General features: G+C 40.3%; 4 protein-coding genes, 1 long non-coding RNA gene and 1 pseudogene across 8 annotated transcripts; 4 read left to right on the top strand and 2 right to left on the bottom strand.

Moving 5' to 3' along the window:
- Positions 1 to 12,193: 12,193 nt before the first annotated feature.
- Positions 12,194 to 22,243, top strand: LOC113054850 (GTPase IMAP family member 8-like; annotated as a pseudogene).
- Positions 22,244 to 25,409: 3,166 nt separating this feature from the next.
- On the top strand, positions 25,410 to 88,021 carry LOC113054740 (GTPase IMAP family member 8-like). Of its 4 annotated transcripts, XR_003277424.1 has the most exons (8): positions 25,416 to 25,458; positions 25,794 to 25,847; positions 30,632 to 30,753; positions 31,002 to 31,569; positions 31,979 to 32,044; positions 32,326 to 32,393; positions 33,613 to 33,630; positions 34,163 to 34,337. XR_003277424.1 is itself a non-coding variant. In XM_026220513.1 (7 exons), the coding sequence occupies exons 1-7, from the start codon at positions 25,443 to 25,445 to the stop codon at positions 87,850 to 87,852; spliced, it is 3,441 nt and encodes a 1,146-aa protein (XP_026076298.1). In that variant the 5' UTR covers positions 25,416 to 25,442; the 3' UTR covers positions 87,853 to 88,021. The 4 variants fall into 4 exon arrangements, 1 of the variants encoding a protein (XP_026076298.1); XR_003277422.1 differs by having other exon boundaries at positions 30,632 to 31,569; XM_026220513.1 differs by lacking the exons at positions 25,794 to 25,847; positions 30,632 to 30,753; positions 31,002 to 31,569; ... (2 more) ...; positions 33,613 to 33,630; positions 34,163 to 34,337 and adding exons at positions 40,829 to 40,870; positions 42,631 to 42,672; positions 42,774 to 43,478; ... (1 more) ...; positions 44,101 to 44,781; positions 85,928 to 88,021.
- On the bottom strand, positions 31,837 to 53,282 carry LOC113055992 (uncharacterized). Its single transcript, XR_003277638.1, has 3 exons — positions 53,271 to 53,282; positions 43,995 to 43,999; positions 31,837 to 32,014 (listed from the first exon to the last, which is right to left on the bottom strand). It is a non-coding gene; the product is annotated as an uncharacterized LOC113055992 (long non-coding RNA).
- A 10,459-nt stretch (positions 88,022 to 98,480) lies between the features above and the next one.
- Positions 98,481 to 101,219, top strand: LOC113054155 (GTPase IMAP family member 4-like; the record flags this gene model as incomplete). The annotated part of the gene is made up of 2 exons (XM_026219506.1): positions 98,481 to 99,902; positions 100,868 to 101,219. A coding segment is annotated over one exon (1,416 nt), but the record flags the coding sequence as incomplete, so codon positions are not given.
- A 2,191-nt stretch (positions 101,220 to 103,410) lies between these two features.
- On the top strand, positions 103,411 to 118,152 carry LOC113054727 (uncharacterized). Its single transcript, XM_026220486.1, has 8 exons — positions 103,411 to 103,678; positions 105,597 to 105,635; positions 105,869 to 106,426; positions 107,411 to 107,455; positions 107,677 to 108,339; positions 108,791 to 108,820; positions 108,914 to 109,597; positions 115,866 to 118,152. Exons 1-8 carry the CDS (start codon positions 103,663 to 103,665, stop codon positions 117,806 to 117,808), a joined length of 3,978 nt encoding a protein of 1,325 aa, XP_026076271.1. The 5' UTR covers positions 103,411 to 103,662; the 3' UTR covers positions 117,809 to 118,152.
- An 8,213-nt stretch (positions 118,153 to 126,365) lies between these two features.
- Positions 126,366 to 134,301, bottom strand: LOC113054145 (GTPase IMAP family member 8-like). The gene is made up of 6 exons (XM_026219496.1): positions 134,237 to 134,301; positions 134,078 to 134,143; positions 128,397 to 129,026; positions 128,230 to 128,262; positions 127,873 to 127,935; positions 126,366 to 127,714 (listed from the first exon to the last, which is right to left on the bottom strand). The coding sequence occupies exons 1-6, from the start codon at positions 134,268 to 134,270 to the stop codon at positions 126,366 to 126,368; spliced, it is 2,175 nt and encodes a 724-aa protein (XP_026075281.1). The 5' UTR covers positions 134,271 to 134,301.
- Between the last annotated feature and the right edge of the window lie 9,878 nt (positions 134,302 to 144,179).

Here is a 144,179-nt window from a genome sequence, read left to right as displayed (position 1 = left end):
AAAGCAGCGACGAAATCATATGGTCCCCAAACCGGACACTCTCCGGCCCTTGGCTGCGCCTAGAAATTCTGTCCATAAAAATTATGAACAGAACCGGTGACAAAGGGCAGCCCTGCCGGAGTCCAACATGCACCGGGAACAGGTTTGACTTACTGCCGGCAATGCGAACCAAGCTCTTGCTTGGTAGGGAGCCGCCGACCCCATACTCCCGGAGCACCCTCCACAGGATGTCGCGAGGAACACGGTCGAATGCCTTCTCCAAGTCCACAAAACACATGTGGACTGGTTGGGCAAACTCCCATGAACCCTCAAGCACCCTGGAAAGGGTATAGAGCTGGTCCAGTGTTCCACGACCGGGACAAAACCACACTGTTCCTCCTGAATCCGAGGTTCCACTATCGGCCGAATTCTCCTCTCAAGTACCCTGGCATAGACTTTCCCAGGGAGGCTGAGAAGTGTGATCCCCTATAGTTGGAACACACTCTCCGGTCCCCCTTCTTGAAAAGAGGGACCACCACCCCGGTCTGCCAGTCCAGAGGTACTGTCCCCAACCGCCATGCGATGTTGCAGAGACGTGTCAGCCAAGACAGCCCCACAACATCCAGCGACTTGAGGTACTCGAAGCGGATCTCATCCACCCCCGGTTCCTTGCCACCAAGGAGCTTTTTAACTACCTTGATGACTTCAGCCCGGGTGATGGACGAGTGCCCCTCCGAGTCTCCAGCCACTGCTTCCTCAACGGAACACAAGTCGGTGGGATTGAGGAGATCCTCGAAGTATTCCTTCCACCGCCCGACGATATCCCCAGTTGAGGTCAACAGGTGCCCATCTCTACTGTAAACAGTGTCGGTAGGGCACTGCTTCCCCCTCCTGAGGCGTCGAACAGTTTGCCAGAATCTCTTCGAGGCCAACTGATAGTCTTTCTCCATGGCCTCACCGAACTCCTCCCAGGCCCGAGTTTTTGCCTCTACGACTACCCGGGCTGCAGTCCGCTTGGCCTGCCGGTACCTGTCAGCTGCCTCAGGAGTCCCACAAGCCATCCAGGCCCGATAGGACTCCTTCTTCAGCTTGACAGCATCCCTTACTTCCGGTGTCCACCACCGTGTTCGGGGATTGCCGCCTCGACAGGCACCGGAGACCTTATGGCCACAGCTCCGAGCAGCCGCAGCAACAATGGAGGTGGAGAACATGGTCCACTCGGACTCAATATCTCCAAACTCCCTCGGGATCTGGTCGAAGCTCTGCCGGAGGTGGGAGTTGAAGATCTCTCTGACAGGGGGCTCGGCCAAACGTTCCCAACAAACCCTCACAGTACGTTTGGGTCTGCCGAGTCTGTCCAGCTTTCTCCCCTGCCATCGGATCCAACTCACCACCAGGTGGTGATCAGTTGACAGCTCCACCCCTCTCTTCACCCGAGTGTCCAAGACATATGGCCGAAGGTCTGATGACACGACCACAAAGTCAATCATCGACCTCCGGCCTAGGGTGTCCTGGTGCCACGTGCACTGATGGACACCCTTATGCTTGAACATGGTGTTCGTTATGGACAAACCGTGGTTAGCACAGAAATCCAATAACAGAACACCACTCTGGTTCAGGTCAGGGGGGCCGTTCCTCCCAATCACGCCCCTCCAGGTGTCACTGTCACTGCCTACGTGAGCGTTGAAGTCCCCCAGTAGAACGACGGAGTCTCCAGTCGGAGCACTTTCCAGCACCCCTCCCAGAGACTCCAAGAAGCTGGGGGGCTATTAGCAAACCCACTCCAGCCCTCCGCCTCTCACCATGGGCAACTCCAGAGTGGTAGAGAGTCCAGCCTCTTTCAAGAAGTGTGGTTCCAGAGCCCAAGCTGTGCGTTGAGGTGAGCCCGACTATCTCTAGTCGGTACCTCTCGACCTCCCGCACAAGCTCAGGCCCCTTCCACGCCAACGAGGTGACATTCCACGTCCCTAAAGCCAGATTCCGTGTCCAGAGATCGGGTCGTCGGGGGTCTCGCCTACGACTGTCGCCCGCTCCACTATGCACCGGCCCCTTACGCTCCCTCCTGCAGGTGGTGAGCCCACAGGAGGGCGGCCCCACGTCACTCCTTCGGGCTGAGCCCGGCCGGACCCCATGGGGGAAGGCCCGGCCACCAGGCGCTCGCATACGAGCCCCAACCCCGGGCCTGGCTCCAGGGTGGGGCCCCGGCTGCGCCATGCCGGGCGACGTCACGGTCCTTGATTTAAGTTTCAGCATAATGGGTTTTGTGAACTGTTCTTAGTCTGGCCCGTCACCAAGGACCTGTTTGCCTTGGGAGACCCTACCAGGAGCATATAGCCCCAGACAACATAGCTCCCAGGATCATTCGGGTACTCAAACCTCTCCACCATGATAAGGTGACAGTTCAAGGAGAGAGATTTATTAAACATTAGTGTATTAACTAACATGAACTAACAATGAGTAAGTAATACATTTGTTACAGTATTTATTAATCTTTGTTCATGTTAGTTAATAGAAATAAAGCTGTTCATTGTTCATGTTAGTTCACAGCGCATTACAAGTATTATTAAATGTGGAAATTAACATGAACAAAGATGAACAATTGCTTTATAAGTGCAGTTCATTATTAGTTAATGTTAATTAATGTAGATAACTAATGAACCTTATTGTAAAGTGTTGCCGATTTGTTTGCTTAAGGTGTACAATCAGACACATAAGCATTATTTTAATAAGTGATAAGAGAGATATATTTAATAATAAAAATACAATGCCTATGTGAAGCAAATAAACAACTTAACTAATTTAAGTGATATCATTCTTCAATAGGCTACTGTTGAATTAACAAAATAGATTAACTTACCAATAATAATAATAAAAATGGTGTTTTAAAATAATTTAGAAATGTTTATAGATCGGTTATTTATTATGTGGTTTCACTACCTTATGTGTTTACCACTTGATGTGTTCCTGTAAGTCAATTGGTAGAGCATAGTGCTATCAAGCGCAAGGTTGGGGGTGTCTCTTATATTTCTGTTTTGAAGGTGGCAACCCATTGTGAACGATTTATGCTGGAATATGAGCAGTCATTTATTCTGTCATCATCCGGGTGCTGAAAGCGCGCACAGATGAGACCTGAACAGCACACGTTGATATGTATTTAAACTAAACTCATTTAAGCTTTGCCAGTTTAAACATTTAAGAGCCAAAGGACGCGAGCTCGCGCGCGCAGTGAGAAGATTTGTGCATGCGCGCAAACCCGCGCCTCAGAACGCGCGCAAATATAAGATCACTCTGAAGTATTGTGTTTAAATGGACAAATTCAGACAAAAATTATGTCAAAATGCCCATCTTGGGCATCTTGGGCTATATCCTACAGCAGATATAGCCGGCTGAACGGCCACTGTATCAGTGTATTCCTTTTAAAGTGACAGTCTTTATATTAATAGAAACAACAACAATGAAATCACTCACTGCTCTTGATTATAAAGCTTTTATAACTTAATAAAGAAATATATTTAATTTATATAGTCCAATATACAATGCTGTTTTACATGTGATTACTTTATTCAATTTCTGTACCTACCTAAAAACTTATGCTAGACCTGCCAAAAAAAAAAAAAAAAGGTTGTTTATTGACACAAGCAGAGGGTAAAGCCAACACAGGTGAGTCAAACTGAAGTGGCAATCGTGAGTGATAATTGAAAGAGCATTGATACTGTCCTTTGTATTTGGCAGAGAGAAGATCCAAGCGGTAGTAGAGGAGTCGAGACGTTGGATGATGAAGACGCTCGCGCGCGCGCGCACACACACACACACACAAACACAAACACACACACACACACACACACACACACGAACACAGGAGGTAGCTTGGGATTGCTGGAGACAGGTAAGTATAACAGGTAGTCCTTGAAGTAAGCATGGAGGTAAGCCCTATGGAGTACCTCAGCAGTACCTACTCGTAAGTATAAGGGATTAATATGCAACGTTTGGGGAGTAGGGGGGTAATAACCTGCAAAATTATGAAGCATTTATACTGTATGAATTTTATGACTAAAGAGCACCTATTCTGAAATTACGTGGTACTACATATGACACAAAGATCAAAATTTTCAGCGTAAACTAACAGCTGTACGTAGGTAAACGTAAAGAATATGCAATGTTTTGGGGATAAGGGGGTAATGACTTGGAAAATTAAAAGTATTAATACTGTAAATATTTTAAAAGTAAGGTGTAAGTATTCTGAGATACTACACGTAACGAGGGTGACAAGGGATGACTTTCAATTTCTTATCTTAAAAATCTTACACTGTATATTCTGTTGAATTACACAGTACATTGCTGGCATTTTAGTACAATGTAAAAACATGTATACACAATAAGTGGACTGTATCAAATGATTAATTTAAATGTAAGTTCATAGTACTTAATGCCACCTATTATAAAGTGGGGCCAAAGTCAAGTACACCTAGGATGGCTTGAGGGTTAGAAAATCATGGGGAAAATCATAGAAAATCATGGGGAAGTTTTCATTTTGGGGTGAGCTATCCTCTTAAGTATTAATATCCATGCGTGAACTTATCTTTCTCCTCATTAAACTCTCAGTTCTTATAATAATTAAACCTTCTAACTCACCTGGTTAGTGCTCATCTTTTTAACGACAAACTGATCACCAGCTTCATTTTTCACCAGGATCTTATTCTCCTCTTCCTTCACCAGAGTGTAGCCATGTTCTTTTAGAGACAACTGACTATTGCCCATTGCTGAAGATATCTGCAAAGCATCATGTTTAAGAAGGGAATGTACAGTATGTGTGTGTATTTAAGCTAACCAAAGATTTGGTTTCTGTTGAAATTGTTATATGCAAGGATACAAGGGTAAATAATAAAGCAGATATTTTCAATATGAGTAATGAAAAAAAAAAAAGCAATCGATTTAATGATCATTGGTGAGAGTAGTGTTTACCTTTAATTTCCGAAAGAACTTATATTTTGAGACCATGGATTTATTTGTATGATTTTTTATTGCAACTGTTTTTCTTTTGACAAATAATTAATGTTGTTCAGCTAAAAACTATTTGGAGCTTCTGTTATTTAAATTAAACTTTTGTTGTGTTAACAGAATTTTTATTTTATTTTTTTATTTTCAATGAACTAAAAATTTTAAGCCAACTAAGTTACTTACTTTTTAAGTTAAATCATCAATGATTTTGTTCAGTCTACTAAACAATCAATTTGAAATCAGATGTTTTATTTTTTAATAAATCTGATTTAATAAAGCCATCTGTTTTTGGACTGATTATTCTTACCTTTAAAATGTAAACTGGGAGCAAAACCCTGTGTGTTCCTCTCTTTAGAAATGGTTATTATCTTCAATAAAGTTTCCTCCTTCGTTTAAGGCTTCGATGAGAAGAACTGTATTTTTCATGGTGCAGAATGTCTTTAAATGCAGTAGTTTAGTTTCACTTTTGCAGATATTTGGGAGGGGCGAAAACATTATGGTTTGTGGGTTTTCAAACAAATCCTGTGTTTTATAACAGCATGCTTCTTAAAAATAATTTAGTATTGTAAAGTTTCTGAATAAACCTCTGACACAACAAAGCAGTTTTTAGATCTTTTAGTGAACTTATAAATCTGCGTTACAATTGTTTACATTTTCTGCTCTTCGCTCTGTATTTCCTCTCCCTTGCTCCCGCAGTCTCAACCACTATCGCGCCCCCTTGTGGACTGAATGAACAATGTCTGCTTTCAACCTAAAACACATCACATGTGGAAATAATATAACCTAACGTCACGTTCTGGGGTTTGTTCAGGAAGATTTTCAGTCGAGTTCATGTTTCCATGGGCGGCCTTCAACATGTGTAGCACGTTTAGCTTTTTCAAAGGTACGCATACAAAAGGTTCAGCCTCTGCATTAGCCTGAGGCCAGAGTGGAGTTATCTTCCTATGCCTTAAGCCTAGGTATATTGCGAAATCGGCAAATTCTGAGCTTTGGAAGGGTGGGCCATTATCTGTTTTGACCTCCAGTGGAATTCCCAGTGTCAAGAATATTTTGTCAAGTTTAGGAATTGTGGCTCTGGCTGATGTGGACTGCAGAATCTCCAACTCTGGATACCTGGAGTATTCATCAATGATCACCAAAACATAATCACCGGAAGGGAACGGACCACAAAAATCCACACCAACTTTTTCCCATGGTGATGAAGGCAGCTTAGACATGCGGAGAGGTTCTTGTGTGTGATTGGGCACAACGGCCTGACATGGGATGCAGCCAGATATCATGGTTTCTACCTGTCGGTCAATGCCAGGGAACCAGACTTTCTCCCTGATCAGTTTCTTTGTTTTGACTAGCCCCTGGTGGCCTTCGTGTAAAAGTGATATTGCCCTGGCTTGTAAAGATTGGCGTTACTGTCAGTTCATCTTTGATTTCATAAAATGATTTAATTGCAGCACCATCATCTCCATCAACAAAATCCTGTTTATCAGACAGCAACCCCCATGAGTCCTCTTTGATTAATTGGATGACTTTGCATAGAGTGGGGTCAGCTATGGTTGCATTCTGAATTTCTGTTAATGTCATTGCCTGCATCAACCCAGTGGGCAATTGATGTCAAATAGACATCAAATTGACGTCAAACATAGTCATCAAAGAACTGGTCAAAAATGCAAATCAAATCGATGTCAAAACTTGACATTAAATTGCCGTCAAGTTTTGACATTCATTTGATTTGCATTTTTTAAAAACATTTTTAACACATTGATGTCCTATTCTAGACCACAAGAATAATGACAAAACAGTATTAAATGCAAGACGTGTTTTATTAAATCCACTGGTTTATATCAGAATTTTGTAAATTTTTCTTAAATGAACATGTAGTTGTAATACCGTATACACTTGGTATTACAATTTCATTTAGCTGACACTTTTATCCAAAGCGACTTACAATTGCTATATATATGTCAGAGGTCACACGCCTCTGGAGCATCTAGGGGTTAAGTGTCTTGCTCAGGGACACATTGGTGTGTCACAGTGGATTCAAACCCGGGTCTCTCACACCAAAGGCATGTGTCTTATCCACTGCACCAACACTTACTTAATGTGTGGTTACAGCAAAAATGCTGCATAATTTTTTTTTATTTGTAATTAAGCAAATCAGTATATTTTTGGTAAAATATAATATATTCACCTCTTTCATTGTCAGTAATTTATGCCTACATTTTATAAATAGTTTTTTGTTGTTGTTGTTTATATGTTTTTAACCACAGAAGTCCCAGAAGTTACAAGTCATGCAAAAATCAAACAACATATGACATGCCGAATGGATGCATTTTGAAGAAAAAAAAAAAATTATTTGATGACTATGTTTGATGTCAATTTGATGTCTATTTGATATCAATTGCCCGCTGGGTTGATATCAATGTGATGTCAATATGACATCAACTGAACGCCTATAACACAATGTTGATTTGATGTCAACTCAATGTCAAACATGTTGGCCCATATACTTACATAATCAATTTCAGTATGGGATGAACCTAATATTTTCACCAATTAACCACTGGAAGGACTTGATGTATAATCTGACTTTGAAATTATGTTTTGCAGCATCTTGATCAAATCTTGTCTAATATTTGACGTCAAATTGACATCAAGGTGCCCACTGGGAAGGAAGTTCACGTATTCTTCCACTTGTTGTTCGGTGTTTGAAAACTCCTGAAAGACATGTGAAACCTGTGTGGGGTGTCGTGACATGTAATCCGCTGGGTTGTCCTTGCCAGACTTGTAACGGACCGTGTAGTTGTAAAGCTGAAGGTGTAGACTTCAGTGTTCGAAGCAGGCGGCTTGGATTTGGAGTTATTGAAAATTCATTCCAAAGGTTTGTGGTCACTGACAAGGGTAAATGGTGCCCCATAAAGATACATGTGAAAATGCTCACAGCCCCACACAATAGCGAGAGCCTCACTTTGGTTTGTGACTATTTTTGTTCGATGGGTGACAGGTCTCTCTGCTTGTATAGCTGATCCCCCTGGCTGATTCATATGGGCCATTTCTCTGTGCCAACACAGCTCCAAGACCTACCGGACTTGCATCAACCACCAGTTAGTTTGTACGGGTCAAAATATGTCATGACAGCATCATTTGTTAGACTTTGTTTCATTTTATCAAGGCACTCCTGAAGTTCCTCTGTCCAAGTCCAGCCAACCTGTTTTTTTTTTTTTTTTTTGTAAGTTCTCTCAAAGGTTGAGTTAAAGTGGCAGAATCTTTGATGAAGCGGGCACTGTAATTTGCCATGCCGAGAAGACTGCGGACCTCACTGGCATTGGTTGGGGCAGCAGCATCATGTAGCGCCTGAACCTTCTTGGGATCAGGAGAAAAAACCCCATCTGAGAATGTGCAACCAAAAAAAGTCCAAAGCTGTTTGTGTGTAGAAGCATTTTGCCTTGTTAAGAGTCAGGTTCTTCTCTTTAAGTCGCTGAAATGTTGCCCTAAAAGCTTGATCATGGCTAGCTTTCGTTCTGGCAAACACCAGAATATCATCACTCCTTGAATACCATCCAGGGCTTGCTGAATGGCATTTTGAAATACTTCTGCTGCCGAAGAAACTCCAAAACTTTTATAACGTCGCAGTCCTACATGAGTGGACAATGTTGTGATATGTCGTGATGATGGCTCCAGTTCCAGCTGATGATTTTTTTTTTTTAGAAGAACTTGGCTCCATTGAGCGCTTGTATTACATCATCTACTGTAGGTGTGAGATGTCTTTCTCGTTCAATGGTTTGATTTGGTATCCTCATTTCCACACAGATGCTCACTGCTTCTGGGTCTTTTGGCTTTGGAACAGGAACAATTGGAGAAACCCATGGAGTGGGCCCTTCCACTTTTTCGATGATGTCAAGTTTCTCTAAACGTTGTAATTCAGCTTCAGTTCGCTTCCTTATATGGAAAGGTACTCTTCTGTGAGGTTGCGTGACTGGAGATGAGCGGCATCCACTGAATGACGCGAGTGCTATGTTGTGTTTTCTGTGGTGTATGTTGAGGAGATCTGTTTGAAGCCAAGATCAGCCGGTGAAACATCAGCATCAGTGCGTCCCCACGCGACGTGACACTGCAGCAAATTTGGCATATTTCTCTAATCGACCGTGTATCAGAACTGGAGATTTCTGTGAAATAATACTTGTAATGATACCACAGTAAATGTATTAGTGTATATATTTGTAAGTGTGTAATGATAATACTTTAGTCCAGCATTTAGATGATGCTGTTTTGTTTTGTTTTGTTTTTAAAGACATTGGTCTTTAGTGCACATCATTTTGTATACATCAACAATGTCATGTACAAAATCTGTAGATTTCACGAAATCATTAATTTTTGTTTCATATCACAAGGCTTTAGGAAGGTGTTTTAGGAACACCGTACATAAACATGTTCTACTAGTGAAAACCTCTGTTTAAGTGGTTTGTTATGACTAGTGTTGGCTCCGTTCTGATTGGCTCACGTCCGCTGTGGAGGAGGAGCTTGTCACTATCAGGACGGTCAGGGGATGACTCGGCATGGTGCCAGGGCCCTGAGGGTCACAAGAGGTCGTGGGAGACCCCGGTGTTCACCCCGGAGACGCCCATCTTCCTCATGACCCCTGCAGCTCAGACCATCTCTGGGATCTTCACCTGGACGGCTCTGCTGCTCAACCGGCCTACTAGCTTACAAAAAAAGTCTTATATCATTTTATACATTTATTTTAGATTACATTTATTTCAAGTAACACGTACATTTTTAATGCATTTTTTTTAAAGCATTTCATTTTTAAATGCTCTCTAGTTTGAGACCAAACTATAACCATGTTTATTTAAAAATTACCGTTCACCTTTAAAGAATAAAGACATATTTTTCTATAGAATCTTACTTCATATGTACAATGTAGCCCCAGAGTCCAGATGCTATTTTGGAAATATGTTAATTTTTTTATTTTATAAGATTTGTGTAAAAATGAATGGTAACATGCTTCTACCATGGTTTTGTCTGTGGCATTAACTAAAGGCTATGAGTTGACGACGAGTTCTGACGCACTCTCAAACCCTAGTGAGATCACGGTGCCTACATAGACAGCATGTTTAGGCACCATCAGTGCTTCCAGACAGAAGGCAGCACAACTAATGTATGCTGTCTTGAGGTACGACGCTGTGGCCTAAATATTGATAGGAAATACTTTAATCCAGTGTTTCTGGAACATAGCAAACAATAGCAGCTTTGATCAAATCAGAGCACACAATCACAGAAATGAACGGAAACATTCTTCCAGTAATGTTACTAGAATGTTTGATCAAACATCTGTTAACGCAAAAACATTTAAACGTTGTTTATGGAATGTTTTTTTTTTATGTTTTGGAATGTTCAGAGAACATTCAAAAGTAACCTTCCCAGAATGTTTGCACAGTAAATGGAATGTTCCCTTAACTGCACAACAGAGAGAAATGATTTTAAAACATGTCAAAAACTAGACGTTGAGAGAAAATTCAGAAATAATGTTTGCTTAACTGAATGGGAACAAAACTGAGAACCACACTTCATAAGTTTTAATTAATAAATTAAACATATTCTAATCAGTATCAATAATAGATCAGATAAATCATGATGCTATCAGGCTCCCAGTGTAAAAGTACAAGAATAACATGTAGAAGCTTGGTATTCCAGAACCTTTTTTTTTTTTTTTTTTATATCGCAACCAAGTTCAACCCAATAACCAGTGAATAAATATATATTCATACACTGTATCCTCTTGACCCGCTCAGTCTAGCTTCATTAACGATGTGATGCTCAACTGAGCACTGAACCAGTGTTTGAGTCAAACTCACTAAACTTTAAAGGCAAACAGAATGATGTTTGCTGCTTTTCTGCACATTTCAAATCTAATGAAAGAATAAACATTTGAGTAATCTTCAGAAATAAATATATTTATTTATTTAAAAGTGCAGTTTGAGAATCCCTGGTTTAATTCAAACTGGAGCACTGCATGTGTGTCACGTGAAGCTGCTGCCTGTGTAGGGCGTCTCAGATCACTCACTAATGAGGGTTTATTAGCTGCAGCAGACAGTGAGACAGACAGGAGGATGATTATGAATCATGATGTAGAACCATACACACACACACACACACACACACACACAGTCATACTTTCTACATGTGTATTTCAGGGTCATGTGACAATTTATTTACATGAAGTATCTAGATTATAAACTGCTGCATAATAAATAGGAGCAACTAGCTAATGACTGAAATGCCTTAAACATTGTGAATGGTTGCACATTTTCTCTTGAATGTTAAAAATTTTGTTCTTTGTTGGTCTGAATATACGGATGTAAACATGAGGGAGATGACAGACTAAACCTCACAGATGTTTGAAAGCAGCTGTCTGAAGCTTCCTCGGATAACTGAGAAATCCTCTTTAGTTTGAGTGTGTTTCTATGATGATCAGTCATATCTAAGAAATTCTTAACAAAACAAAGAGACTTTCCAATGATTAAAGTTATATTACAGACAATATTCACCTTGGCACTTTTATCTTTACCTGTAAAATCATATAACTTGTGGACAAACATCGATTCTAGTTGAATTTGAATGCAAAAGAAAACAAAATGATGTAGTATTTAAATTTAATTCACTCCGCTTGGTTTTCACTGTATAAATTAATGTTAAATGAGTTAATATAATCAGAGGTGTAAATAATTGAGTCATTTTACTTGATTACTTTACTTGAGGATTATTTGGGGGGATTTGTACTTTATTACAAGTACAACTAAAAATGACTAGTACCTTTACTTGATTTAATTTCGGAAGAAAAGCCGTACTTTTTACTCCTTAATTTTTGTATTATATATATATATATATATATATATATATATATATGTGATATTTTTTATATTACTTTTAATTGATTATCACACTGATTATCTGTACTTTCACTTAAGTAACTTTTTTGAGGAGCTTACTTTTTAAACCTCTGAATATAACTCATGTTTAGTGGAGATTGTATACCATTGGTGAATCATTTCAAATGAAATACCTTGATTTCTTAAGAGAGAACCCAAATCCTAAACGTTAGTTGTCCTTTAACTGATGCTCTGTGTATATTCAGAGAACATGAACTCTGTCTGAAGCGGTGCGCGTGATGAAGTCTCCACAGGAGGGCGTCGGTGAGAGCCTTTGATCGTCACGTGACTGACTCTCGCTTTAGAAACTAACGGAGTTGCTGTTATAATGGCTCACAGCGCGTGTAAGATCTGGATTTAACTAACCAGAGACCTGCACTAACATGCCGCTTCAGTTAACCAACAGAATTAACCCTTACTGAGAATAGATGATCTCTCGTAATCAACTAAACCTTGTTTTTCCGTCGAGCTGTGTTAGTTTAATTTGGTCAGATTCTACACAAACTCTTCATACAGCGACAGAAATCCGTGTATGGAATAACAACAACATTGACTAATTCTATTTTTAGGCATGTTGTTTTTTTGTTGTTGTCATAGTGCCATAACACTGAAAACTAATGCGATCACTTGTACAAACTCGCGCTCATGACAATGTTGCTGATTGTAGAAATCGTTCAAAGTTATTTTCAGCGTGTGATTGTGGAGATTGTAACGTCAGACTTTTGTTTCAGTGATTGCTGCACATGATCTTGCTCGCAGCAGAGGGAGCATTGAGCTTCCTCCTCCTAACAGTAAGTCTTTATATCTTTATATTTGTGGAGATTAATTATTAATTAAAAACACACACACACACACACACACACACACACACACACACACACACACACACACAAATATATTGGCGTTTCTTCAACTTCAAAAGTCACAACAGTCTCATAAGTTTAAATATTTTGTCTAGTTTTAAGGTCTGTAAGAGGACAAACTTAGATTACAAGAGGAATTGTTAATATTTGTATTTTTTTTCCAACCTGCAATGAACAAATGTCATTTCCACTGCATCAGCTCGATATACAGCTCTCATTATTAAAAAATAATAATAATTCTAACTAGTTTTGTTTTAGTTACAATAATTATACATTTGTCAATGAGATAAATTAACTGCCCTAAGGACCAAATGCTGAACTGTACATCTGTCACACTGAATTTTCATATTGGTTTGGGTAAAAGCTTATTAGAAATTAAATAACTTACATTTTTATATTAAGTAGAGCATGATCCCATAAATTGTGGATACATTTTTTAATGTGTGATGAGAACTTTAATTATTATTTTTTTTTTTTTTATGTGTGTGGTGATGGAAAGACAATGAATTAACATGAATGTAGAGAAACACAGATTGTCTCACAGATGATACGTTACAGTGCACATTTTAAATAACTGACACAACTAATGGCAAGGCAAAAATATAAGTAATAAATGATGCATCAAAATGTCACCATTGTGAGATAATTATGAGGCTATATAATTGTGAGAGTTTGATACTGAAATGTTCTCATTGGTCTCTTAAATGAACACTCATCTTCTGTAAAGAGTAACTGTAAAGAACACCTGAAACTGTATCATTTATACAGAGATGTGGAACATTATGATCATCTTGAATGCGTGATTGTTTGTATGTTTGCACGTGTGTGTGTGTGTGTGTGTGTGTGTGTGTGTGTGTTGAGATTAGGACGTTTGCCAGATCTACAACTGCGTTAAGAAATACTTTATCTTTAATTTCTCTCCGTCTCTTTTAAGTCTCTCTTCATATTTCATGGGGTCAGCTTTTATTTTGTTGTCTTAGGTGGCATCTTGAAAATAGATAAAAAGGAAATCAATTAATATAAATTGTATATAATTTAGAAATAAAAATATCATATATAAATATAAAGAAGTTCTGTAATATATTATATATTAAACATAATATATATCTACTATTGCAATCCATATCAGTTGTACTTTGTAACCATAAATGTCATTTCCAGCACAGAGGGCAGTGTGGTGGAAATGACATATCTGTAGTTTTTTGGTGAAAAAAATGGAAGATAGCTTCACTGATTAGCTTTGAATTTACACTTAGCGTTTCATGTATGCAAAATAGTCTTATTTAACTTAAAATGTTTAGCTTTTTGGAAAACACCCTTGAAGGTACAGCATGTTTGGAAATGACGCACAATAAATATATTAACTGATCAATCAATAGTTACACAGATTTTTCTTCATCTGTTGTTGAGGAAAATTTAAATTCCCTCCATTTCCAACATATGCTCTGATGTCACTGAACATTTCCATAAATGGCACCAATATTGTGCGACAGCTATATTTTGTATAAAAAGTAATAATGATAGTGGTCTTCTTTTTTTTTTTTTGGGAGTGCTTAATTTAGGTACATTAATAGTTGCAGATAAGTCATATTTTTAAACTGTATTTTCATTGTTGAAGTTTATAAGGTGGTTTTATTGTCAGTTTGACAAAGAAATATACTTGTAAAAATATGACCAAAGAATATAAAAGTGCCCATAGTCTAAGAACCCATACATATAAACATAATTCTCCAGTAGGATAGGACTATTTGTGGATTCCTTCTCTCGCATGTTTTGTGTGTTTCAGTGAGTGATGTGACTCCTCTGAGGATTGTTCTTCTGGGAAAGAGCGTATCAGAAAACAGTCTCGTAGGAAACTTCATCTTAGGACGAGCAGTGTTTGACAGTGAAGCTGCTCCAGATGTTGTAGAGAGAGTCGGAGGAAGACTGAAGGACAGACACTTGATGATCATCAACAGTCCTCAGCTGCTCCAGACGAACATCTCAGATCATCAGATCACACAGACAGTGAGAGAGTGTGTGTTTCTGTCTGATCCAGGACCTCATGTGTTCATAATCATACTGCAGTATAAAGACTTCACCGAGGAGGACCTGAGAAGCGTGAAACATATGCTGGACAGATTCAGTGAAGAGGCTATTAAACGCTCTATCGTGATCACGACTGATGAAGAGACGAAAGCTAATGAATTCATTCAACGATTAACTGCTGAATGTGGAGGAGGACATCTGCAGCTAGATCATAGAAACGAGGAATGGAGCTCTGTAATACTGCAGCGATTAGAGAAGATCCTCGGAGAGAGCAGTGAAGAGTATCTGTATTATGATGCAGAAGGATCGTCAGTCGATGAAGATCACAGCAGATCTTTTGTTTCACTCCAAACCGAAGAGGAAGATTCGGATGAAGACGATAATGGAACAATCCAAGACACTCATATACAGAAAAAGGAAGCCAAAGGATATCTTCAAAATATACCAAAATTATCGTTGTGTAAGTATCACAGAGACACACACAGTCAGCACCATGTTGCTGAATACTAGTTTTGGGTTAGTTGCCAAAAACAGTGATTCTGTCATAATATTGTTAGTAGTATTGAGATTTATGCTTAGACTACAGTATATAGCTGTATAATTCAGGCCAAGTCATTTTATGTATAGCCATTTGATTGATTTAGTTGTGCATGATAGAACAGAGCTACTCAAAACTCTCCAGTGGATTCAGAAACACCAGGTTTCTTTATCAGGGTCTGATTGATTGTTTAATTGAGAAGCAGTTCATATAAATATATCTTTCTCAGTAATTTAAATGTGATTAAAGATGCTCATATGATATGCTGTAATGGACAACGGATTCAATTATGATGCAGCATTGCATACTGAATCGTATGCATTGCAATGTTTCATAATACATGCACAGTGAAAAAGGTTAAATATAGTAATTGTAGGCAGCATCATAGGTTTGAGACTATGAGATTTGTTCTATTAATGTGTCACTCATTTATTACAGTTAGTACTCCAGATATGAGACATCAGCGTGATCAAGCAAAGAGTAAGTTTATGAACCAAGCAAGTTTTTTAACTGCTGTAACATTAATATAACGTATCTGAAAATGTTGCAGTAACCTTTTTTTGGTGTTTTTGTTAAAGGAAGTGTAAATGTGAGCAGGAAACAGAAGCTGTGTGTTGTGTTGTGTGGAAGTGATGGAAGACTGAAGGCCTCCGTATCAAATCTCATAAGAGGAAAAAAGCAGTTTCTTTCCCCCTTGCACCTGAAAGAGAAGAGTGTGTGAGGAGAGACGTGGAGCTTCATGCTCATCTGATGAATCTGGTGAAGCTTCCAGCTCTGACTCGTCTCTCAGAAGAGGAAGTGATGCGTCAGACTCTCAACTGTGTGTCTCTCTGTGATCCTGGAGTTCATGTTTTCCTCCTCATTGTTCCTGATGCTCCACTGACTGATGAAGACAAAGCAGAAATGGAGGAGATCCAGAGGATATTCAGCTCGAGGATCAAAAAACACCTCATGGTTCTCATAATACAAGAGAAGAACATGTTTCATAAACTTTTTAGTAGCAAAAGTAGTCTACTTAGTATTTCATCTACTCAGATGTGTCTTCAGTCATTTGAAGGTCGTCAGTTTGTTTTGGAGAACAGGTCACGGATTCCAGATCTACTGCAGGATGTGAAGAACATTGTACAAGAGAATGAAGGAAGCTGTTACACAACCTTCATGTACCTTCAGGCTCGAGTAGAACTGGAGAGAAACAAACACAGAGCTGAAATAGAAGAACTGAGAAGATCTATGATTAAACCTCAGTCAACAGCAGGTATGAGTTTGACATTATGTTATCAGGTCTTCCTGGGAAGTTTGTTTTAATTCACATCACTTTGAAAAATTCTCTACTTTGAAAAAAAAAACCTCTACTTCTACAGAAAGATGAATAAATGATGTGCATTGCTTTGTTTTTATTCAGTTTATGAATATCATGTGAATTAAAATGTTCTATACATCTACCTAATTTTGTAATATGCAAGTAACTGTTTTCTGTGAATATAACTAGAAGAATAACAGAAAAAATCTAGGTTACGTATGTGACCACAGTTCCCTGAATACGGAACGAGATGATGCGGTGACGTATTCCGTATGGGAATACCTTTGGTGTGATTAATGTACGAAGCCCTGTACCATCCCGCCAATTTCATTGGCCAAATAGAGCTTGGCACCGCCCTACGCATGCGTACGCATAGTATACCTGGGTGCTGCATGCTATTTCACTCTGATTTCATGAACTGAGGAAACGCTATCAAGGTACGGAATGGCCGGGACCACAGCATCTCTTTCCCTATTCAGGGAACTGTGGTTACATACGTAACCGAGATGTTCCCTTTCATAGGTCACTTCAATGCTGCGGTGACGTAACCGTACGTGAACCCTATACCATCACTCCTGACGTACCTGAGATAGCTGAGATCGAAGGAAAGCATCTGCTCAAGCGGAGTGAATCCAGGAGCCGTGAGCCGTCCTCACTACAAGACTATAAACTTTACAAAAATGCTCAGTGGGGACCATCCTGCCACATCACAAATATCATCTATTGAGCATCCACTGAGAAAAGCTTGCGATGAAGCCACTGCTCTGGTGGAATGAGCTCTAATACCCAAGGGCGAAGCGAGCCCGCGCGTCTCATAGGCTAAAGATATAGCTTCCACCAGCCAATGGGACATGCGTTGCTTTGTGACACCACGGCCTCTATTTTCTTGTTCAAAACAGATGAACAGCTGGTCAGACTCACCTCTGCAGGGGAGAAAGACTCCAAGACTACTTGCTGGAAGTGAAAGTCCATGCATGAGGGCGAAAACAAAAGAGCCTGTAAATCCCCAACTGTCTTGAGGGAGGATAAAGCCAAATGAAGAAAAGTCTGGTGGCTGGTGTTACTCCATCTGAAAAACGGTCTTGAATAAACTCCAGTACTGAAGCCACAGGGCAGTAAACTGGATCAATGTTACAAATTTCACACCGGGCAGTAAACCGTTTTCATTTGAAGACATATAAGCATCTCGTAGAAGCTGCTCTAGAATTTATTATAGTCTCGGTAGTTCCAATTGAGAGACCGGGACATATTAACTCACACCACTCAGAGGCCACGCCCACTAGCTTCCATAGGTCTGGCCTCGGGTGCGAAATCATTCCCCATGCTAGCGACAGTAAGTCCTGTCTGAGGGGAATCTCTACGGAGAGCCCACTAGCAAACCACGGCTGAGTGGGCCACAACAGAGCCACCAACAGCAGCTGCTCGACTTTGTCCAGCCGTATTCTGGATAGCACCGCTGGAATTAGTAGAATTTGAGGAAAAGCATATAAGCTGGTCCTGGGCCAATTGTGTGCTAGCGCGTCCAAGCCCAGGGGCGATGGAGGGCATAGGGAGAACCATAGTGAGCATTACCTAGTCGTGCTTGATGTGAATAAGTCCACTTCTGCTTCTTCAAACACCATTTGGGGTTGCAACCTCCATTCCCCTTCCTCCAGGCTCTGTCTCGAGAACAAATCACGCCGATGTTCAAGTGCCCGGGGACATGAACCACTCGGATCAACAGAAATCTGTTCTGAGACCAAAGAAGAATATTCTTCGCTAGCCTGCACAGGAGGCCTGTATCTTGTAGTGCCTGATTAACACATGATGGACGATCAGCCATTAAAATATTTTTTGGAGACCTAGAAAAACCACCAGCATCTTCAATTTGTTTATATGCCAGCCGTGTTGTCTCCATCCAGACTTCGTGAGCTGGGCATCATTGACAAAAAAAAATCCCCCAATCGAACTCCAGTCCAAGGGAATTTTGTTGATTTCCAAAGTTTTATTGTCATAATACACCTCCGTGTCACCGAAATCGTTCAATGTGGGAAACAACAGGGTAAAATCCTTCAGCTTTTCTTCCACCACTTTTGAAATGGGCGCATGTGAAGTAAGCCCAGATGGATTACAGGGGATGCTGCTGCCATTAGACCCAAAGTCTGAGGCTCAAACTCACCATACTGAGCGACCTGCTTTGAAGTGGCGTAGGCATGACGTGAGAGACTGAACGCATGGGAGAGACAATCTTGCTGTCTGTGCACGATAGTCCAAGTCTATTCCCAAAAAGGTTATCCACTGAGAGGGGATTAAATCACCTCTCTGGAAATTTGTACGTAAACCCAGGCTGCTTATCTGATTCAGCACAAGATCCCAATGAGAGTGTGTTTGAGTCTATGATTGTGTGAACACCAGCCAATCATCCAAGTAATTTAATGCATGAATGCCCTGGTGCTGCAATGGGGCCAGAACTGTGTCCATGCATTTCGTAAATATTCAAGGAGTCAACAGACTAGTTGTGCAGAGGGTTAAAAGCAATTCTACTGATTTATCACACACAGCGAAATGGAAAACTCCAGTGCAGCACTGTCCTCATAGTTCAAGCTGCACACATCGCACCCAAGCCAACCTAAAGAAATGTTATACACCCGAGCCGCAGGCTATCACACAGAACATGCAGAGAGGCTGCTAAACTTACCTCTCATGAGTGCCCTCCCCCCTCTCCTTGATAAAACTGTTACATGCTCCTTAACTTTCGTTGACCCATCGCTTCCGCGGAGAGGAGTTGAACACTGCTGGTATAATTTCGCTGAGAACGTGAGATGATTTCCTTGGGCACCGAAAATTTGCTGAAGGAAATTAAATCAAAGAGAAATAGCGCACGGCAACCAGGGATATAATATTTGGCCAATGAAAATTGGTGGGATGGTACAGGGCTTCAAACATTCTTCACACAAAAGGTGTTCCATACAGTGACGTCACCGCAGCATCGAAGTGACCTATGAAAGGAAACTGTAAAAGTGTTTTTGTACAAACCAGTGCTTTTGTTCAAGTGCATCTCAATAAATTAGAATGTCGTGGAAATGTTTTATTGCATTAATTCAACTCAAATTGTGAAACTAGTGTATTAAATTCAGAGCACATTGACTGAAGTCTTTGGTTCTTTTAATTGTGATGATTTTGCCTCAGATTTAACAAAAACCCACCAATTCACTACCTCAACAAATTAGAATATGGTGACATGCCAATCAGTTAATCAACTCAAAAAAACATACAAAGGTTTCCTGAGCCTTCAAAATGGTCTCTCAGTTTGGTTTACTAGGCTACACAATCATGGGGAAGACTGATCTGACAGTTGTCTAGAAGACAATCATTGACACCCTTCACAAGGAGGGTAAGCCACAAACATTCATTGCCAAAGAAGCTGGCTGTTCACAGAGTGCTGTGTCCAAGCATGTTAACAGAAAGTTGAGTGGAAATATAGCAACAATGAACAAGAGAACCACAGCTTATGAGGATTGTCAAGCAAATTTGATCCAAGAATTTGATTGAACTTGACAAGGAATGAACTGAGGCTGGGGTCAAGGCATCAAGAGCCACCTCACACAGACGTGTTAAGGAATTTGCTGAACCACAGACACCTGGGCTAAGGAGGATAAGAACTGGACTGTTGCCCAGTGGTCCAAATCCTCTTTTCAGATGAGAGCAAGTTTTGTATTTCATTTGGAAACCAAGGTCCTAGAGTCTGCAGAAAGGGTGGAGAAGCTCATAGCCCAAGCTGCTTGAAGTCCAGTATTAAGTTTCCACAGTCTGTGATGATTTGGGGTGCAATGTCATCTGGTGAGTGAGTAACGTGACATACAACCAAGTATGGTGACCCATACTCAGAATTCATGCTCTGCATTTAATCCATCCAAAGTGCACACACAGAGCAGTGAACACACAAACATCGTGAACACACACCCGGAGCAGTGGGCATCATTTATGCTGTGGCGCCGGGGAGAAGTTGGGGGTTCGGAGCCTTGCTCAAGGGCACCTAATTCATGGTATTGCTGTCCCTAGACTCAAACCCGCGACCTTAGGGTTAGGAGTCAAACTCTATAGTAAATGTGATTAGATTTTTCTTTTGTGTTTCACATCAGTAATTGTTCTTCTCTTTCTGTTTCCAGGTCTATCACACAATTATGTTGCTTTGAGGATTGTGCTTCTGGGAAAGACGGGTGTTGGGAAAAGTGCAACGGGAAACACGATACTGAGAAGAGAAGCTTTTATATCGAAACTGACTTCACGCTCTGTGACCAGAGAGTGTGAGAAAGAATCCTCAGAATTCAACAGAAGACGGATAACTGTGATCGACACTCCAGGCCTGTTTGATACTGGAGTCGATAATGTGGAGACCAGGAAAGAGATTGTGAAGTGCGTCTCAATGGCAGCTCCTGGACCACATGTGTTTCTGCTGGTGATTCAACTGGGACGATTCACTCAAGAGGAGAAAGATGCAGTCAAGTTGATCCAGGAGATGTTTGGAGACAAATCCAGAATGTACACCATGGTGCTCTTCACCAGAGGAGATGATCTTAGAGGAACAAGGATTAAAGATTTTATTGAAGGTGATGATAGCTTACAGTACCTCATCAAACAGTGTGGTCACAGATACCATGTGTTCAATAACAAAGACTCTAAAGATCAGGCGCAGCTTTCTGAGCTGCTGGATAAGATTGACTGTATGGTGGCAGCAAATGGAGGGAGTTTCTACACCAATGAGATGTTCCAGCAGGTGGAGAAGAACATCAGAGAAGACCAAAAGAGAATCATGAAAGAGCGAGAAGAAGAGATCAAGAGAAAAGAAGAAGATCTGAGAGCCAAGTATGAAGCAGAAATAGAAGAAATGAAGAAAGAAAATCAGAGAGAAAGACAAGAAATGCAGGAAGAATTGAGAAAAAGTGAGGAAGAATTCAAAAAGAGAGAAGAAGAGATCAAGAAAGAAACAGACGAAAATCTACAGAAAGAGCTACAGAGAAAACTGGAGGAGAACCAGAAACTATTTGAAGAAGAAAATAAAAGAAAAGAAAAGGCTTTGGGAGAACAACAACAGAACTTCATAAAATACTTAGAAGAAAAGCACGAGAAAGAAAAACAAAAACTTAAGGAGAAGATTCAACGTGAAGCACGAGAACAAGCAGAGTGTGAATATCTCATAAAACTGGAAAGAGAAGTAGCTGAAGCTTTAAAAAAAGCTGAAGAACAACTACCACACAGTGCAAAACGAGCTCGTGACTGGAGACAGTTCGGAGGGTTTATCGGAGCAGCCACTGGAAGTTTTATTGGTTCTTTTGAAGACCTTGTGTGCTGGATTACCAGCATACGGTCTAAATGTCAAACTCAACAGCTAACTGAAGAATGAGTTGAATGGGACGCTGTGCAAAATGTGACTCTGCCTATGAAGACCCAGTTAAAGTTAATCTTTGTGTTTTACTGTTGTCTACATAAAATCATGCCTCTTACAGATTGAAATCATAGAGAAAAGAATGGTTGAAATCAAACTTTGATGCTTGCTATCTCATAGTTAGAGTTTGAGACTTTAGCCTGCATTTCACAGACAGGGTCACAAATGTTAATAAAAAAGGAATGCAGTGATTTGCAAATCTCATAAACCCTAAGTTTATTCACAATAGAACATAGAAAACATAACCAATGTTTAGACTGAGGAACTGTACCATTTTAAGGGGAAAAGGCAATTTTGAATTTGATTGCTGCAAACACATCTCAAAGCAGGGACGGGGCAAGAAAAACTGGAAGAGTTAGTGTTTCTAAAAAAGAAACAGCTGGAGGAACATTTAACAACTAATTAGGTTAATTGGCAACAAGTCAGTAACATAAGTGTGGGCATAAAAAGAGTCTCTCAGACGTATAGATGGGCTAAGGTTCACCAATTTGTGAAAAACTGCATCCACAAGTTGTGCAACAAGATTACACAAAATAAAATTGTGAAGACTTTGAATATCTCATCATTTGCAGTACATAATATCATCAAAAGACTCTCTGCACAAGGGACGAGGGTGAGAATCAGATCTTCAGGCCCTCGGGCAGCACTGCATTAGAAACAGCCATGTTAGAAACAGTTAGAAACAGTGTTCATGACACTGTCTATGAACAAGGTCCATGAATGCAGGTTAAAGCTCCGTTAAACATATTAGTTGTTATTTGTGGACATGATCCAGAAACGCTGTTGTCTTGTCTGGGCCAAAGCTCATTTAAAATAGAGAAGGTAAAGTGGAAAACTGTTCTGAGGTCAGATGAATCAAAAAGTTTTGTTAATTTTAAAACCATGCATGCCTTGTCTTCCAGACTAGAGCAGAGAGACCAGCTTCTCCTCAGCGTTTGACACATGGATCATAAATCACTCTTGAGTTCAACAGGATTGTTAGAGAAGACTTCGAGGAATCCAGCAGAACTTCAAACGCAGAGAAGCACAGAAGCATTTCAAGCCTTTCACCTTCACAATAAATCTGTTTGTATTTTTTGGGTCGTTCATCATTATCTTTTTTTCTACACATTTTATTCAGTCTTTCTAAAAATTGTGCCTGTGTATTCTTCAGACTGAACTGCAAAATAGTTTGGACCGGGATTTTATTTTATTTTTTTAATTTTATTTTTATTTTTTTCAGATAAATGTCCGACTAAACAGTGCTGTTTTGTTCTGACTCTTAGTTCAGTTTGTCTCTTGAGCAGCAGGTAAACACAGCTGATGGTGGTGTGACAGTGTGTAACCCACAATGCATTATAACTTACTTCTATCATTAGGCTATATGTTAAAAAATGCAAACACAAAGCGGGACAGATATCATCTATAATCCAAACTAATGTTGTAAATATGTGTCCATCTGTGTAGATAAACAAGTTAAACATAAACTTTCAAATTGCATTTAACTAAGTCAGTGCATCCAAATGAAAAAAGCTATGTTAATATGGTAAAAATTATAATACAGGGCCCGTATTCATAAAGATTCTAAGAATCCTCTCAGAAGACTCTTAATTTAGCTTAAAAACTTTTACGTGGGAGTTTTAGCTTAAGAGCGATTCGGGGCCGATCTGAGAGCAACTCTGAGTGAGGAAAAGACAAAAACTTTCATCTTAGTGAGGAGGCGGGGTTGACCCCGTTGCTATGTATGACACAATCTTTTGAAGACTGTGATTGGTTGGTTGTCCAAGAAGGAAAAAAAGAGTGATTTTAAGTATCTATTCTAATTCTCACTTTGAATTTACATGAGTAATTTTTCCTATTTGACAATCACAAACTAACATTATATGTGTGTATATAAATCCTTTTTTTATTTACCATGCTTTTAATTTCCTATAAGGTATTTGATTGGCTTAGAATGATAATAATTGTTCCACTCTTTCCAGTTACAGTGATTGCTGTCCTATTTAAGTGGCGGTTTGAATGTAGCTTTAATGTATCAAACATGGAATCAAAGCCAAACTGGACAGAGGAACAGTGTTTACTGTTAGCCCAGTTAGTGGATGAACACAAGGCCATTCTTAAAGGAAAATTCGGGCCGGGTGTCACAGCAAGGGACAAGAAGCAGAAATGGGAGCGTATAGCACAAACTATTAACGGTTCATTCCCCCTGCTTGTGTGCACCTATAAGCCTGCTATATTCATAAATGCAGTTTTTTAAGCCTGCAAGGTGGGAATGTCCAGTGGAAACGAAATGAACTGTGACATAATAAGATGTTCTGAAAGTGCTGTAATTGTTTGTGTGATCACTCTGCTTACAGAAGGTTGTGACAGGCCCAAATCATCACTACTGCATTGTTGCATTTTCCCAGTTGCCAAATATCGTATGGTATTTCTGCGCTGTGTCGGAGATGTTAGCACGTCTCTAATAAGATCATTCACAAACATGATCCCTGCACGATCTAATCTATAGCGTCTTATTAACTCACTGTCATCCATGGTCTGCAACGCATTTCTTCTGCCTCTTCATCTTTCTGCCATTTTCTCCTCTGCTAAAGAAACTCTTTAGCCTCTTAAAAGTCCTTGCCGTGCTTCTAACAAGTTTGACCTTAAGACCTCTTTTAAGGGTTAAGCTGCTTTCTGAATTACTTTTTTCTTTACTAGGATTTTTTTCTGTAATTTTAAGAGTAAACGCCCACATTTCTAAGAATTTTCTTAGAATTTTGTCTAAGATTTTAGCAAACATTGAACAAAATCAAGTCTCAAAATGAGATGGAAAACACAATGAATCTTTTGTATGAAATAATGTGGTTTGGACAGGATAAAAACAGAACTGTAACAAACTTGTTCCGGTCTTCTCCACGGTTTTCATTTCTGTATCAGTACAGTACAAATGTTTCTGTGTGAGTATTAATCGTATCATGGGCGTAGGTTTGGTCTCAGCTTTGGTGGGTACACCTCCATAACCCAAAGCACCCCCCCAACCCTCCCAAGCACAAAAGTAGTCCCGGCCCCTGCGTGTAGCCATTCAGATACCCCGGCGCCAATCAATGTTTCTTGTACTGTCGTCGTCCTGGCCGTTAGAATCGATCCAAATAGTAGTGCAAAGATCCAAATAGCAGTTTAAAGCAGCTTGCTAAATATAGGTGGGGACAAATTTGTCATCTCAAAATATTGATAGGGACTAGTACCTAGCGTCCCCCCCCTAAACCTACGCCCATGAATCGTATGCATTCTGCCTGTTCTATAGCACTGTGTGAGGTTTGAGAATATGCGCCCTCCTGTGGTGGATTTAGTTCATACAGGCTCGTTTCTATAGTTTATACATTTACTTTCAGTTTGGAGAATGGCGAGTCGTTGGTTGTAGCCTGTAATGGCGCACATTTCGGGTAAGATTTTAAACCCTCATATTTAATAGATGTACGCTATATCAAAATAATATTTTACAAGGATGAAAATGTTTATTTTCTACTGTCTTAAAACGGACTTACTTTAAGAAATTAATACTCCAGAAGCTGCTGATATGTGCTGACGTGTTTGTGTTGTCAGTTTATTACTTTGTAATAGCTTATTATTTTGAGTTGCAAACTCTTATTACCTGACTGGATTGAGATTTTAATGACATGAGCGGAGCTAATCACACGCGAATATTAGTAGCTTTGTATCTTAATGTGTTTTTCTAATAAGCGCATGTTTTTCTCTCTTCGCTGTTTTCCCCCCTCAGCCTGATTTCTCGTTTGATTTTGAAACTTGGAGGCAGAAATGGCACAAAATCTACGTGAGCATCAAATTATAACAAATTAAGGTGTTTTATTTAGAGACCCAGTCTTATAGGTGTTGCTACACTCTAAAAATGGCTGGGTTAAAAATAACCCAATTGGCAACCCAGCGCTGGTTAAATATTGGACAGAACACGTGCTGGGTTAAAGTAACCCAGCATGCTGGATTACACATTTTAACCCAGCATGCTGGGTTATTTAGAAAGCCCAAGTTAGAGTCTTTTTTTGCCATTTGTGGGTTTGCATTTTTATGATTCTGGGTTATTCTTGCTGGGTTATTCTCATAATTTCACTTTTGCTTAACAAAGCAATCATGGATTAATAAATAATGAAGAATACAGGTTATTTAGACTGTTAAAAAATATTTTTAATGCCATCTGATATTCAAAAATGTGTACCAATGACAAACAACATGGAATTTTCCATTTTTTTTTGTTTCCAGCAAATGCAAAAATAAAAATAAAAAAATAAAATACAAATCACAGAATTACAGTTGCAATAAATAAGAAAATTATTTCTAAATGACCTGTCTAGCTGTTTAACTATTACATTTTTACATGTTTAGCTATTTAAATACACAGTGAAATGACACTGACAATTAACATTCTTTAAATTTAAATGTAAAATAATTTAAAGATGTCCTTAAATTTATATCAAGTATATAAAGACTCATATGTAGGTAGATGTGCACTGCTTAGGGTAGTTCAACATATATAGTTCACCCAAAAATGAAAATTCAAAGATCTACTGTACACCTGAGAGCAGTGTACTCTGCTATAGTATGGAGCCAGAAGAGTCTCAATAAAGATAAATGCACACACTACATTCACATATGCACACACAGGATTCATAAATACACACACAAGATGCACAAATGCGCACAAAATTCACAAATGCACACACAAAATTTAAAAAGCACAGAAGATTCACAAATGCATACAAAATTCAGAAATGCACACAAAAATCAGAAATACACACACAATTCAGAAATGCAAACAACATTTACAAATGCACTCAAGATTCACAAATGCACAGGACAAGATTCACAAATGCACAGGACAAGATTCAGAAATGTATTTCTGATGTAGAAAATTAAAACATCTGTATGAAATGTATGAATCCTATGTGTGCATATGTGACTGTAGTGTGTGCATTTATCTTTATTGAGACTCTTCTGGCTCCATACTATAGAGCCTGTCAATGGAAGGACAATTTTCAAAAGGAATTGCAAATTATGTTTTCAATTGCGTTTTCCACATGTGACAAATTGTGACAAAATCCAAACACAATTGCAAATCTTGAACAAAAACACTTTCAGAAACAACGAACAAAAATTACCTTTTCAGTTTTCATGAATGCACAGTGACTGCCAAATTTCAAATGGAAAAGCAAAGTCATAAGCCTCTCATATTGATCAAATACTGCATCATAGCAGCTTTACAGTATTAAATAGGAAAATAGTGTGTAATAATGCGAAGGGATAACAGTAAACTCTCAGTTTTCAGTTAAAGTCAGTTCATCATTGATTCAGTGATGTATCGTCCCTCTGTGCGATCAAGTCGATGATATGGCTTGATATTAATTGTCCCCAACTTAGGAAAACCAAAGAACCGAAACTCCATCGGTGACAGAATGGAGAAAAAAACCTTGGGAGAAACCAGGCTCAGTTGGGGGGCCAGTTCTCCTCTGACCAGACGAAACCAGTAGTTCAATTCCAGACTGCAGCAAAGTCAGATTGTGCAGAAGAATCATCTGTTTCCTGTGGTCTTGTCCTGATGCTCCTCTGAGACAAGGTCTTTACAGGGGATTTGTATCTGGGGCTCTAGTTGTCCTGGTCTCCGCTGTCTTTCAGGGCAGTAGAGGTCCTTTCTAGGTGCTGATCCACCATCTGATCTGGATGTGTACTGGATACGGGTGGCTACGGTGACCTCGGAATAAGAGAGAACCAACAGACTAATGTTAGCATAGATGCAACATAAGAACAAGTACATGAGGTGTTACTAATTACCATGTCTGTTTTTTCACTGTGTTGCACGTTACCTGCCAAAACTCAAAGGGAATCGCAATTACTTTAGCAATTTACTTTAGCCTCACGTGGAAAACTGTCAGTTTTTGCCAGAGGTGGGACCATACTATGGAGAGTGTTTGTATTTGGAGGTGATGTCACTCAAAGACAATTGCGCCAAAATACTTTGAACAATAGAGGTTAAGGCACTACTAAAGGCTGCTGCCGCTCCGAGAGATGTGTGATAAAGAACAGAGTGCAACCCGGATCTCCCTATATTCTTAGCACCATACACAATAAATAATTCTGTCATTTTTACCCCAAATACAACTACTATCCCCTGCTAACAGTTAGAGCCACATGGTACTATTGGTCAATATTCACTATTAACCAAATGCTTTTCACCTGAGGTATAAAATAAAGGGTAAGATGCAAATAGGTAAATAAGAGTAGAACGGCAATGTTGTTTTGCTGACGTGCATCAGAATGCAAACAGATTTGGGGTAAAAACTACAGAATATATCCCAATAAAAAACACGCCCCATAGTATAGTCCCACCCTTGACACAAATTGACAGCTTTCTGTGTAAAGCATCTGTAATTCAAATGCTTTTCAATTGCGTTTGGACTATGTCACAATGTATGCGTCCACATGTGAAAAAATGCAATTAAATATACAATTTGCAATTTATTTGGAAAATAGTCCAGAATATCCTTACCTGTCCATTGATTATGATCAATGCCTGAGAGATCTGCTGGCATTTTTAAATCGCCATGACAATTGGATGGGGTTTTGTGGACTCTGCTAGGTTAAGGAATTCCATGTTTGTTCCAACCTTTAAAATAAAGTAAAAAAATAAAATAAAAATACAAATTGTTATATCTAAGCAGAATATGATATAGTGATGGCTGAAAGGTGTGCTTTCAAACTGTCTAATCAATGGGATGTTCCAGTTATTATAAAGCACAGTTTTATGTTAATATGCTGGCTATATCAAACACACACAGTCACTGGCACAGATAAGGGAGATCACACTGCATGCGCGCACACAGACATTTCTATGACAAGTCACGCAGGTACGGGGTTACTCCGCAGCTTTAAAACAGTCCATATATAAACACTTATAGATGTACCAAAGTGATAAGGACAAGTCAAAAACACGAGCTGGAAAATTGGTATATGATGTTTACGCTTTTCTGACAGAAAAAAACAAATTTTGAATTATAATTTGTATCTAAAAAGACTTTATAAACCACAAAAGCATCAAAACACCTCACTAACGCGACCTAAGTCAATCGCTGTGCGTGCGCGCACTTTGAAATGCCCTGAGACGTCGATTGTTTTCCGGGAAATTTGTTCGAGAATTACTGAACCGGTTTATTTGAACTGGATCGTCGGTTCTTTTAGACCTGCGGTCTGACTATATTGTATGTAATTTGTATGATTTACATGTCGATATGGACAACTGCAGGGGTTTACATTAGAGGAGAAAGTCGTATTCACTTTTTGAACTCATTTGACTCACTTAAATGTTAAATTCGCTTTTCAGTGTTAGAAACAACTTTTTCCTCTATTTTCACAGGTATTCGCATATTTCAGCCATCCATCACTGTCTGAAACTTAATAAAACTATTAATCTGTCATCTCACGATTATGCGAGTCACGTAACGTAGGTTGGCCGTTTGAGGTACGTTAAACAGTTCATCATTTAACGTAAATAATGTTGGCCTATAGACGTTTAACAGTATTGTTGCCGCAAAAAAAGTTATAATTCTGCCAATTTAAAATAATTATTAATGAAAACATTTTAAAACTTACCTTAAAACAGTTGAAAGCCGTGGCTTTGCCCCGTTGTTCTTCCAAAATGACAGTTGGGGAACGATTTAAACATCTTCAAGGCGCGTTAAATAACCCAGCGCTGACCTGAAACAACCCAGCGATGCAACCCAGCAGGTTTAACCCAACACGTGGTAAATTGAAACTACCCAAAAGTGTTTAAAAATAAATAAAATAACCCAACAAAATGACCCAACAGACTCAACCCAGCATTTTGGGTTAAAAAATAACACAGTCGTTTTTAGAGTGTAGTAGGCCTATAAACGATTGTTCCCATTAGTTCATGTTAGCATTTAACATTGCATTTCTAAGTCCATGCTTTATGGCCTACAAAACCGTGAACAAGTCGGCAATTTAAACCTAAGGCACCAATACAGCAACCTCAAACATCGAATGATGAACTTTATAAACTACATTGTTCCCGAGTGTACGGAAGATGTCATAGTGTGAAAGTAGGCCCAAGTGACGTAGACCTATATAAAGTGTTGGGATATAATATTATTTATGTGTTCTTATTTGCTCTGAAAGCAGAAGCAAAAAAATAACACTATGTTGTCCCAATTTTATAAACTAGGGGAAAGCACATGTAAACATTTAAACTGTGTTTTTTATTTTATATATTATTTTAGTTTCCTGTATTAAACTAAACCATAGTTTAACCATGGTATTTGTAGTAAATCTGTGGTTATACAAATGGCAGTCAATACGCCAAAAAACCATGGGTTACTTACTACAGTTTTACTATAATAAAACCATGGTTATTTTTTGTAAGGGTATAGTTATCTTTATGATTGATTAAGCATTGATATTTGGTTACCGGGTGATCCCTGAATGTGTTGAAAAGTAATTGATTTATAGTGGACAGAGAAACAATGCGGTTGTTGAAAAGTCATGGAAATATAGTTGACTGGGAAATATGATTGAAAATGCATGGAAATATAGTTGACAGGGAAATATGATTGAAAATCCATCGATTTTTGGTTGACCGGGAGATCAACGGGTGGTATACCCAACGGACTGCACCGGACACAGCTCATTTCTGGACACTTGGCACAAGCGTACAGGTAAGCTTGCTTAATGTTCGATATGAACTCAGACAGCACATGTACGTCTGGCCGACGTCGGCCCAATATCAAAACGTCGGCCTCATTACCTAAAACATCTATAAAACATCGGCCAGGCGGAGGACGATATAATTCGTTTAGTGCTCTGTTGTCCAGCTCGTCAATCGTCGGCCCTGAGTTGGTTCACTACTGCGGGCCGATGCTGCGCTTATTTGTGTGTGCGTGCCCAAGTTATTTGTCTCTTTTAGCCGCACAGAGAGAGAGAAGAGACTCAACCCAGCGACATCTGTGGCTTTCAGGTAACGTTACGATTTCACTTCAGCTCAAATAGACATAAAATACCACTTTGTTAATTCTGTGATACTGAAAATGTAACGTTACTAAGGCACGCGGTGTGTTTTATACAGTCTATGGGCAGCTGAAGAGACTGAGGCTAATTTTCAAATAATGTTACCGTTAACTTGTTTAGACAACGGTCACAGTCAATTAATGTTAACGCCTTGCATTTCCAGCAGTTTCTTGGAGGGAAAATGTAAAAGCGGTTTATTAAAGAGATGTCCTGCATTTTTGTCGTGTTTTTCACTCTTTTACAGGCTGCCAGAAAGAATCCGTCTCTATAGTGAGTGATTATTGAATGAGGCTGTACATTATAAATGTAATGTTTTAACTCAAGATGTTTGTTTGTGTGAATGCTGTGTGTGCGGTGAGTTCTGCACGAGTGAAGAGCAGAGTTGCCATGGAAACGGGGCGTCAACACAAAAACTGTTACTGACAAGCAGTAATCTCCGTCTCTCGCTGCGTTTTACACTGTTTTAGGTATGTTTAGTCGCTAAAATCACACAAATATGATATACAAATGTTCCTGACACGTTTCCTACTTGTTATTGACATGTTTCAGTTACATTTATTTTATAGAAATGGTTTAGTGTCTTCGAAAAAGTCCGTTAGCATTTTAGCAGTTTTCAGGTAGGCTAACTCTGATTGAGGTCTTCTTGATGAAACTCTGATCTTTTAATCAAATCTTCGTGTGTGTATGAGATATTTTGATGGCTCTGTGAATGTTTTGCTGATGATTTGTCAGTGTTTTTTTGGAAAAGGCTGATTTACTGAATCGATGACGTCACTTACACTGAGAGTTTAACGTTAATCGGCTGAAAACAAGTTCACATGAGTTTTGATATTTCATGATAAACAGATATTAATACAAATTGTTCTGTGATTTCAGGAGGACAGAAAGAAACTCTACAGAACAAAGTGAATCCTGAAGGGAGATACTGACTTAGAAATACAGGTGAACTCATGAAAGAAGCTCATGAAATACATTAGTATGCCTTTTTCAGAATATATTTCACCAATTTTAAGAAGTCCCTGACATCAAATGTAAGTCACACTCAATCTAAAATTTAAAATATAGATTCTGTTATTTTAAGATTATATTATTAGTAGTATAATTTGTATATTACATATGTTATTATTGTTGTTATATATTATTCTGTCTTTTACCTCTGCTCTATCTTGTTTCCTTCTAATGAACCTGGAACTGCAGAGTAAATATTGTTGTCTCTGTGTCAGATGGCTTATTTTGTTCCTGGACTCTTCAGTGATGATGAGCAGAGTCTGAGTGAACCTGCTGTCAGACAGTGAGTACCCTGAGTACCCTGGGGTTTCAGTCAGGGCCTTCAGTAAACAACTGAATCAAACAAAATCCTTAATGGTTAATAGTTACTAGTTAATATATTATTAATCACTTATAAATCATTTAAATGTCAACATTGTACTATTATCTCAATAAACATTATAAATCATTTACAAAGCTTTCTACACCCCCTAATCTAAAGTGTAAACTGCTCATCAGTTGTACTCATCAGCTTTCATTTGCTTGTGGATATTTGCGTCGCAAGTGATACAGCATTGTACTTGCACAACTATTGTAGTTTTGTTTTAATACCGCGTAACATATTTTGCAAGTAACTTCATTGCCCTTTCTGTCGAAATTGGTCTTCTTTTCGCTCGCTTCATTTGGCTTGCTCAGCTAAATATGTCTGTAGGCGTGTGGTTGCGTGTGTCAATGCGCCCAGTTAACACACACGCACGTGCCTGAGGTGTCTGTCGTTGCTAGGCATCCATCAGCTTTGATCTCCGTTACAACAAGGACATTTCAGTAATGGATTTCCACCACTGAAAAACCCTTGCTGTAACTCTGGTACAGGATTTATTTTCGAAGAAAAGTAAAACAAACCCTGCAGTGTTTTTGTGCACCCCGTTTTTCAAAAACAACGGGGAATTTCACCCCGAAGGAAGCTGATTGAGTCGGTTCTTGTCACATGACCTGGCGCGCTTGCTTTTTTTCTTGGTGGAAGCTGTGCATTTGTTTAGCTAACAAAATATTAAAACTTTATTCAAAATGGTGTACAATTGATTAATTATGTTATCCTGGTTATGGTTGGGCCAATAGACGATGCCATCGTCCATGGCTGATAGAAAAAATTGCATATTTTAGCATTAAAATCCCTTTAACATTTATGGTGATCTGAGGGGGAGGGGGAGTCCAGTTAATGGGGCGTAATTCATTAGCTTTAATGAGAATTGTATATTTTATAGGCCTACATTAAAGTGTATTTCGTTTTTTTATATTTTACATTTATTTCTTGAATGCTACTATTACATCAACTGTAGCTGAAAAGAATAAACCACTGTATATTTAATTTGTATATTATGTTATTTATATTTTTTGTTTTTATATTTTTAATAACAGATTGGTTACCTGAGTACATATGTATAAAGTACAGTCACACTGTATGATTGTGAATTTTAATTGCTGTTTTAACAGAGATTTTTGTCTTTTCTGTTCTTTTACAGATCACTATTGCACACCAAGTAAGCAAAACAACATTTTTGATTTCATTTTATTTTATTTCTGCAAACAACTTGCACCACTTGCAATTGGTTTTCCAGCCCAAAACCTTGTCAAAAACTGAATGCAACGTTTTTGTCTATGATTATTTTGTCAAAACATCTTTTGTCTATGGTAACTCTAATCTACATTAACTATTTAATTAGTATCCAGTTATTTTTTATTAAATTTGTGGAGTTAACAACTAATTCTGAACTAATAAAATAATAAACATAACATTTTTAGAGTCACTTGGCCTCATACATTTTCCTTATGAAAGAGGTCACTGCAAGCTAATCCTTTTTGCCTCCCTTTAATTCGAATACATCCATGAACAGGCAGTTTTGAAAAGTGCTTTGAATATAGGGGGGATATGATTTAGACTTATTGCCTTATCCGATCATTGAAAAATCATAGGCCTAGGCTACTGAATTTGTTCCAAGTGTTCAAATATATGTTCTGTTTAACTTAAGTGCTATTTTTTTTTTTGCATTGTGATTTTATCTTCTGTTTTAGATGCTCTTACTCAGCAGATGGGGACAGCTACCATCACCCAATTTTCACCCAAAAGTGGCTGCGCTATGCGCCAGACCAGACAGGAGGGACTGGACGACAACTTATGCAGTCATTAGATGACAATGAAGTGTAAATAAAGAGTAGAGAGGATAATAAACATGAATTTGATTTTAAATAGTGTGGTGTGTTCTGTGTTTTATACAAGATTTAAAATGTTCCATTAATTTTTTATATCCTGGCTGTAGATAAAGCAGGCTATTTAATTTATGGCATTACATTTAAAATTAAAATTAAAAAATGATTGAAATTCCATTAAAATCACGTTGATCCTTAGTTCAGTTGAAATTTCCACATTGTTTCAATGTTCCTGATAATTGAAATACCATTGAAATTCCGTTGATCTATGGACAAAATTTCAACATTGTTTCAATATTAAATCAGGGTGCAAAATGATGTTGAATCAACATCAGAGTTCGATGTTGATTCAATGACTTAATGTTGACAAAGGAATGTTGATTCAGCATAGTTTCAGTGACTGCTGTTTGGGGTGGCATTGTGACATAAGGAGACTAAGTCCTCACAGGGTGTTTTTTTTTTTTTTTTAATGTGAATGCATGTCCCAGTTACTTTCTGGTAAAAATAAAATAAATAAAAACAAATTATAGTATGTAGTATAGTATTTGATAGTATAGAATCATACTATCAACTAATTATAAAAATAACACACACACACACACACACACATATATATATATATATATATATATATATATATATATGCAGATTCAGCAAGGTGTAATTAAACGTACGATCTTGTACAAATAGCCTATTTAATAACCCCTTTTCTAATAACTTTTGGTGCAATAAACAATCTAAGTAGTTTGTCACTTTCTTGAAATAATTGTAGCACTTAATTCACTTACAGTCATGTTGAGCTGCATTGTTGAATTTTAACTACTAATGAAACTTTTTTTTTTTGGATGCTGACATTTATTGTAACTCTGAAGCAGTTTCTTTTTGTATTAAGATAAATATGTAAGAAATAACTGATGATTAGAAAAATAATTCACGTTGTAGCCGTTACACCTCGGGTGTGCATTATCGTTCTAATAATTTAATGGCCTGGAGTAAATTATTACACTCATACTACGATTACCACACCTCAAGATATCAATTAGACATATTTAAAGGGATCCGTCTGGTTTTTGTACTTAAATCGCTATTGTGAGTAGGACTATTTCTTCCGAATCTCTTCCAACGCCTCTTTTGCTAGTTCCAGAAAGTCATTTTAAGACTGGTAAATGGAGGCTTGAGCCATTGACAGCATTCCAATGCAGTTATAAAACAAAAAAAACAAAAAAACAAAAAAAAAAACAAACAAAAAAAAACCTGTAACCTACCTGTTTGTGTAAATATCCTGATGAGACGTCACCTCGCTCGGAGTCTTCACTGGAGCATCATTTCTTGGGTAAAGGATGATTATATGTGGTTCTACCATCAACGAAGTGGAAAGAATAAACTTACAGAGATTGTGGTGGTTTCTATAAAACTTTTAGTTTAAAAAAAAAAAAAGCTGATGAGCTTTTCCCTTCGGAAGAGCATGCAAATCATAGGGTGCCCCCATCCACATTCAGCTTATGGTCAAAACAAGTGTCTTGCGGGTATTCAACTTAATCTACAGCGATATCATTGACTTGATTGCAATAAATGCACAGACACTACTTAACTGAACAGAGATTACATCACTGAATTCAATGATGAACTGCCTTTAACTGCCATTTTATATAAATAAAGGTGACTTGACTATTTTGTACGCTTCCACCAGCTATTATGACACCCCCTAGCTACAAAAACTACGCCATTCTTTCTGTGGTCCATATTAAAAGTAAACTAGCCTGTAAAAAACACAGTGACCGCAAAACTACTGCATTACAACTAGAGATCGACCGATATGGGTTTTTCTATAGCCGATGCCGATGTTTAGAGGTCAGGTCAGCCGATGGCCGAAATCTGCTGCCGATTTTTAGGGCCGATATCTCGAAGTTTTCCCCTTCATTTGCATGCTAAAATGTCACACTAATAATAAGTGGATGCATAACATTTCTAAACTTATCATCATTTATTGAGCACTGACAGAAGTCAATCAGAAAGTCAATCATTTACAAAAAAGTTTTAGAGCATTTATCACGCAGAATTTTTCAAGTTTGTTGGAACATAAATTTAAACTTGAATATACATTTAAATAAAATAAATAAAATGTTAAAAAAAAAATCAATTAAACTGGAAAATACAAAAAAAAACAAAAACAAAACAATTTTTGCTCATGTGAAGAGGATGATCTTTTCCATCTAGTTTACATTAAAAAAATTTCGCCAACTTCTACAGACGATTCATTAAAAACTTTAGTACCATCACCAGCCCGCTTACCAACCTCCTTCGTCGGAAGCCCAAGTCCCTGTCATGGACTCCTGCCGCCTCCGAAGCCTTCCAAACCCTAAAACAGGCTTTCACGACTGCCCCACTCCTTGTGCATCCGGATCCAGAATTACCAAACTTCATCCTCTGCCCTTTCCCAACCGCCCGTGGTCACACCTAGGGGTGGATTTCATAACAGACCTTCCACCTTCTGACAATTGTACCTGTATTCTGATAATTGTGGATAGATTTTCTAAAGCTTGTCGTCTTCTTCCTCTGAAGGGTCTCCCCACTGCCATGGAAACGGCAGAACTGATGTTTAACCATGTCTTCAGGTACTTCGGCATTCCAGAGGACATTGTGTCAGATCGGGGCCCCCAGTTCATCTCCCGGGTATGGAGAGCGTTTCACTCCCTCCCTAGGTGTGGCCATCAGCCTGTCCTTCGGATACAATGGGCAGACGGAAAGAAAGGTCCAGGAGATCGGACGCTTCCTCTGTACCTTCTGTCATGGTCACCAGAACTCCTGGAACCAATTCCTGGGGTGGGCCGTGTACACACAGAACTCCCTCTGTCAACCCACCACCGGTCTCACACCCTTCCAGTGCGTACTCGGCTACCAACCACCTCTATTCCCCTGGTCTGGAGAGCCCTATGATGTTCCCACGGTCGACTGTTGGTTCCGGGAGAGCGAGAGGGTCTGGGACGTGGCCCATTCCAGGAACTGGTTGATGCACTCTGCCGTACACTCATGTCAGCACCCGCATCACCACCCCCAGCGAGCACTTCCGCATCTCTCCTTCACCTGACGTGCACACCAGTCCCATGGCCCATTGCAATTGCGTTTTAAAATACAACAACGAGCACCACGAAACCATTTAAAGAAGCGCATTCAGCGGTCTCCTTGATGGGAAACAGTCAACAAAGATAAATGATCTCCAACGTATGGCGCACTCTCTTCATTTTATCAAATGATCATAATCAAACCTATTCATTTTACAGTCCTGCTACTAGCATTTTATTCAGACTAAAACCCCTTTAATCCGGGTGAGAAAGCTTTTTTTTTTTAAGGGGCTTTGTCATGATTCTGCCTTCATGTCCTGACTTTTCTCTAGTCTTGAGGCAGGATCATGACAGACCCGTGTTTTGTGTACAAGCACATGGCCTTGTCTTTGGGCCATGTGCTTGTGTTGTCTCGTTCCCTTGCCCCGCCCTCCTTGTTATCCTAGTCTTGCCGTGATTGCCGTATCTGTGCCACCTGTTGTGTCTTAATTAGTTCCCCTATTTAGATCCCCTAGTGTGCTCTGTCTTTCGTCGGTTCATTGTCTCCTTATATGTGTTTCTACTTGTCAGCCTCGTGATAGAGTGTATCCTTGTCACCCCTTTGAGAAGTCTTTGTATATCCGTGAGTGTTTATTTTTAGTTAGTGTTCTAGTGTTTTGAGTCTTTGTTTATCGTGTCAACATAGTCCTGTTAAGTTATTTTGAATCTGCCCTAGTCCTTGTTTTCCCCCTCGTGGGTTTTGTTTTCCCCTTTTTGTGCTTAATAAACCCTTCATGATGTGATTCCTGTCTGCATTTGAGTTCCTCCTTGCCAAACCCTATGACAGAATGAACCGACCAAACCAGAACTCAGCAGACAGGATGTCCTCCGGTCTACAATCCCAATTCGAGTTCCGCCAGCAATGCTGGATGTCTTCCCCACCGACAAGAAGAGGGTCGCCCTCCCATACTCGTCTGAGTCAGAGCAGGTGGATTCTTAATAATTATGCCCGGCTGTGGGAAAGTTTCTCCCAGGAGGAGCCACAGAGGTCCCCACCATCTACCCAACTGCCAGGGATCCCAGAGGGTCATCTCCTGGCCGTCACAACACTGGGGGAACAGGCAGATCCCTCCCCGAATCCTGAGGCGCCTCCCACTCCCATCAGTCTCCCCAAGAAGCGAGGGAGACGGTTCTCGTGGGAATCGGAGTCAGCCCTGCCAGAGACACTCCCCCAACCCGTCTCAGACCCAGCGGTGACCTCTGCACCGCGGGCAAGGAGGAAGAGGAGGAAGAAGGGGTCTTCCGGTCCTGCGACTCTGTCTTCTCCTGCAGTGGTGAGCACTGGCGTGCCCGAGCCAGCAGCGGCGAGCGCTGGCGTGCCCGAGCCAGCAGCGGCGAGCGCTGGCGTGCCCGAGCCAGCAGCGGCGAGCGCTGGCGTGCCCGAGCCAGCAGCGGTGAGCCTTGGCCCCGAACCGGCGACTAAGAGAACTGTTTCCAAGTCCGCAGTCGTGAGGGCGGAGGAGAGAGCAGCGACAGACTCTGCAGCAGAAACATTACTACAGTCTGCCTCGTCTCGTAAGGAGATGCCGGTTATTATTGCAGCCAAGACTTTGTCTGATTATTTGTCTCGTCTTGCCCAGATCCTTCAAGTCCCTACCAGTCCTGTCTTGTCCCCAGACCCTGTCCCCAGAGATCCCAAGCCAGCCGCAGTTAGCGCAGTTCCTGACCCAATTTCTGTCTCCACTGATGTTGTCCCGTGTCCCGCTGATGTTGTCATGTGTCCTGTTGATGTTGTCGAGTGTTCCGTTGATATAGTCCCGTGTCCTGTAGATGTTGCCCCGTGTCCTGTTGATGTTGCCCCCGTGTCCAGTTGATGTCGTCGAGTGTCCAGCTGTTGTCTCCCCGTGTCCAGCCGTTGTCTCCCCGTGTCCAGCCGTTGTCTCCCCGTGTCCAGCTGTTGTCTTCCCGTGTCCAGCCGTTGTCTCCCCGTGTCCTGTGACTTCTCCTGTCATGTCCTCTGTCAGTTGTCCTGAGACCACTCCCCACCCCTCACCACCCAGACCTGCCCGGACCCCTCACCGTCAGCCTTCGTCCCGTCCTTCTAAGACTCCTGCCCCACCCACCCAACCTGGTCTGTCCCCCATGAACTTTGTTGTCCCGCCTCCTCCCCTTCCCTTCCCTGTTTGTTTTTTTTTTATTTGCCACCCTAACCCTGTCGTAGTGTATTCGTGTTTGCCTTTGTTGTTATTTGTCATGTCTTGTTGGTTTTTGTCTCTGTCCCAGTCAGTCATGTCCCGCGTTTGATGTTCCCTTGAGGAGCGTCTGGAAGCCGCTCCTTAAGGGAGGGGTCCTGTCATGATTCTGCCTTCATGTCCTGACTTTTCTCTAGTCTTGAGGCAGGATCATGACAGACCCGTGTTTTGTGTACAAGCACATGGCCTTGTCTTTGGGCCATGTGCTTGTGTTGTCTCGTTCCCTTGCCCTGCCCTCCTTGTTATCCTAGTCTTGCCGTGATTGCCGTATCTGTGCCACCTGTTGTGTCTTAATTAGTTCCCCTATTTAGATCCCCTAGTGTGCTCTGTCTTTCGTCGGTTCATTGTCTCCTTATATGTGTTTCTACTTGTCAGCCTCGTAAGAGAGTGTATCCTTGTCACCCCTTTGAGAAGTCTTTGTATATCCGTGAGTGTTTATTTGTAGTTAGTGTTCTAGTGTTTTGAGTCTTTGTTTATTGTGTCAACATAGTCCTGTTAAGTTATTTTGAATCTGCCCTAGTCCTTGTTTTCCCCCTCGTGGGTTTTGTTTTCCCCTTTTTGTGTTTAATAAACCCTTCGTGATGTGATTCCTGTCTGCATTTGAGTTCCTCCTTGCCAAACCCTATGACAGGCTTTGCACATAATAATAATAATACCGCTGCAGACGCATTTTGCAGTATTAAGGTTATTAATTGATCGTTAATTTAAACGTCGATCGATCATGGAAATTATCGAATATTGACATCCATAAATTCAAATGAGTTGGATGGAAACCTAGCTATTGTCTGCATCAAACCATGCTTCCGAACAAATGTCATTCACCATTCTGGGCAGCTCCAGCACAGCTCTCACTCCGAGCACGCTGCTGTCTGTGAGTGGCGGAGTAACGTAGACCTCAATCACGCTGCAGTGTTTGTGAGAGCTGCCAACTTCTACACCCCATTTACAGAGTGAGATTCCCTGACTACCTTTATCTCCCAAGGACTGTTGTTGAATCTTCCAAAAGTTTTGACATTTTTAGCACTTCCGTTTCTGACGCGCAGACTCAAACTATGCTTGATGACATTAGCAACCTGTCTGACAGATGTAAATCTTCTAGTAGCTGTGCGTGCAAACTGCCATCGTTAATCTTGCAGAGACGGCGAGCTTGAGCGGGGAGTTCTTTGGCGTGAGTGAGCAGGAGTAAGTATTTTAATTTTTTTTTAACTTTGAATTTTTTTATTTTTATTTTTTTATAGAGAGCAAGAAAGACCAAAGTTCATCTGGTAATCGTCCCGCCAGTAAGTGAAGAAAAAAAAACTATGATTAACAAAAACATAGCATTAATATTAATTATTAACCTGCATTTTATGTGAAACAGGATTAATGTTGTAAACCATTAATAATTAAACCAGACCTAATGTTTGCATGTTAATTCTAACATTGTTCTGCACACATTCACTAAATCCAGTCAGTCATGATCAGAGATGTATAGTAACGAAGTAGAACTACTTCACTACTGTACTTAAGTACTAAAAGGCGGTATCTGTACTTTACTAGAGTATTATTTTTTTCTCCTACTTCCACTTTTACTTCGGTACATATTTTCGCTGAGTTTAATACTTTTACTCCGATATTTTTTTAATGTGCTGCATCGTTACTCGTTACAATTATAATAATGTTACGAATCATTCCATTACAAACCACTGCCAGAACTGTAGATGGCAGGTTTGATGAAGCTGGCACATCATTGAGCGAAACAAGCGATTAAGAAGACTGTGCGTGCTGACTGAACTGCTGTGAAGAGAGAAATTAACATCGAGCCGAGCCAGATAATGACTCGTTCACGAGTCAAGAACCGGTTGCATCGGTTCTCGGATGACCAGTAACGTTAGTTCTTTCTGACAGTTCGATTCAATAAACCAGTTGAAGAAAACAGTTCATCGATTCTTTTGCGCTCGATGCAATGGCGTCATTGGCGTTGACTGCACCTGGGCTCATAACATTAACACAGAATCAGTTCAGAATCAATCACCAAAAGAATCAGTTCGGTTCAGACGCTCTGTGTGTCGGTTTGTTTCACGCTAAATCACACATGCGCAGTATCATCGGCTCCTCGGTTCACGAATCGGACGCGTCTGACAGAAACGGTTCTTGACTCGTGAACGAGTCATTATCTGGCTCGGCTCGTTGTTCATCTTCAGTTCTCTCTTCACAGCAGTTCAGTCAGTGTGCTGTTTGAGTCAATGAATTACTTCGGGATATTGGTTTGTTTTAACTCAGAGGGAGTGTCAGACACATTAAACAAGTTAACAGCTTAATTCATATGTGGATTAATGCGTATTGGAGACGCGAACTGTTTAAAACGATTCAGTTCAATTTGGTGGACTGTTTCAAAAAGATCCGGTTACATCGAATGATTCGTTCGCGAACCAGATATCACAAACTGCTTTGTTTTTAACTGTCTTACAACAGACACGGAAGAGAAGACAATGCTGAATAAAGTCGTAGTTTTTGCTATTTTTGGACCAAAATGTATTTTTGATGCTTCAAAAAATTCTAAATGACCCTCTGATGTCTTATGGGTTTGAAACAACATGAGGGTAAGTTATTAATGACATCATTTTGCAAATTGGGCTAACTAACCCTAGTAACCGTTTTTTGTTTACAAGAAGTTACAGTCAAAGGAATTGTGATTGTCCTTTAGGTTAATCATTTGAAATAGTAAAAACAATATGTTCAAACTTTTGACTACTTTCTTTAATAGCTACGTAACACAATACTTCTACTTTTACTTTCAGTACTTGAGTAGTAAATTTTTAAATAGACTACTTGCAATACTTAAGTACAAAAAATGTTGAATACTTTAGTACTTCTACTTAAGTGTGGTGTTTAAAGAGCACTTCAACTTCTACTCAAGTCACTTTTTTGATAGAGCACTTGTACTTTTACTCAAGTATGGGTCTCTAGTACTTTATACATCTCTGGTCATGATGATTGTGAAGGTTCAATCATTACATATTTATCACATCTAATATTATATGGGTGATGCTATTTTTAGGGAGCCAAAGGCGACGAAGTCCCAGTGGAGAACGGCCTAACAGTAAGTTCATTAAATTATAGCTATATTATAACCACAGACTTTATTTTTTTATTTTCTAAATATTTTCGTGAAAGAATAAATGAATGTGTTTTGTGTTCCAGTGTGTGATCTGAGGATTGTTCTTCTGGGGAAGAATGTATCAGAAAACAGCAGAGTCAGAAAGTCAATCCTGGGAATAAATGTGCATGAGAGTGATGCACTTATAGAGCAGCACAATGTGCTGAAAATCAGTGAAACAGTGAAGAACAGACACGTCACAGTCATTGACCCTCTTCATCTACTGAATCCTGACATCTCAGATCATCAGATCACACAGACAGTGAGAGAGTGTGTGTTACTGTCTGATCCAGGACCTCTTGTGTTCATAATCATACTGCAATATAAAGACTTCACCGAGGAGGACCTGAGAAGAGTGAAACATGTGCTCAACAAATTCAGTGGAGAAGCGATTAAACGTGTCATCATTGTCATGACTGATGAAGAGAGAGATTACTCATACATGAGTCCAGTAATAAAGCAGACAGCTATTCATCAGTTAATAAAGGAGTGTGGAGAAAGACATTTGGAGTTTGAAAGAGAAAACCCAGAATGGCAATCTGACATATTCAAGAGGTTTGATAAGATACTTCAGGAGAACAAGGAACAATATCTCACATGTGAAATATTTCATGATGCTGAAGGAACATCAGTAGATGAAGAGCAAATATCTCATGGTTCAGTCAGATCAGAGGAAAAATACATAGAGCGTTCTTATTACAAAGATGATGGAAAACTCGAACAGAGCAAGAGAAGTGAAGAAAGTCTAAGTATGTTTTCAGACTGTATCTTCTTATTAGGCTAATGGACTAGAATAACTAAAACTACATTTTAATGATAAAAAAAAAATCTTCCAAATAAAACAGGAGCTTGCATATTCAGTTTGACTATAAGCAGCACATATTTTGTCACTGTTATTAAACTTGTGGGATGTGCCCTGTGTCCTGGAAAGTTTCCAGCAGAGAGAGTTTCAAAAAACCTGTACTGTTAATCATTCTCAATGAATAAAGTGTACATGTAAATAATGTATAATGAAAAACTCAAAGGAAGTGAACTGGAACAAGAACTCAAGAATTAATTAAGGAACTAGGAGCAGCTTTAATGCTTTTGGACCAAATAACTAAATAAAAAATGCTTAGAAAATAAAAGCAACAACAACAAAACAGTTTATATGAAAGATGATTGCAGAATGGCAGAATACAGCATAACTATTTGTACAATGTCAGACATTCATGTTTTTTTGTTTTTGTTTGTTTTTTACAGTTGATATAAGAGAGTGGATTCACTCCAACTGTAAGTTGAAGCAACTATTGGAAGTTAAGAATTTCATATTCTAAAATGTGGTTGTTGTTTACGGAAGTCTAATGTTTTTAATATGTTTTTCGGTGCCAGCTAATTTCTCTGGAAAACAGAAGCTGAACCTGGTTCTGTGTGGAAGTGATCCAACATTTAAAGTCTCTGTGTCCAAACTTTTACATGGAAAAACTATAAAATCTTCACATCAGAGAGAGAGCAGTGAAGAGTGTGTGAAGAAAGATGAGAAGATTCATGGTCGTCAGATCAGTGTGATAGAGCTTCCAGCTCTGTCTCGTCTCTCAGAGGAGGAAGTGATGCGTGAGACTCTCAGCTGTGTGTCTCTCTGTCATCCTGGAGTTCATGTTTTCCTCCTCATTGTTCCTGTTGGTCCACTGACAGATGAAGACAAAACAGAAATAGAGAAGATACAGAAGAACTTTTATTCCAGAGAGCATTTCATAGTAATGTTTATCAGTGAAGGCACTGTTAAAAGTCCAGTGACAGACTTCATAAAAAAAAGCCCAGAATCTCAGAGGTTAATCAGTCATTGTGGAGGTCAGTACTGCGTGATGGGTTTAAAAGAGCATGAAAGCGCAAGACAGATCCCAGAACTACTGGATTATATTGAGAACATGAAGACTGAACCATATTCACTTCAGATGTACATGAAGGCTCAGGAGAACAGAGTCAGATGTGAAACAGAGGAGAAATATGAAGAGAAATTGATGAAGATGGAGGATGAAATCAAAGAGTTAAAGCAGAAGATTCAGTCAGGAGGTGAGGATTTTTTCATCATCAGAATGTAGAAACAATTCGCTCACAATGATGTGTGTTCTCTAAGTCTGTTGTTAGAGGTTTCTCATGGATTGTCAGTGAAGAAAGTCTGTAGCTTCATGCCTTTTATATTTAAAAGGATAGTTCAACTAAAATGGAAATATGCTGCTAAATGTTTCACCCCCAGGCCATCCAAGATGTATAGGTGGATTTTTTTCTAAAGTAGAACAGTAAAGAAAGTGATTCATACACTGTATGTCTGTGGCTGCTGGACTCTGAACTTAAAAAATATATATAGAGAGAGATTTATATATATATATATAAACATAAAACAAGCTGACAACAGGAAAAAAAAACTCCCTTGGAATACCAAATCTTCTCAAAAGTAAACAGATCATTCATATTTTTATAAAACTTGTAATCAATCAGCACTCTTGATTTTACCAATGTTAAAAAAGTGTCAATGATGTTTTGCCCATGTTTCTGTTCAATTTTATCCCTTCTAGTAATATATATTGCCATTTTTGCATACCCAATTATAAAATTCAGTAACTGACAAAAGTACTTATTTTTTTTACTATATTTAAAACCCAAAATAAACACAGTTTCCGTAAACAATTCATTAAAACCACAAAAACATTTTTCTAAAAAAACAAATAAAGGTATTAATCTAGCACATTGTACGAATGCATGAAAAATTGTTTCTCTTTGTAAACAGAAGGGACAATCATCATTAACTTCCACATTTAAAATCGAAACAAAAGAATTAACAGCTAAAATTCCATGAAGAATTCTCCATTGCAAATCCCCAACCTTTTTTGATAATGGCGGTTTATATAATACTCTCCATTCTGGTTTTTCATTTTCCTTTAAGCAAAAAAAAGATCTCCACGGTGTATCTGTTTTTCTTGCCAAATGATTCTTATTAAAACCCATTACACAGGCTCCATACAGTATTTTTCCTCTAGTAGATATTACGTCCAACCACTGGGAGTCCCAAGTTTTAAAAGGAAAACCATTAAAACCATCCAACTTTGGTGAGATCATCAAACAAGGGAAAAAATCACTTTCATCAGGAATGGACACTCCAGAAAAATAATCTTTCAACATTAAAACCTCTTCTGTTGTGAGGGTAGACTTTAACTTAGCTAAAAGAATTGCAACTAATCGAACAGATCTAGTGCCTAAAAAATCAGCTACTTTAACAGCATTGTCCAATTTCTCCCCAGCTATGTCCAGCAAATGTCTTAAAATAATCACTTTTGATTCTTTAAGCTTAAAACCACAATTATTGTCATTCACATCTAGCCGAGCTCCAAGAATTAAAGGTTCCTCCAGAAGCCAGTGAAGTGAGTACGGGTTTTCAGATTTCTGAATATAAAAGAGACTCCAAACTTTAAAAAGACTCTTATAAAAAGGTGGAAATACAGACAAGTCCATTTTTAAAGGGTTTAGTAGAAACAGATGTTTGTTTAGTCCGAAACCTCCAAAACTTTGCAAGACAATATGGGCCATTACCCTCCAGCTGACATCTGATGCACCGTCTACAAGTCTCTGCAGAAACTGCAAACGAAAAGCAGCAGTTCTGCTCTGTAAATGAATCAGCCCTTGTCCTCCTTCTTCTTTCGGTAGATAAAGAACACTCTGCCGAATCCAGTGTAGTTTATCCCAGAAAAGGTCTACAATAATCGCTTGTATTTTCATTAGAAGTTGAGGAGGAGGATCAACACACGCCAACTTATGCCACAGTGAAGACGCGGAGCAGCCACTTCCATTTTTCCAAACGTCCTTTGATTTTTTCAACAACTCCTTCCCAATTCTTTTGTTGAGTCGTGTCATCACCTAAAAAAAACTCCCAAATATTTTAAACCACCTTCACCCCAGACCAAACCTTCTGGTATTTTTGGTTTACCATTTTTCCATTTACCAACCAAAAGTGTTTCACATTTCTTCCAATTCAATTTTGCCGAAGAAACAAGAGTAAAATCATTAATTAGATTAAATAAACTTTGCACATCTTTTTGTCCACTTACAAACACCATTACATCGTCAGCATAAGCAGATAAACATATATTTTTACTACAGTTAGGCAAATGTAATCCATCAATTTTTTCCCTTATTTTTTGTAATAAAGGTTCGATGGCCAAGGCATACAACATTCCAGATAGAGAGCACCCTTGTCTTACACCTCTTTTAACCTGAAATGGAGCACATAAACCGCCATTAATCTTCAATACACTTTCAATTTCACTATAGAGTGCCTGGACCATCATAATAAAATCTTTTTTAAAACCAAACGCTGCTAAAGTTTTCCACAAATAGGGGTGCTCAACCCTATCAAAAGCTTTCTCTTGGTCCAGTGAAATCATTCCAAAATCCAAATCCAGCAATTTTGACACCTCGAAAGCATCCCGAACTAAAGAGATGTTATCAACAATGGATCTGCGCGGAATAGAGTAAGACTGGTCTGGATGTATTACTTGCCTTATTACTTCAGCCAATCTGTTTGCCAAAGCCTTAGAGAGCAGTTTATAATCACAACAAAGAAGTGATACAGGGCGCCAGTTCTTTATGTCTGTCAAGTCTCCTTTCTTTGGTATTAGCGTTATCACTGCTCTCCTGCAGCTCAACGGCAACATACTTTTTGCCAGACTATCACTCAGCACCTGTAACAAATCCGCTCCCATCTCTGCCCAGAAGGACTTGTAAAAGTCAATTGGAAGGCCGTCAATCCCAGGAGCTTTTCCCGACTCCATTTCATGAAGGGCCTTATATAACTCTCCCAGACTTAGCCCGCCTGAAAGAGCCACATTACCTTCTTCTGACATCTTTGGTAGGGAATTAAAAAAGTTACTGTCCTCATCACCTTCCATTGCATACTCACTTCTATACAAATCTTTGTAAAAATCAACTGCTCTCTTTCGAATATCACTAGGGTTCAACAAAAAATGACCCTCTTCTGATCGCAAGGCTTTAAACAATCTCTTCTGCCCATTTTTTTCTCTAAACAGAAAAAATGTTTTGACGGTGCATCCATATGATTTATATTTTGGAATCTTGATCTGACCAATGCGCCCTGTGTTCTGTATTCCAGCAGATCCGCTAACTGAGCTTTCTTTTTAAAAAATAGTTCCCAATGATTACTTGTACCAGTTGATTCAGCTATTTTTTTACACTCACTTAATTCATTCTCCAAAGTTTCCAGAGATCTTTTAAACTCTATAGTGACGTTGCGAGTGTATTGTTGACAAAACTGTCTAATTTTAACTTTACCAATGTCCCACCACTGTTGTATTGATCTAAAATTAGTCTTTGATTTTCTATAATTCTGCCAAAAATATTTAAAAGAATCTCTAAAAAAACTATCATTCAATAAATAAATATTTAAATGCCAATAGGCGCTGCTAGGTTTAAATGAATTTAAAATAAAATTACATTGTACCATACTATGATCAGAAAAACCTATTGGGATTATAGAGCAATTCTTGAAAATATTAAACTGATGTGTAAAACCATACAACCTATCTAATCTGGCAAGGGAAATCATGTTTTCCCTCACATGAACCCATGTATATTGTCTTATATTTCCGTTTGACTGTCTCCAAATATCACAAAGATCAAACTTCTTAATGAAATGAATAAGACGTTTCTGAGACAACAAATGGGGTTTTACGTGGTTCCTATCCATCATATTTTCTGTGCAATTAAAATCTCCCCCCAAAAACAAATATTCCTCTTCCGAGCAATTTTGTAAAGTAGTACCCAATAAGTCTAAGAACAACAATCTTTCCATAGGGACTGTTGGAGCATAAATACAGATTATAATTAAAATATAACTTTCATAAACAGCTCTGATTTTTATTAGTCTTCCTTTCACAACTTCATCAATAACATAAGAAATTTGATTAAAACTCTTAGAAAAAATTACTGCAACTCCTGCACTTATTGAAGTGTTATGGCTTAAAACAGTCAGCCCCTCAAATTCTTTTTCCCAATCTGCTGCATTCCCCCCTTCACTATGTGTTTCTTGTAACATTAAAATATCAAGATTCTTCTGTTTCATTAATTCATTTATCATTCCTCTTTTCTTAATGTCTCTAGCACCCTTTATATTCAGGGTTGCTAGACGAACTTCACTCATGACAGAGAGGAGTAAAAAAAAGCCCCCAAAAAACCACACTCATTAATGTGGAACATGAGCTTAACTTATTCAGCATCATTCTTGAGTTTCTCTACATTCCTCACCAATTTTTTAAACGATATACTTCTTTATTTGTGAAGCAACCTTCAACCATTAAATTCCTCGTTTTCTTAACAAACTGTGTTACATTAGGGAAATACTCTTGTACACACACCCCTCTCTTGTTCTTCGTTGACTTAAGGAATAATTTGATCTCTTCAGCATCATAGCTACGAACAGAGAAATCACTCAGAGACAACGCCACACTAGAATCTGATGATTCACCTTCACTTTCTGTTTCATTATCATCGTTACCAAATAAGTCAGCTTTCTTCACAACTTTCTTATTTTGAGACTTATCACTCATTTTTTCTTTTTCGAGGTGTTTTGAACAATTCTGTTCCTGTCTCCATCTCCACTTCCACACAATCAATTCCACTCTTAACCTGATTAACATCAGTCCCAGTAGTACCACCTTCTTTTTCTTTTTCAGGACGTTTTGATTGTTTTACATCAGATATCATATCAACTTTGTCTTTCTTTTCTGAATCTATACCAGACACATCAACAGAGTTTATTCCAGCTAACTTCTTGGAAATCACCACTTCAGTCTCCTTATTGTGGTCACCTTGCACCTCTGAGCTCAGTGAAACTATACCAGCTTCTCTACTCGTGCTTGGATTGGAGACCATGTCTCGTTTCTCAGTGACTTTCTTTTCTGAGCAGTTACGAATTAGGTGACCCGTTTTTCCACAAGAAAAGCACCTGGTTTTAGCAGTTGTTACAAAAATGATGTAATCAAATTCATCAGCCTTAAAACTAAGTTTAAGATCCAATTCCTCATCATCCTGAATTATCATGTATGCAAATCTCCTGAACGACACAATATGTTTCAAAAGGGGAGAATCCGTGCTAATCGGGATTTTTTAAATTGGGGATACCAATTTTCCATATCGTGATAAAGCTTCTGTTATTATTTCGTCACTGAGAAAGGGGGGAACATTAGATAAGGTGACCCTCTTAGAAGGTAGTGAAAGGGGAAGAACAGGAACAAACTCGCCACTAATTACAATCCCACGCTCAACTACTTCATTCACCTTTTCAACATTACTAAGAAAAATCACCATAGCGTTATTCATTCTCGATGCAGATAGAATACAACCATGTCCTACAACTTCGCCGATCGCTAAACAAATGTCCTCTACACTCGCCGCCAACGCCACTTTGACCGCATTGCGTCGCGTGAGTGTAGACAAAACCTGTGTAGCTGGGCTCGACAAACTAACAAACAAACAAAGAAAAAAGGCGGAAAAAGCAAAGATTTTTAGACACAAAAATCCACTTCACTCACCTGGCTCGCAATACACCACTCAAGCGCTCAAACACCCAAACATTTACTCACGCAAACCGCTCTCCTCAACGCACCTGCACCTGCATCCACTCCCTCGCGCAACAGTCACACCGGAAAGTGAGACAGAGAGAGAGAGAGAGAGAGAGAGAGGTTTTACAAAACTTTATTTAAAACAACACTAAATCTTCAACAATTCACATTATATAGAAGAAATAATTTTTTTACAAAAATTACATTTGCAAAACCAGATGTCCATCAGAAACAACACACAAAACCTCATTAACACACCACAGATCACTGAAACCCGTCTCATTGTTTACAAGACTATAATATACAAATTCTATCTTTAGTCTGCCAGCTACTAATTTCTTAAACATCACTTCAACATTAGTACTATTTAACTGTAAACCTCGATTTTTCCTGGTTTTCCATATTGTCAATTTCGCAGTTCCTATTAAATAATTTAACAGACACATCTTCCTTCTTTTTGAAAAATTATATTTCACACCCCCTATAAAAACTTCCTCTGAGAATTCTTCACCCAAAGCTTGAAACAGTCTACTAAGAACATCAAAAAGACCTTCCAATCTTTTACATTTTAAAAACAAATGTTCTAAATTCTCTTCCTCCCCACAGAACCTACATCCCACCCCTACTACTGGGTTCAGGTGTGCCACATGTTTGTCCGTAGCTATTGCACCATGAATTATTCTCCATTGAAGATCCGCTGTTCTTTTCTCGATTGGAGGTTTATACAGAGTTCTCCATCTATCTCTTACAAGAAAGTCTGCCTTCAACAAAACTGGCCACCTTGAGATCTTTTGTCCTCTGAGTAACACTTGATGTAAAACTTTTACTGCAGTGTTATATATGGCTTTCTTTGATGTTGTTTTAAACAAATCCAGTTGTGGAGTTTTAAAAGACAAAATTGAACCTGTGGATTCATCCTCTTGTCTTTCACCGACGACAGCAGCAACTCTTATTTTTGGAAAGTCCGGTTCATTACTTGGGTCTGACAGAAATCCTTGTCCAATGCTTTTCCTATAACCACTTGGTAATGCATTGACAATTTCTTCCACCAGCTTTTCCGTCAAGCGTGAGGACTTTAATCCTGTCAATTCTTTCAAGGTTTCCACAGATTCCCATCGGTCATTATTTAAAAGTTGCCCCAACTTCACAATGCCATGTCTTTGTAAACATGCACGCACGCTTACAGCTGACAAAAGTCTTGCCTGAATCATTGGGTTGAAAAACAAGCATTCCTCTCGTATCCAACTCCCAGATTCATCAACATCTCTTTCCACTTTAAAAACAGTTCTCCAAGAGTGCAACATTGACCGGTAAAAAGGTGTAATTTCGGACAGATTCACTTTATGCAGTTCCATTAAAAACAGATGTCTATCTAATTTAAGACCACCTGCTTTTTGTAGAATCATTTTTGCAGTCTCAGTCCAAGCTAAATCCTTACAATACAGAATCCTCTGTGCTGCTTGTATTCTAAAAGCAGAGATCTTGCTCCGCACATCCACCAGACCTTGACCTCCCTCGTACACTGGAAGGTAGAGAGCTGCCGCTCGAATTTAATGCTCTCCACTCCAAAAAAAATCCACAAATGTCCTCTGTATTTTGCAAATCAATTCTTCAGGTGGTTCCATTACAATGAGTCTATGCCATAAAGTTGAGGCAGCCAGATTGTTCACAACTAGAACTCTTCCTCTGTATGACATCAATGGTAATAGCGATTTCCATTTAAACAATCGGGCAGACACCTTTTCCAGCATTCCCTCCCAATTTCTATTCTGAAATTGCTTATTTCCAAAAAAACACCCTAGCATTTTCAGCCCATCCCTTTCCCACAACAATCCACCAGGTAGTTTTGGAGGTCCTTGCCCACCCTTCCACTGACCAATAATAAGTCCCTCACTTTTTCCCCAATTTACCCTAGCTGAAGATGCCTTTCCATAATTTCTCATTGTTTCAGTTAAAATATTAACATCATTTTGATTTGAAATAAAAACAGTTACATCATCAGCATAAGCTGATATGGAGATTCCACGCATGACATTAATTCCACTGAGATCTCTTCTTAGCCTGCACAGCAAAGGCTCAATAACAAGGCTATATAATTGTCCAGACAGTGGACAGCCTTGCCTGATCCCTTTTAACACAGGTATTGGTGCACTCAATCCTCCACCAGCTTTCACAATCACAAACACTTCAGAATATAACAGTTGAATATAAGATATAAAATTCTTTCCAAACCCAAAATTTTTCAAAACCTCATAAAGATATGTGTGATTAACTCTATCGAAAGCCTTCTCTTGGTCTAACGACAGAACACCCAGGTCAACATTATTGAATTGATTAAGATCCATGACATCTCTTAACAAAAAAAGATTGTCCAAAATTGACCTATTAGGAATACAGTATGTTTGATCCCTGTGAACTAATACTTCCAAAACATGTTTCAACCTATTTGCTAAACATTTTGAAATTATTTTATAGTCCATGCACAATAAAGAGACAGGTCTCCAGTTCTTTAGCAGGCACAAATCCCCTTTTTAGGGAGCAAGGAAAGGACTGCTCTTCGACAGCTTACAGGAAGTACCTTATTCCTTACACTTTCCAATAAAACTTCATACAAGTCACTTCCAAGTACATTCCAGAATGTCTGATAAAACTCTGCCGGCAAGCCATCAATTCCTGGTGAACGGCCATTTGATAACTGTCTCATTGCCTCGGTGATCTCCTGGAAAGTAATCTGTCCATCCAAGGATTCCTTCTGTTCAATTGTCAATTTCGGTAGATCACTCAGCAAATCAGACATACATTCAAGATCACAAGTCTCAACATCATACAGATCCGTATAGAAATTGACTGCCAGTTTCCTTATTTCCAATGGGTCAGAGGTTATGGCCCCGTCAGGCCGCCGAAGATGATACATTTGCTTTTGCTGCACACTTTTCTTTTCAAGATTAAAAAAATATGAGGAAGGAGCATCCATGTCTTTAATAGAACAAATTCTTGCTCTTATTAATGCTCCTTTCACTTGTTCTTGTAATAATGAACCAAGTTCTTTCTTTTTATTCAAATGTTCATTTTTTATCCTTCCATCATCCTTATTAATCACAAGAATATTCTCCAAAGATTGTATATCCCTTTGAAGTTTTTGTACCGCTGCTTTCACCATGGAAGTAGAATGTGAACTATAATTCTGACAAAAGGTTCTTATGTTTGCTTTACCGACCTCCCACCACATAAGCACGTTTTCAAAAGAAACCTTTTTTAACTTCCAGTCATTCCAAAAGAATATAAAATTCTCACAAAATAAAGCATCTTGTAATAGTTTAGTATTAAAATGCCAAAAATAGTTTGGTTTTGAAGTTCTTTTCATATTCAAAGTAAACAATATCAAATGGTGATCTGAAAAACCAACGGGAAAAATAGAAACCTCAGCTATTTTATTATTCCATTCTTTACCTATATAAAATCTATCTAATCTAGCTCCGCTTACCCTATTATTAGATGCTTTGAGCCAAGTATACTGTTTTCTTCTTCTCCAAATATCTATTAAATCAAACTTTTTAAAAATTTTTAACAATACAACACTTGACTCATGATGGGGTTCTTCTCCATTTCTATCAAGAATAAAATCAATAGTGCAATTCCAGTCACCTCCAATGATTGTACAAACATCGTCATCAATTTTTTGAATAGCACTCCTCAATTGTAAAAAAGACCTCACACGCTCAGGTCCATTGTTGGATGCATAAACATTTATCAGTACAAATACAAATCCCTCATATTTGATTTTTAACAACAATATTCTTCCTTTTACAATTTCTTCAACAGCTAAAATATTAACATTCATTCCTTTAGCAAATAAAATGGCTATGCCAGCACTCATATTTGTCCCATGACTTAAAACACTCGTTCCTTCCCACCATCTACTCCATTCAGATTCATTGTCTACACTTGAGTGTGTTTCCTGTAAGAAAGCTACATTAATTTTTTTAATACCAAATAACTCCGATACCATTGCTAATTTATTACCATCTCTATTTAAAGAGCCAACCCTCAACAGCTCCATGGAAGAAAGAAAATATAAAGAGGATAGAAAAAGAACAAAAAAACAAAGAGAAATGTTCACCACATGTGACTTAAACATTTGATTTGTTTTGAGAAACGCTTATTTTATCCCTTCTTAGCTTTGTTAACATCTTCTTCAACCTGAATCTTTTTTGTTTGCTTAACGCATCAAAGCTAACATTTCTCTGCAACAATTTCACTGTATGTATGAATTTATTCTCATCAGGAAAAAATTCTTTAACTTCAACAGTTCTTCCAAAGGTCTCATCCAGGAAGTTATTTATATCTTGCAATTTATACACATCGTCCACACTTCCACACTGTGATCCAATGTCAGATATATCAGAGAAAGCATCATCATCTCTCATCCCCGAATCAGCATCACACATTTCACCAGAATTAGACATTTCAGAATTTTCATTAAAAACCCTTTCAACGCTAACCGTAGCTACATCATCATTCAGTACACTAGCGTCCTCCAATTCAGAAATATCATTATTTTTACCAGAATAAACCATTTCATGGACATTCTCAGTCTGACTTTCACTCACTCCATTACTGTCGATGTTCCTCTGTGATCCAGCTTGAGGCTGCACATCCTCAGAAGCTGACTTGCTGCTCTCACCAGCAGTAGAAGTACTAGGCCTAACTTCAACTTCACTAACCTGGGCCTTGTGTGGACATGCGTGCCGTTTATGCCCGATGTCCCCGCACTCAAAACATTTCAGACTACCCGTGTTTGCGTAAATAAAATACGCTTTCCCTTCATGCATGACTCTGAACGAAATGTCCAGCTCTGGTTCATTTAAGAACATAAACACCTGCCGCCTGAAAGACATAACGTGTTTAAGAGCAGCGTTTTTACACCCCAGCGGGATCATCTTAATCTCACTAGCCTTTTTTCCATATCGCGACAAAGCTTTCTCAATTTCGTCATTTCTAATAAAATGCGGCACATTGGATATCGTAACTCTCGTTGTCGGAGCAACAAGCGGTGAGATAATAAGAAAGTCACCACTTACCACAATTCCGTCGCTTATCAACTGATTTACTATGTCTTCCTTCTCGACAAAAACCACCACTGCTTTATTCATCCTGGATGCTGTAGTAATGTTCTCATACCCAACTTTTTCACCGATTGCCAGCAACACGTCTTCAACAGTGACGCCCTGAGCTGGTACACACCTGATTCCATGGCGGAGCGACACCTGTGACACTGTCCTCGCAGGGACAGACGCCATCCCAGTGCCGCCTCAAAAACTCACAAACACTCACAAAACAAATCAGATGTTATTTTTAGAAAAACAACCAAACATTCATAGACTGAGAAACATAAAAAAAACAAACAAACCAAAAAAACAAACAAAATATATGTGAAAAAAAAAAAACCAAAATCAGCCTTCCTCTCCTCGTGAACACCCTCACACGTACCCCAACCCTTCCCAGCATGCACCGAGAGAGAGAGAGAGAGAGAGAGGATTAAATTACTTTATTTATACCATACAGGTAAAACCAAACTGTGTAACACTTTTACATTCATACAATTCATAAATCACAATTGAAACATTGATCACAACAAACATAGTTAAACATTGACCACTAAATCATAATTTTCATTAACTGTGCATAGTACCTCATTTACAGCCCATATATTTACAAACATTGGCAAGCATCCTACAAGTTTATAGTATGCATATTCAATCTTAAGTTTTGATTTCACCAACCCCATAAACATGAACAAGGGATCTAAACTGTCTTTGCCCAACATCTTTGTTTTCCAAATAGCCAACTTGGCAATACCAAACACATAATTTCATAAAACCAAAGCATTTTTGTGACTGAGTATTTTGGTCCACATATAAACAGTTGATAAGAAAAATCTTCACATATGGCTGATGCCCAATGGGTTAAAACAGTGAACAAATTTCCCAGCCGTGCACATTGCACAAACAAATGAAAAACAGATTCACTTTCAGAACAAAAAGTACATCCCTCTGTTGTATTTGGATTGAGGTGCACCACATGTCTATTCGTTGCACCATGAACTATTCTCCATTGCAAATCGCCTGTTCGTTTGTCAATTGGGCGATTATACAATGACCGCCAACAGCCTTTTGGGGAGGTATTATCTCTAAAAATTCAGTTCATCTAGATGAAGTCACTCCAGACAAAAATTGTGCATTGGTTATTTTGACACAAGTCACATTTAATGCCGTCTTCTCAGCAGACTCAAAACTGCCCAGTTGAGGAGTATTGAAAGACAATATAAGGTTTTCCTTCTCCTGCCATTGTCCTGAATTAGCAGTTACCATTAAGTTTAATTAAATCGAGTAGATTTTATCCCAGTTCTCTCACTCAGATTGTCTAAACTGATACTTAGAAGATGGCCCAATTTCACACATCCAGCTGTTATCAGTCGTGATGTCACATTTGCGCAGCATAAATGTCTAGAGGGTAAAAATGGATTAAAAAACAAAGGTTCTTCAAAAAGCCAATGACTTGCACTCATTTCAGCTGATCTTGACACACAAAATACTTTCCAAGCTTCCATCAAAGACCTGTAGAAGGGGGTCAGATCTATTAAATTTGTTTAATTTAAGTCCATTAGGAACAAGTGTCTATCAATTGCCATATTTCCTGCCTTTCTTAACAATGCAACTGCTGTATTTTGCCAAACAATATCATTGGTGTAAAGTGGTCTTTTAGCAGCTTGCAGGCAAAATGCCATAAGTCTAGATTTGATGTCCACAAGATTTGATGCCCCCCTTCTTGAACTGGCAAACCCAATGCTGTCCAGACCAGAAGAATGTCTCTAGTTTCCTTTGGATTTCTTTAATTAATCCAGCAGGTGGTTGTAGCACAATAAATCTGTGCCACAAAGCGGAAGCAATTAAATTATAAGCAACTTAAACTCTCCCCCTATAAGACATCTGTGGCAACAGCCATCTCCATTTCGACAGTCAGGTGCACACTCTCTCTAATGCTCCTTCCCAGTTCTGTTTTTGATACTCCTCAGATCCCAAAAGCACACCCAAAATTTTTAATCCCCTTGTGTTCCAACTTAAACTACTGGGTAGTTTTGGAAACCTTTTTAAACCTCTATAACCTGCCCAAAAGGCTTCAGTCTTTTCCCAGTTTACTTTGGCTGATGACGTCTTTTCATACATGTCAATTGTCTTAATTAAAACATCAATAACAATTCGATCATTGACAAAAATTGTGACATCATCAGCATAAGCAGTAACCATAATGCTTGAAACCTGAGGCATAATGGGTATTGAAAAGCCAGTTAAAGCTTTTCGTATATGAAGGAGAAAAGGTTCAATTGCAATACTGTACAATTGTCCTGTTAAGGGACAGCCTTGTCTGATACCTCTTGAAACTGAAATGGGCCTGCTTAAGCCACCACCCAGCTTAACCATCCAAGAAGCTCCATTATATAAAAGTTGAATCCATTTTATAAATTTTTTACCAAAACTTTCAAGTAAATTAAAGCGGTAGTTATGTCTACACGATCAAATGCTTTTTCTTGATCTAATGTTAATACTCCAATCTCTTCATTATATGTTTTACAAATATCCAAGACATCTCTCACCAGGAAAAATTGTCCATTATTGATCGGTTTGGGATACAGTAGGTTTGGTCTTGGTGGATTATGAAATGTAGATACTTCTTAAGTCTGTTATCAATGCATTTAGATTTAAGTTTGTATTCTGTTGTAAACAAGGCGACAGGTCTCTAGTTTTTTAGGAGAGTTAAGTTTCCCTTTTTTGGTAAAAGAGACAATACAGCACGTTGACATGAAGTTGGTAAAAATCCATCTCTGTAACTTTAACAAAATACTCCAAAGAGGTCCATACCAATGCATTTCCAAAAATGTTTATAAAATTCAGAAGTCAGTCCATCAATGCCAGGAGAACGGCAAGGTTTTAACTGTCCAAGAGCATCACTGAGTTCATGAAAATAAATTTTATTTTCCAAAGCAGTCTTTGATTTACAGTCTATCTTTGGCAGATCTTGACACAGCTGTGCAGCACAATCAGAGTTACATTCATCAGCCTTATATAGACAAGAATAAAAATCAACAGCATGACGACGCATTTCTGTAATGTTGGTTATTTTCCCATCAGGAAGGTGCAAGCATGTCATTTGTTTGTTCTGTGCCACTGATCTTTCCAGATTAAAAAAGAAAGTACTTGAAGCATCCATTTCAGCAACTGATGTAAACCGTGCCCTTACCAATGCTGCCTTCACCCTTTCATTCAATAAAGAACTTAACTGTGACTTCTTCTGCTGCAAATTATTTATCATAGTTTGATCATTTCTTTGTAATGCAGCAGTTTCTATAGAATCTATGTCTTTTTCAAGTCTTTGAACTGTTTCTCCTTCTATGACAGTGGAATGAATATGCAGTATATTGTGGACAATATGTTCTAATATGAATTTTGCCAACTTCCCACCACTGCTTTAAATTTTCAAAAACCTTTTTGGTTCTCCATTGATTCCAAAAAGTTACAAAATGTTTGCAAAAAGATACATCTTGCAATAATTTAGCATTGAAATGCCAATATGTGAGTGAGTGTACCATATTAATTGAAATAAACACCAGGTGGTGATCAGAAAATCCCACAGGACAAATACAACAATCAATGATTCTAAGTGCTTTAAGTGGGACGGTACGCACCGGTACTCAGTACCGCCACTTCCAAAAATAGCTCTTGAGCGTACTGCCACCTCTCCGTGTGACCAGAACGTGCTTTTAGCGTACTGTTACGCTCATTTGGACATCTGTTTAAATAGAGATTTTAATTTTTTGCCTGCGCTGCTGCTTTTCAGAGCGCCCTTCACAATGCAAGCTTCCTAATTCGTCCCACCGAGAGCAAAGACTACATTACCCATACACCCTTGAATTTTACAATTTAAAAGCACATGTATCGCTTTCGCCGCTGTCAGTAATAACTCAGCATGACCAGAGAGGGTGTGTGAAATGCGCATACTCAGCTCGATAAGATTGCCAATGCAGTGAACAACACTTAATATGCTATCCTGGCTTCAGACTCTGATTACTAAAAGAAAATTATACAAAAGCAAAATCTTAAGTAGTTATTGTCTGATAAACATTAAAAACTGTCTGCGGAGGTTGAGTCGTCCTGCAACCAGCCCCCGCCGGCTGCTCATTGGCTGCAGCATCTTTTTCTAAGTTCTAAATAAATACCGTAGGGAGCTCGGCATGAATTTAGATATTCATTTATCTAATTAATATATATGCACAAAGACAATAATTGACAATAACTGAGTAATGACAGACGGTTGATCTTTGAATAAAAATGTGTTTAGTTAAGGTCTGAAATTCATTTTCTTTTATTATAGGCTACGAAGTCTAATATCACAAGCCCCCAATCCCATCACCCAAGACCCCCCCCCCCCCCCCCCCGTCCCGAATGTAAGGGTATTTTTTAAAATCCTTTTGCACATTGTATTTATGTTCAGTAGCTCTTTCTAGCTCAAGCATATCCACAAACTAATAAAAGGATTGATTATTTTTTATAAGGTCGTCTGTTGACTGCTGTGTATATAAAACCCCTTCAGTATAGTTGTTGTTACCTCATCCCCTGAGTCATAAAAAAAAAAAAAAAACTACATACATATATATATATATATATATATATATATATATATATATATATAGTAAAATTTATCCGTTCCCTCATTTGTCGGATGTGTTGGATGATGGTACGATGAGGGGCCGGCTGCTGCTCCCACGGTTCCCGGGCCACGTTCAAGAGGCCCCGAGGTTGATGGCCGAATAGGAGCTCGAAGGGGGTGAAGCCAGTTGAGGCCTGAGGAACTTTGCGGATCCCAAAGAGCACGTAGGGGATCATGAGGTCCCAATCCCGCTTGTCCTCCGCCGCTACACGTCTGAGCATTTGCTTGAGGGTTTGGTTAAATCTCTCTACGAGCCCATCGGTCTGGGGGTGATAAACGGTGGTCCTCAACTGCTTCACCCGCAGCAGCCGGCAGAGGTCTGCCATTAGCCGGGACATGAAGGGGGTTCCCTGGTCAGTCAGGATCTCCGAGGGGAGGCCGACTCGGCTGGCCAGCAGAAACAGCTCCTGGGCGATGGACTTCGCGGTGGCCTTCCGTAGGGGGACTGCTTCTGGGTACCGGGTGGCATAGTCGATGATGACCAGGATGTGCTCATGCCCTCGGGCAGACTTCGGCAATGGCCCCACTATGTCCATTCCAATCCGTTTGAAGGGCACCTCGATGATAGGCAGCGGGATGAGCGGGCTGGGGGGAGGAGTCCTGGGTGACGTGGCCTGACAGGTCGGGCAGGCTTGGCAGAACCGCTTTACTTTGGCCTCCAGGCCCAGCCAGTGGAAGCGGTCGCGGATGCGTTGAGTGGTGTTGGCTGCTGCGAGGTGTCCTGCCATGGGGTGGGAATGTGCCAGTTCTAGGATGGTCTCTGTCTTGGCTCGAGGCATGACTAGTAACTTATATCTAAGGTCTATAGGTTTAGATACCTATAGAGGTGCGGTCACAATTTCCTCTACCTTCATCACAGCACGGTCAAAAAGTTTGTTTGACCTTCCATTGCGCACCTGTAACTCATCAGCAGTTGGCTTAAATGTACTCAAAAATACTCATATGCCCTCTAGTGTCACAAACACAAATTACAATGAAATGGCTCCAACATACCTGCCCCTAATTGTTAATGATGTAGGGCATAAACAATTAAATTCATATATTTACATATAAGGAGCCAATCAACAGTTCATTTTACATAAGTGAATTACCTTTTATTTCTTATTATGCAAGAATCAGTGTCCAACGAGTATGCCTTCTCTAAATGGACTGACCTACTGGCCATGCATGTAAAGATTAAGCCATAGTATTTCACACAAGTGCAACCTCTTTTTACATCAATTGGGCCAAAATAATCTACTCCTACATTAGAAAATGGAGGTAGATCTGCAGTTACTCTTTCTGTGGGCATGTCCGCCATTTTTTGCTCTCCTAGCTTACCTTTGTGTGGTTTGCAGAAGGTACAGCTTGAAATAATTTTTCTGGCTGTTGCATTGGCATGGGTAATCCAATATTTCTCTCTTAATTTATAGAGCATGTAGTTTCTCCCACTATGGCCACTTTGCACATGAATATGCCTAAGAATCAGTTTGGAAATATGCTGATCTTTAGATAAAATAACAGGATGTTTCCTTTCTTCAGGCATTGGAGTTTTGCATAACCTCCCACCGATTCTCAGAAATCCATCTTGTAGAATTGGACTTAATTTGTGAATAGAACTGTCTTTTCTGATTCCAGATCTTCCAGATTTCAGTGATGAAATCTCCATGCTAAACTTTTCCCATTGACAGAACTGAATAAAAGCATTTTCCGCCTCGGAAAGGTCATCTGAAGACAAGCACTGTCCAACAAACAAAGCTTTGGTTTGTTGCAACCCTTGTTCCAAGTCATTGGAATTATTTAAAGTGATCAATTGTTTTCTTTGGCGACTTAATTCACGTAGAACTTTCTTTACTTTCAAGATCCATGCAACTGCTGTCTTGAGTATTTTCCAATCAGAAAAGTAATTGATCAGCTTATGGGTTGCATTGTTGGTGTCCTCAACTATTCTGTCCCTGATGCAAGTATGTTGCACCTCAACAGATAGTTAAACAGGATGAGGGTTGAAGAAAAAGTCGAAACCAAAAAAGGTTATTTTTCTGTGTTTTACTTAGAAATCTTCTTTCCCACAACGTACATTTTTGTGAAACTAGAATACAAACAGAAAATGTACATTAAGTATTAAGTATGAATAAAAGTAAATAGTAAGAAAGACAACAATAGTCTTCTTTGAAATGTACAGCAAATGTTTTCTTAAATCCTATGAAATACTATTTTTTTAACATGGATGATATTAACTAAACAAACTTACAGATGATGGCCTCTTTGGCATGAAATAACAGAAGAATATATATTTTATCAGAGAGACATCTGCTGCTGCATCACTGCTGTGGAGAAGTGAAAACTAAGATGGCCACCACGACCTCTAACCTAAGTCACATGATGCATCTTAACCAATTAAATAAAACCAAAATTAAATGACTGCATAAATAGTCAGAACATCAACACTTAGAACATTTGTTGAGAGCTCTTTCTTGGGTCCTGGATCATCATCAACAATGTATGATTCAATGTTTTTATTTGACCACTTAAGAACTGGTTATCTTAAAAACTCTGGTCCATTTAACCATCTTTTGTTGGTTATAGGCTGCTGTACAGCCATTCCCCTGGATTCATCACCTGCAGGGTTTTGTGAAGTATGAATATACCTCCACTGTGTCACATCTGAAGCTTCTCTGATCGCAGAGATCCTATTCACCACAAAGCTATGGAATCTCGTTTTCATTCCTTATGTACTTCAGGACAGAGGTGCTATCAGTCCATAAACAAGAATTTTCCGGTTGGAGCTGAATTTGTTCTCTGAGCATTTTGCCAATGTGAATTGCTAGGATTGCAGCCATCAACCCTAAAGTAGGAATGGTAACTGGTTTTAGAGGTGCCACTCTGGCTTTGCCAAGCAGAAAGGAAATGTGAACAACATTGTTACTATTCTGCAGCCTCAAGTAGGTGACAGATCCATATCCACTTCCACTGGCATCTGAAAAATGGTGTAGTTGGGAACTAACCGTTTGTCCAAAATCCCCTGGCTTCAGACATCTTTCAACATTAAAAGTACTTAACTGATCCAAGTCAGCAATCCACTTAACCCACCTTTGTTCAAGAACTCATCATCCCAGTTATGGTTTGTTCTGCACAACTCCTGGAGGATAAGATTGACTGGAAGTGGTGCAAGATATCCTAAAGTATCATACACTGAACTAATCACTGACAATATGCCACGTCTAGCTGGCATTGTTTCTTTGCAAACATTTTTTAAATGCACAGTTTCAATTACCTCTTCATTAAAGCAGTGCTGATTGTATTTTGCAGTTCTCCTCAGGGAGATACATGCACAACTTGGGGATGAAACTGCTCCAAATAAATGAACAGTCATTCTGAAGACAACAACATCTTGTGTTACATCTCCGCCTGGCCACCATAGGAAACGAAGAAAGTCTTTGTCTTCCTCTGCCATTCTGACCTGGTAAAACATTGCTCTGATGTCAGTCATGAAAGCAACACATTCTTGTCTGAACCTCAGAAGAACAACAATTAAAGAGCTTGTCAGATTTGGGCCCTGTAGAAGTTGACTGTTTAATGATGTGCCTTGGTGTTTTGCTCCACAATCAAATACTACTCGTAATTTGCCTTTATGAGGGTGCACCATGATGTGGAATGTACCAAACCTTACCGTCACATCCATCCATGTCTTCCTCTGCCACTCTGACCTGGTAAAACATTGCTCTGATGTCAGTCATGAAAGCAACACATTCTTGTCTGAACCTCAGAAGAACGCCAATTAAAGAGCTTGTCAGGTTTGGGCCCTGTAGAAGTTGACTGTTTAATGATGTGCCTTGGTATTTTGCTCCACAATCAAATGCTACTCGTAATTTGCCTTTATGAGTGTGCACCATGATGTGAAATGTACCAAACCTTACCGTCACATCGATCCAATTGATGTTCTGGCACTTTCTCAGCATAGCCTTGGATAATCATATTGTTGAGAAAGTCTGCATATTCTTGTTGAAACTTTAAATTCCTTTCAAACTTTCTCTTTATCCCAACAAGACGCTGTTTGACAATGTTAAAATTGATGGACACAACAATATCTTTGTTTTTGAAAGGCAGCTTTACACTGTAATGTCCATCTTTAAAGCTCACAGAGATCTCCATGATTTCCATGAATTTTGCATCCTCTCGACATTTCCTCTTTGTCCTCTGACATCTTCTCATTGAAATCATGATGGTATTGCTTTTCCAATAGCAACTCCAAGGTTTCAACAGAGATCTTATTTACTCTAGCAATATGTTCATTTTGATAACTGCCTAGAGAACCATTAAGGACCCACTCCAAAAGGGTTTGTATGGCATAGGGACCAGCTCCCTGACTATTTAATACTTTCCACAGCTCAAGTAATTTGGAGGCATTGGTACCTATCAACAACTCTACTTCAGCTTGAATCTGTGGAATGTGAATACCATCAAGATATGGCTATTTAGCTAGGTCTTCCTGACTGACCATGTTAGACTGGTTTACAGGCATTTGCTTCTGTGTGTAAACTTCTGGTAACCCATAAAAATCTTTTCCAGAAAGACTTGAAATCTCCAAGTTGTTTACCACATAGCTTGAGACCGTTGTTTTGGGACTCATTGTAAGCAAGCAAATTTTTGTTTTTTGTCCATTCAGGTGAAGCTTCTTAATCAAACTTTCAGAACAGAAAGTAGAGTTACGGCCTGTGTCCAAAAATGCATAGGTCTGGAAAATCTTGTTGACCATTGCAGACTTTACTTGGACTGGAAGGATAGGTAATATACCACTGCTACCCCCGGCCCCTATATGACCACATGTTTGGGCAGATACAAGCGTGTTGTTGATAGTTGGTCCTACATACTGCTCATTGGTTGTGTTGACAGCTTTATCAACTTTGAACTCTTTAAAATGAAGGTGAAGAACACTGGCGTGTTTTTGGTTGCACACTTTGCAAGTCAAGCGCCATTTACACTCTTTGCTCAGGTGTCCAACATGTAAGCAACCAAAACAGACAGCTTTTTCCTTTATAAAGTTGACCTTTTCCCTATGTTTCTTCTTTTCAAACTCTTTACATTGCTCCAAAGAATGATTTTGTGAACAGAACAAACAGGTGGTGGAGATACACTTGAACCGGCTGATTGACTGTTCAGCATTTGCCTTTTGGATTTCACCAACAAGGGTTTTGTCAACGTTGGTGACACTGGTAGCAAAACTTTCCCCTCTCAACTTAGGCTTTGACTGGGATTGTGATTTCCATTTGTAGACATCTTTGGGTTTACCAATTGTTCTCATCTCTACATTTTGAATGGACCCAAATACTGGATCTGTAATGATTTTAATTTGGTATTCAATGAAGTTGACAACATCACTAAATTTGGCTCCTCGTTTCTGTCGTTCCATGATATCACAAGCAGTTGTTCTCCATTTTTCTCTAAGTTTAAATGGAAGCTTTAAAATTACTGCTCTCATATTTGTTGGCATGTCTAGTTCTTGCATGTACTGTAGATCTGCCATTGCATTGCAACAACCACATAAAAAAAGTGCATAATCTTGAAGAGCTGTAATATCTTCGTACCAGATCATACGCCATCCAAGCACTTTTTTCATATATGCAGCAGAAACAACTGCTGTTTAAGCATAGCTTTAGCTGTATCATAACCTCTTTCAGGTGCCATATTCATTTAGCTTCGAACTATTTCTCTTGGGCGCCCTCTTGTTTACCTTTCAAGAAAGTACAAGCAGTCAGCTTTGTTATTCTTTTTTCCTCCACAAAATGTTTAAAAACTTTGGTAAACAAACTGAATTGCAATGGATCCCCTTCAAACACTGGAATCTCACGTGGTGGCAAGTGTTGATACTTTTGCTGCTGTATTAGCAGGTCTGTCATTCATTGATGTTTTGAAGTATATTCTGTGTGAAACCAAACCACCACCATCTACTGAAAATTTTTGAAGGCTGCGATTTTTACATCGATATCCATTTGTTCCTTACGTTTCTCCTACATTTTCAACTGTTGCTCAATATCATGCTTCGCTTTTAAAGACTTTGCTTGAGTGACAAGAGCAGCCTTTTTTTGCTTCAAGCTGAATGCGTGAAAGTTGCACAGAGGCATTGGATTTGCTGGAGCGAGAACTGTGGTAGCTACTTTTGTGGCTTGAAGTGCGACTGCTGACCCTTGTTTCTACATTTGAAACGCTATCACTAGGTTCAATTTCACTGGCAGCATGATCACATTCCTCCTGTATCTTATCCAACCATTTATTTACCACAGTGCTGAATTCCGCAACATTTTTGCTTTAAACCAGGTTTCATGCCTGTCTTTCTCTTCATCAGGCAATAAAACAATCAGAGACTTGTGTTCTTCTTTTGCTTCTTTGCATTGTGTTATAAACTTTTCAAACATACTTCCATCCATCCATCCATCATCTTCCGCTTATCCGGGGCCGGGTCGCAGGGGCAACAGTCTAAGCAGAGACGCCCAGACTTCCCTCTCCCTAGCCACTTCTTCCAGCTCTTCCGGGGGGACCCCGAGGCGTTCCCAGGCCAGCCGGGAGACATAATCCCTCCAGCATGTCCTAGGTCTTCCCCGGGGCCTCCTCCCGGTGAGACGTGCCTAGAACACCTCCCTGGGAAGGTGTCCAGGAGGCATCCGAAATAGATGCCCGAGCCACCTCAGCTGGCTCCTCTCGATGTGGAGGAGCAACGGCTCTACTCTGAGCTCCTCCCGAGTGACCGAGCTTCTCACCCTATCTCTAAGGGAGCGCCCAGCCACCCGACAGAGAAAGCTCATTTCGGCCGCCTGTATCCGGGATCTTGTCCTTTTGGTCATGACCCACAGCTCATGACCATAGATGAGAGTAGGAACGTAGATTGACCGGTAAATAGAGAGCTTTGCCTTACAGCTCAGCTCCTTCTTCACCACGACAGACCGGTACAGCGACCGCATTACTGCAGAAGCTGCACCGATCCGTCTGTCAATCTCACGTTCCATCCTTCCCTCACTCGTGAACAAGACCCCAAGATACCTGAACTTCTCCACTTGAGGCAGGAACTCTCCACCAACCTGAAGTGGGCAATCCACCCTTTTCCGACTGAGAACCATGGCCTCGGACTTGGAGGTGCTGATTCTCATCCCAGCCGATTCACACTCGGCTGCAAACCGTCCCAGTGCACGCTGAAGGTCCTGGTCTGAGGAGGCCAACACGACAACATCATCCGCAAAAAGCAGCAACGAAATCGTATGGTCCCCAAACCGGACACTCTCCGGCCCTTGGCTGCGCCTAGAAATTATGTTCATAAAAATTATGAAAAGAACCGGTGACAAAGGGCAGCCCTGCCAGAGTCCAACATGCACCGGGAACAGGTCTGACTTAATGCCGGCAATGCGAACCAAGCTCTTTTTCTTACGGATGATTCAACATTTTCTCCCACTGCATTCTGAGTTTGAGCCTCTTTTCGTTCGGATGATTCAACATTATCCTCCTCTGCATTATGAGTTTGAGCCTCATCATGCTCAATTTCAGAACTATGAAACTCCTTTTCATCTGCCATTTTTAAACCTTTAAATACTCACTGCATATTTACATAAACATCACCTCAGACATCATAAACATGGGTAAATAATTATTTCAAGAAACAGTTCATAGTTTCACAAACACCCTTTTTTAACCCACCAATGCATTGGATTTTGTTTGTTTTGTGCGCACAATTTTTTTTATGGCCATTTACAGTGGCGTAGCAAGTCAGTCCTGGGCCCATATGTAAAAAAAAAAATATATGGGCCCCCTTAACTTAAGAACAACTTTGAGTGGGATGCCAGGTGTGAAAAAAAAAAAAAAAAGAAATGTTTTAAACTACTGATCTTGGCACGATGGCCTAAAATGTAAAAACATAAAAGGACTCAGTCATTTTGGCACGGCGGCCAAAAATGTTAAAACACAATTACTACTCACTCATTTTAGTTGCATTCTCCGGGCCTTTCTTTAGGCAAATTCATAATTCAACCACGATGAACGTGGTGTTTAATTCACGGCTTCGTGCATTCTCGATGGAAAGAGTTGCCGGTCCCGATAGTCTGTTTTGCGACCGACATGGTGCTCCGCAAATAATTTTGTATTAGTTTCAGTTTTGAAAATGAGCGCTCCGCTGAAGCAACAGTAACAGGGATGATAAGTAGGGATGTGCCGATACCGAGTCCCGATCCGATACTTCTATAATATGAATGAAACACAAACTACATGAGAGTTTAGCGCTCTGTGATGTTCATCTCGCTGTATTCTGGGTCCGAATGAAATATCAGGTCATGCGCAGACTATCATGTTTTTTGAGTTTGAATCTATATTCACACCAAAACAAAGTGATGTCATGCCGCACGCATTGCTGTTTCTGTGTGGAGTCAAAATGGTCTAACTCTGTGTCACCACATAACTAAAGATTTGTTAAAAATTAATGAGAATATATATATATATATATATATATATATATATATATATATATATATATATTGTCACGGGGTGAAGAACCACTCGACAAGAGGTACGTGAGATCAAAAGCCCCGGAGGGTGGGTTTATTGAAAAGTGAAGGGTGCCTGGTGAAGTGTCCTGATCTGCTTTCCGCTGGTTGGTGCTCCCCGTGTGCTCTCCGTGCTCCTCTGTGCCAATCAAGGGGAAAGTGGGTGTCCAGACGTGCTCCAAAGGGTGTGGGCTGTCGGTCACTCGCTGCTTTCTGTGGGGATAGGAGAGAGGGGTTAGTCCAGCTTTGCGTTCTGTTTGAGAACCTCTTCTCAGTGCAACATGTGCTGCTTTTCAATGTGCTGGCTGATGGGGAGCAGCTGTGACCGATCAGCCGGTGACGAGGGCGTGCAGGTGTTTTGGTTTGGTTTCCAGGGCGACGCTGATTCCTCTGGGAGTGCTCGTCACACCCCCCCCCCCCTAAGCGTCGTTCTGGTCCTGCGAAGACATGTAGAAAGTAGGGGTGAGATTAGGGGAGGGTGGGGAATGACCCCTGACAGACCTGCATAAGCTGTCCAGATCCGGGAGAGGCCATCGGCGTTCGCGTTGGCGGCCCCAGCTCGATGGCGGACTTCGAAGTGGAAGTCCTGGAGCGCTAGGAACCAGCGAGTCACCCTGGCGTTGGTGTCCTTGGCGCGGGCCATCCACTGTAGGGGCGCGTGGTCGGTTACCAGGGTGAACTTGCGGCCCAGGAGGTAGTACCGGAGCTCCAGGACTGCCCACCTGATGGCCAGGGCTTCCTTCTCCACAGCGACGTATTTCCTCTCGGCGGGGGACAGCTTCCTGCTAATGTAGATGATCGGATGCTCCTCACCTTCCTGAATTTGGGAGAGGACCGCTCCTAGTCCTGTGTCGGAAGCATCCGTCTGCAGCAGGAAGGGGCAGCTAAAGTCCGGGGCGCGGAGTACCGGCGAGGACGTGAGTGCTGCGTTCACCTGGGAGAAGGCTTCTTCCGCCGACGGGGTCCAGCATACTTTCTCCGGCTGCCCCTTCCTGGTCAGGTCTGTCAGGGGGGCGGCTAAAGAGGAGAAGTTGGGGATAAAACAACGATAATAACCCGCCAACCCCAAGAAGGCTCGTACCTGGGTCTTTGTCTCCGGTCTTGGTGCGGCGTGGATGGCCTCAACTTTCTTGTCTTGCGGCCGGATGAGTCCTCGGCCGACTTGATAGCCCAGGTACTTGGCCTCAGAGAGGGCTAGGTGGCATTTTCGGGGGTTGGCGGTAAGTCCAGCCCGCCGGAGCTCCGAGAGCACCCTCCGCAGACGATCCAGATGTTCGTCCCACGGCTCGGAGTGGACCACGACGTCATCCAGGTAGGCGGCCGCGTAAGCTTGGTGAGGCCGCAGGAGGATGTCCATCATCCGCTGGAACGTCGCGGGGGCCCCATGTAGGCCGAAGGGAAGGGTCCGGTACTGCCAGTGGCCACTGGGGGTGGAGAAGGCGGTTTTCGGCTTGGCGGCCTCGGAGAGCGGTACCTGCCAATAGCCCTTGGTTAGGTCTAGGGTGCTGATATACCGGGCCCTTCCTAGCCGGTCCAGCAGTTCGTCCACCCGAGGCATGGGGTACCCGTCGAATTCGGAGACTTCGTTCAGGCGGCGGAAGTCGGAGGGTGCCATCCGGCTTTGGGACCATCACAATGGGGCTGGACCACGGACTCTGGGATGTTTCTATTACCCCCAACTTTAGCATCTGTTGGACCTCTTCCTCAATAGCCTGCCGACGAGCCTCCGGGACTCGGTAGGGCCGTTGCCTAACGACGACTCCTGGGGGCGTCCGGATATGGTGTTGAAGCACGTTGGTCTGCCCGGGCTGAGAGGAGAACACATCCTGGAACTGACTGACCAGGTGCTGCAGCTCCGTCTTCTGGGCAGCCGAAAGGTGGGGGTTGATATCCACAACCACGGGCTCGGTGAGGCTTAGGGCAGCTACTTGGTCCCGGGTCCCCACCCATTTATTTAGGAGGTTGACGTGGTAGAGTTGCTCCGCCTGCCGTCGTCCCGGCTGTCTCAGGCGGTAAGTGACCGGTCCAACCCTCTCGACGACCGAGTAGGGCCCCTTCCAGGAGGCCAGAAATTTGCAGGCGGAGCTGGGGACCAGGACCATGACGCGGTCTCCCGGTTGGAACTCCCGTGGCTGGGCTGTCCGGTCATAATGACGTTGCTGCGCTTGTTGGGCCCTGGTGAGGTGTTCCCGGACTAACGGCATCACTCGGTCGATCCGTTCCCTCATTTGCCGGACATGTTCGATGACGGTACGATGCGGGGCCGGCTGCTGCTCCCACGCTTCCCGGGCCACGTCCAAGAGGCCCCGGGGTTGACGGCCAAACAGGAGCTCGAAGGGGGTGAAGCCAGTTGAGGCCTGGGGAACTTCGCGGATCCCGAAGAGCACGTAGGGGATCATGAGGTCCCAATCCCGCTTGTCCTCCGCCGCCACACGTCTGAGCATTTGCTTGAGGGTCTGGTTAAATCTCTCTACGAGGCCATCAGTCTGGGGGTGATCAACAGTGGTCCTCAACTGCTTCACCCGCAGCAGCCGGCAGAGGTCAGCCATTAGCCGGGACATAAAGGGGGTTCCCTGGTCAGTCAGGATCTCTGAGGGGAGGCCGACTCGGCTGGCCAGCAGAAACAGCTCCTGGGCGATGGACTTTGCGGTGGCCTTCCGCAGGGGGACTGCTTCTGGGTACCGGGTGGCATAGTCGACAATGACCAGGATGTGCTCATGCCCTCGGGCAGACTTCGGCAACGGCCCCACTATGTCCATTCCAATCCGCTCGAAGGGCACCTCGATGATAGGCAGCGGGATGAGCGGGCTGGGGGGAGGAGTCCGGGGCGACGTGGCCTGACAGGTCGGGCAGGCCTGGCAGAACCGCTTTACCTCGGCGTCCAGGCCCGGCCAATGGAAACGGTCGCGGATGCGTTGGGCAGTATTGGCTGCCGCGAGGTGTCCTGCCATGGGGTGGGAATGGGCCAGCTCCAGAATGGTCTCGGTCTTGGCACGAGGCACAACTAGTAACTTTTTCTCCTCCCCCCTACGCTGGGCGACACAATACAGCAGGCCATTCTCTACGACAAAATGTGGGAGAGGGTGGGGCCGGGGGAGGACGTCCTCTCCATCCACGACTCGCACCTGGCTCCAACAGTGCTTGAGTCGGTCGTCCTCCCGCTGTTCCTTGGCGAAAGAGCCCCCTCCAGCGGCCTGTTGGTAGACATCATAAAACAGATTAGTAGATTGGGAGGGGGCCTCACCTTCTCTCCCACTGTCGGAGACGAGCAGGGCCGGTCGGCGGCGGGGGTCCAGCCGGCCGCCTCGGTCTTCGACGGTTCCCCTTGGGCTGGTAGGCTGGGTAGCGGCGGACAGCAGCTTCTCGAAGCCGGGCCAATCCCTTCCAAGCAGTACGGCCACCGGCAGGTCCTTCACTAGGCCTACCTCCACTGGCCAGGTGCCTTGGGGGGACGAAATGACCATTTCACGGGCCGGTACTTGACGAGTGTCTCCGTGCACACAGGTAATCGGTAGGAAGTTTTTCCGGCCGCTTCGCGGGGCGCACAGCCGCGCCTGGATGAGGGTGACCGCACTGCCTGAGTCTAGCAGGGCCCGGAACCGTCTTCCATCCACCTTCACATCTGCTTCGGGGGCTCCCGCCGGCACCCGTTGGTGAAGGATGCAGCCTGCCAGCCAGGCTCGCGGAGGCGACGGTGGTTCGGCACTTGGCATGGGCTCATCTCGCGGTGGGGGAACCGTCGGCCTGCTGACGGGTCGCGCGGTGCCTTCGAGCGGGCGTCGCTCCTGGACCACCCTCCGGGGGAATGGCGGCAGCCTCCACTAGTTCCCGGACGTCACGTGGGTCCCTCATGCCGACGGCCTGTCGGTGGGCGCGAGGTAGTGCGCGCAGGAGGCGATCGACCACCACTCGTTCCGCTACCTGTGTTGGTGTGGGGTTTCCTGCCAACAGCCAGTGCTGGGCGAGGCGGCTGAGTTCGGCTGCCTGGGCACGGGCTGGCACCCGGGGCTTGTATTCCCACTCGTGGAACTGCTGGGCGGCACTTACAGGGGAGAGGCCCAGCCTCGCCAGGATCTCTCGCTTCACTTCGACATAACTGTCGGCACTCGTCAGGGGGAGCGAGAAGTAAGCCCTCTGTGCTTCACCGGTGAGTAGGGGTGCCAGCGCACGCGCCCACTCGTCCTCGGGCCATCCCTCTCGGTGGGCAGTGTTTTCGAAGACCTGAAGGAAGGCTTCCACATCGTCATCGGCCGTCATCTTGGGCAACAGACGGGTGGCTTGTGCCCGAGGCTCAGGTAGCGGAACGCGCTGGGCCGCGGCCGCCCGGACGGCGGCGAGTTCATCCTCCGTCCTGCCCAGGCGAGTGGCGAGGTGTTCCGCTATTTGCTGCTGGCGGATGCTAACCTCAGCGAGGCGTTGTAAGACGTCCTCCATCGCGGGGCCGCGCGTGCCGCCTTCCGTGGTGCTGCTGACAGAAAGCAAAAAAAAATTAGGAGTTGGGGCGGTGACCTTGTCGGTGATTCCTCACTGTTCTGCCCGCATTCTCCACCACTGTCACGGGGTGAAGAACCACTCGACAAGAGGTACGTGAAATCAAAAGCCCCGGAGGGTGGGGTTTATTGAAAAGTGAAGGGTGCCTGGTGAAGTGTCCTGATCTGCTTTCCGCTGGTTGGTGCTCCCCGTGTGCTCTCCGTGCTCCTCTGTGCCAATCAAGGGGAAAGTGGGTGTCCAGACGTGCTCCAAAGGGTGTGGGCTGTCGGTCACTCGCTGCTTTCTGTGGGGATAGGAGAGAGGGGTTAGTCCAGCTTTGCGTTCTGTTTGAGAACCTCTTCTCAGTGCAACATGTGCTGCTTTTCAATGTGCTGGCTGATGGGGAGCAGCTGTGACCGATCAGCCGGTGACGAGGGCGTGCAGGTGTTTTGGTTTGGTTTCCAGGGCGACGCTGATTCCTCTGGGAGTGCTCGTCACAATATATATATATATCCGAGTCCTGATCGGGAGGTAACATCCGATTCCTATCAAGACTGAAACCACGCGATCGGGTCTGATTTCCGATCAAGTATTCGGATCTTGACATCCCTAATGGTAAGAAAGAGAAATAAAACGATGCACATGTCACTAAAGCTAGATGTGATAGAATTGTTTTCAACAATCAAAAAATTGGCCAGATCTTGAACTGTTTTCATCCCAGAGATTTGTCTTTTAAAGGCGGCATGGAATGCGATCAATTATTGTGGAAGGGCTGGAGACAAGTCTTGGTTGTATCTCTCCACTAACCTCTGTGCCCCTTCGTATATTGCGTTCTTCTCCTCAGTTGCAAGTATACGTGGCTGGATCACTCTAAACAAATCTGCAAGTGATCGCAAACCTGAAAATTGCAGACTCAGCTGTGAGATCATAATGTCTAGGCAAGTGTTAAAAACATTTACCTTGAAGTAACTTTCAGCATCAGCCAAACGTTCATCCTGACATAATTCATCGAAATGGCGCTTTGCTCTTCTAATTCTTTCCTTTTCAAAGCCGAAAAGTCAGATAATGACTCATTCACGATAATGACAAACTGCTTTGTTTTGAACTCTCTCATAACAGGCACGGAAGAGAAGACAATGTGGAATAAAGTCGTAGTTTTTGCTACCCTCTAGTGCCACAAACACAAATTACAATGAGATGGCTCCAGCACATTCAGTTCAAACTAATTTTCTGCATTTCATGCGAATTCTTTTCTGAATTTGGTGTAAATCAATATTTTTAATTGGCTTAAATTAAAACAAAATGTTTTTTAACAGACTTGATTTCCTGCAAACTCTTTTCTGAATTTGTTGTAAATCAATATTTTAAATTGGCTTAAAAAAAACAGACTTCAATCTGAAATATGTATTAATTTCAAGTAATATAAAAGGCTTCAGAATGGGCATAATCTAAAAATGCTTAATTCTCTCAATATATTAAATGAGTCGGATCAAACTTTCTTTTAAAGATTTATTAAAATTTGTATGAAAACCAAGGTTTTTAAGATTATACTTTTTGGGGGGCAAAACAAACATTGTTTTACAAATACAAATGTAATTCTGAGAGAGATCAAGTGATCAGTTTATTTCAAGTTGAATTTAATATATAGCAGTAATTAAATGTGAATATAAATAAATTATACAAGAACAAATAAGAACAAGAATAAAAATAAGAACAAATTCCTAAAAACAACTGGACTGCTTCCCTGCTTCAGGAATTCACATTTTTGTCAGAAGAAATAAATGTAAATCAAATACAAAACATAGATATTGCCACATCCAATAAACAACAAACAACTACTTAACTACGAATATGATGTAGTGGAGACTGGGGTGAAAGCATTTCTGCCATCCTGTGTTCATCAAAGCATTGAAATGGAGGCTGTCAGTCAGTCATTGACAATGCAGCAGAGGCGTCATTTTTTCGGGGTCATTTTTCTTGTGTCAAGTTCCATTAAAACTTTCTGGAAAAAAAAAAACTCAAGTGAATTTCAGTTCTTTTGGATACTCAAGGTTTAGCACATATGTCAGTCCAAATAGCATTGCTACAGCAGCTGCAGTTGAGGGCACGTTACTGAGGACCTCTATGGCAGGGATCCTCAAATCTGGACCTCTAGATCCACTTTCCTGCCGAATTTGTCTCTAACCTTAATCAAACACACCTGAGCATGCTAATCAATGTCTTTGGGATCATTAGAAAAATCACAGGCAGGTGGTTTTGATCAGGGTTGGAGCCAAACTCTGCAGTGCATTGGACGTCCAGGGCAAGATTTGAGGAAGGGGGCTCTATGGACTCAATGAGAACCCTGGTGTCTGTCTCACTGATTAAGACGGCCATTGTTTGCTCCAGTCCATCACCTGGCATATCCTGGTGAGACAATACATATGTGGCAATGCTGAAGGAAAGGAGGAACGTTGGAAATAAGTTTGGAAACACACCCAAAGACAATCCGACTACGCCACCCCGTAAGAAATGGGGAAATAACCAAAAATAAGGAACACAGGTTCGTAGGCTGAAGAAATCCGAGAGAGGCGTGTGAACAATGTACAAAAGACTTTATTCAAATCACCATAATTAGTTAAAACGTTCAATGATAATCAATGTCAATTGTCAGGTCATCAAACACTATCACAATCAGAAACTCTGTGTACTGGACAAAATAAAAAATATCGATTTGAAAATACTCACAACAAAAAAATAAACAACAAAATAATAAAAGACACAGGCCTTCCAGTGGCAGGGGGCAGGCCAGATGGAGTGAAGACCCTATCTGTGGATTCGTGTAACACACACACACACACACACACACACACACACACACAGTGAGAAGTGAATCCAAGCAGCACTGCACTCCACACAACTGCACCACCACCTATAATACTCCAAACCAGCCTCCCAGCCCCGGGCCAGCAGTGCCTAGAGTAAACCAAAACAAATTAAATTCAATAATACAGTTGAAATATTTCCATCAAAATAAACAAAAACGTTTATAAAGAAACACTATTACAATATCAAACTTAACTATTGAAAGTATACAAAACAGAATACTAATAAACAACGATATAAACAACACTACACAAAATTAAATGAATGCAACAGTCCGAACCGAGCAGGTCCCAGAATCAAAGTTCCCCAACACTAGCTTCGAAACCCTTATCAGGGCACGAGCAATGACACTAATAATGCCCTAGATGTAAACCAGCCCAAAAACAGCAGGGAAAGAAAAACAGCAGCGCATCCTCCTTTAACGACGGGTATAAACTTCCGTCTTCAAGAAACGCGACGGGAGAGACAGCTCAGCACACTAAGAAAGAAGAATTCTGAATTAAATACTTGTCTTGCGAAAAAAAGAGGAAGCAGATTGATCACGCTTACCCAAGGCAATTCCTCGTACCACACGAAGTGTATAGTCGCTCACAGCTCATAATGAATTAACATGCAGGAAGACTTTTCACTGATTTCATGGCTGACATGCAGTGGACAGCCTGTGACCCAACCGGGCATAAAACACACGTCTGCACCGGCGTACTCCGTATCAGCGGTCCCAGTCGTGACGCACGCCAAAGCAATCTTAACTCCAGCCTTAAAATACCATCAGCGCCACCTCCAATAGGCTATGGTGGGTGACAATCATGCACCAATGAGCCAATGAAACTGAACTACGTCACCCACCTTGCCACAATCTACACCCAGCTCTTGAATCGTCGCCCCGCCGATTATTCCAATAACCCTAATCCCAATGTCTAAACAATGCGGATATAGAACCGGTTGAGGCCTCAACAGCCTCCAAACCTGCCACCCTCCCTACAGCCCTAGGAAGATGGTTACATTTAGAATGATGACTAGCAGTAGTTCGCCTAGTACGTCTCACTGCCCCATCCACATAAGATGGACCAAAGGGACCAAAATCAGTCAAGGGAAATTGACTTACGGTGCCCTGCCCTGATGGTCCAGGAACCACAGGAGCCTCAATCTCCACATCCATCACAGGCTCTACTGAACTGGAGTCTGCCAAAACGGGGCCCTGACTCCCTGACTCCATGGCAGCCGGCAAAGTCTCAGGTACCACCCTAAAAAGGTCAACTTCCTCCATTGAGGAAGGATCCTCCAACAGTGGTTCCTCGCTAACCGACGCCCTATTCTCTGGGGGGGGGGGGGTGCCAAGGGCAGGGTCACATCGTTGACCGGTGCAATGGTGTATACTGAGCCTCCTATTCCAGGTGCTTTCAGTACCTGATACATTACTGCACTCCAATGGTCCTGGATCTTGTGACGACCCTTTAGACCATAGTTACGGAGATAGACTAACTGGCCTTCACTCAAGGGTGCGTCCAGGACACGAGAGTCATGCATCTCTTTGCAGCACTCTGCAGCTAGACGCAGCTGTTCCCGGGCCCCTTCAAAGGCCACCTGCAGTCTCGTCTGATGCTCCAACACCCAACTGTTAACACTATCAGGACCCCTCTCCTGAGCACGACCCAACAGAAAATCTACAGGTAGCCGTGGTTCCTGTCTGAACATGAGAAAATAGGGAGACTCTCCAGTCACCTGATGGGGAGTAGTGTTATAACAGAAGAGTAGTTGGGGCAATGCAGAGACCCAGTCATCCTTCTGTGAACTAGGCAGGGTACGCAGGAGATTGTGCAGGGTCCTGTTAAAGCGCTCACACTGCCCATTGCCGGCAGGATGCCACGGGGTAGTGCGAGACTTCTCCACCTGGTATAAGCGACACAACTGCTGGATAAGGGAGGACTCAAAACTACGGCCTTGGTCTGAGTGGATGCGGGCAGGAACGCCAAACTTACAAAACCACTCAGACACAATACCTGGAGGCTACGGTTTCAGCTCGCTGGTTCTGGGTAGGGACTGCCTGCGTAAATTTAGTAAAGACGTCAGTCATTACCAATACGTTCTCAATTCATGAACGTGAGGGCTCAAGCAAGGTGAAATCGATGGCCAAGATCTGATTTGGCCTTTCTGCCAAGAGCAGAAAGGCCAAATAAAACTCTGAACTACAGGCTGGTTGTCCTTGGCAGCCTGGCATCTCTCACATTCACGGCACCACCGAGCTACATCAGCTGTAAGGCCTGGCCAATAACAGCGCTGTCGAACCAGCTCAGTGGTGCGGTCAATGCCCTGGTGCCCATGCCCTTGATGAACCTGGGCCAAGACCTCACATCGCAAAGTAATTGGAAGAACCAACTGAAAACCCTCCTCACCTCCATCTGGGCGAAAGACACGGCGATACAATACACCCTCTCTATCCACCAGCCGATCCCATTGGCGGAGTAACAGGAGGGCAGCTTTAGGCAGCTGTCTCCGCTCTGCTGGGGAAGGGGGAACACCTTGTCTCCAAAACTTTAGAATCTGACCAATTACGGGGTCGGCTTGCTGACAAGCGCCCATGTCGCCCTCAAAACCAGGCAACACGGAGACTACAGCTTGAGTTGCTTGAGGACGCAATTCTGCCACAAACACCTGCTTAACAGTGGCTGGCACTTCAGTTCCCAACAAGAGTGCATTCATCTCACCCTGCCCAGAGGGGTCCTGTCTGGAGAGGGCATCCGCATTTCTATTGCTCCTACCCGAGCGATACCTGATAGTAAAATCAAACGCTGCCAGCTGGGCAGCCCAGCGTTGCTCAGTAGCAGCAAGCTTAGCGGTCGACAGATGGCTAAGAGGATTATTGTCAGTGTAAACAATACACTTGTGCCCTAACAGATATTCGCGAAATTTTTCAGTCATGGCCCACTTGAGCTCCAAAAACTCCAATTTCATGGAGCTATAGTTAACCATGTTGCGCTCAGTCGGCCTAAGACTGCAGCTGGCATACGAAATATGTCTTACTTTCCCATTCTGCTCCTGAGAGAGGACTGCTCCCAAACCACCATAACTAGCGTCCAACTCCAGGATAAAAGGTAGGGAGAAATCTGCGTATGCCAACACCGGTGCCGTTGTAAGCCTCACCTTTAATTCATCGAAGCTCTGTTGGCACTGATCCGACCAGGCATCAGCAAAGCTCTTACCAGCCCGTACCCGGGGCCTGCCAGTAGTACACTCAGCTACCACACGATGCAGGGGGGCTGCCAGTTTCGCGAATCCCTGGACAAAACGGCGGTAATAACTGGCAAACCCCAAGAATGAGCGCAGTTCTGATGCCCCGGTAGGACACCGCCACTGTGACACCGCCTCTATCTTGCTGGAATCTGTGGATACGCCCCTGAGCCGAAATCACGTGACCAAGATACTTGACCTCTTTCTGGAAGAATGCACATTTTGCCAATTTGGCCTTTAAACCCTCATGCTCCAAGCGACCCAGCACAACCTCCAAACGCTCCAGATGCTGCGAAACAGAAGAGGAGAATACTACAATATCATCTAGATACAGCAGTAACGAGCTACCCTTTTGGTCTCCAAACATCCGTTCCATCAGACGCTGGAAGGTGCTTGGAGCATTGCAGAGCCCAAAGGGCATACGGTTAAATTCAAATAGGCCAAATGGTGTACAAAATGCAGTCTTCGATTTGTCTTCTTCATTGACGGGGACCTGGTTATAGCCACTAGCCAAATCCATGGTGGAAAACCACCCAGCTTTCTCGGATCACGTTGGTTTCTAATAGCTGGTTAATATGGGATTTTACGACCTCATATTCTGAAGGCGGAATCCGCCTATACCTCTGACGAACGGGCACAGTATCCAACAGTGGTATCTCATGCGAAATCAAATTGGTGCAACCCAGATCACCGTCATGAGCTGAAAACACAGATTGATATCGCTTCAGCAATGCCCTGACCTCACCCTGCTCTCTCTGAGACAGGACTGAAAGATCAACTGCATCAATCGATTCTTGAACTGGTGCAACTATTTCCGCAACCTGGGGACGCACTAAGACTCTCATTGGCTCTATCTCAGTTATCCCAGCTGGCAGACTTACCACTTGAACACTATTAAGTGTTCCCAATGTCGCACCTGCGTACAACATTACATCTGCGGTCCCCACATTAACCATGGGCAAATAAACTGTACCCTGAACCACTCTAACCAGTGCAGGCGAGGCTAGCAGGCCAGCTGGCAGTCTAGACACTGGAGGCTCGAACAACACGGTTCTATCCGCATATTGTTCGGAACAAGTAGCAGGCACTAGCTTCAGCATACCACCTGGAATGCGACACGACTTACGACCCCGCAATTTAGCCCTACCAATACGCACCACAGAAGACTGGTCTCCCACTAGATGACAATGTTGTAACGCCTGCAAGACAAATTTTGGGGCCTCCACGGAAGAGGGAGAATCAAATAAGCCAGGGCCATACTGTCCAAAGAGCTCCCGGTAGCATCGACTAAGGACATTCATTCCCAGTACTACAGGAACTTGAGTACAGATGCCCCCAGGAGGATCCCTGACCACCAAGACCCCACACCTAGAAATCAAACGGTTACACATCTCAATATCCAATTCCATGTAGCCAATATAGGGAATTGACAAGCCACTGCATGGAGTTGGAGCCAATGGCACGACTTTAAACGGTCTACGCCCCATGATTGGAAATGAGTTTGGAAACAGCTTTCGGTAATGGTAGATACCATTGATCCTGTGTCCACTAAGCAGGGCATTGGAACACTACCCATACGAACAAGCAGGTGTGGGCATGACGACATCAAATGGGATAAAATAGTACTGGAGCCATTTTGTTCCCCAACCACGCCTTGGCTCGGCAACGTGGTGGGAATTAGTTTCCCGACAACATAGTTGAGTCAGGCTGTCCACTAACCTTTAGTGATGAAGCACTTGAAGGGAAACGGGTAAGTACGCGTTTCTCCATCACACTCCCTAGTGAAGTGGCCCGATTTCTGACATCTACGGCACAATCTGATTACGACGAGGGGATTGACTACGGGGTTGAGGGGCCTGTAACCGGGCGATACCTTGATTCAGTTTACTAATTTGTTCTTGCTGCAACCGCAACATTTCTTTAACTTCCCCCAATTCGGACTCCTGAGAAGACCTCACGGTGTTCTCACGAGGCTCACTCCGCACCCCATACTGGATACCATATGCAGAAGGGAGCGAATGACTACGACCCCTTGAAACCCCTAGCATGCCCTCCCGTTCCCACCGAAGTGCCTCACAACGTACGTCTAAAAGAGTCAGAGTAGGTTGACCTCGTACCAACTGTTTAAGCTCTCGCCGAAGAGAATTATCATTCACGTGCTCAATAAACTGATCACGCAACAAAACTTGAAAATTTGGCATGGCATAAGGCGACTTTTGCTTCACTCGCTCCAGGAGGCCGATCAGAGCAAGGGAAAACTCCAACAAAGACTCCCCCTCCTGCTGCCTCCTAGAGAAGAAAGCCTCCTGCAAAGAAACATATGACCGTGAGCAACCATACAACTCCCTAAGCACCGAAATAATTTTTACTGGATCATTACGTTCATCATCAGAACGGTAGCGAATCTCTTCCCTTGCTTCTCCCGCCAAATGGTCAAAGAGGAAGAATGCTTTATCAGATGGAGACATATAATGGGCCTGCATACAAGCATGGGCCTCCTCAATCCACTCCTCAATATTAAGACTAGACCTGCCACTTAATTTTGGCCACCTTCGATCTCGTGGTACCCCTCTCTGGTGGGGCAACGCCCTCATTACTTGACTGTGGAGTGGAAAGAGGGGGGCCAGAAGCCATTGCCTGCGGCCCACTAGGACCCTGATGAGCAGATGATTGCTCCTGCCGCAATCTGTCATTGTCTGCTTTCAACTGAGTTACGGTTTCTCTTAATTCTCCCAACTCTTCCTCCATATTTAACTACAAATCTTCACTTACCACAAGAGAAAAGTGCTCACTGGACATACGCTGCTGTTTTTCCTTTGTCTTAATATTTTCACCACAAACTCAGTCCTAAGGGGAAAAAAACAAGCAACAGACAGTACACAGAGCAAACCATATACATGTACACGTCTCTCCCGAAAAAGAAAGCCTACCCTGCCGACTGCGCCACAAATGTGGCAATGCTGAAGGAAAGGAGGAACGTTGGAAATAAGTTTGGAAACACACCCAAAGACAATCCCACTACGCCACCCCGTAAGAAATGGGGAAATAACCAAAAATAAGGAACACAGGTTCGTAGGCTGAAGTAATCTGAGAGAGGCGTGTGAACAATGTACAAAAGACTTTATTCAAATCACCATAATTAGTTAAAACGTTCAATGATAATCAATGTCAATTGTCAGGTCATCAAACACTATCACAATCAGAAACTCTGTGTACTGTACAAAATAAAAATATCGATTTGAAAATACTCACAACAAAAAAATAAACAACAAAATAATAAAAGACACAGGCCTTCCAGTGGCAGGGGGCAGGCCAGATGGAGTGAAGACCCTATCTGTGGATTCGTGTAACACACACACACACACACACACAGTCAGAAGTGAATCTAAGCAGCACTGCACTCCACACAACTGCACCACCACCTATAATACTCCAAACCAGCAGCGCATCCTCCTTTAACGATGGGTATAAACTTCCGCCTTCAAGAAACGCGACGGGAGAGACAGCTCAGCACACTAAGAAAGAAGAATTCTTAATTAAATACTTGTCTTGCGAAAAAAAGAGGAAGCAGACCAGACCAGACCCAGTTGAGTGTGTGAGAGACAAGTTCGATTGCTAGCCAGCTATAATTTCACAGACTAGATGATGAAAAGAAAGTTAGTCAAAACAGTAGAGGCAAAACTTTGAAATAAATTGCAGCCAAGGATAGTGAATATTTCAAACGATAGTCTGACCTAATGTAACGAGTTATAGTGAATACAGTTTGAATGTAACATTTTTCTTTTTCACTAAAATCCCTTTTATTGTATTATTGTTTTATTTCTGTTTTTCTTTGAGCAGTATATGTCGATACTGTTGTTTATTGTTTAGAGACTTTTATTATGAAAGTTCCTGTTGGCGCTGTACTGACGCCATTTTCAATCGAGTGCGCGCTTCTTTTCAGTTCGCATTGTAATTGCTGATGAGAGGTAAGCGTTTGTCAGAGCTCTTCATTTTATCGGTGAATTACGTTTGCAAAGTGTATAAACTGACTAAATATTGTATTACATGTGCTTCTGTGACTGTATGCAGTGTTGTGTTATACATTTTATGCGTGAGTGGATTAAGAATATGAAGTTATATCGTGTGGGCTGTATGATATGCTTTTGAGTCATTAATTAGCTAACAAATATTATATCATACAGGAATGTCTTTGGAATGCCCATGAGAGAGATTTGAACTTTATTCATATTAATCCACAGGTATTTCACTCTTATTGTTTATTTTCTTTTATATTCTTGTATTATGTTAATTGTGTCTTTCTCAATTGTTAGATTCAATTGTTAAAGTGAGTTCGCATTGTAATTGCTGATGAGAGGAATGTCTTTGGAATGCCCATGAGAGAGATTTGAACTTTATTCATATTAATCCACAGATGGAGTAAAGTTATTGCTGGGCATCATTGTCAATAAATCCCCTTTGGTGAGCAGAAGTGAAAGTGTCCTGAGCCTTCTTACACACAACGCAGATGATAGTAGCAGCGGTTAGAAAAGGACCGGTTACACTAAAACAGCAGAAGCTGTGTCCTCCCAATGTCCTCCCTGAAACATAATTGTCATGAATCAACTTTGGCCCCATTTACACTGCATGGTTCAAGTGACCCAAATCCGATTTTTTGATCTCATGTGGCACAGATCGGATTTGACCGGTGTACATGTAAGCAGGAAAAAACCGCATGGATTCCAATGTTTTTAGATCGGATTCAGGCCTCATTCATATGTGGTAATAAATCGGATATGAATCGGATACGTGCATTTGTGTGTGCCATGTAAGCAGACAAATCGGATATTCCCCAGTAAATGTGAGTCGTACCTCATTAAAAAAGTGACGTCAACTCAGGTGGACACCACCAACTGAGATCACATGACTTATTATAGGCGTGATGGAGGACGAAGGATACACACAGTGGAGCAATGCCGAGGTTTCATGTCTTTTCAGTCTTTGGGGCTGAAATGCAGGGTTGTTACAGAAATAAAGGGCTCTCCTATTTTTCTCCGCCATACGAGACCGATGTTTTGGTGATTTTTTTTTATTATTATTTTTTTTTTTGCTGCTCCCTGGCCCTTGACGAATGTAAATCGCGGATTAATTGCACAGCTCAAAAAAGTTTTGACAGGTCAGCGAGAGAGAGAGTGCGAGCGAGAGAGCGCGAGAGAGAGAGCGCGAGAGAGATGGAGAGCTAGTGCGCGTGAGAGACAGCGAGAGAGAGAGAGCGAGGCCTGGCTGCACGACTATCTTCAAACAACACGAGTGCTGTCTTGCTCTCTCTCCCTCGCGCATGTTAATCAATTGACACGATGGTGTCATAATCATTTAAAATGAGAATGTAAATCTGCTCTCCCCATTTTTGTTTGTAAGAAAAAATTTGATTAGATTTCATATCGCAATAATATATCGTAGAAAAATAAAATATTGCAATGTCATTTTTTCCCAATATCGTGCAGCCCTACTGTATAATTTTATTTACATTTGCATCCATTGTATTTTGTGCTGTTTTACTTCTTTTTCCGGGTCAGAACATCTACGTTTGGTAGTTTCAGCAGTGTATAGTGTAAATGCAAAAATCGGATACGGGACACTTTTAAAAGATGATGTAAGCAGGTCGTCAAAAAATCGGATATAGTCAGAAAATCGGATTTGGGCATCAAGACCTGCAGTGTAAATGCAGCCTTTGTGACATGCTGACGCGTGTGTGTCTTAAACTCTCTCTCTCTGTGTGTGTAGGATAAAAAATGTGAACATGGTCAAGAAGTTAATAAATTTCAATAATTCAAGGTAAAAAGTGAAAACTTGTATATTACATTGATCCATTACACAAAGTGAAATATTTCAAGTAAATATTTGTGTAAATTTTGATGGTTGTGGCTTACAGACACTCAAAACCCCAAATTCAGTATCTCAGAAAATCTGCAAAAGGAGGCCAAAATACTCAACCATGTATTTAGTGCATATACGTGAACATAGCTATAAGCTGCAATCAACAGAAGTAGCACAAATAATTGCGTGAAATATTTCACTTTGTGTAATGTATATAATGTAATATATATAATGCATGAGTTGCACTTTTTTTTGTAACTTAGTTTGTAACGCCATTCTAATTTTTATAGCCCTACGAGTAAGTAAGTATGCGTGGATGGCTGAGAAATGGTGAACAAATTCACCAATGTAGATGATTAAACATTTAAGAACGGATTCCCTCCTTTTCTTAATGTCCACGACCTGAACAAAATGCATTAATTAAAATAAAAAATATAATTATTGGCAGATGCACGTGCTATAACATTTCTCTCCGAAAAGGTTGGAAGTTAAAATAGATTGAATGGAGGATTTTAACTGTAATAAGATAACCAGCCTCCTCCGACTTCTGCTCCATTCGGTCTCTTCCAGAACTTTCTCTCGAGTTTTCATCTGTGAGCATACGCAAACCATGCATAATTTAATAAAAGTCGTTCGATTGAATGTATAATTTTAATTTCATTGTTATAATTTTATATTGTATCAGTCTTAGAAAATGGATTGAAAGACACATACAAATTACAAAATGTAATTTTACCTAACAATCTAATAATTTTAGGCTATTGGAAGGAAAAAAAAATATATATATCATGAAATACAGCAATGTTTTACTTTTTACAGTCTAATCTCCAATTTTAACACTTGAATGGGAAGCTTGTGCCTTTAACCACATGATATTAACACATGTACATGCATTATTTCCAGGTGCTGAATGTTCAGATGATCAGGAGAGTTTGAGGATTGTGCTGATTGGGAAGACAGGAAATGGAAAGAGTGCAACAGGAAACACTATTTTGGGAAGACAGGAGTTTGAGAGTCAAAGAAGCCTGGATTCAGTGACGACTGACTGTAAGAAGGGAGTTGGTGAAGTTGATGGTCGATCAGTAGCTGTGGTTGATACTCCAGGACTCTTTGACACGTCACTTTCAAATGAACAAGCGGTCGATGAAATAGTGAAATGTGTTTCACTCTCGTCTCCTGGACCTCATGTGTTCGTCATTGTGTTGAGTGTGGCGAGATTCACCAAGGAAGAAGCAGACACTGTGGATCTGATAAAGAAGATATTCGGTCCAAAAGCTGCTCAGTTCAGTATCGTTCTGTTCACTGGAGGAGACAATCTTGAGGGTGAATCTATTGAGGATTATGTGAAGAGAAGTAAGTCTGCTGAACTGAAGAAACTGATCAGTGATTGTGGGAACAGATTATTGTCTTTCAATAACAGAGAAAAACATGACAGAACTCAAGTGACCCAACTGTTAAACATGATAGAAGAGGTGAAGAACAGTAATCAGGGTCGATACTTCACTAACAGCATGTTTGAGGAGGCAGAGATGTCCATTAAAAAGAGAATGGAGGAAATACTGAAAGAGAGAGAAAGAGAGATTCAGACTCAAAGAGAAGAATTAAAAGCCAAATATGAGCTGGGTATGAGAGACATGATGAAGAGACTCGAGGAAGAGAAACAAAGAGCAGATGAGGAGAGAATGAAGATGGAGAATAAATTCAGAGAAAAAGAGAAACAACTCAGGAAAGAGTCTGAAGAAAAAGAAAAAAGAGAAAAGAAGGAAAGAGAGAAGGAAAACCAGAAACGATCAAAAGAAGAAAAACAGCGAAGAGCTGAATATCATAAAAAAATAGAAGAAATGAAGAGAGAGATTGAAAACCAGAGATCACAGTATGAAAAACAGAAACAAGAAAGAGAAGTAGAAGATAGAAAGAGAGAAGAGAAATACAGACGAGATCGAGAAAAAATGAAAGATTTTATAACAGAGTTAAAGATGAAAGAAGACGAGGAAATAAAAAAGAAAGATTTAGAGGAGAAAAGGAGGAAAGAACAAGAAGAGAAAGAGAGACAAGAATGGGTGAAAAAAATAAAAGAGGCTGAAAATGACAGAAAAGAGACTCAAGAAGAAATAAAACGACAACAGAGACAATGGGAGGAAGAAAAGAAACAACAGATGAGAGAACGAGAGGAAGAGGAAAGAAAGAGAAAAGAGAAACTTGAGGAACAGCTGAGAGAAAAACAAGATGAAATGGAGAAAATGAGAAAGAAATTTGAAAGAGAGAGAGAAGAAGAAAGACAGAAGATAGAGGATGAGAGACAGAAACAGAAAAGAGAGAGAAAAGAAAAAGAGAGAGAATATGAACGAAAGAAAACTGAAATGGAAAGACTTTATGAACAACTGGAACGAGAGAGAAAAGAGGAGTGGGAGAGAAGAAAACGAGAAGATGATGAGAGACAAGAAGAAGAGAGTAAGAGATGGAAAAAAATGATTGAAGACCTAAAACAAGAACAAGAAGAAGAGATGAAGAGAAGAGAAAGAGAGAGAAAAGAAAGAGAAGAGAAAGAAATAGATGAAATGAAACAGAAACATGTAGATGAAATAAAAGTCATAAAGAGGAAACATGAAGATGAAGCCAGAAAACAAGCAGAAGAATTTAATGATTTCAGAGAGAGAAAAGAGCAACACGTTCAGGAGCTCCAAAAGATGCTGGAAGAACGTCAGAAACAACGGGAAGTACTGGAAAAACTCTATCTGCACCTGCAGGAGCAGAAAGGAGCTGAAATAAAGGAGCTGCAACAAGAAGTTGAAGAACTGAAAAATAAACCAGGCTGTGCCATTCTGTGATTGATTTAAAAGCATAATGATGAGTGTTTTTACTTTTTTTGTTCATAGTTACTTTAAGCTGTTTGATTAGAATTGCCTTGCTGTCAAAATGAAAAAGACAGAAGATAAAAAAAGTAATTGTGTTATTCTGATACTGTTTTGAAGTAATGAATAAAATAGCTTAGTTAATAAATGTGTTAATCTGTCATCTGTCACATTTGCTATGCTCTGGAATGGCAAACCTTTTCTGATGTTTCAGTTTGATGGCTTGTAAAATATCCTTAACCACTGTAGCATTTGGACCAATCAGACACACTATTTCTTACATTTTATGAATAATATCTAACTGTAAGGATCCACCCGCCAGCCCAAATAGCAGAATCCAGCGCCTGGTCAAAGGTTTAATGTGTATTCGGTCTTTTACTTGCGCTTCTGAATTTATCAGGATTTAGTTTGAATCCTAGTCTAGCTCCATGCTTAATCTGACTCCAGTTTCATGTGCTCATTACATTTAGACAATGTTTCTATTTAAACACTGATCACAAATGTATGTATCAATTTTGATATTTGATTATTCCGGACTCACTATACTTTCGGTTATCCATTCACTGGGGACTCTCAACTCTCCAGTCTGATGTTAGTCACAGGGTGTAGGTAAACTAATACATGTTTTGCCTGCCGCCTACTGCTTGCTTATAACAAAAGTGTAGTTTATTTAGTCTTTTCCCATACAACTTGCTAACAGAAATCAGAAGGTCTCCGATGATGTGTCTACTGCTCCTATCATTCTCCAGCCTTCAGTTTGACCTACCCTGGCTGTAACTTTCCGGTAACAAAAGCCTCCTCACAGTTTACTAGTCATAATGATTTCAGACCAGTTTAGGATAAATCAAATATAACAATTTATTATTAGTCAGGTATAATTGTATCATGTCAATTACATAATGAAACAATTAGAAGCCCATTTAGAAAGGATATTTGCAATTGCGAATCGCATTGTAACTTCGTGGCAACTTTGCTCCTGCATAGACACTGTACTCATATGGGGAACGACCACGTGATTCACACAAGAGACAAACAAATTTAACATAGTCACACATGTAACAGTTATTCTAATTTAAGACACATGGTCTAAAATGCATAGCAAAGCATTCAGAGAATAAACTTAACTAGACAATGTCCACAGTAAGTAACACAAACAACTATACATTGTTCTCTATGGGCACAATGTGTTCAACACAATAACATTTTTGAGTAAATAATAATATACCTGACTTCAGAAAGATACATAGTATGGAGCATATGAGATACAATCCACACTATGGGCTGATCTGACTACAGAATCGCCCCATACTGTTTTGTCACTCCCCTTAAATACTCAAACCAGACAACAAAGGAATCTTCAAATCAGTTTTAAAAACATAACGCTCATTTTGGTTCAATAGGTTCCCGCGGTCACATAAGGGTCAAACCTGGTTGGAGTTAAACATTCTCAAAGACCCCTAAAGGGGAACACACCTTCTCAGCAGAACACAATTCTACAAAAGTTCTTGATCTTTCTCATAATATAAATGACTATTGTGAAATTGAGACCATTTTACCAATCGCACAGAGACCTTTAAAATGATTCTAAACATGAAGTGGAAAAAACAACATTTTCACAAGATATAACATGGCATATGGATATTCTTGCTTTTGGAGAAGAGTGAGAGTCAGAGGCAAGGAGGGGAGAGGAGAGGGAGGAAGGAGGTCGTAAATAGGTGTTGTTTACACTCCTTGAAGATTTCTTTTCCAGATCAGTTTTATTGCATGGCAGAATGGTATCTGTTTTCTGTGAGCTCCTGAGTTTTTGCTTGGGGTGTTAATTTCATAAGGAAATAATTTAATTCCTTTCACTCTCATAATCTTCTTCAGTGTCATAAACAATTTGCAAATGTTATCCAGTACAACAGTACAAATGATGAACAAGTCATGTGACCAAATCAAATCACTTATATCATGAGATTTTGGCCAATTGTATAAAACAGCAAAAAAAAAAAAAAAAAAAAAAATTATAATAAATAAGCGCCCATATAGCAACAATAAGCATTATATAGCCTGTAAAAGGTGATGATAGCATATATTGCGCTGCACTTGCCTCAGATGCGGACAAAACACAGATCTCCTCATTCGCCGGCCAAAGACCTTGTTAACTCCATTCGTGTCTGATACAACACCAACACTGACAACGCAGTGTTGTTTATTTATTGATTTTCCCGCCTTTTCTTTCTTTTTCCCCCTGTATTTCAGTAGAGTGTGCCATGAAACTGTTGTATTTGTCAAAACTCCTCAGACATTATATTGTTTGTATTATGATGCTTAAACTAAAAAAAACTATGAAAAAAAATTGTATATTATACTCGTGAGCTTTGGATGTGACTCAGGGCACTTACAGCCTGTGGAGCGCGCGAGTACCAAATGGCTTAAAATACGTAAAATGTGTTCAAATTATACATTTTTGTGACAATACAACAATAACCTGATTAGTCAAGTGACAGTTCTGTCAGCTGTCCCGATCGAAATGTGAGTCTTGCATCATGCAGCAGATCGCTTTAGTACAGACAAGATGCGCTGATGAGAACCGCGCTCCGAGAGAGTTCATGGATTCGAAGGCTGGTTTCGAATGACTGATTTAATCTAATAGTTTGTATTGATTTATTTTATTATTCAAACCTAAGCTATGTTAAATAAATGCAGGAATTCACCTCATTATAAACTTGAAAGCTGTGAAAATTATTAAAACCATGCGATATAGCTACACATAGTCCCCCACAGAAATTAAATGCCTGATTAAATATAACTCTATTACACAGAGATTTGAAAAATAATATTCCACAACTTTTTTCAACACGTTTTTAGGCCTGAAAATTGTTGTTTTAAAATCGCATGGTATTTCTGTAAGCAGATTAAAGATCTCTTCATACCAAGGATGAGTCCATACTGCAACTATTTAACATTTAATGACACAGAGGAACAACATCATTAGTATCAGTTTTAATTTTGATTTAACATTTAATGATTCAGAAGTACAACAACATTGGAATATATTTTCCAGCTGATGAACAATAAAAACAGCCAATCAGAATGCACCTGCGTTTAACAAGCTTGAGCATTTAAAGTGGCGGACAACAACATCACTGCATAGTATATAATAATAAACATAACTATCTTCTCTTGGTGTGGATGCTAAAATAGTTATTGTAGTTACTATTCTGGCTGTGAACAGCCTTAAATGATCTAATTTGTCCAAATTAACTGAAGATCTGATGTGTCACATGGCAAGTTAAACAGTATTTCCAGACTTGCTTTTAGACAGATGTGTTCAATTAAAATGACTCTGGCGCTGATACAGGATGGCTGCCTCCGTGACGGGCTCTGCATATGTTTTTGTGTTTTTGTTAGTTTGTCCTGTCTTTAGTTATATTCCTGCCATCAGTTTCACCAGGGATGAACTGCTGAACATTCGGCAGAACGCACCACAAGATGTTTTTCCGGATTTCAATTATTCAGACGTTTTACTGAACATTGTTATCGGAGGAGCGGCGGCTCTGATCAAACGCTTCAGGACGCGCAGACGGGGGAAGCGAGCGGGAGCGCTCGTCAGACTCAGGAAGCGCGGATTTTGAACGCCGTTGCCTAGCATCCATCTGGCAAATCTCCGCTCTCTACCCAACAAAACGGACGAACTCCTTCTGCTCTCTCGGACAAATAAGGATTTCACACACTCTGCTGCTCTGTGTTTCACGGAAACCTGGCTGAATGACACCATACTGGACAGCGCGCTCCATCTGCCGGACTTTCAGCTGTTTAGAGCGGATTGCGACGCAGAATCAATGGGGAAATCGCGTGGCGGCGGGACATGCTTTTACATCAATGAATGCTGGTGTACAGATGTATCTGTGTTAAAGAAGACGTGCTGCTCAAATCTTGAAACACTCTTCATTAACTGCAAGCCGTTTTATTCGCCACGGGAGTTTCACTCGTTCATTCTGGTCAGTGTTTACATCCCTCCTCAAGCGCATGTGAGCTCAGCTTTACAGAAACTTGCTGATCAGATCACAGACACAGAACAACAACACCCGGACACTGTTTTAATCATTCTCGGGGACTTTAATAAAGCCAATCTCTCCCGTGAACTGCCAAAATACAGACAGCATGTTACATGTCCCACAAGAGACAGTAATATATTGGATCACTGTTACACTACCATAAAGGATGCATTTCACTCTGTTCCACGAGCAGCTTTGGGACATTCTGATCACCTTCTGGTTCATCTTATACCGTCCTACAGGCAGAAACTAAAATCAGCTAAACCTGTATCAAGGACTGTAAAAAGATGGACTAATGAAGCAGAGCAGGATTTACAATCTTGTTTTGACCTCACTGATTGGAGTGTTTTTGAAGCTGCTGCCACCGATCTGGATGAACTCACAGAGACCGTAACATCATATATCAGTTTCTGTGAGGATGTGTGTATTCCTACAAAGACTCAGCTAATTTACAATAATGACAAACCGTGGTTCACTGCAAAACTCAGACAGCTCCGTCAGGCCAAAGAAGATGCTTACGTGAAGGGGGACAATGTCTTGTATAAACAGGCTAAATACACACTGGAAAAAGAGATCAAAGTGGCAAAGAGGAATTATTCTGAAAAAATAAGGACTCAGTTCACTTCGAACGACTCCGCATCAGTGTGGAAAAGTCTAAAGAAGATCACAAAATTACAAGACACCACCCCCCAGCACTGTGGAGAATCAACGACTGGCAGACGATCTGAACGAGTTTTACTGCAGGTTTGAAAGAACACCCATCACCTGCCCTGAATGCCTCCCCACACAACCATTTACACCATTCACAACTCCTGCAACCAGCCCTGAATGCCTCTCCAAACTACCATTCACACCATTAACAGCTCCTGCAACCCATCCTGAACACCTCTCCAATCAAGCACTCTCTCCATTCACACCTCCTGCATCCCCCCTCTACCCCACACCTGCAATTCAGATCAGCGAGGATGCGGTGCGCCAGGTCTTCCGGAAGCAGGAAAGGAAAAAAGTACCAGGCCCAGATTGTGTTACACCAGCCTGTCTGAAATCCTGTGCTGACCAGCTGGCCCCCATCTTCACACAGATCTTCAACAGATCACTGGAGCTGTGCGAAGTCCCTTCATGCTTCAAACGCTCCACCATCATCCCCATCCCTAAGAAAACCAAAATTACAGGACTAAATGACTACAGGCCTGTGGCTCTAACGTCTGTAGTCATGAAGTCATTTGAAAAACTGGTGCTGGCCCACCTGAAGGACATCACTGGGCCCTTGCTGGATCCTCTTCAGTTTGCCTACAGAGCAAACAGGTCTGTGGAGGATGCAGTAAACATTGGACTGCATTATGTTCTCCAACACCTAGACAGACCGGGGACTTATGTGAGGATCCTGTTTGTGGACTTCAGCTCGGCCTTCAACACGATCATCCCAAACCTCCTCCTGCCCAAACTAACTCAGCTCTCCGTGCCCACCTCCATCTGTCAGTGGATCAACAGCTTCCTGACAGACAGGCAGCAGCTAGTGAGGTTGGGAAAATACACATCCAGCACCCGTACAATCAGCACCGGAGCTCCCCAGGGCTGTGTTCTCTCCCCACTGCTCTTCTCCCTGTACACTAATGATTGCACATCTAAAGACCCTTCTGTCAAGCTCCTGAAGTTTGCAGACGACACCACACTCATCGGCCTCATTCAGGACGGTGACGAGTCTGCTTACAGACAGGAGGTTAAAGAGCTGGCTGTCTGGTGCACTCTCAACAACCTGGAGCTTAACACGCTCAAAACAGTGGAGATGATCGTGGACTTCAGGAGAAACCCCCCTGCACTCCCCCCACTCACCATCATGAACAGCACTGTGACTGCAGTGGAGTCATTCAGGTTCCTGGGCACCACTATCTCTCAGGACCTGAAGTGGGACATTCACATTGACTCCATCGTGAAAAAGGCCCAGCAGAGGTTGTACTTCCTTCGCCAGCTGAGGAAGTTTAACCTGCCACAGGAGCTGCTGAAACAGTTCTACTCCACCATCATTGAATCCATCCTCTGCACTTCAGTAACTGTCTGGTTCAGCTCAGCTTCTAAATCTGACCTCAGAAGACTACAGAGGGTAGTCCGGACTGCTGAGCGAATCATTGGCACAACCCTCCCTTCTATTCAAGAACTGTACTTATCCAGAGTGAGAAAAAGGGCTGTCAAAATCACTCTGGACCCCTCACATCCAGCACACTCCCTCTTTGAACTGTTGCCATCTGGTCAACGCTACAGAGCACTGAGCACTAGAACGACCAGACACAAGAACAGTTTCTTCCCTCAGGCAATCCATCTAATGAACAATTGATGATAACTGTGGAACACACTACACTTTATATTTATATACACATACACTTTATTTATCTAACACACATACTTACACTTAAATTTTGCACATAATATACATGTACATACATAACTGCATTTTGTAATATACCTGCCTACAATTGTCAACTTGTATATTGTCAAATCTACTTATTTGTATTTTTTATTCTCTTATTATGTGTTTTATGTTCTGTCGCTGTCATTATGTTGTACTGCGGAGCTTCTGTCACGAAAACAAATTCCTCGTATGTGTAAATAAATAAAGCTCATTCTGATTCTGATTCTGACAACAGTTCCCTGAATACGGAGATGATGCAGTGACGTCACAGTATGGTAATAACTGGTGTGATGAATGTATGAAGCCCTGTACCATCCCGCCAATTTCATTGGCCAAATAGAGCTTGGCACTGCCCTACGCATAGTATACCTGGGTGCTGCATGCTATTTCACTCTGATTTCATGAACTGAGGAAACGCTATCAAGGTACGGAATGGCCGGGACCACAGCATCTCTTTCCCTATTCAGGGAACTGTGGTTACGTATGTAACCAAGATGTTCCCTTTCATAGGTCACTTCAATGCTGCGGTGACGTAACCGTACGGGAACCCTATACCATCACTCCTGACGTACCTGAGATAGCTGAGATCGAAGGAAAGCATCTGCTCAAGCGGAGTGAACCCATGAGCCATGAGCCGTCCACACTTCAAGACTATAAACTTTACAAAAATGTTCGGTGAGGACCATCCTGACGCATCACAAATATCATCTATTGAGGATCCACTGAGAAAAGCTTGAGATGAAACCACTGCTCTCGTGAAATGAGCTCTAATTCCCAAGGGCGAAGCGAGCCCACACGTCTCATATAGGCTAAAGATATAGCTTCCACTAGCCAATGGGACATGCGTTGAGAAAGCCTCCAAGACTACTTGCTGGAAGCGAAAGTCCATGCATGAAGGCGAAACCAAAAGAGCCTGTAAATCCCCAACTGTCTTGAGGGAGGATAAAGCCAAATGAAGAAATGTCTTAAGAGTAGGATTTTTTTTTACAGTTTCCAAGGGCTCAAAGGATGTCCTGATAAACCCTGCAATACAATAGATAAATCCCACAATGGAACTCATGCAGGGTGGAAAGGCCTCTGCGTAAAGCGAGAGATCAGAGGATGACGGCCCACTGAAGTACCATCTATATATACGTGGTTAGCTGAAATGGCTGCCACGTACACTTTAAGAGTGGCTGGTGTTACTCCATCTGAAAAACGGTCTTGAATAAACTCCAGTACTGAAGCCACAGGGCAGTAAACTGGATCAGTGTTACAAATTTCACACCAGGCAGTAAACAGTTTTCATTTGAAGACATATAAGCGTCTTGTAGAAGCTGCTCTAGAATTTATTATAGTCTCTGTAGTTCCAATTGAGAGACCGGGACATATTAACTCACACCACTCAGAGGCCACGCCCACTAGCTTCCATAGGTCTGGCCTCGGGTGCGAAATCATTCCCCATGCTAGCGACAGTAAGTACTGTCTGAGGGGAATCTCTACGGAGAGCCCATTAGCAGATTAACCAGTTCCGCAAACCATGGCTGAGTGGGCCACAACAGAGTCACCAACAGCAGCTGCTCGACTTTGTCCAGCCGTATTCTGGATAGCACCGCTGGAATTAGTAGAATTTGAGGAAAAGCATATAAGCTGGTCCAGGGCCAATCGTGTGCAAGCGCGTCCAAGCCCAGGGGCGATGGAGGGCATAGGGAGAACCATAGTGGGCATTACCTAGTCGTGCTTGATGTGAATAAGTCCACTTCTGCTTCTTCAAACACCTGCTATGTATGGCTCACCATTTGGGGTTGCAACCTCCATTCCCCTTCCTCCAGGCTCTTTCTCGAGAACAAATCACGCCGATGTTCAAGTGCCCGGGGACATGAACCACTCGGATCAACAGAAATCTGTTCTGAGACCAAAGAAGAATATTCTTCGCTAGCCTGCACAGGAGGCCTGTATCTTGTATTGCCTGATTAACACATCAGCCATTTAAAAAAAATATTGGAGACCTAGAAAAATCACCAGCATCTTCAATTTGTTTATATGCCAGCCGTGTTGTCTCCATCCAGACTTCGTGAGCTGGGCATCATTGACAAAAAAAATCCCCCAATCGAACTCCAGTCCAAGGAAATTTTGTTGACTTCCAAAGTTTTATTGTCATAATACACCTCTGTGTCACCTAAATCGTTCAATGTGGGAAACAACAGGGTGAAATCCTTCGGCTTTTCTTCCACCACTTTTGTAATGGGCGCATGTGAAGTAAGCAGAGATGGATTACAGGGGATGCTGCTGCCATAAGACCCAAAGTCTGAGGCTCAAACTCACCATACTGAGCGACCTGCTTTGAAGTGGCGAAGGCATGACGTGAGAGACTGAACGCACGGGAGAGACAATCTTGCTGACTGTGCACGATAGTCCAAGTCTATTCCCAAAAAGGTTATCCACTGAGAGGGGATTAAATCACCTCTCTGGAAATTTGTACGTAAACCCAGGCTGCTTATCTGATTCAGCACAAGATCCCAATGAGAGTGTGTTTGAGTCTACGATTGTGTGAACACCAGCCAATCATCCAAGTAATTTAATGCATGAATGCCCTGGTGCTGCAATGGGGCCAGAACTGTGTCCATGCATTTCGTAAATATTCAAGGAGTCAACAGACTAGTTGTGCAGAGGGTTAAAAGCAATTCTACTGATTTATAACACACAGCGAAATGGAAAACTCCAGTGCAGCACTGTCCTCATAGTTCAAGCTGCACACATCGCACCCAAGCCGACCTAAAGAAATGTTATACACCCGAGCCGCAGGCTATCACACAGAACATGCAGAGAGGCTGCTTAACTTACCTCTCATGAGTGCCCTCCCCCCCTCCCCTTGATAAAACTGTTACATGCTCCTTAACTTTCGTTGACCCATCACATCCGCGGAGAGGAGTTGAACACTGCTGGTATAATTGTCGCTGAGAATGTGAGATGCTTTCCTTGGGCACCGAAAATTTGCTGAAGGAAATTAAATCAGAGAGAAATAGCGCGCGGCAACCAGGGATATAATATGGCGGTGCCAAGCGATATTTGGCCAATGAAAATTGGTGGGATGGTACAGGGCTTCAAACATTCTTCACACAAAAGGTGTTCCATACAGTGACGTCACCGCAGCATCGAAGTGACCTATGAAAGGAAACTGTAAAAGTGTTTTTGTACAAACCAGTGCTTTTGTTCAAGTGCATCTCAATAAATTAGAATGTCGTGGAAATGTTTTATTGCAGTAATTCAACTCAAATTGTGAAACTCGTGTATTAAATAAATTCAGTGCACACAGACTGTAGTCTTTGGTTCTTTTAATTGTGATGATTTTGGCTCCGATATAACAAAAACCCACCAATTCACCACCTCAACAAATTAGAATATGGTGACATGCCAATCAGTTAATCAACTCAAAAAACATGCAAAGGTTTCCTGAGCCTTCAAAATGGTCTCTCAGTTTGGTTCACTGGGCTACACAATCACGGGGAAGACTGTTGATCTGACCGTTGTCCAGAAGACAATCATTGACACCCTTCACAAGGAGGGTAAGCCACAAACATTCATTGCCAAAGAAGCTGGCTGTTCACAGAGTGCTGTATCCAAGCATGTTAACAGAAAGTTGAGTGGAAGGAAAAAGTGTGGAAGAAAAAAATGCACAACCAACAAGAGAACCACTGCTTATGAGGATTGTCAATCAAAATTGATCCAAGAATTTGATTGAACTTAACAAGGAATGGACTGAGGCTGGGGTCAAAGCATCAAGAGCCATCACACACAGACGTGTCAAGAGATTTACGTAACCACAGACACCTGTGCTAAGGAGAAGAAGAACTGGACTGTTGCCGTCGTCCAAAGTTCTCTTTTCAGATGAGAGCAAGTTTTGTATTTCATTTGGAAACCAAGGTCCTAGAGTCTGCAGAAAGGGTGGAGAAGCTCATAGCCCAAGCTGCTTGAAGTCCAGTACTAAGTTTCCACAGTCTGTGATGATTTGGGGTGCAATGTCATCTGGTGAGTGAGTGACGTGACATACAGCCAAGTATGGTGACCCATACTCAGAATTCATGCTCTGCATTTAACCCATCCAAAGTGCACACACAGCAGTGAACACACAAACATCGTGAACACACACCCGGAGCAGTGGGCATCATTAATGCTGTGGCGCCGGGGAGAAGTTGGGGGTTCGGAGCCTTGCTCAAGGGCACCTAATTCATGGTATTGCTGGCCCTAGACTCAAACCCGCGACCTTAGGGTTAGGAGTCAAACTCTATAGTAAATGTGATTTAATTTTTCTCTTGTGTTTCACATCAGTAATTGTTCTTCTCTTTCTGTTTCCAGGTCTATCACACAATTATGTTACTGTGAGGATTGTGCTTCTGGGAAAGACGGGTGTTGGGAAAAGTGCAACGGGAAACACGATACTGAGAAGAGAAGCTTTTATATCGAAACTGACTTCACGCTCTGTGACCAGAGAGTGTGAGAAAGAATCCTCAGAATTCAACAGAAGATGGATAACTGTGATCGACACTCCAGGCCTGTTTGATACTGGAGTCGATAATGTGGAGACCAGGAAAGAGATTGTGAAGTGCGTCTCAATGGCAGCTCCTGGACCACATGTGTTTCTGCTGGTGATTCAACTGGGACGATTCACTCAAGAGGAGAAAGATGCAGTCAAGATGATCCAGGAGATGTTTGGAGACAAATCCAGAATGTACACCATGGTGCTCTTCACCAGAGGAGATGATCTTAGAGGAACAAGGATTGAAGATTTTATTGAAGGTGATGATAGCTTACAGTACCTCATCAAACAGTGTGGTCACAGATACCATGTGTTCAATAACAAAGACACTAAACATCAGGCGCAGGTTTCTGAGCTGCTGGATAAGATTGACTGTATGGTGGCAGCAAATGGAGGGAGTTTCTACACCAATGAGATGTTCCAGCAGGTGGAGAAGAACATCAGAGAAGACCAAAAGAGAATCATGAAAGAGCGAGAAGAAGAGATCAAGAGAAAAGAAGAAGATCTGAGAGCCAAGTATGAAGCAGAAATAGAAGAAATGAAGAAAGAAAATCAGAGAGAAAGACAAGAAATGCAAGAAGAATTGAGAAAAAGTGAGGAAGAATTCAAAAAGAGAGAAGAAGAGATCAAGAAAGAAACAGACGAAAATCTACAGAAAGAGCTACAGAGAAAACTGGAGGAGAACCAGAAACTATTTGAAGAAGAAAATAAAAGAAAAGAAAAGGCTTTGGGAGAACAACAACAGAACTTCATAAAATACTTAGAAGAAAAGCACGAGAAAGAAAAACAAAAACTTAAGGAGAAGATTCAACGTGAAGCACGAGAACAAGCAGAGTGTGAATATCTCATAAAACTGGAAAGAGAAGTAGCTGAAGCTTTAAAAAAAGCTGAAGAACAACTACCACACAGTGCAAAACGAGCTCGTGACTGGAGTCAGTTCGGAGGGTTTATCGGAGCAGCCACTGGAAGTTTTATTGGTTCTTTTGAAGACCTCGTGTGCTGGATTACCAGCATACGGTCTAAATGTCAAACTCAACAGCTAACTGAAGAATGAGTTCAGGTACAAGCCCAATTCCAAACAAACTGGGACGCTGTGCAAAATGTGACCCTGCCTATGAAGACCCAGTTAAAGTTAATCTTTGTGTTTTACTGTTGTCTACATAAAATCATGCCTCTTACAGATTGAAATCATAGAGAAATGAATGGTTGAAATCAAACTTTGATGCTTGCTATCTCATAGTTAGAGTTTGATACTATAGCCTGCATTTCACAGACAGGGTCACAAATGTTAATAAAAACAGAATGCAGTGATTTGCAAATCTCATAAACCCTAAGTTTATTCACAATAGAACATAAAAAACATAACCGATGTTTAGACTGAGGAACTGTACCATTTTAAGGGGAAAAGGCAATTTTGAATTTGATGGCTGCAAACACGTCAAAGCAGGGACGGGGGAAGAAACTGGAAGAGTTAGTGTTTCTAACAATGAAACAGCTGGGGAAACATTTAACAATTATTAGGTTAATTGGCAACAGGTCAGTAACATAAGTGTGGGCATAAAAAGAGTCTCTCAGACGTATAGATGGGCTAAGATTCACCAATTAGTGAAAAAACTGCATCCACAAATTGTGCAACAATATTACTCAAAATAAAATTGTGAAGACTTTGAATATCTCATCGTTTGCAGTACATAATATCATCAAAAGACTCTCTGCACAAGGGACAAGGGTGAGAATCAGATCTTCAGGCCCTCGGGCAGCACTGCATTAGAAACAGCCATGCATCTGTAATGGAGATCACTGCACGGGCTCAGAAATCACTGTCTATGAACAAGGTCCATGAATGCAGGGTAAAGCTCCGTTAAACATATTAGTTGTTATTTGTGGACATGATCCAGAAACGCTGTTGTCTTGTCTGGGCCAAAGCTCATTTAAAATAGAGAAGGTAAAGTGGAAAACTGTTCTGTGGTCAGATGAATCAAAATGTTATGTTAATTTTAAAACCATGCATGCCTTGTCTTCCAGACTAGAGCAGAGAGACCAGCTTCTCCTCAGCGTTTGACACATGGATCATAAATCACTCTTGAGTTCAACAGGATTGTTAGAGAAGACTTGGAGGAATCCAGCAGAACTTCAAACGCAGAGAAGCACAGAAGCATTTCAAGCCTTTCACTTTCACAATAAGTCTGTTTGTATTTTTTTATTTTATTTTTTGGGTCAGAGTCTAACAACGTTTGTCAGGATTGGCTATATTAATTGTTCATCATTATCTTTTTTTTTTTCTACACATTTTATTCAGTCTTTCTAAAAATGGTGCCTGTGTATTCTTCAGATTTAACTTAAAATGGTTTGGAACGTGTGTTTTGTTTTGTTTTTCAGATAAATGTTAAAATAAACAGTGCTGTTTTTTGCTGATTCTTAGTTCAGTTTGTCTCTTGAGCAGCAGGTAAACACAGCTGATGGTGGTGTGACAGTGTGTAACCCACAATGCATTATAAATTACTTCTATCATTAGGCTATATGTTAAAAAATGCAAACACAAAGTGGGACACATATAATCTTTTATCTGAACTAATGTTGCAAATATGAGTCCACCTGTGTAGGTAAACAACAATTTAAACATGACCTTTCAAATTGCATTTAACTAAGTCAATGCATCCCAATGAAATAACCTATGTTAATATGTTAACAATTATAATACAGGATTTTGCTCAAGGCTCAAAATAAGATGTAAAACTATGAATTATTTGTATTAAATATTGTGGTTCGGACAGGAAAAAAACAGAACTGTTAGAAACTTCCGTCTTCTCCACGGTTTTCATTTCTATAAAAGTAGGGGAGAGCGGGGTCGAAAGTAACGTGGGACGAAAGTAAAAAAGCGATTTTCTCAGAGCCTATTACTGCATTTGCATTCCCAGCTATGACAGTATATTCAGCATGCAATCCTGAGATATATCACGTGATTTCCTCATCATTTCCCTAAGTTAGGTCCATAGAACTGTTTTCGAGTACAAAAAGTAAATTATTGAAGCGGTAATTTTTTTTATTAGTCGTGTTGTTTTTCTTGTTTCATGTGTCACAGTAATGATCAATCTACAGGTTATTTAGTGCTTTAACACATCCTAAAGTTTGCATTTTACATTATATATATATATATATATATATATATATATATATATATATATATATATATATATATAAAAGTAAATCGAGTTTAAATGTCAGGAGTTCCTGTAGGGACGAAAGTAACAGTTGTTACTTTTGTCCCGCTACAGTCACAAAAAGTATTTATTTTGTTCCAGTGCAAGCTATATTGTGAATTTCTGTGTCTTGCATTATTTCTTACAAATGTTTATGTCTTATTATACCAAAAGAATATGTCTGAGTGAGGGTCAGAAAGACAGACAGAGGTCTGGTTTTATCCAGATGTTTTTGAGAGGGTGTTTATATCGCATTTATATTTAGGTTTTAGCCATATCTTAGCCTTTACATCCTCACCTATGAATTTGCAGTGTTTACAGATGTTTTAATGCACATTTTCAATTTATGCATAAAAACAACTGGATGGAAACATAAATAGGCCTACTGTTACATTATGTTTAGAGTTTTTTTATTATGCTAATGTGATTAAATTTTTATATTGTGCATTCTAGAATTTTTTTTATTATATAAAAATACATTGAAATTTACAATAAAAAAAATACAGTCAGGTTTTAAGACATCTGATGAAACTTAACCTTAAACTTAAAATGAAAATATGAAAATGTAATTTAATTTTTTTTTTGCAAAGATAAAGGATAAAATATGTTTGCAGTTACTTGTTAACAAGGTCACAATCAGGTATACTTAAGAAAAATAAGAGAAATAATTCTAGCTTATATTGTTGTTACTTTCGTCCCAACCGATGGGGTCAAAAGTAACAATGTGCAACTTATGTTCAAAGTGAAATTGTACTGAAGTCTTTCTAAATTTCTACAAAATACCACCTGGTATTGTTAGACCACACTTCTGTACTGGCCACAGCAGAAATATATCTCTTTATACAACATTATCTTTTAAAATGAAATTTTTCTGAAAAATGGTACTTTCGCCCCTGCTCTCCCCTACTGATGTTTCTGTGAGTATTAATAGTATACATTCAGCTTGTTCTATAGCACTGTATGAAGTTAGAGAATATGAATATTTTGACCAGCGCCCTCCTGTGGTGGATTTAGTTCGTACATGATCGTTTCTACTGTGTGACTTTACTTTCGGTTTGGAAAACGATGAGGCGTTGCTTGTAGCCTGTAACGGCGCACATTTCCGGCAAGATCCATATATTTAATACTTATCAAAATATTATTTTACAAGGATTATTTTTTTTTTTTTTTTTTTTTTTACTGCTGTCTTAAAACATACTCTCCTTAAGAAATAAATACTCCAGACGCCTGCTGCTGTGTGCAGACGTTTGTGTTTGGCGTTGGTTTACGGACAAATCTCGAGAGCGCATTACTGTAGCGCGAAAACACATTAATACAATGCACGAGCGCTAATCTCCGCTCGCGCTCGGATTTCCTTGCCATAGGAGCAAAGGAAATCCGCGCGCGAGCGGAGAGATTCGCGCCCTTCCATTGTAGTTAATGCGCTCTCGAGATTTGTCAGTAAAATAACGCCATAACTGGGTTGAGCTTTTAATTACAAGAGCAGAATTAATCACACGCGAATATTCGAGTTTTGAATCTTTATGTTGTAGTCTCTTCTGATAAGCGCATGTATTTTTCTCCTCGCTGTTTTTCTCCTCTATCAGATTTCTCGTTGGATTTAGAAACTTGAAGGCAGAAATGGCACAACATCTGCGTGAGTATCAAATTATAACAAATTGATGTGTTTTATGTACAGACCCTGCCTTACAGTATTGCTGGTATAAACGCTCGTTAGTTCATTTTAGCTGTTAACATTACATTACATAAGTCCGTGCTTTATGGCAGTGGATCCCAACCCTTTTTCCCACTGAGCCACTCTATGGTCCAAGTGCAAGTCTCGCGGTCCGCACACATAAAGCCGAAATTACATAGCCTATTATATCACCAGTACAAATCAACATTATTTATAACATTATAGCCTAAATATTACGATATCTAATCGACGACATTCATTTAAATAACTCTACTTCCCATAATCAAAACACCTGATGCTATCGGGAGCTGACCAATTTTGTGCAATTCGGTTCGAATATGTTCGTGATGTTTTTTTTTCTTTTTCTTTTTTCACATTCCTGTAATTAAGGATGTTTGCTGCGTAGTTTGGGTATTTCCTTTTGCCTGAACTTCCTCGAGTGAGTCTCGGGGCAAACCGAAAGTCCAGCTCTCTCACCATCACTACTGTTATTACCACTTTTCCAGTTTGTATGATTCCTTCGCTGGCATTTTCCACATTTCGTTTTTCTCTCTTAACATATTTGTCAATTCTGATGCTCAGTTTTACTTAAATAATGGTTGACTATTTGAATTGAATTCTGCCAAAGTGCGCGCTTGTAAGTGTTCGTTAAATGCGTTTCGTTAATTATGCAAGTAGGTCTGCTCATGTGTGAAAATTATATATATATATATATATATATATATATATATATATATATATATATATATATATATATATATATATTCATATCTAATATTTCTTTAGTACATTTATTATTTAGTTTTTCTGAGTCACTTTGGTGCATTTCTCAAATCAGAAATGAAATTCTCAAAACTACTTGTACAACCTGCACATCATCTAGTCATTTATACACATCATAAAACCAGTTTCTCATTCTCTTGAACAAGTTGCGATTGCTTTTGTACATTCAAGCAATTGATTACGCACCTTAATCTGCGGTTTCCTACATTAGTTGCTAATGTCATTCTGATGACAAACTTAGTGTGCTCAAGAGAAACGTGGCCTGCTGTAACTTGAAATATGTTTATTCACTTTTTCATAACCCGAAGTATGCATTCAATACAAAATGCAATTCTTATATTGTATTTTCTTTTTAAATGATAATTTTACAGAGGTGCATCTATTCTAGTGAACTCAGGTGTACATATAACATATTTAATGATCCCTTACAAATTACTTTTGGTGCAATAAACTATCTTAAGTAGTTTTGTCTTTTTCTTGAACTGATTTAAGCACTTAATTCACTGACAGTCGTGTTGAGCTGCTTTGTCGAAATGAAAATACTGATTATAAAACAGCTTTCTGTGTTGCTCACATTTATTGTAACTCTGAAGCAGTTTGCATTTGTATAAAGTTATATATATATACACTTTAGATTGACTTGACAAACTGTCTAGCTCCTTGCTCTCTGAGAGTAAGAGAGTACAGACCATGAGACCAAGGTTTTTTTTTCTTTTCCTTTTTTTTTCTACGCAGGGTTGGGCACAGTTCAGCAATCATTCTGACCACAGGAAGTTTCATTGTTCAGACATAAAAAAAAATAATAAAACTTGGCTGTTTCTATCCATAGTCGTACTTGATCTAGCAGTGGTTCAGCTACAATCAAGAAATACAGAGGGAATCTGATTTTAATTAACATTTTGATACAGAGGTCTTAAAGTATTACATCTTAAATTATTCATGAATCCCAAACAGTAAAATTGATAGTAACTTGAACACTCAGTTTCAGATTAAAAAAAAAAAGTCTTTGTAATGTGTTCTAGTCAGTAAGATAATAATGCAGATATTAATTAGCATTAATTAATTAATTAATTTATTTGTTTGTTTTCATTTATAGGAAGCAAGAGAGACCAAAGCCCAACTGATAGTCCCAACAGTAAGTGCAACATAACAAATTATGATTGACAAAAACATATTATTAATATTAATTAATAACTGGATACAGGATCTAAACCATAAATAATTAAACCAGACTTAATGTTTGCATGTTAATTCAAAGATTTTTATTCTCAAAAACGCTTGTTTGTTTGTTTGAGTCAGTATTATGTAATGAAAATGGTAAAACTCCTTTTGACGACATGTATGTACAGTATGTATCGTGTGTTTCAGTGAGTGATCTGAGGATTGTCCTGGTGGGGAAAAATGAGTCAGAAAACAACAGAGTGGGAAACTTAATATTCAATAAAAATGTGTTTGGGAAGAAAACACCACAACCTGATGTGGAGACATTCACGGAAAGAGTGGAGAGAAGAAACATCACAGTCATCAACGCAACTCATCTGCTCAATCCAGAACTCAGACTTAAAGAAATAACACAATACGTGTCCAAGTTGTGTCCTCCAGAGCCTCATGTGATCATACTGGTGCTGCAGCTCAATGATTTTAGTCAGAAGAATAGAGACATATTGCCTTCAGTGTTGAACTGCTTTGGTGAGCATGCGATGAAGTGCACAATGATTCTGACTACTGATGAGGAGACACGCAGCGCTGAACATACATTTGAAAATGAATATATTCAAGAAATATCTACAGAATGTGGAGGAGGATGCCTTCAACTTGCACAAAATACAAAACACTCTCAAATACTTCAAAAAGTGTATGAAATAATCAGTCAAGGTGTAGTTGAAGAGACACAGCAGATCTCATCTCTGCATGAAGAAGACCGCAGTAAGTCTTCTACACTTGCTATCTACTGCTATGAAGAATGTGTTCATATACCAGTCTGATTATTATAATGTGTCTGATTTAAAAGGTTCACCCAGTAATGTTTAGTTTGGTAATTTTTTACAAAATAAATGTAATATAAATTGATGATGCACATGTTAATATTCCTATTTGATTTCCAAGTATGTATTCTATCTACCAAAGGTTACTGACTTTTAATGCCAAAGCTGAAATGTGTTAAATAATGGTAACAAACTATACAGAAAGTAATGCAGGGCAGTGAGTAGCGTTATCACATTGCTTACTACCAAAAACTATTGTTTAACTTGTAAACATACTAATCAGTAAATATTATTGATTTTAGGATTATGAATTTAGCATTTTCTAAGTTCATTATTAGGTAATCAGTCATTGTTCACTGAGAGTAGTTTCATTAAGGATTCTGAACTATTACTAATTATAAGCAATAGGTATTTGGTTAATATTAATTATAAACTTGAGGTTTCTCTATAGATGCATAATTCATTATTAAATCGGTAGCACTTTATTTTACAGTCCTGTTCCTCACGTACATACTATGTACTTATTATAGTAATTACAATAACTATGTAATAACTAGGTACTTACCCTGAACCTACCCCTAAACCTAACCATACCCCATGTAGTTACCTTGTATTACCAGAACTTTCTTAGATAAATACACTGTAAGTACAATATAAGTACATGTAAGCACACGTTCTGTAAAATAAAGTGCAACCATTAAATCTTTATAATCTTAATATATCTAATCCCATTCAGTAATAATGAACTGTAACAGTTCTAAATTTGCTATTAATTACTGATTGGTTAATCTTCTTTCCGTATTAGTGAAATGTTAATATAGTGATCTTCATTTGTCCTGCATTATTTAGTTACCTAATATGACAGACCATTATTCTATTGTCATATTTATCACATCTGATATTATATGGGTGATGTTATTTTCAGAGAGGCTAAGGCGAAGAAGTCAAAGTTTAGGAATACGCCCTAGCAGTAAGTTCATTAATTTATAGCTATATTAAAACCATAGATTTTATATATATATATATATATATATATATTCTAAATATTTCGAATTGTTCTTCTTTCTGTTGTGAATTAATTCAATTAGCCTATATGAATAACAGCCACGCCTTTTATCATTCCTTAATTAAAAACAGAATATTACGTATTTTCAGTGTTTGTAAATATGCATGTGTTCTTGTGTGTTCCAGTGTGTGATCTGAGGATTGTTCTTCTGGGGAAGAATCTATCAGAAAACAGCAGAGTCAGAAACTCAATCCTGGGAACAGATGCACTTATAGAGCAGCACAATGTGCTGAAAATCAGTGAAACAGTGAAGAACAGACACGTCACAGTCATTAACGCTCTTAATCTGCTGAATCCTGACATCTCAGATCATCAGATCACACAGACAGTGAGAGAGTGTGTGAATCAATCTGATCCAGGACCTCATGTGTTCATAATCATACTGCAATATAAAGACTTCACTGAGGAGGACCTGAGAAGAGTGAAACATGTGCTCAACAAATTCAGTGGAGAAGCGATAAAACGCTCTATCGTTGTCACGACTGATGAAGAGAGAGATGACTCGTACATTCATCAGTTAATAAAGGAGTGTGGAGCAAGACATTTGGAGTTTGAAAGAGAAAACCCAGAATGGCAATTTGACATATTCCATAGGACTGATAAGATACTTCAGGAGAACATGGAAGAATACCTCACATGTGAAATATTTCATGATGCTGAAGGAACATCAGTGGATGAAGAGCGAAGATCTCATGGTTCAGTCAGATCAGAGGAAAAATACAAAGAGCATTCTTTTTACAAAGATGATGGAAAACTCGAACAGAGCAAGAGAAGTGAAGGAAGTCTAAGTACGATTTCAGAATTAATTTTCTTATTATAATAATCAAATAGAATAACTAAACAAAACTACGTTTTACTAAACAAAAAAAGCTTCCAAACAAAACATGGCAAGAGCTTTCATATCAATTTGACTATGAGAAGCACTTATTTTGTTACTGTTGTTAAACTTGTGACCTGTGTCCTTTGTCCTGGAAAGATTCCAGCAGACAGATTTTCACAAAACCTGTACTGTTAATCATTCTCATTGAATAAAGTGTGCATGTGTATAATGTAAACTGAAAAACACATGGAGAAGAGAGAACAGCTTTATAATGCTTTGGATCAAATAACAAAATAAAATGAATAGTAACAAAGTAACAAAAACAAAACAGTTTATATGAAAGATGATTGCAGATTTTAAATTTGTAATGACATTAAATTTTCAAACATTTAGTTGTGTTTTTCTTTCTCTTTAAACAGTTGATATAAGAGAGTGGATTCGCTCCAACTGTAAGTTGACGAAACTATTGGAAGTTAAGAATTTCATATTCTAAAATGTGGTTGTTGTTTACGGAAGTCTAATGTTTTTAATATGTCTTTCAGTGCCAGCTAATTACTCTGGAAAACAGAAGCTGAACCTGGTTCTGTGTGGAAGTGATCCAACATTTGAAGTCTATGTGTCCAAACTTTTACGTGGAAAAACTATAAAATCTTCACATCAGAGAGAGAGCAGTGAAGAGTGTGTGAAGAAAGATGAGAAGATTCATGGTCGTCAGATCAGTGTGATAGAGCTTCCAGCTCTCAGTCGTCTCTCAGAGGAGGAAGTGATGCGTCAGACTCTGCACTGCCTTTCTCTCTGTCAACCTGGAGTTCATGTTTTTCTCCTCATTGTTCCTGTTGGTCCACTGACTGATGAAGTCAAAGCAGAAATAGAGGAGATCCAGAATAACTTTTATTCCAGAGAGCATTTCATGGTAATGTTTATCAGTGAAGGCACTGTTAAAAGACAAGATACAGAGTTTATAAACAGCCCAGAATCTCAGAGGTTAATCAGTCTTTGTGGAGGTCGGTACAGAGTGATGGGTTTAAAAGAGCATGAAAGCTCAAGACAGATCCCAGAACTACTGGATTATATTGAGAACATGAAGACTGAACCCTATTCACTTCAGATGTATTTGAAAGTTCAAGAGAACAGAGCCAGACATGAAACAGAGGAGAAATATGAAGAGAAACTGAAGAAAATGGAGGATGAGATCAAAGAGTTAAAGCAGAAGTTTCAGTCAGAAGGTAAGGATTTTTTTAAGCTTATGCTTCATCATCAGAATGTAGAAATATTTGCTCACAATGATGTGTGTTCTCTAAGTCTGTTGTTAATGTAGAACAATATTTATCTGATTCATAATTAAAGGGATAGTTCACCCAAAAATGAAAATTTGATGTTTATCTGCTTACCCTCAGGGCATCCAAGATGTAAGTGACTTTGTTTCTTCTGTAAAACACAAACAAAGATTTTTTTTTTTAACTCAAACCGTTGCAGTCTGTCAGTCATATAATTAAATTGAATGTGAATCAAGGCTTTTGAGAGTCATAAAACATACACAAACAAAACCAAATTAAACCTTGTGGCATTGATGTGTAAAGACACAAAACAATTGGCATGTGGAAGAACCTGAAAATTATTTATATAATTTTTTACCTCTTATACAACGCAATGTCCAACATCCGGCACATGACGTGTGTGTATGTGCTCTGGTATAGAAGCCATATATATGACAAAACAATAAATATAGACGAGATCACATGCATCAAATAACATAAACACAGAGAACATTGGCTGTATACTTGTCCAAGACAGCATTGAGTCAGCCCACGAGTCCTCATTTGCTCTATCTCTGCCACTTTAGTATCACCATGGCTTTTTTACGATATCCCCACGCCAATCACTGTAATTAGAAGCAGATGAATGTCATTCTGCACTTGACCTACTTACTCACTGCTCATCTCCAACCGCTCCCTCTTGCTGCAAACCCCAGTAAACCATAAGATGTTGTCCATGAGGTGCTGAAACATGGCCGGTGCCGCAAACAACCCAAATGGAGACATGACAAACTGGTGTAATCCAAACGGCATTGTGAAGGTTGTTTTTTCATTGGATGATGGAGATAAGGGGATCTGCCAATATCCTTTTGTCAAATCCTGTATCGAATAAAATCGAGCTATACCAAGCCAATCAAGTCATCAACCCGAGGCATTGGATATGCGTCGAATTTCAACGCAGCATTCACCTTACGATGATTCACATAGAATTGGATGGAACTGTCTATTTTAGGTACAAAAACTATCAGGCCTGCCTAATTACTATGGGACGGCTCTATTACTGCCATCTCTAGGATTGATTCTAATTCCGTAAGTGTAATAAGTGTGATGAAACGGCTGAGTCAGTTAGATCCATCTGCAGCAGTTTATTAATACAGGTAATTAAACAGAGAACAGCAGACTGCACACAAAGTCTTCCTCGGGGTCTGGGAGCAGGTCGGTCAGGATGGTCATGATGGAAGATGGTAAGTAGAGAGGGGTCCGGGATGTCCTGAGACCTGACCCAGGAGCGTTCCTCAGGACCGTACCCCTCTCAGTCAATGAGGTAATGTAGAGCCCCGCCACGACGTCTGGAGTCCAGTATCGCTTGCACCTGGTAGGCCTCCTCGCCGTCAACCTCAATAGGAGGATTCTGCACCGGTGTGTTCCCCTCTTGGACCTCCGCTCTCCTGGGGGTGACTGCGGGGCTGAAAAGAGACACATGAAAGGTAGGTGAGATTTTGTTATGAGAAGGAAGAGCCAACCTAAATGAGACCGGGGTGATCTGGTGCAGAATTTTGAAAGGACCAATGAAGCGAGGGGATAGCTTCTTGCTGGGTAGTTTGAGACGGAAATCTCGGGCTGAAAGCCACACCCACTGGCCGGGATGGTACCGGGGACCCCCGCGTCTCCTCTGATCTACATAGTGTTGATATTAAATGCACATGAGCAGCATTCCTTGCTGCGCCGAAGCCAGGAATCTACCGCGGGGAGATCTGAGGGCTCGCCCGCCCACGGGAAGACCGGAAGCTGAAATCCCAGGACACACTGAAAAGGTGTCAGTCCAGTGGCAGGCTTAACTAAGGAATTCTGAGTGTATTCAGCCCATACAAGGAAACGACTCCACTCCTGCTGATTTTGATGGCAGTAGGTCCATAGGAAATGAGTTAGATCCTGATTCAACCTCTCAACCTGCCCATTGGCCTGAGGATGGTAGCCCGAGGTGAGGCTAACATTAATATTGAGCTTCGAGCAAAGTTCCCTCCACACACAAGAAGTAAACTGAGGGCCTCGGTCAGTTACAATATCCTCAGGAAGGCCAAAGAGCTGAAACACATGATTGAGGAAGGCCTTGGCGGTCTGTTAGGCTGTGTCAAGACCAGACAAAGGGATGAAACGGCATGATTTTGAAAACCGGTCAATTACCGAGAGGATGGTGGTGAAACCCTGGGACTGAGGAAGGTCCGTGACAAAATCCAAAGCGATATGGGACCAAGGGCGTTGTGGCACCGGCAGAGGCTGTAAGAAGCCAGCTGGTTTCAGGTGAGAAGACTTGACCATGTTACAAGTGGAACACTGATGAACAAATTTGATCACGTCAGCTCGAAGGGAAGTCCACCAGAAGTGATTGGAGACTAGCTGAGTGGTGGCTGTGATACCTGGATGCCCCGCGCTGGAAATGCAATAAACCCCTTGGAGGACACGGTCGCTGAGCTTGGGAGGAACAAAGAGGCGGTACCCCGGACACTCCGGGGGTGCTGGATGTCTTTGCTGAGCTGTAGAAACCTCCGTGATGATATCCCACTGCACTGGTGCGACAATGAGAGAGGCGGGCAGAATGGGGACTGGTTCAGAACACTCATGATTACTGTCGAACTGGCATGAGAGAGCATCTGGCTTGCCGTTCTTAGAACCTGGTCTGAAAGTGATTTTGAAATAAAATCTGGAGAAAAGAGGGACCAACGAGCCTGACGAGCATTCAGACATTTAGCGAATTTGAGATATTCCAGATTTCTGTGGTCCGTAAACACAGTGAAAGGATGACACGCCGCCTCCAGCCAATGTCTCCACTCTTCAAAGGCGGCCTTCATCGCCAGAAGCTCTCGATCGCCCACATCGTAGTTGTGCTCTGCTGCATTCAGCTTATGAGAATAAAAACCACAAGGATACATTTTAGCTGGATTACCATGATATTGTGACAGGATGGCACCCACGCCTGTGTTAGAAGTATCCACTTCCACAATAAACTCTCTCTCAGGATCTGGGTGATGGAGAATGGGTGCTGTGGTGAATCTCCTCTTTAAACTCTCAAACGACGCAGTGCATTCTGAAGACCAGCGGAAACGTCTTCCTCCTCCTTGGAGTAGAGAAGTGAGAGGAGCCACAATCATGCTGAAATTTCGAAAAAATCTGTGGTAAATTGGCGGCGCTGTAGCTCTTTCACTGACGTGGGTTGAGGCCAGTTGACCACCGCTTGTACCTTGTTGTCATCCATCACCACTCCGTCGGCGCTGATGATGTAACCCAGGAACGAGATCCGAGTTTGATGAAACTCGCATTTCTGTATCTTTGCATACAACTGGTACTCGATGAGGCGCTTGAGAACAGATCACACATCCTGAACGTGCCTTTCAAGGTTGTCTGAATAAATCAGGATGTCGTCAATGTATACAATTACACTCCAATTGAGCAGTTCTCTGAAGATCTCATTGACAAACGCTGGAAAAACTGAAGGACTGTTGGAAAGGCCGAACGGCATGACCCGATATTGATAATGGCCGGAGGTTGTAGAAAACGCCGTCTTCCAATCATCACCCTCCCGAATATGAATAAGGTTGTATGCATTTCGTAGGTCGAGCTTGGTGAAATATTGGGCTGTGCGGAGCATTTTAAGGGCAGCTGGGACGAGAGGGAGTGGATAGCGGTATTTGACGGTGATCTCATTGAGACCCCGATAGTCTATGCACGGTCAGAGACCCCGATCCTTCTTTTTAACAAAAAAGAAACCGGCAGTAGCAGGCGATGTTGAAGGGGTAATAAAGCCTTTAGCAAGCTGTTCTTCAATGTACAAATTCATGGTCTCGGTCTCTGGCTGAGATAGGGGGTTTACTCGACCGTGCGGCGGCATGGTTCCCGGCAGGAGCTCAATAGCACAGTCGACAGCATGATGTGGAGGTAAGTGTGAAGCTTCACGCTCGCTGAATGCTTGGGCAAGATGATGGTAAACATGGATGGATCTCCTGTAGATAAATGTCCACGGAGGAGCTGGCACTCAATTCAGGACCCTGGACAGTGGGCATGCATTTATTCAGACAAGACAAAGACCACTGGATAATCCTCCTCTCTGACCAGGAAATTTGCGGGTTATGTCTCTCCACCCAAGGAAACCCCAGAATCATAGGATGAAGTGGCGAATGAATAGTGTAAAACTGGATGGTCTCCCTATGTTGCGAGTCGATGCTGAGGGTGAGAGGTGGTGTGAGTTACTGCCGCTCCCCTTTTCCCAGGGGGCGACCGTCCAATGCTGTCACTGTTACAGGGGGGGTTCACAAGAGTGGAGAGAAATTTGATGAGTTTTTGCAAAGGTTAAGTCAATAAAATTTCCAGCAGCTCCCGAGTCTAATTTAGAAAAATAAAACATTTTTAGAAGAGAGTGAACGTGAACTCACCGCAGCGGGGTTACAAGAAGTGGATTTCACTGGGCAGGAAGCCCTGAAATGACCAGCCTGACCGCAGTACATGCATAAATGATTGTGCCTTCTCCTCTCGCGTTCTGCCTTGGAGAGGTGGGTGTATCCGAACTGCATGGGCTCGGGCTCTGAGGTGCATACCAGGTTGAAACTCAGGCTGGTCCTGACCGGAGTGCGGCGAGCCCGGATGAGATGATCGAGCCAGATGGCAAGTTCCATGATCTGACTGAGGGTCTTTCCGTCATCACAACAAGCAAGTTCTCCCTGCAGCTCCACATTCAAAACCTTCTGATACAATAGTTTGAGAGGAACCTCCCCCCAGCCGGTCTGAGCGGCGTGCATACAGAAGGAGAGAGTGTAATCCGCTGCAGTGGAATTCCCTTGACGCAGGGCGAGCAACAGTTCCCCTGGATCCTTTCCTCCAGCTGGGTGCTCAAACACTTCCCCTGAATAGGGTGACAAATGCATCACAAGTAATAGACGTGAGCTGACCTCCTGACCACAGTGCCTGTAGAAATTTAGGCTGATTTGGCTGTTGCTACTGGAATGGTGGGTCCATTAAAACTCATTCAGTCATCAAGTACCTTTCCCAGTTTATTTGTGCTGACATATAGGAATAGACATTTCACAGATGGCAGTGATGGTAATTGTTGGTTTATAGTCAACAACGCAACGATTCCACACAAGCCATGTCTGAACAACAGCTTTTGGTTCAAACAAAAGGAGACTGAAACATAATTAGTAAGGGCCACAGGTGCTCTTTATCAAGACACAGTCAGCCAATCAGATCACAGCAGGATTTTCTACAGTGCCGTTGCCCACTCCAGCGCTTTTCCCATAAGCAGGGTGCAGATGAGAAAGATGCAACCCTCATCGGTGCGATGTTCTGGAGCCTGCTGGCTGTGATAGAGCTCGCACTGCAACAAAATCCCTTGCAAGTGGAGGGTGAGCTAGACGTAGGAAGCAATACAAGAACTTTTTCTCCCTGTGCAAATTAACGTAGTCTGGCTCCCATGTTATATAGCTGGCTTTGCCTATCCTGGGCCTGTAACAAATTCTCCATCTACAGCCACCCCAAGGTGTGGAGTTTTGTTCTCATGTCCAGCACATATTGTATTTCATTTCGACTTTCTGAAGGTCCATCCTCCCAAGTTTCTAGCAGGACATCCAGCACCCTACATATAATCTAAAAGTAATTAAAAAAACAGTCAGAATACATTGAAAAGTTAGCAACCTAGATTATGTTACTAACTACAATTCCCAACATGTATTTTGAAATCAGTAATGGATAACAATTTTTAAGTAATCTACCCAGCTCTGTGTATGTGCGGGCACATACTACACATAAATACTGAAATTTTTTGTTTACAATGGAGAATGTGGACTTGTGTGCAGACCTTCATCAGCAGTAACAGCGTCTAAAGCTCACAACATAAAAGTTAACTGATAATTTTTATGTGAAAGAAATGACATGGAAATTTTATGCACAGCCGTTCTTGTTCAAACCAGAATACTCAGACCTAGAACTGAGAGAGATGGAGGGAACAGGGGCAAAACCACAAGCCTCAGTGAGACTGAGGGCTCTTGAGATGTGGTGTGTTCATGTTTTAGGTGCTAGTATAAAGAGTGCTAAAGAGAAATAAAGTCACCTAGATTTTCGATGGCTTGAGGGTGACTAAATTAACAGCAAATTTTTATTATTAGAGTGACTATCCCTTTAAGAAGTGTAACACTTGAATGTGTAGCTTGTGCTTTTAACCACATGATATTAACACATGTACATGCATTAGTTTCAGGTGCTGAATGTTCAGATGATCAGGAGAGTTTGAGGATTGTGTTGATTGGGAGAACAGGAAATGGAAAGAGTGCAACAGGAAACACTATTCTAGGAAGAAATGAGTTTGAGAGTAAAGCAAGCATGGATTCAGTGACGACTGTTTGTAAGAAGGGAGTTGGTAAGGTTGATGGTCGATCAGTAGCTGTGGTTGATACTCCAGGACTCTTTGACACATCACTTTCAAATGAACAAGCGGTCGATGAAATAGTGAAATGTGTTTCACTCTCATCTCCTGGACCTCATGTGTTTGTCATTGTGTTGAGTGTGGGGAGATTCACCAAGGAAGAAGCAGACACTGTGGATCTGATAATGAAGATCTTCGGTCCAAAAGCTGCTCAGTTCAGCATCGTTCTGTTCACTAGAGGAGACGAACTTAATGATGAGTCCATACAAGATTATGTGGAGAGAGGAAACCATGCTGAGGTCAAGAAACTGATCAGAGATTGTGGAAACAGATTCTTGGCTTTCAATAACAGAGAAAAACAAGACAGAACTCAAGTGAGCCGACTGTTAAAGATGATAGAAGAGGTGAAGAACAGTAATCAGGGTCGATACTTCACTAACAGCATGTTTGAGGAGGCTGAGATGTCCATAAAGAAGAGAATGGAGGAAATACTGAAAGAGAGAGAAAGAGAAGTTCAGATTCAAAGAGAAGAATTAGAAGCCAAATATGAGCTGGGCATGAAAATCCTGTTGAAGAGACTCGAGGATGAGAAACAAAGAGCAGATGAGGAGAGAATGAAGATGGAGAATCAATTCAGAGAAAAAGAGAAACAACTTAGAAAAGAGTTTGAAGAGAAAGAAAAAACAGAAAAGAAGGAAAGAGAGAAGGAAAACCAGAAACGATCAGAAGAAGAAAAACAGCGAAGAGCTGAATATATTAAAAAAATTGAAGAAATGAAGAGAGAGATTGAAAACCAGAGATCACAGTATGAAAAACAGCAAAAAGAAAGAGAAGTAGAAGATAGAAAGAGAGAAGAGAGATACAGACGAGATCAAGAAAAAATGAAAAAAGAACAAGAACGTGTTATAACAGAGTTAAAGATGAAAGAAGAAAAAGAAATGAAAAAGAGAGATTTAGAGGAAAAAAGGAAAAAAGAACAAGAAGAGAAAGAAAGAAAAGAATGGGTGAGAAAAATAAAAGAGGCTGAAAATGACAGAAAAGAGACTCAAGAAGAAATAAAACGACAACAGAGAGAATGGGAGGAAGAAAAGAAACGCCAGATGATAGAACGAGAGGAAGAAGAAAGAAAGAGAAAAGAGAAACATGAGGAACAGCTGAGAGAAAAACAAGATGAAATGGAGACAATGAGAAAGAAATTTGAAAAAGAGAGAGAAGAAGAACAACAGAAGATAGAGGATGAGAGACAGAAACAGAAAAGAGAAAGAGAAGATAAAGAAAGAGAATATGAACGAAAGAAAACTGAAATTGAAAGACATTATGAACAATTGGAACGAGAGAGAAAAAAGGGATGGGAGAGAAGAAAACAAGAAGATGATGAGAGACAAGAAGAAGAAAGAAAGAGATGGAAAAAAATGATTGAAGATCTGAAACAAGAACAACAAGAAGAGATAAAGAGAAGAGAAAGAGAGAGAATAGAAAGAGAAGTGAAAGAGAGAGATAAAATGAAACAGAAACATGAAGAGGAAATAAAACAGATGAAGAGGAAACATGAAGATGAAGCCAGAAAACAAGCAGAAGAACTGCATGATTTCAGAGAGAGATATAATCAGCAGGTTCAGGAGCTCACAGAGATGCTGGAAGAACGTCAGAAACAACAGGAATTACTGGAAAAACTCTATCAGCACCTGCATGCACAGAAAGGAGAAGAAATAAAAGAGCTACAAAAACAAGTTGAAAAACTGAAAAATAAACCAGGCTGTATCATTATGTGATTGATTTCAAGCATAAAGATGAGTGCCAACAACATTTATGCTTCCGTTAATTTTTATTATATTAACTTACCTTAAGCTGTTTGATTAGAATTGCCTTGCTGACAAAATGAGAAAATGTAAAAAGATTTCATTTAGTTTTTCTGATACTGTTTTGAACCATTTCATATTGGCATTTTCATATTGCTTGCATACTTCAGTATTACATAAAAATGTCAAATACTGCAATATTATTTTCTTCCCCCATTGTTTTCACTTCTACATCTACAGGTGCATCTCAATAAATTAGAATGTCATTTATTTCAGAAATTCAACTCAAATTGTGAAACTTGTATATTAAATAAATTAAATGCACACAGACTGAAGTAGTTTAAGTCTTTGGTTCTTTTAATTGTGACGATTTTGGCTCACATTTAACAAAAACCCACCAGTTCACTATCTCAACAAAATAGAATATGGTGACATGCCAATCAGCTAAACAATTCAAAACACCTGCAAAGGTTACCTGAGCCTTCAAAATGGTCTTTCAGTTTGGTTTACTAGGCTATCATGGGGAAGACTGCTGATCTGACAGTTGTCCAGAAGACAATCATTGACACCCTTCACAAGGAGGGTAAGACACAAACATTCATTAGTTACATTTCCACTGTCAAGTCAGTGCAAGCCAGTGTTTCAAATGGACCTGTAGCACCAAGGCCAAAATTGCTCTGCATTTCCACCGTGGGGCAAGAAGCTCCACTGCGCTTCACTAAAACCCGCCCTTTACACGCCTCTCATGAACAAAACATGACGCCACCCCATCATTTCACCAACAAAGAGAAGTTATCAGAAAACGAATAAGTCACTGGAATTAGCCAAATGAACATAAAACGTCTGTTTGTTTGCATGCTTTGTTAAATATTTAAATCCAAAAGCATCGTTGTTTTACTATAGTAAGTGATAGACTGATCATAATGAATAAATGTAACAGGATTGAAAATGAGTCACAGAAATAAAGCAGTATGAACATAATCTGCTATTCAGTAGAGTCTGATTCTGTTTATTTTAAGTCACAGTAGCATATACATCACATTTAGAAAGAATTATAATTTCTATATTTTATAAAACCTCCTGAACAAAAACCATTATCATAATTAAGACAGGCTATGCAGCACTAAACTTTTAAGAAGAATGACAGATCAAATGTGTTACTAAATTGTGATAAAGGATAAGAAGCTGACGTCTGATTTCTTCAAGCGGTTGAATTTGGCATGTTTACACTAGTTATGGTAACTATACTGTCAACAAGCACTGTCCTTCGGATGAGACATTAAACTGAGGCCCTGTGGTCATTTAAAATCCCATGGTACTTCTCATTAAGAGTAGAGGTGTAACCCCAGTGTCCTGGTAAAAATTGTCCCCTTGCCCTTTGTCAATCATGGCCTCCTAATAATCCCCAACCACTTGATTGGCTCTCTCTCTCTCTCTCCTCTCCACCTGTAGCTGGTGTGTGATGAGTACACTGGCGTCGTTGTCCTGTCGCTGCTGTCCAAGGTGATGCTGAACACTAGTCATGGTTAAGGAGAGACCCCCCACATGATTGTAAAGTTTGTAAAGTGCTTTGAGTGTACAATAATACGCAATTAAGTGCTATATAAATAGATAATTCATTCCTTCAAATATTTTACTAAATAAATACATGATTGTGATACATAATAAGAAGCTGAAGTCTGATCTCTTCAAGTGGTCACATTTACCATGTTTACTATGGTAACGTTAATGGATAGCGTGCATAGTTTGCATTGCTTATAAATATTTCTGCCGTGTTTGATGATTATAATCCATATTGAATCATGTTATTTCAAACACTCGCTGCTGACTAAAAGTGAGATTTGAGCTCAACTTAATTAAAAAGTTTTTAATGAAATGATCCTCTCCAGACACAGAGAAACTCTGCCTTTGTTCATAACCACTCCTCTAGCCCCCAACTCCTCTAGCCCCATTCACTGTGATATTTTTTATGCTTATCAAACTGTGAACATCTCCTACCTGCCCATTCCCGTGACAGTCAGGAGCTATAAAAAATTACATATTTGGCAGTTTTGAATGTCTTTCTGATCTGACACCATATCCTAAGAGAGTTATTAATTGTGAAGTGAGATCCTACCACAGCTTTAGATGTCTCTTGGCCAGCAAATAGCAATGAGGAGAGAGACAAGTTTGAAATGCCCAGCTCAATCATAAGCAAGTACATTGAGTGCTATGGAAAGTGTTCCCAGTTCTAGTTGTCTTAATTATTGCAGCCAAAAGCCCCATTCACACCAATAATGATAAATGTAAAGATAACGATATTAGCATCCACACCAATTTAAACACTTTAAATTCGTGAGCTCATTACAGCAGGGTGGATTCTGATTGGCTGTCTGAGTTTTATCATTCATCAGCTGCAGTGGCAGCTTTAGACACATTTTACTAGGGGGGCCAAGGAGGAGCCAGTGTTTAACCAGAGGGGCACATTAAAAATGGCAACATATACTATTTAAATGTAATGCAAATAAATACAAAGAGTAATTCTTGAAAAAATCTACACAGTAATTTTACACAATCTAAACATGTTAATAAAAACAAATTACTATTAGTACTCTTATAAAATTAAATCAGGCAATCATACATTTCACAATTTAATATTTATATATGAATGTCAAGGATTCAGAAGTGTATATATTTATAATGCTTACACTACACTACACATAAATAATATACAATTAAATTATGCTTATTTTAAATGTATTGTGCAGGCTAAAAATATAATAAGCTTTTAATAATCTTTCAGTGCGCAAAACCATGATAATATGAAACGCTTCAAAACTGAGCTCACAAAGTGATTTTAAGCATTCATAGTCAAATCCATGTTGAAGTGTTCAATGGATTTTTGTTGCAGTGTGTCTTTCCAGTAAAACAAAAAAGATGCAAAAACAAAGTCCTCGACACGTTGAACCAGATGAGTTGGGCTTTTTGCTCCACGACTGTTTATTTATTTATTTACACAAATGTGAACCACACACTAAACAAGGTATTGTAAGTACATGGCCATGAACCTACACTCTGAATTTAACTCACACAATGATCGGAAATCTTTGCTTTTCTACAGATCAAGAAAAAAATAACTATTACATTAGAGCTCTCTTTCAGAGAGAGATAATACCAATTCCTTACATAATACCTAATTGGAATAGCATTGTGGAGAATATACCTTGGGAGAAAGTATGGACCTTGCCTCATAGATATCTGCTTACCAACAAAGTAAAATAAATAACGTTTAAGATAATTCACAAATGTTACCCAACTAAAGTTAGACATTGACGTGAGTTGCTGTTTTTGTCATTCTTCTGAAGAAGTCTTCATTCGTTTATTTTGGCAATGCTCCTACACTGAAAAATTTTGTCAGACTTTTTGGCATTTATTCAGTGTTATTTTGTAAGTGACTTCTCTTTTTGTTTTCATTTGGATTGTTTGACCATTCAAAAGAGAATACTGGAAAATATTACATAATTAATTTATGTTTCCTGTTAGCTAACTTTCACATTTAGCTTAACAAAAGTTTAGCCTACTGGCTATAAAACTCTTTTTTCTTTATTCAAATTGGACTTAGACAAGTATGTAGAAACTATACCACATACCGACTTCAGAGGAGGTTCGCGAATCATTTGAGTCAGATCGCGACTTCAGAGTGGGTTTACGAATCATTTGAATCATTTGAGTCAGATCGCGACTTCAAGAGGGGGTTCGTGAATCATTTGAGTCAGATCGCGACTTCAGAGCGGGTTTACAAATCATTTGAATCATTTGAGTCAGATCGCGACTTCAGAGGGGGTTCGCGAATCATTTGAGTCAGATCGCGACTTCAGAGCGGGTTTACGAATCATTTGAGTCAGATCGAGAGGGGGTTCGCGAATCATTTGAGTCAGATCGCGACTTCAGAGCTGGTTTACGAATCATTTGAATCATTTGAGTCAGATCGCTACTTCAGAGCGGATTCGCGAATCATTTGAGTCAGATCGCGACTCAGAGCTGGTTTACGAATCATTTGAATCATTTGAGTCAGTTCGCGACTTCAGAGCGGGTTCGCGAATCATTTGAGTCAGATCGAGAGGGGGTTCGCGAATCATTTGAGTCAGATCGCGACTTCAGAGGGGGTTCGCGAATCATTTGAGTCAGATCGCGGCTTCATAGCGGGTTTACGAATCATTTGAATCATTTGAGTCAGATCGCTACTTCAGAGCGGATTCGCGAATCATTTGAGTCAGATCGCGACTTCAGAGCCGATTTACGAATCATTTGAGTCAGATCGCTACTTCATAGCGGATTCGCGAATCATTTGAGTCAGATCGCGACTCAGAGCTGGTTTACGAATCATTTGAATCATTTGAGTCAGTTCGCGACTTCAGAGCGGGTTCGCGAATCATTTGAGTCAGATTGAGAGGGGGTTCGCGAATCATTTGAGTCAGATCGCGACTTCAGAGGGGGTTCGCGAATCATTTGAGTCAGATCGCGGCTTCATAGCGGGTTTACGAATCATTTGAATCATTTGAGTCAGATCGCTACTTCAGAGCGGATTCGCGAATCATTTGAGTCAGATCGCGACTTCAGAGCCGATTTACGAATCATTTGAATCATTTGAGTCAGATCGCTACTTCATAGCGGATTCGCGAATCATTTGAGTCAGATCGCGACTTTAGAGTGGTTTCGCGAATCATTTGAGTAATTTCAGTCCAGTGGCGGCTTTATACAAATTTTACTAGGGGGGCCAAGGAGGAGCCAGTGTTTAACCAGAGGGGCACATTAAAAATGGCAACATATTTTATTTAAATGTAATGCAAATAAATACAAAGAGTAATTCTTGAAAAAATCTACACAGTAATTTTACACAATCTAAACATGTTAATAAAAACAAATTACTATTAGTACTCTTATCAAATTAAATCAGGCAATCATACATTTCACAATTTAATATTTATATATGAATGTCAAGGATTCAGAAGTGTATATATTTATAATGCTTACACTACACTACACATAAATAATATACAATTAAATTATGCTTATTTTAAATGTATTGTGCAGGCTAAACATATAATAAGCTTTCAATAATCTTTCAGTACGCAAAACCATGATAATATGAAACGCTTCAAAACTGAGCTCACAAAGTGATTTTAAAGTTTACGTCTTTTAAAACATGTGTGATCTAACAGGCACAAGCGAGTCTTTTAAAAACAGCAACAAACATAAAATACAAATACACAAAATAAAAGTCATGTTATGCAAATACACAGCCTTTTTATCTACAGATCAAGCATTATAATGTGAGTATATAATATTGGAGATAGTTTTACCGTGCATCCTGCTGTAAATGGACGAGGTGCGTGCTATTTGAATACTGAATGGAGAATGATTCACAGTAAACACGTAAACTTTAATTTAATGATGTAAATAGTCTTCTGTCCATAACATTAAGCTTTGGAATTGGTTCAGATGACCAAGTCACCCAAACTGATGTGAAAAAAACGGGAGGCGCCGAAAAGCGCGATGTTTGCATCCCTGAATATGATTAAGTTTCTAAGTGTTTGGGTGCGCTGCACTAATTTACCCGTGTAGAACGTTGCGTCACACTAGTTCCGCTTTTGGCGCTCGTGCGTAAAATCATATTACCTTTTTTTTTTTTTCCAGCACGGGGGTGGCCACAGGGGTGGCCAGGGGCATGTCTACAGAGGCACGGGCCTCCCTAGGCCTCCGTGTAGAACCGCAACTGATCAGCTGGTAAAAAAACCCCACAACAATACCATTAACTCTGTATCTTTAACATTATAGTTGTGGTGTGAACTATGCTATTCTTTAGTATTGAGAAAGATTTTTAGTACTATATCTTCATGGTTATCTTTATAGTTATCGTGCTTGGTGTGAACAGGCCTTAACTATCTTATAATGGATTTGAATATTAGAAATGTATAAGTGTGTTGTGTATGTCAAATTAAAGAGATGGGTCTTTAATCTAGATTTAAACTGACAGAGTGTGTCTGCCTCCCCAATAATGTTAGGTAGATTTTTCCAGAGTGCTAAATAGGAAAAGAATCTGCCGCCTGCAGTTGATTTTGATATTCTATGTATTATTAAATTGCCTGAGTTTTAAGATAACAAGGCTGATTACAGTTTGTGCCTGTGGGTTGGTATGAGATGAACTAGACAGTGATCAGAGAGCCCCAAATCTGCCCGTGGGACAGAGTGATATGCATCCTTTATTGTGGTCCAAGTATATTACTGTCTCTGGTGGGTCATGTAATGTGCTGTTTGTATTTTGGCAGTTCACGGGAGAGATTTGCTTTATTAAAATCCCCAATAATAATTAGAAGAGTGTCTGGGTACCGTTGCTCCATTTCAGTTATTAGTTCGCCCAGCTGTTGCAGCGGTGTCCTCACACATACGTCACCAATGTTATACATTGATAAAAATGGACAAGGAAAACTCAAGTAAGTATACAGTTTATGAAGAGTGCATGTGAATTAGGACAGGATATCTTTTTTTCAGGATTGTTACACCTGAACACTCATGAACATTTATGTAGAAACATAGCCCACTACCTCTCATTTTCCCAAGTCGGCGATGCAATCTGCTCTGAACAGCTGGAAGTCCGGCAGATGAAGTGTGTTATCTGGAATAGCTTCATTCAGCCAGGTTTCCATTTTAAGAAAGGAATGGACATTTGCAATATGCAATAATAATTATAATAATAATTCAACTTTTAACAATAGGATAAAACTGTATTGTTTTAATGTGTATCTAAGTGTTTAAATACAAATATGTTATACTTGACACGTTATGCTTAGACACAGTTCATGTTTCTTAGAGTGCAGTCATTTGATATAAAGTTGATGTTGATTAGTGTTTTGTGAATTATGCACTTGTGCCATGTACAGTATTTATTTCAGTCAGACTGAAATATAGTAAAACTTGTTTCCTGTTTGAAAAATAAATGGAAGTATGAAAGTGGAACTACAATAATAATATAATATATTTAACTTCGATCGAACTAAGTGAAGAAATTACTAGAGTGTATTATAAATAGGAGAATGTGAAATTTTATCTGGATTAGAGACCATCTCAGGCCTTGACACAATGAAATCATGCAATCATCATCATTAGCATTCGCATTAGTTGGTTGGTATGTGGGTCATTTCATGTTCTAGAAAAGCTGGACCAGAATTGCTTGAACTGCTGCCAGAGAAATCACCTTACTCATGTCAAACTAGACGCAACTAAGTAAAATTAACACAAAAGCCTAAATAATAACTGTAGAAAAGAAATCTCTTTAATTAGGCAGCAACACATCACAATAAGTTCTTATTTGTTAACATTATTTAATGCATTACATTAATAGCTTGCATTTTTTCATATTAGTAATATGTTTAAAGTAACATTAACTACGATTAATGAAAGCGCTAAGAAAATATTTCTCATTGGTTGCCATGCTGTTGCAATATAAAATACTTTTCATTGCTAATTCATGCTAACAAATGAAGCCTTGTTGGAATTGAAAATGTTTTGAAACTGTAAACATGTTAAAAAAAATGTCATGTGCTGGGCTCAAGTGCTTATGTATACTTAAGATGCTCTTTTCATGTCACTGTCTAAGTGCATAAAGCCACGTTAAGCATCGTTGTACATTACACATATTTTCATTTGTTTTTATCGCTCATATCTCAGTGAGGCACAGGTAACTGAGGCTGAGGGTGCTTTCACACCTGGCTCATTTGGAGCGTTTGATTCAGAACATGTCCTGTTTTCTCCTTTAGTCTCCAATATCAATGCAATAAACCACACTTAGCATTTTTTTCTTTATTATTTAGAATTGATTTCTATTTATTTATTTAGCAGACATTTTTTATCCAAAGCAACTTAATTGGGAATACAAAGATTAATCAAAAAGAGACACCAAAAGAGCTAAAAGGGAAGGATATATGTAGTAATAGTGAAAGAATAGAGTAAGATTTATATCTTCAGTAGGTGGCAGTTAAGTTCTCATGGAAGAGATGTGTTTCAACTTCTTCTTGAATACTGTCAGGGATTCGGCTGTCCAGGTAGGGTTAAGTAGATCATTTCACCAGCAAGGAACAGTGATCAAGAAGCTTCTGGAAAGTGATTCACACACTGCAAGCTTCCTGAAGTTGATATACAGTTCTGTATGCAAGCATTAATGTCTTGCACTTGATGTGAGCTGCAACCAATAGTCAGCGTGGGGAGATAAAGATAAGTGTAGCGTGGACCAGACATACTGTAGTGTTGCAATGCCCAAACTGTTAAATACAGAAATACAGTGCAACAGAATTTTCCAATTGGTAGTCCTGTGATGCACTGTAATTCGTGTCATACTGCACTGGCATTTAAGTCCAGTGTTTCAGGTAACATTTACATGGGAGTGCAACAAAATGAAACCCAACCAGGGAATTCAATTATTCAAAAACGCTTTAACTTGACAGCACCTTATGAAGCAAAAACATGCATATATAATTCTTCTTTTCTTCGTCTGTTATTGAAGGACACAGGCTTTTCCATGGTCCTTCTTCAAGCTGTCAATGAATTCAGCATTTCTGGCTTCAATTCTCATGCGTTCTGCAGCATACATATCAGCCATCTCTTTGTACCTCCTCATGGCCTCGTCCATCTTCTGCCTGCATTCTTCCATTTCTTTATAATGCTGATGTAGTTGTTCTTTCTCTGCTTTTTTCTCATCTTCAGAGTTTCTAGGTAAATCCTCACTGCTCTGTTGGTCTGTGACTCTGTCTTTTATCGTTTCTACTTTCTCTTCTTCAGTTGCTGCTTCTTTTGTTTTACTTTCTTGTGCCCTCTCAATCTTTTTCCTTAGCCTTTTGCCTCTTTTTAAGGATTCAAAGGCCCTCCATTTTTTAACATGTTTCTCACGATCTTGATCAGATTGTCTTCCAGTTTCTGGTATCTCTCTATCCAGATTAGTTGTTCCTGTAAGCTGATTTTCCTGCTTTTCAATCTGATCATTCTTTCTCTCGACAAGGGTTTGTTCAGTGTTTATTGTCACTGTGTTTTCTCTCTTTTGTCTCAACAGTATCATCTCTCTCTCCGCAAACAGAAATTCTCTAACTTTTCCTTTTGTTCTTTCCTCTTCTAGTTTGTCTTGAATTTCTTTGATTTCAGACTCATATTTCGCTTTAATGGCCTCGATTTCTCGTCTGACCTCCTCTTCTCTCTCTCTGTTGATCTGCATAAGTCTGAATGGTCTCTCTGCCTCCTGAAACATTTTGTCATTATAGAAATTGGGGTCATTATCCCACATCATCTTATCAATCTTCTTTAACAGATTCACGACCTGAGCAGGATCCTTCTGTTTATTATCGAAGACATGAAATCTTCCTCCACAGTCGTTTATCAGTTTCTGGACATGTGGATCTCCTTCTTTAATGTAGTCTTCAATGCTTTCTTCTGCGAGATTGTCTCCTCGTGTGAACAACACCATAGTGTAGGTCTCTGCTTTCTGTCCGAAGGTCATCTTGATGAGCTGAAGGGTTTCTCTCTCTTCTTGTGTGAACGGGCCGACAGCGATGACCAGCAGAAACACGTGTGGCCCAGGAGCCGAGAGTTCGATGCATCTCATGATCTCCTGCTGGATGTCTTCATTACTGAGAGTTGTGTCGAAGAGTCCTGGTGTGTCCACCACAGTCACAGGTCGACCACAGGCATCTCCAGTCTCTCTTTGACATGTCTTGGTCACAGATTTCATGCTGGATTTTGACTGAAACACATCACGTCTCAGGATGGTGTTACCTGTTGCACTCTTTCCCACTCCAGTTTTTCCAATCAGGACGATCCTCGCACACTTCAAGCTCTTCTCAGCGCCAACAGAGGCTGTGATTCACAAATACTAATGTTCAAACTTTATAATGCCATGATAGATTCAAATTATCATTATTATTATTATTTTTTTAGAAAGATGTAAAATAAAGATGAAGTGTGAAAATTCTGTGAGAATTCATAAGAATAAAACAATTTTATGTAATACTCACATTTTGATCGCACTAATTTTGTAGGATTTCCTGACTTTGGGTGAAACCTCTGTGCCGTGGGCCCTAAAAATATATATAAAATTATTAACAAATACTAATGTAACACTTTAACACTTAGCAAGTTGTTGGTGCATTAAGAGTTTAGAAAACTTGTTTAAAAAAAACATACAGCACCTTTAATGACACAAGCTAAAGCCAATTTACACTTCACCACCTAGAAATGGACCTAATTTCCCTAATTTCTTGTATAATTGATGGAATTAAGCAGTGCATTATTATATGAATTAATCATTTTGATGTATCTGATTCATTTTATCAGGCATTTTGTAAAACAGTGTGTATATATTTTATACTTACATTGATTCATACTACTTGGCCATCTACTGAAACCTGAATGTACACCATCAGAAAAGCAGAGAGAGGGAGCAGGGAACAGGTTATTTCATCTGCAGATCTACTGTATCAAAATAATCTTACTTTTTATAAAATTCACAAATATTTGTGCACTGGAGATAAAGGTTTACCCTTATGAATCTTGTTTGTTGTTGGGCAAACTGTATCTTCTTTCATCAGGAAAGGTTTTGGTTCTTCAGGAATCTTCAGCTGATGGCCTCCATTTTCCTCCACCATCTTCTCAATGCTCTCTAGAAGTTTCTGCACTTGTGATTGGTCTCCATTCCTCTGTAGATGATGGTGTGGATGTCTGCTGTTCTCCAGCAGAGACTTTACTGATTCAGCGTCAGAGTCTTTAGCGTTCACATACTCCTGCTCCTCATGCATGAAGACCACAATCACATACTCAGAGGCTCCTTCACCAAAAGTGACATTAATGAGTTCGAGAGCATCTGTGTCTTGATCTGTGAATGTGCCAGACTTCAGGACTAGTAACAGGGCATGAGGCTCAGGACGAGACAGATGGAAACGTCTCCTCACCTCCTGTTCTTCAGGAGAGAGAGCAGGACTGAACAGGTCAGGAGTGTTGGTGACCACCAAATGCCTCTCCAACACCATCCCATCATGCCTCTCAAACAAATGCTGGAAGGACAGTGACTCTGAAAAGACCTTTCGTCCAAAGATTGTGTTTCCACACAAGGATTTAACATCTGCATGTGATCCCAGCAGAACTATTCTCATCTCTTCTTTAATCACAGACACTGAAATTACATAAACAGGTTTATTTCTACTAGCAGTTATTTTAAATAATTTCCTTACAGTTTTTTCAAATGCTTATGCATAAAAATCTTTACTTGTCACACAGTTTCTGAAACCTGACACTCAAACAGCAGAAGCACACACCAAAACCATATGCTAATTTTTGGCATTTAACCCTACAGAGGAATTTTTGATGTTGGAAAGTGTATGAACATCATCCCTATGTCAACATGACACTTCTCCAGGCAATGGAGGAGCCATGTGGAGACACTGATGCCGCCTCCATCTAAGGTTGGATACACCATACAAGAAGGTTCTTTCTACGGTGTCTGGCAAGAGGACGTGGATGAAGTATTGTGGCCTGACCCAGAGGAGGGACTGTTTTTTAAAACAACAATGGAAGACATTGCAGAGAGAGGAAGAGGAAGAGGGAGGTGGAGAATAAGAGGGGGAGGAAGAGTGAGAGGTTGGGGTAGAGCAGGTAGAGGAGTTCATGGCCAAAGAAGACAAACACTTTCAAATGAAATCAGAGCAACCTTAGTAGATCATGTCATCAACCGTGTGTTGACAATGCGTGAGGCTGGACAGAGAGTGCAGCCAAACTTGAGCCGTTTTACTGTCGCCTTTAGACTGGAGAACAGTCATGTAGTACACATGTAGTATACCCCATGTCTTAGTGTATTAGTTGGGTGACACCTCTTTACTTAGTGTATGATTCAGCCATTCATGAACTGTACAAGTTTCCTGTACAGTGTACTCTACTGTGGGGGAAAATATTTAGGCTGCATTGTCCAAGCCCTATATATATATATATATATATTTTTTTTTTTTTTTCTAAAGGACTGAGAGACTACACCATGGTGGATGAAGAGGCCAAATGCTGGAAAATACGCAAAATTCAAAGCCACATCATCAAAGACAACACCTTATTCAACAACATTCAATGAGTCAGTCTGTCCACATTGGCTCGCATTCTCAAGCGAAACCAGATCAGAAAGAAACAACTTCATAGGGAGCTGTCTGAGAGAAACTCTCAAAGAAACAAAGAGTTCAGAAAAACATATGTGGATGTAAGTACTATATTGACTGCAGTACACTACACTTGTGTACTGGATAACACCATATTGACTGATTTTTGTTCTTTGTTTTCAGGGAGTACTGGAAATGGATGCTCATGCAATCCCACATGAGTTCATCTTTATAGATGAGGCTGGGTTCAACCTAGCAAAGACCAGAAGAAGGGGGAGAAACGTCATTGGCCACAGAGCCATTATAGATGTTCCTGGCCAACGTGGTGGGAACATCACAATATGCTCTGCCATCTCCAGTATGCATGGTGTCCTCCATCGTCATGCCAAACTTGGACCATGCAACACCGCCCATATTCTCACATTTCGGCACAGACTTCATAACATTCTCATACCACCAGAGCGCATGAATGATGCAGACCATCAAAGAAACCGGTACGTTGTAGTATGGGACAACGTGAGCTTTCATCGTCCAGCCCCAGGCCACCCAACATTTCTCGTGCAATACCTCCCATCATACTCACCATTTCTGAACCCCATAGAAGAGTTCTTTTCTGCATGGCAGTGGAAGGTATATGACCGGCAACCACACCACAGACCACACCTGAGTGCGCACACAGAGAGCCGGAGAACAGAGCCGATGCACTGCCATGCTGTCTAACTTTATAATGATTGCTGTCCACCCACATCCGAGATAAAGCAGCCCTCTTTGATCGTTGGTGCTCAGCATAACAGGTTGATAGTCAGGAGAAATTGCTTGAACTAATTCATCTAGAAGAATTTAAGAACTGTCTGCCAACCACAGTGGCCACCTATCTAGCTGAGCAGAAGGCCGAATCAATTTCTGAAGCTGCTATCCTTGCTGATGAATACGTTCTAACGCATAACATTAGCAGAGACCGTTTTCGCTTAAGAATTAATCCCTCTATGACCTCTGATGCAGAGAGGAAACCGAGTGCAATAAAACAAGAGGACCGACACTGTTTTAATTGTAAAAAGCCGAGGCATATCGTCACAGACTTCTTGATATATATATATATATATATATATATATATATATATATATATATATATATATATATATATATATATATAAACAGTCCACGAAACCAATGGGTCTCATTAGTTCTGCCAAGAAAGTATCACCTATCCTTCGTACAAGGTTAAGATCAGAGAAAGCCCAGTCCATGTATGATCCCTTTCTGAAGAATGGGACCGTATCTGTGCCGGGTGAGGAAGCTGTTGCTGTGCGCATCTTGTGAGATACGGGTGCTGCGCAGTCCTTCCTCCTTCGCGGTTTGTTGCCATTGTCCGAAAAGACTGCAACTGGTAGTAGTGTTCTTGTTAGAGGAATCGAGATGGATTTTCTTGATGTTCCCTTATATAACGTGCATCTCGAGTCAGATTTGGTGTGTGGTGATGTGGTTGTTGGGGTGCAAGACTTATTGCCAATCCCCGTTGTCACGTTCCTCCTTGGCAATGACCTAGCCGGTGGGAACATGTGGAGTCTGGGTGATGTCCCACCAGAGGTTGTGTCAGTACCGCTCAGTCAAGAGTGCCCTGATGAGTGCTCACTAAAATTTCCTGACGTTTTTCCCATTAGTGTTGTCACTTAGTCGCAGACTCGAAGGTTGAGGGATTCATTACCTCCTAAGGATGTAGACCTAAGTGACAGTTTCGTTGCTCACCCCGCAGAGTGTGAGAGGTTATTCGAACCCCCTTCCACTCCATGCCGCGGTAGTCCTATACCTTTGCCGAATGGTGAGAAAGAAAAAAAAAACGAAAGAGCCAGATGTTTTGATGTCTTTAGAGAAACTTATTATTGCTCAACAAAAAGACCCCTTTCTTGTTTCATGTTTTAAGAGTTCAATCATGCCAGCGAGAGCCCTGCCTATTTCATCAGAGACGGTTTGCTTATGCGGATGTGGAGACCTCAGAAAAGTAATGAGTGGAATGACATTGAGCAAATCGTTATGCCGGCTGAAAAAAGATGTGCTATTCTGAGTGTCGCACATGATGGTGTTTCTGGTCATTTAGGTGTGACTAAAACATTCAACCGCATTCTTCGTCATTTTTTTGGCCTGGGCTGAAGCGTGATGTGTGGCGGTATTTTAAAACGTACCATGTCTGCCAGGTTAGTGGTAAACCAAACCATATATTTCCACCTGCACCATTGTCACCTGCCGTGAGTGAGTAATCATTGACTGCCTTCTTCCACGGTCGAAAAGTGGATATTAATATCTATTAACAATTATGTGTACTGCTACTCGTTTCCCGGAGGCGGTGCCTCTGAGAAAAATCACTGCTAAAATCGTGACGAGGGCATATTGCTTGTAGATGGGTACAAACTGGGAGGATGTGATTCCTTGGATGCTGATGGCCTCTAGAGAAGTAGTACAAGAGTCAATTGGTTTCAGCCCTGTGGAGCTAGTGTTTGCTCACGACATTCGCACACATTTGAGCGTCCTTAAAGATAAGTGGATGAGCAAGCCTATTTCTTGTAGTGCATTACAGTTTATAAGCGACGTTCGCACCCGCCTACACCGAGCTCGGGAACTAGCTAGAGAGAACTTAGAAAAGACCCAAACTGGCATGAAAACTTGGTTTGATTGAAAGGCAAGAGCCCGTTCATTTAAAACTGGAGACCAAGTGTTGGTTCTCTTACCCGTGTCCGGTTCTGTATTCAGTGGACCATATACCGTTGAAAAGAAAATATCTGATTTGTATTACGTTATTTCAACCCCCGACAAGCAAAGACGTTCTCGCATCTGTCATGTAAATATGCTTAAACCATACTATATGCACAAAGATGTTAAGACGGACTTGTGTAACCTTATCGTACATTGTCTTGAGTCCTCTTTGTTGCCTTCACTCATAGATGATTATGGTGATGTAGAGACCCCTCCATCGAGATGTGTGATTGAAGGTCGACTTAAAAACTCTGCTATGCTGTCGGTCATTCCTTATCATATGACCGACTATGCTGTCGGTCATATGATAAGGAATAATATTGCTGAACCTAGCTCTAGCCCTTGGAGCTCCCCGTGCCTTTTAGTTGTAAAACCTGATAGCACTTACAGGTTTTGTACCGACTACAGATGTGTTAATGCCATCACTCTACCAGACTGCTATCCATTACTGTGGATGGATGACTGTGTGGACCGTGTTGGCTCGGGCACCTTTGTCACTAAAATTGACCTCCTAAAAGGTTACTGGCAAGTGCCCCTTACACCAAGAGCAAAACAAATATCAGCTTTCGTGACCCCAGATGAATTTATGCATTATAAAGATATGGCCTTCGGAATGCGTAATGCACCTGCCACATTCCAGCGATTAGTAAATCTTGTTTTAGCTGGTTTGATCACATCATTAGAAACAAGTGTGAATGATGATGAATCGTTGTGTGTTATTATAACTGTGCTTTAGTTGTATTTAACTCTTGCCGCTTGTGTTAAGCATTATGCAGCACAAATGCATCACAGTGTGATCAGTGTTTAAGTGAATGAGAATGTGTTAGAGTTTAGCAGAAAGAGTTCATGAGATTTGCAAATAGATCCTAACTGCATGAACGTGTTTAAGGTTTAACAGAAAGAGTGCTTTATTCCACAAATCAGTTTAAGCTAGTGAGAATTTGGTTCAGAGATTGGTGGTTAGTGTTTTAGCAATTCAGAAAAACTGTACTATAAATTATTACAGTGCTCTGAGACACAAACACAATAACGGTGGAAGCTGGTAACATTACTATTGTTGTTAGACTTGTACCAGTAGAAAGAGAAACTACTGTATGTGCATAATACAACCAAAACACTAGCATAATGGACAGTAAAATCTGCTATTTCTCTTGTACATACTTGTATGTAATGTTTTATTTAGTTCTGAAAAAAAAGGGCAGTTATTATACTGGAAGGTACTTGTGAAATTACCTAGATGTGAAAACCCTATTCTTTTCTTCTTCAATTCTAAAAGCACCGGTTTATGAAGATTTTGTTGTACTATACATTATTTTATGTAAAAGTTAAACTCACGGTTCATAGGTTGGCGTTTGCTTCCACTTCTTTCAGATAATCCTGAACTTCCTTCATCTTCAGCTGCTAAGGAAAAAAATAAATTAAAAAATTAAAAGAATGATGCTTATATGTACAGACATTTCTTATTACAATAACAATAGAAATAAACAGACTCACCATGTTGTCTGGTTGATCCACTCCAGTCAGCCATCTTCACACAATTATCAGTTCTTATGGTGAAGTACTTTACACAGTAAGAAACAAATTGTGTGATCGTAAGTGTCTGATAAATAAAAAAAACTGTGTAATCATAAAACTTAGAAACTGGTTGGACTTGATAATTGGCATACTGTACATTACATTCAGCTGCAGGGTGAACTGCCAGGTGACTGCCTGTGGCATATTTAAACAACATGGTAAAATGCATTTACTACAATGGACATTTTCTCTGTGTGTCACTGTGATTGCATAAATATCCACAAATGGCTGTTTGGAGAGAAGTGATATAAAGCTGCTTTACTCCATGTGTCTGGCCAGATGTGACTTTCCTTCCCCTGCCCGAGACCTGAGAATGAAACATTATTACATAACCCCCACAGACTCCTGCCGGTACAATCAAGCAAGACAATCATGATTTGGACAAGCTGTGAGTTGTACAGGAATTGTGAAAACCATATAAAAAAGCCCATTCCTGTCAAGGCTGTTCCTAAACAAGTTTACCACACTCACTATTATTCACACTTTCTCTAATAAAGACACATTTCCTAAAAATCTGCAATGCTCCCATTAAACACTCAGAGCTATGATATAAAATGTATAATAATAAAAAAATAAGGTCAATGGATATATTCATAAACAAAAACCTGTAACATGCTGCTGTAGTCCATCTAAATTACAGTATGTGTGGAAGTAAAAGAAAACTATCAAATGTCAAACTCCTGAAGGTAGAGTTACAGTCAGAGTACAGAGACTCTCCTTTTATTGCAAACACAGTGAAGTAGCTGTTGTCAGGCAGTAGAGGGAGCCACTGTGCTCTGCAGAAGGAAAGATAGAAGAAGAGACGATTGTGAAACATGTATGTACACCATTTATGTAGTTAGGTAGTTGTGATGGGATCATATATCCCCTATACTGGCCTCTTGACCTTTGTTAAGAGTTCATTTTAGGATAAAGTATAATGTCTTAGGCTCCCTACCTCTGTAAACATGTTTAGAGAGGAGAAATCAATCTACATATAAACTATTGGTCAAAGATTATTGGTCACTTTCTAAACAATAATAGTATAGCACATCCACTAATAATTATATATATATATAAATCAGTTCTAAATATATAAATCGTTTTTTACAGATGCAAACACATTAGAAAGGATGCATCACGATGTATATGCAAACTTGTAGTTGATGCATGCTTTTTTAAACCAATGTATCACATTGTTAACTTTTTGTGTTAAAAAACACCAAACGAAACTTCCCATTCCTAGTAGGGGAGACAGGAAACCATTAGACGGATGAGAATTGAACATGAGCAGGGAAGAACCTTTAGTTGTGATTCAAACCCATGTTGTGCTTCACATCGATGTGATGCCCACAAGGCTACAGCTCTGACAGAGGTTACTCTATACTCAGGATACTAAGGGTGATTCTCTTATACTGTGTCTCGTTGAGATATATCAGCTTTGTCTTAAGATGTCTTCAGTTTTATTTATCAGAAACGTTACACTTTTACTAATATTGTTAGTAATAAAACGATAATTTAAATACCATTAAACATTTCAGAATATCAAGGGTTATTAGTTTAAATGTTTAAATGTATCTTCAGTGTCCAGCATACACCACATTTTCCAGACAGACTAGAAAAGACTTACTAGTACAAGATGTTTAGTATAAGAGCCATCCCTTTAAAAAAAAAAAAAAAAAAAAAAAAAATTTAACACTAGTGTTCCAGTGTTTTCTTTTCTTTTTTCTGCAAATATAGGTTATGTTTCCTCTGTTAAATTACTGTGCAATAAAACTGTCTGCATATAAATCAACTTCAAATATGACAATGCAAATTGTCTGTGAATGAAATGGTGTAGATAAATGCCATTGAAGCTAACCAGAGGGAAGAAAAATAAAATAAAAAAAGAGATCTCTACACACTCAAAAAAATTAAATCTGGGTGTTGTTCGATAAAAATAAATAGAGCATTTTGAAACAAATAAAATTAATTAGTGTAAGGGATGTAGCTAAACAATTATTTTAAATCAGTCTGAACTAAATCCATGCAACCTTAAAAAAACTCAATTCATTTGTGCCGAAACAACGAAAAATAATGATTCGAGTCAAACTTTTGCGCATGCGCTGATGACAGGAAATCCACGTTAGTTATCGCGGGCGCCATTACGTGGTGGAGTCCAGTCTATGGTGGAATGCTGTAGAATCGGTAAGTTCAAAATTCTTTATTATCTTTGTCTGCATTGTGATGATAGAGAGTAAAACTACTTAAATCAGTCAGAATTCAACATTAAGCGGATATTTGACCGCTTATTGGAATATTTGAACTATTCTATTAGTCACATGTTCAAACTCGATAAAAACATAGTAAATCGATATAAACGCCTGCATGTATGTACATAATTTAACATTAATGCAGTAACATTAGTTGCTTAGTTCTAATTCCTGTTGCAAGCGTTATTTTACTAGATTGTTTCAGTTAACGTATTCGGACTACTGTTGTTGAGCGTACTGTATGTGATGCTTCTGTAAAAGTAAAGATGAGAACACTGCGAATTAATGTAAAAACGAATTAACAAACAATGATGTCAATGTAAATACAATTATGCTTGATGTAAAACAACAAGCAGCCAGGCGGCGTGGAATACAGTATAGAGCACATGCGTACTAGGCCTGTGTCATTTGAGTATGATCGCACAGGATTAGGGTGCACTCGTTGTAATTTCGCACCGTACAGTAAGTGATTCCCTCACTCCTGTTACATGTTCAAATTCGTAATGTCTTATAGTTATGATTTTAAACGTAATATTTATACTTTAAACTTATCACTGTGTTTTAATTGCTACTGCACATTATTGTATTACGTTGTATTATTGTTACAGTTGCTGTAATTACATGAGCATGATTCAAAGACAATTTGATATTTGTTTGAATGAAATATAATGTTGGAAACTTCTCTTCAGGGCAGCATTTACATTTTATATTGATTTCAGTTATAATGCTTATTGAACAGGAAAATGCGACATTAATCAGCTTCGGTTTCATCGGTAGAGCTGGATGGCCCATTTCTTAAGAATTGTTTGTGTTTGTATATATAGTTTTACAGTTGCTGAGCATGTAATAGGTGAAACATCTGTACAGGTAAATACAAGTACATTGCATATTTATGTAAACATTGTTTTATTTTACAGGTTTTTACAAGAGGTCATTAAATAGCATCCTATGCTTGGGTTATAGTCTACTTTTTCACATGGTAAATTGTATTAAGTAATGTTCGTAAATTGGTTTAGAAAAAATGGCCCATTATTACTGTAATAAAATAAAGGAAAGTTTAAAGTGTTTTATTTGCGTGTGCTTGGAAATACCTAATGTTTTGATAACCAACATAGAAATGGATAATGTAATTTTCTGATTTCATTCAATTTGATAGTTATTTTGCCAGATTGTTTCAGATATAAAACTAGCCATTTCATTCATGCGACTGCTGCTGAGCATTCTGTAGGAGATTTCTCTGTTCAGGTAAAGATGAGAATACTGCAAATTTCTGTGAAAATTATTCTTATATATTTTTTTTTTCAGGTTTTACAAGAGCAACAAACAGCATCCCATGCTTGGGTTTTAGTAAACTTTTCAATGTGATAAGTTTTATTAGTGATGTTCTTAAAGGGTTAGTTCAGCCAAAAAGGAAAATTATGTCATTAATTACTTACCCTCATGTCATTCCAAACCCGTAATGATTTTGTTCACCTTTTGTTCACATGCTCAACACAATTGAAGATCTTTTTGATGAATTCTGAACATACTGAACATCCTGATCATACCGAAGTACCAATGAATGGAGCACATCAACATTGACTATCACTGACTTAACACGTTGCAACTACATGACTAAATTAAATTACAATTGTTGTACGAGTGAGCATGTGGCAACCGACTCAAGGATATAAGATAACTCTCCACTGAGTAAGATCAGAACTGGTGAGTTTGTGTCTGTGAGTTCACTGTCGGCCATGTGAATTTCTATGCAACACCGGGTCCTTAATGAATGAATAATTGAAAGTATGGGATGTCCAGAATAATCAAATATCTTAATTAATATATAATTGATATTTGTGATAAACATTTTAATTAGAAATACAGCCCAAGTTTAATGATCACTTGAAATTGGAGTAAGATTAAACATGGAGCTAGACTAAAATTGAAACTAAAACCTGATTAATTAAGTGATCTTTGCAGAGGCACAAGTACAAGCATTATACCTCCGACCACCCATTGGATTCTGCCATTACGCCATGTGGCTCTTATACACAGCTCACCAGTATTTAATCTTATAAAGAAGCTGATAGACATACTAACTAACTATGTTAGTTACATGTACAGAGATGGTACACAGTTTTCTTTCAGCACACAATGCTAAAATGGGCAGAATTACCATGCAACATAATTACAATCCTTTGCAACTAATGCAAACTTTTAACTAGTTACACTCGTTCACCAGGAGAGGGCCTCTTCACTCTATTATAAAACATCCAGATTAATCATACTTCTTACATCACACATCTTTTATTATTTAATGAGATTTTCTATTTGAAAATACAGAGAGAATTTTCATACGTTTGCATCTATTGTCTTATGAATTAAGTTGTTATTTTTGTTTTCTTCGCGAACTAAAAAGTAATCTCGTCACTTCATAACCACTGATGTCAGATGGAGTATTCTGTCAATGCTTTTCATACATTCCTGGACCTTGACACTGTTATTTATTTGGCAGTCTATGGGACAAGCTTCCCGGTATTCATCCAAAATATCTTACATTGTGTTCTGAAGACGAAAGAAGCTTTTGCGGGTTTGGAATGACATGCGGGTAAGTGATTAATGATAATTTTCATTTTGGGGTGGACTAACAGGATTTAGTTTCAATTTTAGTTTAGCTCCTTGTTTAGTCTGACTCCAATTTTCAAGTGTATTTCTAATTAAATCCTGAGCACAGACATCGATTATCAGAGAAACGAAAGAGAGCTTGAGTAAATTGTCACACCATTTACTTTCACTTTCACTTTTGAGTCACATGACGCTGTTTCTCTCCGGAAGGAGGCGCTGTGGCTCCGAGATGACCTGCAAATTACTACAATTATTATTAACAATTGAACTTATTAAACTGTTTTAAACAGCGTTGTAACCAAGTTTTTAAAACATCCACCTAAACTTTTAATGTTGTTTAGTTGCCTGACAGATGAAATATGTCTAAAACATTCATTTGATGAAGCCTTAAAACACTGTTTGAGCTGTGTGTGTGTGTGTGTGTGTGTGTGTGTTTGCTCAGGCGTACAGCTGTCCTCTGTTTGTTGCTCGCTCTTCCTCAACCTGAATGGGAATTAATCTTTTCAGACTTCAGTCTCGTGCAGCAGCGTGTTTGTGTTTGTGTCTGGAGATGATCTTGTTTCCAGATGTTTTCTATTAAATTGTGTTTCAGAAGTGTTTCATTAGAATATATGCTCGTCTGTAGTTAAAGCGCAAGTTCTTTGATCTGTATCTTTGTGCCGGTGATTTCTTTGAACGCGATCGTAGGTCGGTTTGATCAAAGAGTTCAAAGCAACAGATCGACGGACCACGACAATGAAAACTGAAACACGAATTATTTTCGATTTGATGGAGTAGGCCCAGGGCTGGACTGGTAATCTGGCATACCGGGCAAATGCCCGGTGGGCCGACGCACATAGGGGCCGGTCGATATAATATGTTTTTATTTTATTTTTTTGAATAGGCCAACGACCGGCCCATAAAGCAGGGACAGCGGCCCATTGGTTCATTTTCCATACTGACACTGGGCTGGCCCAATCATCTCTTAACAGGCTCCACCCCTCCCCCTCGGTTTCTTGGGTCAGATGCAGTCAGTGGCTCAGAGACAGAAATCTTTAGGATTGAGAAGCAAAAGCAAGGGGGGTGCGGAGAAGTAGCGGGCCAAAAAAATAAAAATTCAACATGTGCAAAAATAACCGACATGTTTACTACTGTAGCTTCAGTTTCCAAGCCTACAGTAGCTGACGACATTTTACAAAAACAGGTGAATATAGCACATGGAGGTGACTAGCCATGGCAGCAGGTGGAGCAGGAGGAGCAGGTGTCTAATAGTGAAGTCAAGGAGAGACAGAGTGAGCAGGAGAGTGTAATAGAAACAGTAAGCATGGTAGCTACATGATTAAAAGGGAGGGAGTGTTAATCATGGCGGGTGCAGGAGGATAGTGTGATGATTTAACGTTACCTAAATTAATTCATATTATAATAAGACAACATAATCGTTGTCGCTATTATAAAGTTTGTCAGATTGTCACCTACTGCACTAGCCACTCAGCTAAAGTCAAATAACACAGCATGAGCTACTTTGCATTGTTTTTGTAGCTAGGTTGGCAGAGTTAACTTATTCACCCCATAACGGCCGTTCAGCCCATCTCTAGAAAAACTTAAAATGATGCCATTTGATTATTTTAATTATTAATTAAAATGGCTACTTATGGCTGAGAGACAGAGTCGCCCACGACGAGTTACACGTTGGAACAGAGGTAGCTAACACATGATATTTGGGGAATAAAACCCGCCTTGCATTTTGAAAGCTGTATATTTTTGTTTAGCTGTATATTCAACGAAGTAGATATTTTCTCATGTTTCTAATTAATTTACAATATCATTAATATGCAATATTAATGGTGAGTGAATAATATGAATATCATATATATATATTATTAGGATGTTTTGTGTGAGTAATTTGGTAGTATAGTTTCATTTTCTTTTTTTTATGGGAAGTATCTCAGCAATGAGAGGTATTGCTGTTTGGTGTCATATTAAAGAGGGGTTTATGCTCTTTAAAACAAAGTAGCCTATACTTGCAATTGTAAACTAGTTTTTCTGCTGTCTGGTTAATTGGGAAAAAAACATTTCTTTTTAGAATTAGCAGAATTCTACATCCACATTCTATTGGGTTCTAAAGGATCACCTAGCTTTTATAACATGGAGCACATTGTCCATCTGGAAATCCTGCTCTTCAAGAATACAGGACTATATAACCAAAATGGATTCTTACTAAGTGTACTTTTAATAACTCTTCCAACAATTTAATTATTTCTGTCTCTCTGTCCTTCTCTATAGTCAAGCCAGGTTGAGTTAGCAGTGGAGGAGAGCACCTCTGATCACCAGGGAGTCAGTCAAGAGAGAGTGAGTACACTGGTCCATGACACTTAGTTCTCAGCTTTGTAGGGTTTTTTGGGAATAGAACGGTAGATTTGCATATCTACAGCGACCGCAAGATGGTGTACTGGTTGGTTGTGTTCGACCGATTGTGGTGGGCCAGTCTGAGCAAAAATGCCAGGGCCCTTTTTTGTCCCAGTCCAGCCCTGAGTAGGCCTATTATACACATTCATGAACGAGAAAGCTGTGTGAAGGTAACGGAAATGGAAAATCAGCCCCAAACCGATTAACCGAGGCGAGACTGATTCCTCACTCCGCGTCCCGTTATTCTGTTCGGGTCTGAAGCGTGCGTCCTCGCGTGAACGGGTGACCGAAGTGAGAAACAAGTGTTTGTGTTTTGTTAGTTAGTTTGTTTTTCGGTCATGGGCTTTCTGAAAGTTCTTCAGGACTGGTGTCGAGAAGTTTGTGAAGGTTACCCTGATGTTCTGGTCACAGACATGAGCTCTTCATTCACAGATGGACTGGCTTTCTGTGCGATCATCCACAGACACAGACCTGATCTACTGTAAGAATCAACACTGACTCGTGAGGCTTGAAACATTATATGCTGCATGATATGAGACTAAACTAGTTCAGTAGTAAAACTAATACACTTTATGACAATGTAAATTAATTAGTAATCACATTAAATACAAATACAGTCCGATGAAACACATGTCACCCATGTCTGGATCTTTCCTAAAAAGGTTTATGATGTTTGAATTTGCTTTTAGCCTCACCCCGGAGTTGGTTTATCCTCCACCTGTGCATAAAAGCATGATGGAAATAATATCATAATTTGAAAGAAGTGTTTATGCATTAATTGTAGTAGATTTGTATATGTGTGTGCTTCACGGTGGACATTGAGACGGGTTCAGTGCAGTGCAGTTATCCCTTCAGTCCTGCTCCTGATCACGACCTACCCGCAGATCACTCCCAGAACCACACCAGTGACACGGACGGAGAAAGAAGTGAGACTGAAGGGGACGAGGCGAATAATGGACGTCTCTCCACCTCATCAGAGACTGACATTCAAGAACCTCCCAAACCTGCTCCCACAATGAGGCAGAGCCTCAGGAACCTCCTCGCCCTGCCCCCAGATCACCAGATCATCACCCTGACAACGGTTAGAATCTTCATCTCTGTGTTACTATGTTACATTTACTATAGTTACAGTGTAAACATCATCAAACAGATGGGTTAAGATCTACGTTCTGATTGGATGAGACAGAACTACTTACACATTTACAGTAGCTATTTGGTGATTATTAGTGATTAATGCATTTATTTGAATTAAACTGAATGTTGTTGTTGTTGTTGTTGTTGTTCCACTCTCTTCCCAGCATGCACTGGCAATTAATAATGTCGTATTGTGTGACTTTTTGCCAGTTTAAAATTTTTTTTGTTTCATTACGAGAGCTTGCAGTTTCATTGTATTTTTTTTTTCTTGAGTCCTATTTATGAGCATCCATGTGAATAGGACAGAAAACTGATCCTGATAATTAGAAAACAGAATAACTGAAAATTAAATATATGAATATAGACCTTCAGAGACCAAACTAGACCCGAGTCCCAAATTCAGACCAAGAACCAGGATCTCCACCATAATGAACTGAAACTGAAAACATGGTACAGCTTCATTTCCCCTTTTAAAGATGTGTGATTTCTCTCTAATGTTAAACCTGTAGTTGAAGCGATTATCATTTTTATCTCATTAGTTAGTGTATGTGATTTTTAGTCAGTCAGAGAACCAGACAAACAGACATGTGAAGAGTCAGCTTGTGGTTGTGGGTTGTTATTTTTGTCTTTGCAGTCTTACAGGATATGGTTTGTGTGTGTGTGTGTTTGTGTGTGTGTGTGTGTGTGTGTGTGTGTGTGTCATCATCAGTTTGTCTCTGTTTTTCTCTTTCTCAAGACAAACCATTTCAGTTGTGAAAACTCAGTTGCACACAAACCCCAAACCTCATCCTCATTTCCCAGCATGCACCAGACTGCAGCTTCTGTTTATGGTTTCCCTCTCAGCAAAAAGAAGGTCAGACACAAACTATCTTTGTTACTTCATATTAATGGAAGGAGAACTTCATTTATAGTACGAGACAGTCTTAGAGAAAAAAAGAAAAATACTTTAATTGTATTATTATTTTGGTCAAATTCATAATTTCTTTCAAGTTTCAGTTAACATGCATAATTTCTCTGTATAATAATATTTAAAAACAATTTGTGGTTTCAATGATATGAAAAAAGTTATTTTACACATGATAAGCGTGTGATATTGATGGATGTTTGTGTTCTTCATCAGGGAGGAGGAGGAGGATCCAGAGGATGGGTGAGAAACACCTTCAGTTCAGTTCATCAGCAGCAGGTTTAAACGTCTTCAGATGTTCAAGAAATCCAGCCGTGACACTGAAAACACCAGCAGAAGAAAGAAGAAAAACAGCTGAAGAACAGAATAATGTTCAGGAAAGATAAACACCCATCAGGACAAACTCAACTCTTTCTACTCTTTTGTTTATCTTGAGACTTATATATCTGCATTTTCTAATTATTATTGTGATTATTATTATTATTATTATATGACACCCTTTTATAGTTCACCAGAAAAGTTTTTTCTTTTTAAACTAGGATTTTTGTGCCAGTTGATTTGGAAAATGTTCAATTAACATTTCTTCAACATAGAGGTTCTG

Source organism: Carassius auratus, chromosome 3, assembly GCF_003368295.1.
Source record: "Carassius auratus strain Wakin chromosome 3, ASM336829v1, whole genome shotgun sequence".
Taxonomy (NCBI): Eukaryota; Metazoa; Chordata; class Actinopteri; order Cypriniformes; family Cyprinidae; genus Carassius; species Carassius auratus.
Note: the sequence above shows the minus strand (reverse complement) of the source record. Positions and strands in the feature narration are given on the sequence as shown.

Bases quoted from the DNA above. Each gene is read 5' to 3' on its own strand.
- LOC113054740 (XM_026220513.1), top strand. The intron at 40,871-42,630 runs GTAAGTGAAGAA...TGCTATTTTTAG, and splicing joins ATCTGGTAATCGTCCCGCCA to GGAGCCAAAGGCGACGAAGT. The intron at 44,782-85,927 runs GTGAGGATTTTT...CATTATTTCCAG, and splicing joins GCAGAAGATTCAGTCAGGAG to GTGCTGAATGTTCAGATGAT.
- LOC113054727 (XM_026220486.1), top strand. The intron at 106,427-107,410 runs GTAAGTCTTCTA...TGTTATTTTCAG, and splicing joins TCTGCATGAAGAAGACCGCA to AGAGGCTAAGGCGAAGAAGT. The intron at 107,456-107,676 runs GTAAGTTCATTA...TGTGTGTTCCAG, and splicing joins TTTAGGAATACGCCCTAGCA to TGTGTGATCTGAGGATTGTT.
- LOC113054145 (XM_026219496.1), bottom strand. From the start codon at position 134,270: ATGGCTGACTGGAGTGGATCAACCAGACAACATG. The intron at 127,936-128,229 runs GTAAGTATAAAA...ATATATTTTTAG, and splicing joins GCCAAGTAGTATGAATCAAT to GGCCCACGGCACAGAGGTTT. The intron at 127,715-127,872 runs GTGAGTATTACA...TGTGAATCACAG, and splicing joins AAAATTAGTGCGATCAAAAT to CCTCTGTTGGCGCTGAGAAG.